General features: G+C 28.1%; 3 protein-coding genes across 8 annotated transcripts; 1 reads left to right on the plus strand and 2 right to left on the minus strand.

Annotated features, from left to right (window-relative positions):
* Positions 1-11,835: 11,835 nt before the first annotated feature.
* On the minus strand, positions 11,836-16,051 carry LOC129969085 (uncharacterized). Its single transcript, XM_056083494.1, has 4 exons — positions 15,847-16,051; positions 14,024-15,693; positions 13,073-13,858; positions 11,836-11,913 (listed from the first exon to the last, which is right to left on the minus strand). Exons 1-4 carry the CDS (start codon positions 16,049-16,051, stop codon positions 11,836-11,838), a joined length of 2,739 nt encoding a protein of 912 aa, XP_055939469.1.
* Positions 16,052-20,012: 3,961 nt separating this feature from the next.
* On the plus strand, positions 20,013-71,933 carry LOC129968567 (uncharacterized). Of its 5 annotated transcripts, XM_056082582.1 has the most exons (15): positions 20,013-20,087; positions 20,257-20,283; positions 46,776-47,035; positions 48,396-48,749; positions 50,697-50,891; positions 54,179-55,641; positions 60,431-60,553; positions 61,735-61,822; positions 62,762-62,911; positions 63,310-63,408; positions 63,754-63,867; positions 64,124-64,324; positions 66,116-66,214; positions 67,204-67,289; positions 71,118-71,931. In XM_056082582.1, the coding sequence occupies exons 3-15, from the start codon at positions 46,793-46,795 to the stop codon at positions 71,170-71,172; spliced, it is 3,270 nt and encodes a 1,089-aa protein (XP_055938557.1). In that variant the 5' UTR covers positions 20,013-20,087; positions 20,257-20,283; positions 46,776-46,792; the 3' UTR covers positions 71,173-71,931. The 5 variants fall into 5 exon arrangements, with proteins under 5 accessions (XP_055938557.1, XP_055938559.1, XP_055938556.1 ...); XM_056082584.1 differs by lacking the exon at positions 20,257-20,283 and having other exon boundaries at positions 20,025-20,087; XM_056082581.1 differs by lacking the exon at positions 20,013-20,087 and having other exon boundaries at positions 20,114-20,283.
* Positions 71,934-73,067: 1,134 nt separating this feature from the next.
* On the minus strand, positions 73,068-109,029 carry LOC129968568 (synaptic vesicle 2-related protein-like). 2 transcript variants are annotated; one of them, XM_056082586.1, is made up of 15 exons: positions 108,946-109,029; positions 105,190-105,278; positions 103,624-103,722; positions 98,324-98,395; positions 97,008-97,132; positions 96,840-96,903; positions 95,201-95,329; positions 92,762-92,967; positions 90,372-90,448; positions 89,337-89,459; positions 84,457-84,565; positions 77,249-77,333; positions 76,704-76,793; positions 74,739-74,852; positions 73,068-73,449 (listed from the first exon to the last, which is right to left on the minus strand). In XM_056082586.1, exons 1-15 carry the CDS (start codon positions 109,022-109,024, stop codon positions 73,396-73,398), a joined length of 1,515 nt encoding a protein of 504 aa, XP_055938561.1. In that variant the 5' UTR covers positions 109,025-109,029; the 3' UTR covers positions 73,068-73,395. The 2 variants fall into 2 exon arrangements, with proteins under 2 accessions (XP_055938561.1, XP_055938562.1); XM_056082587.1 differs by lacking the exon at positions 108,946-109,029 and adding an exon at positions 107,496-107,617.
* Between the last annotated feature and the right edge of the window lie 35,150 nt (positions 109,030-144,179).

A 144,179-nucleotide genomic window follows, 5' to 3' on the forward strand; every position in this document is an offset into this window, starting at 1 on the left:
GTTCATATCTTACATAAATGAACTAGCATCAAAATATATTTATTGATTAAATGTGACAGGTTAAAAATGTAACAGGGGGCATAAATTTATCCAGTATTAGTAAATCAAAAGTTTTTTGGTATCAATATATTTATTAATTTTTGTAATACTTTACATGTTCATCAATGTAAAAATGAAATTAAATCTCATTACGTTTATCTTTGATGGAGTACTTGTGATTATCGAGGTGGAAGCTTATATAGGTTGTTTTTATTTATGCATTTGATTCTAATATGGTTTTATTTTTATTTATTTAATTTATATTTTTTTTATTTCATATCCATTTATGTGTTTTTCGTTCTAAATAAGTTTCTAAAGATGTGGATAAATGTCAATTGTTTCAATGATTCAAATATTTAATTAAATTGACAGTTATTAGGAAAATGGCAAAATTAAGTTTAATTGATGTAGAATGTGTTAATGTTGGGGGAAAACTAGATTTGCAGATTTGCTTCTTTGCTTTTTGGCATGAGACAGATTGCGCACTTTTAGAGAATAAATTATAAGAAGTGAAATCGAATCTTTAATTAAATTTCTAAATTGTTTGTTCTTTTTGTTCTTTTTAAAATATATTTTTAAAAAACAGTCAGAATGATGGTCTGAGTTATTTTGAAAAAGAAACTTCATAAACTTCATAAAACAGATACATATTTTTCAAGAATCGTATAAATGTTATTGGTAAATCAGTTTCCCTACATTAACACCTGGATTAAGATGTTAGTTTCCGATGTGTTTCATTTACATATACATAAGAGGCAGAAGAACAAAATTAGATCAGAATTCAATAGAATAATCAGAATCTGTATTATTAGTCTTCTTTTTACTGTATAGTAGCCGGTTTAATTCTAAAAAGTGCAACAAAGGCAACTAATGAAATGTTGGTTCCGTTAAGTATCTTTGTGTCTTTAAAATATATTTAATAATAATGAAATCGGACCTCATTGTCGAACTCATGTTGTTAACCTCAATGTCGTCAAAACTTGCTGTCATAATATATTTTGGATATTCAGCTATTTATTTAAGCACAGCAAGATTCAATTAAATAGCAAAAAACTTTTTATTGCCTATAACTAGTATCGGTTTTATTTTTAATCATGGATTAGTCTAATTTCAATTGGCGAAATCTCTCACATGAAGACATTTAACATAAAGTGTTATTTTAATCACTTATGTGTTATTTTGAAGGATTTGATTGCAGAAATTTAGTTTTATTTCATTCTAATAACTTTTGTTCCTATAAGAAGGAAAATATTTGCGCATGAAATTCACCTTTTGATATTTGTATTTTTAGATAATCAATGAAATGGAAGCGAAATATAACATTATAATTGAAAGGAATAATAATTGCATTTCTTAACTTTAATATCAGTTTTGATCTTTTTATTATACAATATATACCAAGGAAATATTAATAATCAAACCTGACGCATTGATTGATTCCTGAGAGTAATTAAAATATTTCTTTTATTCATAGGCGAGAAGTGTTATGGCATTGTATAACTCTTTACGGAAAGTAAAACAAATTGTTGTCAAATCTTTCCTGCTTATGATTTTCTGCAGACATTCTACTTCCGAATATAAGCGGAAGTGAATTGTCTTTGATTCGTAATCATTACAGATTATTCCTAAGTATTACAGCATTAAATGATTGTTTCTTGATTAACGTTTGAAAAAAAAATTCATTCTAGGAAAAACATTATATCTGCTGATCAATGCTTTGTAATCCATTAGTAATTGAGATTTTCAAAATCGTCATTCTGACAAATAATCTCTTTCGCAAAGATTATGTTGAGATAACAGTTCGTCAACTGAAAGAACATTCAATCGAGGTTGTGCCAATACCTCCAATGTCTTTGCTTTTGTTTATTTATTCGCAATTTTTTCGCAACTATATCACACGAAAAACCCACTATTCTTACAAAAAAATCAAATAAGAAAATGTAGAATTAAAAACGCATATCAATTTGTCAAATAATTCTAATGTCATACTTGCATACTTTTAAACAGTTGTAGAAATATTATCATTCTACACATTTCATCTATTAAAAATTTCTTCAAAAGACAGTTCCTGATTTAAATACATTTTTTTTTTCAGAAATTTCAAAACAAAGTTCAATATTTTTTATGAAATTTCCCAATAGAAAAATACAGAATGACTCCAATATATTCAATTATCATACTTCTAAATTCCGATGAATGCATTTCTGAATAGAAAATAAATGACTCCCTCTGAATACATTTCTATTAACTTGTTCTGTTGTTTTCTACTTCTAATGATGGCCTAGTCCCGTGATTTCGTAACTTTGTAGATTCCTGTTCCCCTTACTGAATGGCCTCTATGAAACTCAAGTAAGTATTTTGGGCAAAGTAATCAATAATTTTGGTATAAATTTTATTAAAATAAATAAAACATTTTTAGTGCATATAAAAATATATTGAACATATTATAATTATCAGTGCGGTTAATAATCACTGTTGAAAAATAAAAGATTAAACTCTTTTTGGATTTAAAGCAGTATAGTTAAACCTACCTCTGGATTCATGAAATATAAAAAATAATAAATGCAGCTGCTAGAATGACAGACTGTTCTTGCAAACAATCATGTCCATTAGTGTACCAACACATATTCTGTGTTCGTACATTATGTGTTTTATGGATTTTATTCGTACATTATGGGTTGATGTACAGCAAAGATAGTGCAAATCACTTGCTTGTTAGTTCCCGCGAGCTACACTGGACTATGAAGTGGAACTAACCTAAATAAGATCGTGAATATCTTGAGGTATACGTACACCTTTAAGAAGAGCTTCAGCAAGAACAGAAGTCAACACTTTGGGTGCTATTAGTTTAATCTATATAATTAGTTACTGGGTCTATTAAAAATTAAGGAAAAAGTAGTGAACCTTTCTGTTCTATTTAGAAAGCAACTTCATAACTCACTAGGAAATACATAGGTATTTCAATTTATTTCCGTTTGGTAAATAATATCAAGAATTTATCATAAATATTTTGAGAACAAAGACCTGACCAGGAAAAATATTCCATACTTTGAGTGATATTTGTTTAATCTATAAAATTTAACTATTGGGTCTATTAAGAAGAAAGGAAAAAATAAAGAACGTTTCTGCTTTATTTAGAAAACAACTACATAGTTTACTATGAAATATACAGCCATTTCACTTTATATTCGTTTGGTTTAATAATACAGAGGATTCAATTCAATGATGGCCACCAGCAAATGGGAAGTTAAAGTAACCCACTAATAAATGAATTGTTTCAAAACTGATATGAACGAATAAAGGCAGAAATTAAATGGTGTCTGAATGAAGAAGACTATCAGAAATGAGCATAATTTTTAATGACTAATATTCCAGCTCACTTTAATCCACAAAAAAGAGATTCTTCTATATTCCAGTATTCAGTTTGCTTTTGTTTATATTACAAAATGACTTGAGAATGAGATACTTAAAATTAGCCCACTGCGTTATGATTCTCAAATATTATTCCACCTACCCCCCACTCCCCGAAGCTTTACAAACTCGATTTACCCATAAAGGTGCGGCGAAATGTCTTATAAAAAATTAAATCTCAAACAAGTTTAATTTCATTTGCTATTATTTTCTCGGTGCTGCTGTTTTTACAAAATCTGTATAAGAAATGGAAGTGTTGATAATAGCGTTTTTTAACTACATTGGACTATAAATTATATAAAGATAAAAAAACGTCATTCACACAAATAAAAATTATTATTTATTAATTTTTTAAATTAATTCTTAAATGCCGTAAAATACTTTATTTATTATTACAAATTTGCCCAAAAATTATTGATTATTATGTAGAAAATGCCTACTTGCAGGAGATTTATATTTGGTGCTTAAAAAGATGTAGTACTAGTACCGATAATCGAAAAAGTTTGGGAACCACTGCTAGTTAAGAGAAATTATCTTAAGATGTTAAGATGAGATAAAAGGAATCGCGAGAGACAGACACGATTTATTTCATTCAAATGTAGTCGTTTTGCACGTTTATAACGTTTGTGAAATTAAAAAGCTAAATGTGCATGTTGCTTTAAGCAAAATCATTGAGTGGAAGTTCTACCCACTTGCAAATACAAGCATATTATACAGGTTTTTATAAGTCTAAATTTCTTAATGCATTTTAAAAATTTACTTTCGTATGTACATTGTTGTGCACAAAATTAAATATTATAAAATTCGATTTAAAAGAAAGTCTTTTTTTTTTATTTTGTTCTGATGTTTTTTTAAAATTCTGAAAAGGATTAATTTGCTATAATAAATTCTTACTGTCAAGGTTGTCCGTCTTTTTTTTTTTTTTAATCTTCATATTGTTGCTCTAGGCAGAAAAGAGGACGGATACAGTAACCCAATTAAACAAATATTCTTATTAAATAAATTTCAAACTAAAATGTAACTTCCTTTCGTAAGGAATACAAATTCTATACCTTATCGTAAGATAACAACTAAATATAGCAAAGATTTCAGGATTGATTGTTCATGATAAAAAGCTTTGCTCAAAATTAGTATTATTAATAATTATCATGTTCTATGTTCAAGATATAAACAAATATAAAAAAGCAGCTCAAAATTAAAATTTTCAGTAGAGCTTTGCAATTAAAAATTTAGTACTTATATGAAGCTATGTGTATTCTCATACAATCTGGACAAGTTTACAATAATACATTTAACGGAGATTAGTATCAGCGTATTCAATGCTAGACAGAATTGCAATGCAAAAGCTTAATCGTCAGCCATAACATCCTTTCTAAACATATAACATATTTATCCACTTATTCGAACATGGGGAAAGAAATATTATGAAAATACCTTTTATGTGAATGGAAATCTCTTCCCCAGCGCCTTAAGGTACGCAGGAATGGACAATGGAAAAGAAATCAACGCCTTTTAAAGGTTTGACCATTAGTGGCTTTTAGAAATTCCAAACCCTTTCAAAACTTGTTCGATGGGTTCTCGATCGAACTTTCGCTCATTCCGAGTTTTCGATAGCAATCTAATTGTCGAGAATCAGTCATGAAAATATTTTAAGACTGGATTTTAAAACAAAGATTATTACAGACTCGTTTACGTTTTTCAGAACGAGGAACATCTGTCTAACATGGGTATTGTTAATAATTAGAAAAAATTCATTTAATGGCTCTATCTAAGCATTTTATAATAATTATATATACAAATGTTAATAATCAAAAGACCGTTTTTCAGATTATTCCACAGTCGAAATCAATCATACTCCCGTAACTCTTTAGGGACTGAAAGGTGGGATGGGAATTTACCTCAACGAACAAATATAATTTACCCAAAAATGAAAAGTATAAAATGAAGTATAAAATGAAATGCGCAGTTTGAAAATCTCAAACTGCGCATGTGCAAATAGCAAGAGTTGTGGTATGCATAGGCGATAAATTCCTTTGTTTACCTCTGTTTGTTAGTCAATCACGTCAGAACAGCTGAACGGAATGGGGTCAATTCACGGTCACGTGTCATGTACCAAACAAACCACTTCTGCTCAATTTCCAACCGTTCTGCGCATGTCATGATGTCTGCCGATAACGTTGATGAAACCATCGTTTAGTAAATATTACGCTAGCCGATCAATTATTAAAAACTTCTGATTTTTTTAAAAAAAGATATTATTTTGAATTATTTAATCCAAATTTTCATAGTTATGTAATTTTATTTTTTATTTTAAAATTTTAATTAGTATTTTCAATGGAAATATTGTTTTGCATAATTAATTAACATCGCTTTTTAATTAGTTTGGTGCCGCTATATTCTTTCCTTTTTTATCCAAAGGATACATTTTGACAAATGACTATGGCAGTGTTTTTTGAAAAATTACATATGTTCTTTTTTACATATTTAAATATTATTGAATGTTGAATCTTATGAATATAGTTCCCCCAGTTAGTTCTTTTTAAAAATAATTATTAGTCTTAGATAAGTTAATATTTTAAAGCTTACTAATAAAATTATTATATTTTTTTTCTTATGTAATTACTTTTATAAATATTGAGATTTTGATATTTTCAGTTTGCTCAGAGGAAAGAACATAAAACTCAAATTAGTATATATTGAATAAATTATGTTTACAATTTCAAATTATGAAATATAAAAGGCATGTATACCTTTTTTTTTTTTTTTTAAATCTATGCAACTTATGAATCAGTTGTTTCATTTTAATTTGTAGAAATCATTAAAGGAAAACAAACAAAATCACATTTTCATAATTTTTATTTATACATTACAAAACTATATATATATATATGATAATTATTTGGAAAAACAGGATCAAATGGATATTTTAATGCACTTACTAATTCATAAAAACTATTTACTATTTATCAACATTTATTTTTCCAGACACTTAGAAATTATATAAACACAGTATTACAAGAATGTCAATGTAAATGATGAAATCAGTTTTATTCAACAGAAACATCCTAGATACTGAGCAACATTTTTTTAATCACCAATAAAAACATAATGTTGAACAATATACTTTTAAAGCGGAACATTTATGAATTTTTTTTAATGCTAAAGTTACATTGATAAAAATTACATTGAATGAATATCATAAAATAAAACAAAAACATATAATACAGTAAATTTAATAAACAAGAATAAGGTCATGATAAATATATATATATATATATATATATATATAGAGAGAGAGAGAGAGAGAGAGAGAGAGAGAGAGAATTAAAATAGGATGTAAACAGTAGTTGAAAGAAATATTTTTATGCTTTTACAGAATTTTATAATTCAAGATTGATATGTTAATGAAATAGTAAAAAAAAAAAAAAAAAAAAAAAGAGTCCAATATTTTCTGGAATGAATCTCTTTCTTTCTTACAGAATCCTGAAGTTCTTGTAGCTCATTTTGCAAATTACTGATCCTGTCGATTATTTCAGAAAAAGTAATAGTCTGGGAAGAAGCAGAGTACATTCCACTGAAATCAGAATTCATATAATTTTGCTTAGTAATCAATTCTCTTGCATTTATATATTTAACTAAATGACATGTGTTTTCAAAACTTAATATATATATATATATATATATATTTCTTATATATAGCATTCAATTTATCAAATTAGGAACACTTTTAATAAAATACATCAATTATATATATATAACAGTCAATAAGAAAATTGGATTTTCAGTAATTGGTAAAGGATTCACTTACTAAATAAATCTTTAAGAAATTTATTCACTTCCACCTAAGTTTAGCATTATAGCAGTTGTTATTTTTGCAACAGGAATTTGTTTACTAACGTTAATTAAATTTAGATAAAATTTTGTAGAAAAATGCAATGTAATATTCATGTAAACATTTGAAAACCTTCTAAGCATATTCAAAATTATCAGAAATTTCAACAAATGTGAATAAAGTAAATTAGAAATGCACTCACGATTTTGTTTGATTATTTTTGATGGCAAATCGCTTACCGATTTCTTTTTCTTCGAAGAGTTTTTCTAACAAATTACTGGAACAGCTCTATTTAATAAATGGACACACACTAAATGAATTCTTCAAAATGATCGGAGCATATCACCGACTTCGAAGGCTTGAAACAATCTATAAAGCTATCAACCTAAGTCAGGATTGTTGAAAGGAAAATAAGAAAACATTTTATCATGACAGTCACTCTTGTGTTTCGCATTAAAGCATGCATCCATCAGCACACCAATATTTCCTCAGTTAACACATAATAAGAGGAAAGAAAATGATTCAAAAATTGGAACTTCAAATGTAAACAAAAAATTCGCTTCATACTCGGCGGAGAACGTTAATGGCAGACTGCTCGACGAAACCGGTGCGGATGAAACTTAAATGCCATGCGCAAGAGGTACATGACATGTGACTTTTACGTCACATGAATTGACCCCATTGGATGAAATTTAGCACAGGGATAGATTATAGTCTGGAATAGGACATAGGCTACTATTTATTCCGGTTAATTTTTTATTAATTAAAATCTAACTTCCCCGCCAAAAATGTTTTTATTTCCCCGCCGCCAAATGAGTAAGGATTCAGTCTTTTTTTCTTTTTTTTTCTACGCTAACGAGGTTGGGCTTAACATTTTTTCGACCGATTATTTCAAACGATTCTGTTTATTTTCTTAGTGTTTGATGCATTTAAAACTAAACATTGTTAATTAATGGATTTTTCGGATTCATTCTGAAGTACTTTTAAATTAAAATAAAACAGAATAAAGGAAATTAAAAATTTCTAATCTGCATTGCATTACCCCAACTGGCATAGAAAATTCACGCATTTCTGTTACTCCAATTGCATTTGAAAATTCACGTATGAACAGTTTTTTCTTATTGTTGACAACTGTATCTTCATTTTAATTTAAAGTTTAAAAATTATGTGTATTATACTGTTCTAGCTATCTCAATCGATAAATAAAATAGAATTCATTTTAAACAAGTAATATATAAAAAAACAATTTAAGTCAATTCCTACTTGGGTCAAAAACAACAAAAATTATTTTAGTTTCTTTTTATTAGTTATACTAGCCGCCTTTGGCAACCAGTCGGTTCGCCAATCTTAATGTTCGTTAAAATTTTAATAATTAAATATTTTATGCAATTCCTACTTTAAAACTTCTTTATCAAAATATTTTAAAACTTCAAATTTTAGTAGTCATATAATTCACTCATAATATTATAAAGGCCTTCAGTCATAACGTAATATGAATCTCTCTAAGTTTCTGTTAACTCCCGTAGAATTTATGCTTTAAATTAAAGTGGAAAGGATGAATCTACAATTATTTTAATAATATTTTTTACTGAAACAAAGCATTTTTTTTATAATATGATTACTGAAAACAGAGTCACTGAGTGTTTAAACTTTATGGGCACTAAAGAATATATATCTTAATTTATATAACATCTCAAGAATTTGTCAACAAAATTTTCTCAGATTCATCATGAGCAGATCGATTAATTAACAATGTTTAATTTTAAATGCATCAAACACTAAGAAAATAAACACAATCGTTTAAAATAATGTCGTTTTTTAAATAGGTTAAAATAAACTATTTAAAAAAACGACATAAAACTATAAGCATATACAAAAAATATATAACTAACATAAATACAGTTTAATTACAAAAGTACACAACTAACCTAAAAATTATTTAAATCAAGTACGAACCCGTTGGAAATTCGTTGAATCCGTTGTCAACAATCAGAACATAATGCGCATTCGTGAATTTTCAAAGCCAGTTACGGTAACGCAAATGAGTGAATTTTTCTACGCCAGTTGGGGTAACGCTATGCAGATTAGAAATTTTTAATTTCCTTTATTCTGTTTTATTTTAATTCAAAAGTACTTCAGAATGAATCTGAAAGATCGATTAATTAATAATGTTTAATTTTAAATGCATCAAACATTAAGAAAATAAACAGAATCGTTTGAAATAATCGGCCAAAAAATGTTAACCCTAGCCTCGTTAGTGTGAGAAAAAAACTGAAGCCTTACTCATTTGGAGGTGGGGAAAATGAAAATATTTTTTGGGCGGGAAAGTTAGTTTTTAATTATACCTGAAATTTTAATTCAAAATTCAATAAAGGGACCCCAGGTGCACATTCCAGACCTCCAAGGTATACATGTACCAAATTTAATAGCTGTAGGTCAAACGGTCTGGCCTGTAGAGCGCCAACACACACACATACAAATAAGCTTTATATAAGTATAGATAGATATATTATTTATGATCGGATGTCGCGTCATTAATCTCAGAGTTTGGCGACCATTTGGTGACATGGTGACGAATTTGGCGACTTTGGCGACCAAATAGAAATTACTGGCCAAATTAATTAATTAATATTAAAAAACTGTATTAACATCAAGTGTCATCCACTACAAGTTTTAAAAAATGTATTTGAACTTGAATGGATGAATAAAAAGTATTTTATTAACGATTGAAAATTGAACATATATATATATATATATATATATATATATATATATATATATATATATATATATATATATATATATATATATATATATATATATATATATATATATATATATATATATATTAGGGAGAGTGTGAGCTAATAGTAGGAATTGAAAAAATACGGACTTGATTTGAATCTTCTGCTAGCCCAACTCCGTAAGAACGGCAATATAGCTCTGGCTGTAGCTTCCTCGGGCATTGCTGCACCTTTACTTAACGATGACCGGACGGCACATTCCATTTTCAAACTGCCGCTTAATCTTGCAAGCAAAAATACCCCAACATGTAACATCACCAAAAATAGCGGCCAGTGAGTCCTTTTGCAGCAGGGCAAGTTAATATTATGGGGCGAGTGCACAATCTAGCACAAGTGTGCATTTGAGGCGTTAAACAGCAGTCTGCAGGACATCCGCGCCAACCAAGTGGTGATGGGCGCGTTTGTCGTTTTACTCACAATGACCTGTTTGCAATTTTAGTGAGCACTTTCGGACTATCAAACTCATCCAGCTGTTGGATAAATACAAGGACGCAAGGAAGATACCATGCATAGGCTGGATGGCAATCACAATGATCTAATCGTTAGCGGAGCTTAGACATTGATTGAGGCGCAAGATGCCTAGATCAGTTCTTATATATATACATCACAATTTCCACGCGAACGAAGTTGCGGGTAATAGCTAGTTCTATATAAACTTAATTTTTAACTCAATTTTTATTTACAAAAAAAATATTTTAATGAATAGTTACAATTTGAAAGGAAAACTCATGAAAAATTTAATAGAAGAGAATGTATGTTTTTGTCTTCTTTCTTTTTTTTCTTTTCTTTTTTTAAATATTATAATCATAACACCATAAATATTTTTAGAATGCTGACGTTATATTTCTCTAAGCATTTTTGAAACTGACATTTCGCATGCAGTAGCCTTATATTTCAAAAAATCGTCCAAGATCTAAATAGAAATTTATTTCATTCAATTATAGCAGTTCTTAGCAATTATGGTTCCAGTATTCAAAGAGCATAAAATAGCTGCAGTAGCCATTTTTATATTCTGCATTATGGTCTTGTAAATTCTCCCCCGAATTGATCTACTTCATCACCGTACACTCACACTTCATGCTTTAAACCGTAATATCTAGTAATATCTATACAGGGATTTTTCTGTCTTCCTGGCCTAGACTCAAGAGTTTGTTTTGTTTCGGCGGGCTTTTAATAGACAACCTCTCTAAATTTTATGTCAGTTTCGAAAATTATGTTAATATACCTTTTTTTTTTATTTTCTTTAAATGAATAATTTTTTCAAAAATTGTCGAATATTGTTTGAGAAGAATAATTTTCTGATGTCTCATGAAACTCAGGTTGGCTTACAGAATGAGAATCCAAAGCGTTTCAGACATGTATATGTGCAGCACGATCGAACTAACTAATTCAAGATGAATGGAAACTGCTGGAGCAAGTAGGGGCAATGCTGATTAGAGATCAGAATGTTGGCGCGCTTTGCAAATTCAATAATGTCTATTTGGCCTAACATTATTTACTTATTCTCGTATTCTATACTCCTTACTGAGGCTCAAAGTGTTAAGAGAATGTGCTGTTTTTGGATTGAACGAATTTTAAATATAGTTTTGCTTTTCTGGAATAACTTGCCACGACCGCATCAACTCTAGATATTTAAAAGTAGTTTGTCGACGACTGCTTCTGCAAGGTGATTATAATTAAATTTGTACTTTCAAATGACTACAAAAAAACTCATTGTTCAGAATGACTTTAACCACAGCAATATGATTTTTATTTCGCACGAAACCTCAGGACTTCTTCATATGTCATCAAAATTTGTCTCTCCTCCTTTTCAATTTTCGAGAGATACTGCAAAGAAAAAATGACAAATCACTTTAACTTATTAACTGATCCGAATTCGCTAATTTCTTCCTAGGTGAGAAACTGATTGGCTAATTTATCCGCTTTGCAAGAAACCAAATAGTTTTAAATTCACTATAATTATTATGCAATCATTATTTTAAAATTGTATTAACTATAAACCCGATTGTAGTCAGAGAATTATTGTAATGAAATGAAGATCAATAAATTAGAAAACATCGTAAATTTTTTCCAGGGAAATAGCAACTGGATAATTAAAAATGTCGCTTCTTTTCCAAATTATTATAGGAAATCTGAATGAAAGACAATATCTATTGTTAAAGCTGCCTAAGAAAAAACACCGTTTTCTTTCGCTTTTTATATTAAAATAGAAAAACGATATCCCACCGGTAAAAAATTCAAACTTGGTTTATTCCATTTTGGGATTGATCTACCAGTTGCCATCTACAAAATGAGACAGCAAAAAATATTTCTTAAATAACGTTGCCATTCTAAAATAAACAAATAAATAAAATAAAATATTAATAAATTTTCAACATCTTCCCACCTTTTGATTATAAATAATAATCAAAATATAATACTATTAGTTAAACACAGTTAAGAGATTCAATAAATGGCAACGTTTTACAAATTTTCAATTAATATTTTAAATATAAAAATGAAAATTAATGTGAAAATGTCCAATCAAAAACAAAATAAATCACAAGTTCAGTCTCTCTGGCAATTTAATTCTTCTTCCGGCTCTACTAAATTTCATCTCGTTGCCACAAGTACTGTCAGAAGTTTTGGTGATGTCATTTGACTTATTCAAATCATCTGGTGTCATCGAAGTGGAGAAGTCATCAGAGGATGTTAACTCTAATGGATATATTCTTTGAATTGGTCGCAGGAAATTCTGCTGTGAAGTTTGCACTCGAACAAGTCGTACATGTCCATCTTTACCTGGTATGATTTCTGTGATACGACCTAAAGGCCAGACAAGTCTCTTTTTATTATCTGCTCCCACCATAACAATGTCACCAACAGTAACTGTACATTTTCTTGATTTTTTATTTCTACGCTGTATGAGAGCACCCAAATACTCAGATCCGAAACGATTTCTTAAGTCTTTAAGCACTGCTTGTCTGTATTTGAATCTATTGCTCACATAATTTTGCTCTACAGCATCTATATCAGGAAGATTGCATTCATGCACATCTTGTATGAACATCGATGGAGAAATTGGTTTTATAGTTTCCTCTTCGCAAATGTAAGTTAGAGGTCTTGAGTTGATTACACGCTCGCAGTCTGCCAAAACCGTTATCATCTCCTCATAATTGAGACGTGCATGTCCTAACACTTTCTTCAAAAGATCTTTTAAAATTCTAATTAATCTCTCCCACCATCCGCCCCACCAGACAGCAGTTGGAGGATTAAACTTCCAGTCAATAGAGTTTATTGCTCCATATTTTTGGATACGGTTCCAATCCAGTTGTTTTAAATAGTTGGCTGCTCCAACAAAATTGGAGCCATTATCGCAGTATATTGTTGTGCATCTTCCTCTGCGAGAAACAAATCTCCTAAAGGCCATTAAAAAAACATCAGTCGATGCAGCAGTAACAAGCTCGAAATGAACTGCTCTGTACACTGCACAAGTAAAAATTAGAACCCAGCTCTTCTTGTCTTTAAGGAATAAAGGTCCAGCCATATCAACGCCAGTTATCTGAAACACCGCAGCATCCTTTACTCTATTTTCTGGAAGGGGGGGACTTATAACTTCTATGTTCTTTGAGCTATATCTTTTACACGTAATGCAATTGGCCACCACATGTTTCACCGCTTTTCTTCCATTTAGGATCCAGTACTTTTCTCTAAGTGCATTCAATAGTATCTGGACTCCAGCATGACAGTTCTTAACGTGAGCATTATAGATTAACCGCTTTACCACTTCATGCTTCGGAGGAAGAACAATAGGTTTAAGAAAATCTTCACTGTCCTTGCGATAAATAATTTTAGTTTTCAAACGGATGATGCCAAGATCGTCTTTAAATACTTGTAGGGTTTTTAATCTCTTTTCTTCTTCTGGGAGAAAAGACTCATTCTGTATCATAAATAAAACCTTCATTTCTGCTTCCTGAAATTCTGTAGCGGTTAATTCACCATGCTTCTTCTCAGTTATATTTTTGCAGTTGTTCATGAAGCGGAGGATCCATGCAACAAGACGAACTATTCTATCATAGTTCGAAAAATATCTGTAGTACCAGTTTGCAACACCACAGGCTTCATTATTTGATAATATAAAAGTCGTCATAGACTTTTCCTTTCTAATCTCTTCTTCATTCCAATCATGGTTGGTGGAACCCATAATGTTTTGAAATTCAAAAGCATTTTTCATCCATTGTGGACCCTCCCACCATCTTAGGGAGACTAGATGTTTTGCCTTGCAGCCCCTGGAAGGTAAATCTGCCGGATTCTTATCACCAGGTATGTGTCTCCATGATGTAGGATTACTCAACTTCCTTATCTCTTGGACTCTGTTCCTAACGAAGACAGACCAATTTTCTTCTCGTAATATCCATGCAAGCACTGTTGTAGAATCACTCCAGTAATATATCGTAACATTTTTCCAACCAAGAGCTTCAACAACTGAATTCGCTAGCCTCGCTCCAATCACCGCTGCAAGAAGTTCCATTCTTGGGATAGTTGTGCCTCTTAAAGGAGCCACTCGAGATTTCGCTGCAAGTAGAAATAGCTCGATTCGACCATTATTTTCTATTCTAAGGAATGTAACAGCAGCATATGCCTCTTTGCTTCCATCAACAAACGTATGAATAGTGCAGTTGCTTATATCTTTTGAAGATGCTTGAACACACCTAGGAATCTGTATGTCAGACAAATGCTTAAGTTCTTGAAACCACTGTAGAAATTCTTTACGAAGCTCACCAGTTACTTCTTCATCCCAACTTGTACCTAATGTCCATGCCTTTTGTAGCATTATTTTTGGACAGAGCATCACTGGTGCAGTGAATCCAAAAGGATCAAATACTTTATGTACTGTAGATAAGATACTCCTTTTAGTTACTTTTTCCACATTAATGCCATCCAGCCATTTCATGTTAATTTTCAAAGTGTCTAATTTCTTATTCCAAATAAGACCTAATACCTGAGTTTCTTCCTTTGAATTAGTTTCACAGTCGCCAGACCATTCCCATTCTCTAAGATCAAAACCACCTTTTGCCATCAAGGTTTTAGAATTGTCAATGAATCGATCTAATTGGTCTTTACTGTCGACACTAGTAACGACATTATCAATGTAGAAACTCTCCAAAAGTCTTTTCTTCAAAGATTTTTCAAATCCTTCACATTTTTGAATATGGTACTCAATTACTGAAGCTAAAAGAAAAGGGCTACATTTTACCCCAAAAACAACTCTTGTGTGACGAAAAACTCTCAATTTCTTTTCTTCTCTATTTTCCCACCACAAAAACCGAAGGAAGTCTATATCCTCTTTACGAATACTAATTTTCAGAAAAGCTTTCCTGATGTCAGCTATAACGCCAAGCTGTCCCTCTCTGAATCGAAGAAGAATATTTGGAATAAGCTCAATGAGATTAGGACCACATTCCAAGCACTGATTCAAAGATGGATAATTTGCTAATCTCGCTGAAGCGTCAAACACCGGACGAATTGGAGTAGTGCTGCTGCTTAGTTTTATCACTGCACGGTGAGGTAAATAATTACCATAAGAGTTCATTTCGTTGGTAGGAACTTCCTCTATTATGTCTTCATCTAACCAATTTAGAAGAATATTTCCATATTTCTCATACATATTCATAGCTATAAGTTTTGAGGTAGTGTAGTCGAGCCTTTTCCTCGCCAAATCCAAGTTGTCGGGCAAAGGTGACTTATCATCAGACCATGGTAAACAAACCTCATATCGACCATCTTTATTAATTGTTACCGTTTCTAGAAAATGCTCCTTGGTCCGAAGATCAATCTCGTTCTTAGAATTTTTCTCAACAGGATCATTGATTCCGATTGAATCTAATTTCCATAAATTTGTGATTTCAGCTTCATTTACAAATAAGGACAGCACTGTTAAAGCCAGGTTTTCTTCCGAAGATTCTTCCTGTGGTACCTTACCCATTAAGGTCCATCCTAAGAAAGTTTCTACAGCGACAAGACCTGAAGATAAGACTTTTCTTTTGCCAGTTAACATTTTCCCCATAACGTCAGCTCCAATTAGAATATCAATGCCTTCACAAGTATTGCTAATATCAGTTAGATTAATCTGATTTTCCTCTAATTCTTTTATCCAGGGACCTTTAAAAACCGGTCTAATATTGTCACAAATGATAGATTGATCCAGAACTTCAAAATTACAGCCGAAATTTCCAATCAAATTTCTCAATTTTACTTTATAACAATTATGTTTAAATTCATTAGTGATAACGCCACCAAAAAGAGAATGTACCAATTTTTCACATCGAACGGGTGTATAATTCATTTCTTCAGCTACACTTTTCAAAATGTATGATTTATGTGATGCAGAATCAAAAAGTAACCTCACAATTTTCTGTTTATTATCCGATACCACTTTAGCTTTGAGAGTTTGAAGAAATATCTTAGGGCTGTGTTTATTAAAATTAGCCATATTAACATCTAGTGCGGGTTTATCTTCTTTTCCCTCTACAGACATCTTTTGCGAATCAAGCACATCACACATTATAGGAAAATGTTTTTTAGAACATATCAGGCATTTTAAAACTGCTCGGCATCTTTTAACTGCGTGAAATGGCGATAAACATGCAAAGCAGCATCGTTTTTCCTTGACTATTTTTTGTCTTTCCGATAGAGTCATTTTTTGAGCCGTAAAGCAATCTGAACTTGAATGTTTACCACCGCAAAAAAACGCAAAATTTCTTTACATCTTTATCTGCAGCAGTCGTTAACAAACCTATAGCTGTAGGTACTTTATTTCTCAAATTCTCCGAGCTATATTGTTTCTTTTTCAAAGGTCTGTATTCTTGGCCCTTTCCTAAACCGAAACCGGCTACAGCCAAACATATTCTTTCTTCTCCTTCAACTTCCGTTTTCAAAAATTGCATCAAATTATCCAATCTTCCTTTCGCGTCAGAGTTAATACTGGAAATATTACTACGATTCCAAGCCTTTAAAAATTCAGCTGGGAAACACGATTCAACCATAGGATACAAAATGGATGCACATTTATCTGTGGTTACACCTAATGTTTCTAATGCTCGTAAATATGATTCAAGCTTATCATACAAAGAAGTTAATGAAAATGTTTCTTTTGTTTGCACAGAAATAATTAATTTTAATAATTCTCTCACATATACTTCCACTAAAATATCTTCTCTACCAAAACGCGATTTTAAACCATCAATAGCCTTTTGATAGTTGGCGCCAGTTGGCGGAAAACTTTCAACAACCTCTCTAGCACGAGAACCAGAAATTGTTGCTTGAACTAGGTACTGAAATTTGTCTTCTGGTGCGATATCCTCATCTTTATGTATTTGCTCAAATTGACTCCAAAATGGGAGCCAATCTTTAATATCGTCGCCAAATTGTCTAAATTCTAATCTAGGCAGTGTAAACATTCTCTTATAATTATTTAAATCAGCAGTAGAATTAGCAGAAAATGACTCACCTCTATTTTGAGATTGTATTCTTGCCAATTCTATTTCTTTTTCAATTTCAAGCTGCAATCTTCTATCTTCCTTTTCAGCTTCAAGCTGCAATCTTCTATCTTCCTTTTCAGCTTCAAGCTGCAATCTTCTATCTTCCTTTTCAGCTTCAAGCTGCAATCTTTTATCTTCTTTTTCGGTTTCTTCTTTTAATTTCCTTTCCGAAATAACATTACTTAAAAGTTCTTGAACGAATTCTGGATCATTCTTATATTCACAACTTTTTAAAATAAGATCTTTTAATCCAACTATCGTAATATCTTCTGATACGTCTTCTCCAATTTCAGACGCAACGTATTTCAGATCTTCTTTTTTTAAACCTTTTATTGCTTGAAACATCTTGATTTATTTTGTTTCGAGAAAGTCCTGTCGCGGACGCCAAAAAATGTTAAAGCTGCCTAAGAAAAAACACCGTTTTCTTTCGCTTTTTATATTAAAATAGAAAAACGATATCCCACCGGTAAAAAATTCAAACTTTGTTTATTCCATTTTGGGATTGATCTACCAGTTGCCATTTACAAAATGAGACAGCAAAAAATATTTCTTAAATAACGTTGCCATTCTAAAATAAACAAATAAATAAAATAAAATATTAATACATTTTCAACATCTATATTGTTTTATTCATATTTAATATAGATATTTCAATTTTCCTACTAATTCTATTGACAATGATTGAAATGGCTGATGAAAATATAAACCCAATTTTTCATAAATCTTGCTGATATCTTAGCTGAAAGATAAAAAATTGTTGGCAAAAATGATACATTTTATTCAAATGCCATTTTGCCGGATATTCTGCTAAATTTAATATAAATTATAGGTGAATTGACGACATTGAATCAGCATGTCGTCAAAATCTATCGAATTGATTTCCTGGGGTACTGACTAAAAGTTGCTGGGAAAATGTGACATTTTATGCATTTGTCACCTTTGCCGATTATTATTTCAAATGTACTCATTCTTATGATTTGAACCTTTATTTGGATATTTCGATTGTTTACAATTTATTAACTTTAAGTTGGAGTAATTAACGTTAAGTTGGAGTTGGAGTGATTATACTCGTTGATATTTGACTTTCCACTCAGTTGTTCTGAAGCGGTAAAGACTTGTTGATAAACTCTCAATTTTTCGGTAATAAGGGTTGAGGTTAGCAGTTACTGACAGGGGACAATTGGCTCCCTCCCCAATCTCACTATCACCTAATCTGTGGACAGTGTATCTAAAATAAAATGATTAGTTTACAGATTTGAAATATTTTACTGATAGCTATGGGAAGCGTTTAAAAATAACCATTTCACAGAAGTCAAAATCAGGCATTAAAAAAAGAAGAGAAATGAAAACTTTTATAAATCATGCTATTTAATACAGTTTTAACATTTTTTTATTAATAAAATTTTAGGTTATCTAATTATTTATCTTTGTTTAAGTATGCGATTATCATTGGAACATTTAATATTTTAATTGTTTTAAATTATGGCCTTTCGATTAAAAGATAATTTTTATTTAATCTCACTAAACTCTTCTTGCTCTTCACACTAAGCTAAAAATTTATTATTTTATTTTCTAATGAATAATTAATACTTTCCCGATTGAAATGTAAAATGTTATTAAGAAAATGTATTATGTTGTTGGCTTTCACTGTTTAATTTGAGGCATTGTTTTATATAAGATTAACAATAAATTTCAAGCTTTATATATATTTTCTTTTTGCATTTCAAAATAATCTCTGCAATGAATCTAGCAATGACACATAAATTGCATAGTGATTAATGTTTAATATACCAATAAAGTTTTCCGTAATGATTTTCTATGTTCTATACCTGTATCTTGATTTTTTTCCCTATGAGTTTCTTTCTGAAGATCTTCGAAATAGGGAATATTTCGCTAAACTATGAGCCAGAGATATGATGACATTCTATGAGATCTGTTTTAGACAAATCTAACTCATGCAATGTAACATGCTCCAAGTAACCAATTTTAAACTAAATATGTCTCTTTAAATTTGATCTCAGATCTTAACCGAAATCAGTTTTTATGTAAATTTCCCACAATAAATCTGATGAATAATTGAAAGTTCTAAAGCAATGGTGATTTTTTTGTCTTTAATATTTTTTTTTTCGGTTCTAGAATTATGCCTAAACGTTCTCTGGAAAGTTTTCAGGAATGCCTTAGATATCTTTTTATTTTATTGGCATATGAATAAACTATAAAGGTAAATTATGAGTGCATCTGTATTCTCGTTTTATGGCTGAGGGAAATCGAAAATTAAATTAGAGCTCATAATTATTTCCTCCAAGTACATGAATACATGTATCACGTGATATTTAGAAAATCTTAACTTCAGTTACTTACCAGTAGATGGCATAACAGGTTTTGTTGTCAAAATAGGAGCGTATTTTGCCAAAAAGGAAAAAGAAGTAAAGAAAAAACATGAACTGTAATCTTCCTTTTTTCGCCAGGTAAATAATCAAGGTAATATGACCATATAAAATATGAGTTTTTTTTACTGCTTACGAAATATTTGTTGTGTGAAAAGTTAATTTTAGAGATAAAAGTCATGTTTGAAATTAGAAATTAATATAATTATGTGTTTTTTTTGGAAATAAAGCAAGTTATAAAACACATTTTTATTTCGTTGTAGGTGTTCAATGTTACTGAATAGGAAAACGTAAGTTGCTGTGGAATTAATGTTTATTTTACTATAGTAAAATTATTTTCTTTGATTTTGTAATTTATTTTCAGATTTATTGTAGGAAAAATTTGTTGATTATAATTCAAATATATTTAATTGATAGATATATATCAGAATTATTCGACGTTAAATCCACAGGTGTTTTGAAATATATCTTGAGAGTTTCAAAGTTATTCGATGCACACTGTATCCAAAATAAAATAATTAATTGATGGAGTTGACGTATTTTACTGATAGCCGAAGGAAATCTAAAATTATGTTTTTTTTCTTACTTTTTTAAAAAGATATTGCAAAATTTTTTAAATGCAAGAAACTTGCATTTTCAAAGATCTATTTAAAATTTTATGCAATTTTATTTAAATTTTTTGTGATTTTAATCAGTACAAAAAAATGAATCTTAGTTTAGTTCTTTTTGCATTTAATGAAAAATTATTGAATGTGCACTATCTTTGAAATACAATATTCATTTGTAATAATATTTGTGTTCAGTATAATTATTAGAAATCAAAATGCTTTTGAACTGTTACTGTAATAATGAGTAATAATTCAAAAATAGTTAGCGTGCTTCATGTATGTTGGAGCCAGTATTCTTTTCTCCCTCCAGTTTCACCTTCAGTATTTTTTATCATTAATTTTGTTATCGATGAAGCAAATAAAAATTGATCTGTGAAACATATTCTTTATAGGTGTAAAAGAACTTGAAAAAATTTATTGATATTTCTTTTTGAATGTAACCTTTATTTATTTATTTTTTAAACATTTTTAAAAGTTTTGATAAATAGATAAGGGCGATTGTAGCTTTTAACTGACTTATTTCATGTTTAATATACGAGGCATATAATTCATTACCTGACTACTTAGTTTTACAGTTTTTACCTAATTTAATTAAATTCTTAATCTTGTATCGCTTCGGTATTGATTAATTTTTTTTTAACATTTATGTTATATTTATCATTTGAGAAAATATTTTAACATTTTGTTGTCGTATGTCAAGTATGATTTGGTAAAGTCTATGTGTAGTTTGGATTAGCAGTACCTTATAAGTAAGCCACACTTATCAAGAAGTTTTATCTCAAGGGGGAAAAAAGTGTATTTTTCCAGTTACCTTAATCAGCTTATACGATTATTAATACTTTTTTAGATTATAAAGTGCAAAAATGACCTTTTATATTAGCCCATAATTATATGTTTTATTATTCTTCAATTGTAAAAGTTAAGAGCATGTTTTATTATGTTTTATCTTTTGCTATCAAAAATGTAACATGTATAGATAAAAATGAAGTAAAATATGCAACAATTTCATTTTAAAATAATCATGTTTTGATTTCTAATAATTATGATTGAAAGAATTTACTGTTGTTAACATTTAAATTCAGTTTTAAGAATGAAACACAATATTTTTTTAAAAATATGAAATGCACACTGGTAATGATTACATGCCATATCATAGCTGAGTATAAAAAGATGAGGGGGAAAAAACAGCAATAAAATATGGAAAAAATATTTCGCTATTCATGATTAAATTTAAGAGTTTCAGAAAGGATGCTTTAAATAACTCCAATTCTGAGAATTGGAACAAAAGTTTGTCTATTTACATACAAAAATTAAATTCAGCTGATATGAATGAGTCAAAAATAAGGATTTAAATATTAAGTTTAATTTTTTTCCTTCATTGAAAATTTAATGCTTATATTCATAATCACTTGAAATTTTTGTTTCTTAGTTCTACAGTTTTCTGTCATCACATATTGTAAAAAAAGAAAGAGAAAACATAAATTCTGAAATGATTTTACATAAAATTTGGTTTCCTTATGTGTTTATGAAAGAGAGAGAGATAACTCATATCTGTATATAATTTTAAAAGAATAATAATGTTAACAATCAGTTTTAGTATTTTCTCTAAATGAAAGATATACTAGCAAATTTACAGAATGAGGATTTATGGACATACTTTGTATTAGTTTCATTGCATTTTAGGATCATGCTTTCATCAGCAGCTTGTAAAATTTATCATTCAATTTTGGTTATAGTTTCTTTAATAAATACATATTAATTTAGTTTTCACATTTTATGCAAATATATTAGTTATTTTGTATTCTGTCACTTATAACAAAATATTTTGTTTCAATTATTTTGGCCATAAGTGTTATACATCCATACTTAGTGATATTAAATTGAGTATTATTTCTGTCTCTGGTACAAGGATATTATTAAAAAAGCACTAAATGCCAGTACTTTGAATATTTATCTAAGTATTGCATTTTAGAATGCCTGCCAAGTGTTTTTAGTGTTACAATACACTGCCTATCCATATACCATTATTCATGTGTAGTTTGTTAAGACAAGTTGTGAGTAAGGAATTAGAAGGAAGACTGCCATAGATTCTATGCTTTTTATTAGCATTATTTGAAAATTAGAAAACTATATGCACTATTTCTTGTTGTGGATATTTGCTTTTGGAGTGTTTACTTACTTTCTTAAAAACAAAGTATGAATATGAGTGGTTAGTTCCTGTGATTAATCCTTTAATTCTGAGCTACGCTCTTTATCTATTTTTCTTTTTCTTTAATACCTCCAGAAAGAAAGCATGGGCCATTTTATAGAAGCTATGCCAAATTTTTTATTTCTATTGCCACATATATTCTAGGTTGCTCTGTTCAACAAAAATTATTCTACTTTCTTTTTATCACAAGGACGGCTCCTGGACTTTTCTAGACCGAGCAGAATCGATCAACAATTATTCATTCATGAAATTGAAGGATTTTTGAAAGACAAATTTGTTTTGGAAACGGAGGCAGATTTTTTTTTCCGTGATTGTTATTTTTATGTGAATCTAAATATGTAACCATTTGGTTTAATTTGTTTTCACTGATAGAAGTGGAATTATGAAGTCAAGTTTTTTTCATGAAGGATAGTTAGATTAATATAGTTAGATATCTGTGTGTGCTAAAAAAAAAAAAATGAATTTAGCATGAAAGCATTTTATTATTTTTATTTTATTTTTGGAATATTATTTTTAGCATATTAATAGGAAAGATTAGCAATATTTTAACATAATCAAACTTTTTATAATGTGAAAATCCTTAGTTATACCAAGAATGCTCAGTAATCATGATGTAGTTGTTTTCAGCAATAAATCATAGTCAAGCATTTTAAAACCAGATCTATTATGTTGTCCCTGTTACGTTAAAAATATTTTTTTAAATGGTGGTAATGCCATTTTTTAATTTTTGATTTTAAACTATTTTCAGTTATTGTAAAGAAATTGGAAACTGCCAGTTTAATAAATCAGATTTATAATGAAACATTTTTAAATGTGGCAAACAAAAACAGAAAAAAAAAAAAAAAAAAAAAAACTTTTATATTAAATTGGCATAAAATATTTTCAATAAACCATAGATCAATATTTTTGCTCCCAGATGGAAAAATTTTTGTATTAAAAAGTTGTATGTAATTCTAAGATATAGAAAAACATTGTCTTTACAATTTCAATGATATTAATAAAACCTGGGAAATTAGACCTATATTTTAATAAGGAAACGAAATTTAAATTCCAGTTAGTGATTATTTTCATGAGTCTTCATTTGATTAAAAAAACATTTTGGAATTCAAATTCATTATTTGTTTAAAAAATATATGTTTTTGAATTCTGAAATACATCTAAAAGGTACGATGATGTTCTGGAAAAAAAGTTTTGCTTATTGGTATTCTCTAAGATATTCTGAATTTAGGAAATTAAATTTAATAGGTTTTATGAAAAATCTTTTTTTCATACCTGGAAAGGTGAATATAGTGGCAATTTTTTGTGGTCAGGACATTTATAGGTATTCTTAGAGAGTTTTTTCAAGGTTTCGGTAAAATTCAAATTCTGTGCCACAGCGTAGATGAAAGAATGAGGATATAGATATCTGTATTCTTTGGGAACGCCACAAACTTTACGGATAGGACAAGAGTACAAAAATAAGCCATTTTTATAAGAATGCGAAGAACAAAAGAGAACTCTTTTCACTTGTGAATTAAGTATTAGAATAAGACTTAGCTACAGTACAAAATCAACTGAATACCAGTTCATGCATAATACCGCAACAACATGGTTGCAAGAATAACTAGTCGTACACAACAGGTACAATAAATACAAATGACCAACGAACTATGACTACTTTACTGTGAGTACTTTAAATACTTGTTTATAGACTATTTTAAATACACGTTCAAAGAATTATCCGTCTGTAGATATACACGCTTCGCATATTGTTATTCGTTTAGTTAAGTTGTGTTATTGCAAATTTGTATTCCTTTAATTCAGGGTTACACTCTTCATCTGGTATATCTTTTTATATAATGCATTGGCAAATAAGCGCCCTTACCGGTGCCTCTTAGCATTTATCATCCCATATTTATACATAGTATAAATGAAGTCTCATAAAACCGTTTGTATTTTTAAACCAAAAAAAATCTGAGAAATAGTTAACTGATATTGGAGATATTTCTACCATATTGTAGGGCATTTACTGGGGAATGTTTTAGTATATTGAAGTCATATCAAAATTTAAAAAGGAGCTTTATAATTGCAATGTTATTTTCTTACTACAATTCGCGCATGCGTAATACACTTATTCAAATTGCGCATGCGCAAATAGCAAGAATCGTGGTATGCATATGCGATACATTTCTTAGTTTACGCCTAATTTTAAACAGCGATTCAAACTCATTATGTCCCAAAAATTAACTTGAATTAATTATTGGAGATATTTGTACCATTTTGTAGAACATTTATTGGGGAAGATTTTATTATATTGAAATCATATAAAAAACAGTTTTAAAATTGCGATTTTAATTATTTCAAAGACAAACATTTCACACTGTTGGAATTGATCTAAGCGAAGAATGTTTTTCTCATGGACAACTTTATGTGGCACTTTCTAGAGTTGCATCCAAACAAAATCTTTTTGCCTTGGCAGCAGGAGGTGAAACAGCCAATATAGTTTACAAAGAAATATTACGAAGCAAGTTGAATTTAATTTTCATGTCAAATTATTTAGAGTTGATAAACGAAGTGTGGAACAGTGGATACAATGAGTTTTTTGTATATTTTTAGTGCGCATATTTCAGTTTTTTTTTTTAGATGACCGTGATTTGAGAAAATGAAAAAAATAATAATTACCTGATGTCATTTATCTTTGTATTACTACTGCTAATCATGTTTAATCATAAAACGTAATGAGTGACGCGAGAATGGTTCAAATTAGTTTCTTGGTTTGAAAAACTTAGGAAGTCGTTTGGGGGTTATGTTTTAGAATACTAATTTCGCTTTTATTACTTCCATTCTTTTTGTTAATTGAAGTTTAACAAAAACGAATCCGCCATTCTGTTTGTAACGGAAGAATATAAATGTTGAATGAGATTTTACCAGATAGACAAACGCGTTGTTAAAATAGAACGTTATGTTACTTAAACGATATAGTTGATTTTCTCTCTTAACTATTTATAACTTCTAATGTTATTATCCGATATTTTGACTTAAAAGTAATATTTGTAATTATTCGATTACGATTATTTTTAATTTATATTGACCCGCATGATCATCGGCGCATTGAATTTCTTCTAAAACAACAATGTACGGTCTTTATGAAGTTGGTTTTATGGTCCCAAAAGTAACTTTTATGAAGGGGGAAAAAAAAGCATTTAGATTAAATATAATTGTAAGTCTACATCGCATGTTTACAAACTGTGATAAAAACGCATACGCACTTACAAGATCTTGTCTAGACGCACGAAAAATTAACTCACAGCCGTATGTCGGGAACTCCTGATCTATGTGATTTTATTTTTCAGAAGAAGGAATATTTCACGGATATTTCAATATTCTTTTGTTTTTAAAAGGGATGAATATTGTTTTTTCCTACTTTGTTTTATTTGCTTTGTATTTTTCTCTTACTGAATCAATTCGCCTGATGCTCCTATTACATTCTAACCGTACCTGCTCATATTATTTGACAGTCATACATTGTGCTTTGAAATCACGTTCTTCTTATTCCTTATGATAAACGAAATAGATCCCCTAATTAAGTCGACGAGGTATATTTTGTGTGTCTTGTGAGCATGAATAGATTCTTTATCTTATCGATACCAACTGTGAACTTTCTTTGCGAACTTTGACTTTTCATATGTTTTAAAAATAGATATTTTAAATTTTATCAGTAATTTACAATGCTAAGTCTTATTGAAAAAATCAGACCCTCCCCCTGAAAACCTATTTGTTTCATCTAGAAAAAGGGAAAGAAAGAGTTCTTGATTAATTTAGTACTGTTTTACTTAATAATCTACGAGTTCTGTTCTTAATAAAATTACAGATGGCATTGTGTCTGAAATGCCAATTTTAAATAATAGTTGCCACTGGAGTTAAATGATTCAGATAAGGATCACTTTTAGTCCACTCTCAAAATAATGCTCGTGTAATTCTAAACAGAATGTTATTCTAACTAAATTTTAAGATCCAAAACAAAGGTTTCTTGTATCCATTATAAGTAAATGTCGTTCGGAACGAATATTTGTGAGATTATCAGGTAGGGTTCTAATAATTTTCTCCAACATCTTTCGGAGATATAAATCGTTATTCCAGATCAGAGGTGTATGCATTACTATGCTATTTATTATTTCTGTTATAAAATAATCACATAAATCTATATAATGCCATGAACAGCCTAATCGAATGCATCTTAGCACAACGACTATTAAAGCAATGAGTAAAGTACAAATTCGTTTTTAAATTTTATTGGTTTATTAAATTTTTTTCTTTCACTAAGAAATTTGCTTAAGTTTGCAGAAAATATCATTATTTTTTTTAATTTATCGCAGCCAATTCATGTTGACTTTAATTTTGAAATTCATTATATATTTTCCAGAGTATAGATTGGCATTTTTTGTTTTATTTATTTTCTTGCGCATTTAAATATCATAATTATTTTGCATAATTCTTTAGATGGTGAGTATAATGTAAGTATTTAATTCACTTTTTAAAATTTAAGATATCGAAAAATAGGAAACTGTTTCTTCTTTTAAAAATCATTGACAGTAAAGATTCAAAGTCTAAAAATGTAAATAATACAAAAAAAAAAAATAAAAAAAAAAAAAAATCACACTCCGTTCTTCACATTGAAGTGTAAAATGAGAAATGTTTTATAATCTGGTAAACGTGAAAGATGCCGGATAGATACTTCTAAAGAGAGAATAAAGGAATTGCTATCATGCTTTCCTATGGTATGATTAGACAGTTTTCGCGATTTCGTAACATTTTCTTTTTTGATGGTTACAAAATTTACCACTTTTATTTCTCAATTATTACCTTATTTGATCTCTTGTGTTGTTAGATCTTCTCGTTACCCTTCTTTAACAATACATTTAGAAGCCGTATGTTGGATATATCATAAGTAATGCATGTAGTATATTTGTCTCCTGAGCGTTGAATGTTACTAAATTTTAGAAGCGTGTATGCAAAGGAGAAAAAATATTATTGGTATACTGAACAATATCAGTACCGTCTATAAAGGAAAGTTTAAGAGGGGGGGGGAGGGAGAAACCTTGATTTTGCACAAAGCTTTTTCTCCAGTGCGACTTTATCTCTGATAAATCACAATGGAGGTAAAAGATAAGATTTACTGTCTGACGTTCGTTGTTTGTCCGCTCTAAAAGTAACCGACCTGAGCTTAAGCCAAGTCATAAATTTTCTTTTCCGTTTGAATGACGCAACTGATTGTTCCGAGAAGACAGAAAGGTATGCGAGATGCCTAATATTATAGTGTTTTTCTTTTCTGGCACTTACATTTATTAAATTTTCTGTTTATATTGTAAAGAATCAAATCAATATTTTGTCTTAGTTATACGATAGATGAATTGATGATTGAATGAAAGATAAAAATATTAATTGATCCCTTTTCAAACTGGGTATCAGTTTAATGTAGTATCAGTTTAATTTTGTGCTTTCCTAGCTTTTAAAGTTATGTGTATAGTCTATTTGATAATAGACATTTTGAATTTTCTTTTCTTTACAAAAATTTTTCAATCTTTACAAAAGTTTTTTACGAAAGGAATAATCTTTTTTATAAAAAAAAAAAAAATTACTTTTTTAATTACTGACTGCTATATTGAGTGTAGAATAGAAATTTGTAAATTCTGTTTAAGATCGAAAGACACTGGAATATTTAAGAATAATTGTTCTGAAACTGTAGTTCCCAACTTCTAATGAAACTACAGTGAAAATCTTGAGTGTTTGAAAGTCATGTGCTTCTCTTCTAATTTTCAATATCAGTAATCAGAAGTAATTGGTAATTGATTTAAATCGTATTATTAATTCAATACATATTTAAAAATCATAAATTCGTAAGTTATCTTTTAATTATTCATTCATTTGTATAATTTATTTTTCTCTATTTGAGTATACATTGGGAATGCCTGGAATTTGTAATTTGGAAATGTAGTGAAGATGGATCGGAAGTAGAAAGTATTTCCAGCTGTTTTGCGCTCGGAAACGGCAGCTCATGGGGCGCCCGACCTTAATCCCCTCCGAGTAGCGTTTCCTTTTATGTACTTTCTCGTCGTCCCCTGCTGGGTGACATGTTGAGAAATTGAAACCGATGCTATTTTAAATTTGCCTGAAAACGATATGCAATCGACATTTACTATCAATTATCCTTCCGGTTATTCTTACAAGGAAGGATTCTTACCAGTAAAGCTTTCTTACATTCAGAATTCATGTATCAGTCTATTGAAATACAATGCAGCAGAACCTGGCTCAACGATCATAATTCGTTCTCGAATCTTACTTTAAACGAAACCATTTTATTTTTTTTTTCGTATTAATCAGTGTAAAATAGAACAATGCATTTCCATGTCAAAAAAAAAAAAAAAAAAAAAAAACTCAAACAGCTTTAAAATTATGTATTTTTTATTTATAATATATATATTTTGTAAAAAGAAAGTTATCGAAAGTATTTGTCTTTAGATACGCTTCAGAATTTAGCGAAAATGATACGCATCTTTACTGTCTCATCGAGATTCTTTTCAACATTGCTGTCATTTCACATGATTTCAGCATCTTCCTTATTTCGTTGGAAGGTTATCGCTCTGCCGAGGTTATTGTTTCTTCCACTTCTGTTCAAATCTCATCCGCAACTTTTTATTGCAGTACTGAATGTTATGAGTTCTTCAGATTCTGGTTATGTTCTTCCCTCAGCACATTGATGATGTTGTTATCCATTTCGTTTTGCTTGTTTCAGAATCACTTTGTGCTCGTTATGACTGTACTCAATGAAATGTGCGTGTTACCTTTACAGTATCAAATCTATTATTTCATGAAATTACATTAACTAACTAGATATTCTACGAAATAGCCGATAAATCTTGATAATTTATTTCAAGAAATTATCAGAAATTCTATGAAGCAACAGAATTATTTATTTTACAGGTAACATATACATAAATTAGCAAAGTTGGTTTATTAATATTTATGTATTTACATTTTTCTTTACCTCTTTTTATGAGTGATGTTAGAATGCAAACAACTATAATTTTTTTGTGATTTTTGGTAATTAATACTTTATTATTGTTAGATTTCCTGATTCCTAAAATAACTACAGTACTTAATTTATATAGACTAGTTTTGCTACATAGAGAAGGAGAGATAGGTACGTAGAGAGGGAGCTGCGCGTCCGTAATGTTTATGGTATTTGTAAAACTGACAACGGAAGATTTTTTTTTCTTGGAACTCGTTGGATTTGTTATAAAAATTCATTTTCAAAATACCATAAATAAACGTTGCGGACTGCATATTTTAATTCATGATAACAGAAACTTGGCGATCTGAAAACCCGCGTCTAAATAGGATTGTGAAAGCAATTGAACTGGCAGTGCGCGATCAGTTTCCTTAGATTCACATATCGTTAGATTGACGACTGGCTACCATATCTGAGATATTTTAATTTTCTTTAAATTTTAATTAAAAATATATTTGAATGTGCAATGAGTACGTTTTTTCAGAAGTCGGTAAAAAAATCCTTCCCATTGGTGCTTGACAATATCTGTTGGCTCTATATTAAGTGTGAAAAAGAAATATTAACAACAGAAATAATACAATGGATTATTGCAGTTATCTTTACAGCAATGTTCTACTTACATTTATCTTAAATTACCACCATATCAGTCGATTGAAAATATTATAAAACATTCAAGTATAAAATGGTGAGTTTCAATATCATTTATCTTTCAACAAAAGTGTTACTCGGAGGTTAAAAGTTCGTTGACTTCGTTTAAACCCTTCCGTGTAGCTGAAAAATCTAAAGATTATAATTTTCAAAAGGCGAAAATATAGTTTTCGTACAAAAATATACTTCGAAGTTATGGAAGAAGGAACATCCAATTAGTTCTTAAGTAATCAAAAGTGATTAAAATTTTGAAAAATCTTACTACCCTAACTACAAATTTCATAGCGCTAGGGGAAACGGTTTTCTGTATAGGACATTGAATTCTATATATCTCGCAATTCGCAGAAAACGTTGGAGCGTGAAAATATATAAATGTCCTCACTTATTTAGTTATTTTGCTTTTTTCTTTCCATTTTAAAATATGGTTGTCTCGAGCAATGACTTTTATCTACTTATCATCAAAATCGCATACATTCTGATAGGCAGATGTAAATATTTGCTCATCTGTGATGTAAATGTAAGATTTTCTATATTTGCTAACTAAATACTTCGGGAAGCATCAAAGAAAGCAACTGCATGGAATATATTTGTTTATTTAAGAATATCTCGTTTTGTTGAATTACTGTTCGAGGTTTTCTGATGTAATGCTAATAATAATAGTAATAGTCCAATTTTTCTAAATAATTCTTAAACTTGTACGTAGGAAAATGATTTCAAAAAATTGGTGCTAAGTGCTGATGAATTTCAATTATTCCACAAAATCGGTAGTTAAATCAAACTGTGAATTAACTACTTGTTTGAAGACTACTTAACTTCATTTGAAGGCTATCTCATGAAGCACAATATAGTTATAGCTTAGTTGATACTCTCAATGGAGGCACGGAAGCTCTGAAAGTTCTCTGGACTTAACTGATTGCACATAGTGAAGCCATTAATATTTTTCAAGTTATGGGTAAAAGCAGTGGTCTGCTACTAGAATTTTTCGCATACGTCCTAATAAAAATATCCTAACCTATAATAACCACCTAAGAATATATAAATCTGAATCGTGAAGAATTCTCTAATTTTTATTATTTTCGGAAACTGGAGCAAGGTAGAAGAGTGACGATATAAGTGGTAGCGCTACCTTTCCATCCGACTACAGTGGCACCATATGGCGTTTTTATTGTTCATAGTATGGTAAAAAAGGCAAATTGAAATTTTGAACGCTCTCATTTCAATCGATTGAAACCAAAATTGATATAGATCTATATTTTTTTAGATAAGACCACATACTAAATTTCATTGATCAAAATCTTTGCAATGTTGAGTTATCGCCTTCATATATAGACCTGTATATATTCCGATAAACTACCAAATAGTTGGGAAATTTGATTCGTTGTTCAATTCTAAAATGTAGTTATGATGATAAAGCTGTGCACCAGGCTTTATAAATTATCGTGTACACATGCACACGGAGAGAGACTTTTGATAATTTTCATTCAAATTTTAATAGAAAAATCTATAAATTTAAAATAAAATTTCATTCGTTTAACTGAATACGCTTTTCAGTTATCGTGTTCACAGAAAGACATAATTTTAAAAAAATGTGTTTTTCAGACTCGGTGACATCTAAAACGTGAGGAGTTTTAAAAATCTCGAGGTCGAATTTTTGCAATACTTTCGTATTCGAGAACAGCAATACTTTCGTAAGCGTTTCGCCGATTTCAAAATCTCTGGTCGGTCATCGGCAACTATGGAATTATATAAATTTATAGATCTCAATAAACAGTAGATCTTAACTAATTCGAAATTGTTGAATCATAGCAAAAATTCGATTTATCCAAAAAATTACATTGAATGAAACTGTGTCTAAAGATGAATATAACATAAATAAACTACAATTTTTGAACTTCAAATTTTAATTAATTTATTTATTTATAAATTTTCATTTTTCGCATTATTTTGCTTATTTAATCGATAATTTAAACATTACTGATCGTGTATTAATTAATTTTAATAAAATCATACTAATTACTGCTCAAAAATTTTATCTATATATTTAAAATAATTACGGAAGTCAGTGAATCATTCGTCTAGCCCAACCACTAATCCGAGTTTTATTTCGTATGAGAGCTCATGACCTCCAAATATGCCATGACTCTCCAATTTAAAATATATTGCAAAATAAAATTTACGGAGCTTTCAACTTCAACAATTGGAGCGGTTTCATCCATTTTCTTCGCAAACTCAATAATTTCCGGGAATGTAGTATTGCTAACTAATGAGAAGGCTTTTATTTATTTTTATTATGCAAATAAAATTTAAAATAATTTTTTGTTTGCATTTAATATTGTAATTATACTTATATTTTTGTTATGGTAAGATGTAGCTCATCAAAGTTGATTAACATGGCATATTAATCGTATTATTATTATGTGCATGGTCATGACTTATTATTGTTATTAATATAATCAGTTATCGATTTCGATTAAATAAATCTTATCAAAACCAAAGAAAGCGCAGTTTAAAATCATGATTGTATATTATTGATAGAACTTTTTAATTGATTAGCTATTCTTGCGAAGTTGGAAAACTAAGTGTCGAAATCTGTCCAAATGTTAAGGTTGGAGGCTGTATCTAAGTTTTACAGTGTCTCTCGAAAATGGCGGCAGAAGGAACAGACGGTCATTGATGACACATTTAGGGGTCATGAGCTTTTATATGGAATAGAAACTGACAGAATCTGTTCAAAAGATATTTTATTTAGTAGTTATGACCAGGAAGTGTATTAAATCATGCAACCATCACAAAGTTAGTTTTTTTTTTTTTTTTTTTTTTTTTTCTTCTCAAAAATGGACAGTAGTTGAGATCTATTATTGACGAATCTAGATAACATTAGATTTTAACTGAAATAATAATAAAAAAATATGATAAAATCGGTGGGCTTTGTCAGTTATTTTAAATATAAAATTTTTGAATGAACGCGCAGTTGGGCGCCCAAGGAAGACAGTTATTGTAAATTCCATAGAAAGTAATAAGCTACATTCTGAAAGCACAATAATTGCTCAGTAAGACAGTGTAATCCACATGAAATGAATCCACACTTTTTTTTTAAAATTGAAATATTTCTTTTTATTTTAAATTAAATATAGATTTTTTGATAGATAGATTTATAGATAGAATTTTTGATAAATCAGATCCTTGGGTAAATTACTGGTCATAAATTTATTAACGGCCGTAGAAGATACAAATAATGAACGGATTTAACTGATAAAAATAATTCGGGAATAAAACATTTTTTTTTAAATCATTTTTAGCTTCAATTTCGAGTAAATAATATATATATATATATATATATATATATATATATAAGTAACCAATCTAAAGTAAGAAAAAGTTTGAAAACGAAACTAAAATGAAAACGAAACAAAACAGTTTCGAAATCGCAACTAAAATTTATTACCTATTTAAACTAAAACCAAAAAGGAACTTCATAGTATTTAGAGAGCGCAATTGCAGCTACTTCTAAAACACAGATGAATTGATACAAAAGTATTAGAATCAAGTTAATAGGAAAAACAAAAACCAAATAAAAATTAAACCAAAAAAATTATTAAAAAATATTAAAAAAGAATCCGGCCTGAAGACTTTTTCAAGGGTCACCCTCAGGCAGGGATTCATATAAAGGGATTTTTTCTGTGAGGACATACAGACATTAAGTCTAATAATGATTCCTCGTGACCCGAAAATCCCCCGAAATTATGCTCAAGAGATATACCATTTTAACAGAAAGGAAATACAAAATAACAAATTAGAAAAAAAAACCACAAAGTAAAAATACAATAAAAACAATAACAATAAAAACAAAAACAGCATTAAAATTAAAATTAAAAACGAAAAGGCCAAGACATACCATCCAACAGTGAACGAAACTTTAAACAATCGATTGTGATTTCCTGTTTTTGAAAGTTAACGGTAAATTATGTAAACAGAGGTAGGCACCCAGCGCCATCTATTGAGTGATCCAATATGCAAGTAAATTTCTATTTTTATTTAAGCCAAAAGATTAATCCCAAACCATACCTTGTTTAATTAAAAAATTGACATTACAGTAATTTCTAGGAAAATCATTTTTAATTAAATTTTTAAGGAGGATATTTGATGCTTCAATATAAGAATTTTTATTATTGCAAACCCTTTTGATCCTGTTAACTTGTGAGAAAATAAGATTTTTGAAAATTTTAGAGTTTAGATTGGAATGGTAGTTACATAGTTTTGTTATTTTAAAGTTGAAATCATCCCTTTTATCGTATATACCAACTATTGTTTTATCATTAGCAATTTCGATTTTTAAATTTAGAAAGGTAGCCTCAAGTTGATTTATATTTGTATCTTTTAGAATTAAATCTTTTGGATAGCAATTAGTAATAATATTAGTATTGTCAAAGTTAATCAAAAGTAGGTCATCAATATATCTCCACCCGTTTATTAAATTATATTTAATTATTTTTTTCTCATAGTAATGCAGGAAAATATTAGCTAAAGCACTTGAGAAAGCTGTCCCCATTGGAATGCCCTTGACTTGTTTATAAAAATTAATACCATTAAACACGTAATTTTCAGTAATATTAAAATTACATAACTCAAGCCAGTTATTTTTAGGAATGATATTTTCATTTAAATATTCGTCATATATAAAAGTGCAGACCTTTATTAATTTTTCATGAGGTAGATTAGTGTATAAATTTTCGAAATCAAAAGTATTAAGTTTATTAATGTTGTTATCTTTAAGAAAATCCAATACTTCTTTGTTACTAGAAATAATAAAGTTGTCTTCATTTTTTATTTTGTCCAGGATAATTTTTAAGTATTTAAAGAAATGTTTACCCGTATAGTAATTATAACTACCAGTGCTACAGGTTACGAATCTGAATTTTAATGGATTTTTATGAAATTTAACTGTTGGGAATAAATAAGGATAGTATTTATGCCCTTGACTTGTTTATAAAAATTAATACCATTAACCATTAGATAAAAGAATGCTAGCTTTCGCAAAAAAAACCAAAACTAAGACTTGCTCTCTTAACTATCCTTATTTATTCCCAACAGTTAAATTTCATAAAAATCCATTAAAATTCAGATTCGTAACCTGTAGCACTGGTAGTTATAATTACTATACGGGTAAACATTTCTTTAAATACTTAAAAATTATCCTGGACAAAATAAAAAATGAAGACAACTTTATTATTTCTAGTAACAAAGAAGTATTGGATTTTCTTAAAGATAACAACATTAATAAACTTAATACTTTTGATTTCGAAAATTTATACACTAATCTACCTCATGAAAAATTAATAAAGGTCTGCACTTTTATATATGACGAATATTTAAATGAAAATATCATTCCTAAAAATAACTGGCTTGAGTTATGTAATTTTAATATTACTGAAAATTACGTGTTTAATGGTATTAATTTTTATAAACAAGTCAAGGGCATTCCAATGGGGACAGCTTTCTCAAGTGCTTTAGCTAATATTTTCCTGCATTACTATGAGAAAAAAATAATTAAATATAATTTAATAAACGGGTGGAGATATATTGATGACCTACTTTTGATTAACTTTGACAATACTAATATTATTACTAATTGCTATCCAAAAGATTTAATTCTAAAAGATACAAATATAAATCAACTTGAGGCTACCTTTCTAGATTTAAAAATCGAAATTGCTAATGATAAAACAATAGTTGGTATATACGATAAAAGGGATGATTTCAACTTTAAAATAACAAAACTATGTAACTACCATTCCAATCTAAACTCTAAAATTTTCAAAAATCTTATTTTCTCACAAGTTAACAGGATCAAAAGGGTTTGCAATAATAAAAATTCTTATATTGAAGCATCAAATATCCTCCTTAAAAATTTAATTAAAAATGATTTTCCTAGAAATTACTGTAATGTCAATTTTTTAATTAAACAAGGTATGGTTTGGGATTAATCTCTTGGCTTAAATAAAAATAGAAATTTACTTGCATATTGGATCACTCAATAGATGGCGCTGGGTGCCTACCTCTGTTTACATAATTTACCGTTAACTTTCAAAAACAGGAAATCACAATCGATTGTTTAAAGTTTCGTTCACTGTTGGATGGTATGTCTTGGCCTTTTCGTTTTTAATTTTAATTTTAATGCTGTTTTTGTTTTTATTGTTATTGTTTTTATTGTATTTTTACTTTGTGGTTTTTTTTTCTAATTTGTTATTTTGTATTTCCTTTCTGTTAAAATGGTATATCTCTTGAGCATAATCTCGGGGGATTTTCGGGTCACGAGGAATCATTATTAGACTTAATGTCTGTATGTCCTCACAGAAAAAATCCCTTTATATGAATCCCTGCCTGAGGGTGACCCTTGAAAAAGTCTTCAGGCCGGATTCTTTTTTAATATTTTTTAATAATTTTTTTGGTTTAATTTTTATTTGGTTTTTGTTTTTCCTATTAACTTGATTCTAATACTTTTGTATATATATATATATATATATATAAATATGGATGGTAATTTAACTTTGTTACTAGGAAATTCAAGAGGCCAGTGTAGCCAAAATCCTGTGTAATACATTTCGTCTGATGTTTAATGAAATCGTGATGAAAAAAAATCTGATTGTATTGAAATGTTACATATAATTTTGTCGGTGTTGATTTACGTACACATTTACGTGCGTTCTATTTCATGCACAATTTTTTTTTGCTAGTACATTTCACACAATGTCTGCCTGTCGTATAATTTCATAACTCGATCTCTGTGAAAATAAAAGTAACATAATAAAAACGAAGCCGCGGTCAAGATTTGAATCGTGAAATATTACGCCGCCTTATATCATAAATCCGGCGGGATGTGTGTTATGTTTAGTCTTTTGCTGGCGCGGCCTTCACATGTCCTCCCAAAACAATGACCAGCTTTTTTTTAAGTGGAAAGTTTATATCTCCTGCGAAAGGAAGCTTTCGAGCTGGAGCTGCAGCTTTAATTTGACACGTCTCTTTCCTGCCTTCGAAATGGAAACTGGAAAATAAATGTATGTGTATTCACATGTAGGTACGGTTGTGGGCGTAGAATGTTGCTAGATTGGTTGGCGTTCGAGTTGTTTTGGGGACAACCCACGTGCTTGTGCTGATCAGCAGGTGTTTAATTTACTACTGATATTTTGCAGGGGGCTTTTATGTGTGTAAGTATGACTTAATAGTTTACATTTAGAGCTAATAGGTTTTTAAATAACTATGAAACCAATATTAAAGAGTTTATAAGAAGAATTAGAAATGTTTAGTTAAAAATGATGTAGGTGTCAATTATAACGAATGTCGAAAACTTATTTGGCATTTTGTTTTGGCGTCGTTCCAGTTGTTTATGTACTTTCCTTATAAGCTGGTTTCTTGGAAAGTTTAATATATTTTGTGTTTAAATGTTAATTGCGTTTCTGAAATTTCCGATTACGATCACTTTTCAGTTAACTAATTGATAATTATTTTTGGCTGCATAATTTATATAGATGAGTTGTCTCTTTTCGAAAATGAAACTACTTAAATTTTTCTCTTTGTAGGTTTCTTTTTGTGTTTATTTCTTTCACTATTAAAATGGTAAATTTATTTATTTTTTTCAACTATTTGAGATTGTTTTTTGTATTTAAAGTTATCTATTTCTGAATTTTTTTAAAAAAACTTTTCCATAGTTGTGTGGCGAATAATCTGTCAGTATTTGTTCATATGAAGCTCATGTTTAGGGCTATTCATCCACGGAGTAAATTTTTTAAAATTATATATACATGATATTACACACACACATGCATATATATATAAACGATTTAATAGTAGATATATAAACAGATATTTATAAATTTGCCCTGAAGCTTATTTACTTTGACAAAAAAATTATTTTGATATGGCTGGAATACGTCAAATAAGGTATTAGCTTAGAGTAGTCGACGCTTTGATAAAAACTTTGAAACAACAAAACTTCATTACACGATTTTCGTGAATTTGGTATTTTTTTAGAAAATAAACTGATGGGTGATTTATTTATATTCGATGATAACTGACAGGCTGTTTTAAAAAATTGTGAAGTAATGGAGTTGTTGGGAGAAATTGTAAATAGTTTTGAAATGAAGTGATTTTTTGTAGATTTGTCAAATGTTTGTGATACGTATTTTTTCTTGTAGATGCGAGAACACGAATTTAACGAATGAACATTTCTAGCGAAAATAATCATTTTATTAGAATGATACAACCTAAAAATAAATATTTATTTGGTAATAAGCTTTGTTCTTAAACATGGTTTACCATCACAACTTTAAATTATTAAGTATCAGTTCACTTTATTAATCGATTGATTCCCGGTAGTTCACAATCGCCGTAAAATGAAAGTTTTGTTGCCGTTCATAAACTTTCGTCCAATTTAATAATTATTAAATAATGATTATAACTGTATTTTGGTGGGTATATTCGAATTTATGATTCAATCGATTAACGTTTATTATATGCTATACGTCAAATGCATCATTTCAGTGTAATTTTGAAATACATTGTGATCCTGCTGGAGGGAATAAATAAATAAAACTTTATTATGTCTAGCAGAGAAGGATTATAATTAGGTGTTATAAAATATGCACAAAAATGCATTTGTCTAGTGACTGTGACGTTACATGAAATTGAATGCGTTATCCAATCACCAATACAATATTATTAATTGGCGATCTAAAGATTTGGCCTAAAATCGCTTTCAATAAATTCATTGCTGTGTGAGTTTTATTAATTAATAAAGTTTTTAATTGTTTGATTTGTTTAGAAATGTCTCCGTTTGTGTAGTGAAGCAACAAAAGATAAGGAAGTATATGAATATGAAATTTAAAAGTGCTGTCATAAAAGAGTGAGATAAAATCGTTGATAAAGCGTCTTCTGAGTTATGTGAATCATTCTTTTTTTTTTTTTTTTTCCAAGGTCTTCTGTTTCAACCGAGCAGCGCCTCTTCACGTGAATGAATGTGTGTGTTTCTTTATAGTAGAGAATATTATTTCATTTTCAGATCTATTTTCAATTCTTTCATATTAATATGTAATGGACGAATAAAAAAATGAAATTAAAATAAATTGTTTCAATTTTAGATTTCTATTTCTACGCTTCAAAATTGCGAAGTTTTTCTAAAATTACCCTCATTTAATTTCATAAAGATATGTTAAATTAATATAGTCAGGCTATCAAATCGGTTTAGATTAATAAGCTTTCAGATATCGTAGCACTATATGCATGAGAGTTTATTCACTAAATGTTACTTTCAAATGCAATGGTGCATGAACTGCGCCTTGTCTTTCGTTTTGTTGTAATATTGTATGTTTTCTCCCTATAATATGTACAGTGAATTATAAATTTGCCTGCGCATTTGGCTTATTTTACGTGAGTAAAAAGATGCATCATTTTTAGTCATGAGACAAATTGTTATTGTCTGAAAATAAATACAACAGTTCATCTGTTTTGCCGTGTCTACCTAATTTTTCTTAAATGAAAAATTAATTAAACGAATTCCAATGCCGTTTAAGTAAAATAAATAAATGTTCCAAAGAAATCAGAATTGAAAAATTAATAAGAAGTAGATAAATTAATAGTTAATCACAAAAAAAATATAATTTAACTTCTTAAATTTAAAAATTCCTTAGAGGAAAATAAATAAATCGATGAATAGAAATTTCGATATGAAAATCCGTATTTCAAATTGTTTGTTGTTTTTCTTAACAAATAAATGTATAGTTAATTTCTAAGGAAAAAAAAAATGTTTAAAATAATAATAATAAATTAAAAAAAAAACACGTATTTTGAAAAATGTGCAAATAAAGTTTTTCAAACTTGTTGATCCGTATTTGTTAAAATTTTCATAGTTTTTATTTTCAGGTTTTTTTTCATCTTTCTTTCTACTTTTTTTTTTTTTTTTTTTTTTTTTATGAAACTGAACTTCTCTTTCACATTTCAAGATTTTCATTTACTCGCTATGCGAATGTAAACTTGATGGTCGATTTCCCTTTATTATATTGGCGCAAAACTTTTAAACGCTGTTCTAGAAAAGATTTAAAATTGCACCGTTGAGTAAAATCCGCACTTTGTCGAGCCGAGCACTCTAAAATAAATTATTGTAATCAATTCTAAAAAAATTCATTCCAATTTATTTATTTGATCATTTCTCCCATTTTAACACTAAACATACCAACTCTTAATACATACCTATTTCTACCATAGCCGGCCAAATGACCGGATTTTATGTTTCCTGCTTGAATGCATGAAATATGAATGTTAGAAAGGAAATAGACATATTAACTTTATTATAAATTGAACAAAATTGTATGTTGTCAATTTCTATGTATTACAAACACAAAAAATAGGAATTTTTAATTCATTGCTTATCGCATTTTTTACATATACAGGGTTCTCATTGTACATATTCCGCAAACATATTTTTCACATTTAGAACAAATTTTGGTGATTTTATTTTCGTTACGATATCCTATTTGACATCTCTTACGTTGATAAGAATCTGTAATAGATTTAGGCATCGATCGTTTTGTATTTGTTCTTTCTTTTGGTTGTTCACGGGCATCTCGACAATCGGCGGCCAGTTCTACTGCTAACTGTAGTAAAAAATCTTGTCTCGAGATATTTTCGTCTGTCGTTTGCTTGTACAAAATCCAAGCATTTATGCCAGCTAAATCAAGAATATTGAGACATTACTTGGAGAGACCATCTGCAAGACTTGGATTTTGTGGTATATTTCCTGGCCATTTGATCGGTCATGTCTACACTAAATTTAGTTTTATTGCAAGTGTATCTTAGGTAAACGTTTATCATTTTTTTTTTTTTCAATTTTTACAGATTTATGTTTTGAACTGAATACAATACGTTGAATATGCATTATATTATAATTTCTGATCCGATAACCTTATAAAACAATACATTGTTCTCCCGGTCAAATGACCGGTTGTTGTAGATAGCGGTATACGACAAGTATTACTCAAAAAAAAAAAATACAAAGGAAAAAAAAAAGAATATTAACTATATATAATTCTTAGAAAAGGTCATGAAGTCAAATATACAAAAGCGATAAGATGATATGAGCATTTTCGATGTAAAAGTTCATAATCGGTCATTTTACCGGTTATGGTATGTTTAATGTTAACGAGGTATGCGATATAAAATCAGCCCAAAACTTCAATTTTCTCTTCTTACTAAGCGAATATCGCTTACTGTAAATAAAGTTAAAAGTTCATAATTTTATTCGAAATAATTATTCCTATTTTAATCGTAAGTGCCATTCGAGATTAGATGTGGGTGGAGGTGCATTTTTGTGTTTCGCTCCTAGTGAAACTCCTATAAGACTCCATTTACTGTTTACACTTGATTCTGTTCAGCTTTTGACAAACATTGTTTTTTGTTCTGTGTTAACAGCTGCTTGTATCTTCTACTCGGTTAAAAAATAATTAATATCGATTTGATTTCCGGTGTTGTTTTTAGATAGTGCGTACTTTTTATTCCTCTGTCTTCTATGTCTGTTCTCTTCACTAAATCTCAAGGTTGGGGCGAAAAAAGAAAGATTTCATTGTTATTGAAATGAGTACTAGCTCTAACGCTCGATGGGATTTGAATGCCTTTGCTAGAGTTATTTTAACGTTGTCTATGGACTAAAAATTGCATCCTAAATAAGAAGGGTTGTTGTGAGAGGTAGCTGCTGTGTTGGATTAATTGTTTAAAGATTGAAAAAAAAAAAATCCTTAATTACTTCTACTTCGTGAATAAACACTTTATTTTTCTTATTCTTAGCTAATGGTGAATAAAAACAATTTAATTCAAAATATTATCTTCTTACTTTCAATTTAGCATTGATTTGAAAAGGTTTTGGCGATCTTGTGTCCCTCCATAAATACTAATTCAATAATTTTTTCTTGAAATCTTGATTTTATAGGTTATTTTTGAAAAGTGCGTGTCTGTGTTTAATAACCTTTGAAACAAATTCGCATTTATGTCGCATTGTGTGTGTGTTTGTGTGTTGGCGCTCTACAGACCAGATCATTCGACCTACAGCTACCAAATTTGGCACATGCATAACTTGGAAGTCGGAAATGTGGACCTGGGGTCCTTTTTTTTAATTTTTAATTATAATTTTAATTATTAATTAAAAACTAACTTTCCTGCCAAAAAATCTTTTCATTTTTCCACCACCAAATGAGTAAGGCTTCAGTTTTTTTCCCCACGTTAATGAGGATAGGCTTAACTTATTTTCGGCCGATTATTTCAAACAATTCTGTTTTTTTATTTTATTTGTGTGTGTGTGTGTGTGTGTGTTTGATACATTTAAACATTGTTTATTAATCGATCATTCAGATTTATTCTGAAATACTTTTGAATTAAAATAAAACAGAATAAAGGAAGTAAAAAATTTCTAATCTGCGTAGCGTTACCCCAACTGGCGTAGAAAATTCACGCATGCGTGTTGTGTTTTGATTGTTGACAACTCTACTTTCAATGGATACGGACTTGGTTTTGAAGGCTTATCATGTTTCCGACATATTATTTCAAACGATTCTGTTTATTTTCTTAGACTTTGATGCATTTAAAACTAAACATTGTTAATTAATGGATCATGATGAATCTGAGAAAATTTTGTAAAAAACTTCTTGAGATATTACATAAATTAAGAAAGATATTCTTTAGTGCCCATAAGGTTTAAATACTCAGCGACTCTGTTTTCAGTACTCATATTTAAAAAAATGCTTCGTTTCAGTAAAAAATGTTGTTGTTTCTGATTCCAGGCGTTATAGTTGCGCTATACCACCTCCTTGAAACCAAAGATATCTAAAAAGTCCAAAAACAATAACGGATCCCTTAAAATCTCATAAATAGTAAACTTTAAACATTTAAGAATATGATTGGGGGATGTTTGATCCGCCTTGCACCAAGGACATTCAGCAAAGATTCTCCGTCCGTGTTTGGAAGGTGAGAGATTGGTATGTCCTCTCAAAAGAGAGAGAGAGAGCCGTTTGCTGCTTTCTAGAGATATTCAGACGGTGACATCAACCGGGGCTCTTACCAAAGTACCAAGAGTTAGCAGTAAAAAAATGTTCTTATATTAATTGCAGTTTAACCATTTCCACTTTAATTTAAAGCATAAATTTTGCGTATATGGAGCTAACAGAAAATTAGAGAGATACATATTACGTTATGGCTGAAGGCCTTTATAATATTATGAATGAATTATATGACTATCAAAATTTGAAGCTTTAAAATATTTTGATGAAGAAGGTATTAAAATAGGAGTTACATAAAACATTTAATTATTAAAATTTTAACGAGCATTAAGATTGCCAAAGGCGGTTAGTTCACAATAAAAAAATAAAGTGCTGAATAATAATTTTTGTTTAAAAAATTCTGCAAGTACGAAAAGCTAATGAAATTCGCTGAAAATTGTTGCAAAAAATTATATCGAGGCATTTATAGGCATTTATTATAATAATCCATTGTTATATGCTTTAGAAACTCTGAAATATAATTAAAAAGCGGCTGGAATGAAAGTTGGACATAGAAGTACAATGGTTATTTTAGTTGCCAAATAAAAGAGGCCCTTAACTGCTTTCTTGCTGCTAAATTCGGAGTTACCTTTCTTATCTTAAAAATGATTAGAGATGCAAATTTAAAAATAGGCTACAAACTTGTAGAGCATCCTTGCTTTAATAAGGAAAGATACCTTACCGAAATTAATGTTTAGAAGAAAACGCGTGAAATCAGCACTTGTGTTGATGAAATTCACATTTGTTTGGACGTAAATTCCAATTTTGTGACATTTTCAGAGAATTCATATTACATACATCAACTGCGCTGCACTCATTTTTTTTATTATTATTTTCTCATCTTATAGATTTAGAAATCTCGTGATGTCAAAGCACGGCGTAAGACTACCTGCAATCAAATGATGTGCTCCTTTTATTTTATTATGAAATTATGATATCATTAGAATCGACCCTGTTTATTTGCTTTAATAGAACACTTTAATAGAATTACAAACAATAGTTCCCTATATATTCCATATTAACTTTGTGTAAAGAGATTTCATTTTGTAAATGTAAAATAATTCACTTATACCAATGTTGGAATTGAGATGTTAAAGATTTAATTGCATTTTTTATCTCTCTTAATGTACAACAGAGGGGGAAGTCGAGTTCAAACTATTTGGTTTTCATAACGTCATATTAGAATGGAAGCAAAGGATAAAAATATTACCATAAAGAGTCTTGTGATTTAAATAGAGTTGTAACGTGAAATAAGCAAATAATGTACACTTAAAGAATAAACTTGCATATAGTGCATTTTTACAATATAACTTTTATTAGCAAGTTTCAATATATTTATTAAATAGCTATAGCGAGCAGCACTTATAAGCAAATTCAATTTGCATTTCTCCGATAAATGATTTTTTTTTTTAAATATTTACCTAGAATACAGATATAAATGAATTTTTTAAAATAATGAATACATAACTACTACGATTGGAACGAACAATTTTTAATTTAAAAAAATCACCAGATTGGATCTATCTGATGAAAGAAAAGGAAATTCCGAGAATATATTGTTAGTTAATAATTTTTAATCCATCTTGCTTATTATTGGCTCAGTTTTATTTAACTATATACCATTGCAAATTATTTTTCATGACAATCTTTTTATGTATTTCTTTCCTTTTTTGTCATTTGCGAATAAATTTATCATGAAAGGGCGAAGGAACGAAAGCTTGAAAGAGAGAGAGACAGAGTGAAAGAAAAATGTATAAATTGACGACAGCGAACAGTCCAATAACCTGTACTGTATGCATATCCTCAGTTCATTAGACCCATTATGGCAACAATGGAGCAGGTGTGCCGTATAAATGATCGTTTTCATCTTTTTTTTCTTCTTTTTTTTTTTTTCGTCACTACAAATTTACTAATGAACAATGATTCCAGTAGGCATTTCGAATTCATGTACATATTTTTATTATTTAAAACGGCGAAATGCTTTTTAAATGTGGTAATAAAACTTTAATGCTGCAAATTTTTTGCATTTTCCTTTAGATTGCTGCGAAGTATATCCAAGTAAATCATATGATTTATAATACCATCTATAATAACTAAATTTCCTACCCTGGATTAAGCCATACAATCCAAATCATGACGGAGTTACCAACATGTTTAATGTAGGACGTAAATGTTTTGGATCCAAAGCAGTATTAGGCTTCTTTCACTGCAAAAAATGTTGAGTTTTCTTTCATCACTAAATATAAATTTCCATGAGAAAGTTATTGGTCTTCAATTGATGAATTTTTGCAAACTTTAAACGCTTTTTCTGAATTTGCAAGCTGATGAACGGTTTCTCTAACAATTCGACTTTTATAACCAGCTTGACTAATTACATTTTGCACAGTTTCAGCACTTACACTTCTGCCTATGATTTGAGAAATATCTGCAACAAGTTGGATGAACCGTATGGTCTCAACAATCTAAAGAAAAGTGCTAAAAATTTGGGTTTAGATTGAAATTTCATTTTCCAACAGGACAACGACCTCAAACGCACTACATATAACGTCAAAATGTGGTGTCTTTTTCATTGTAAACAACAGTTGCACACAGCAACACAGTACCCTGACATTAATGCCATTGAATATCTGTGGGCCATACTCAAAATAGTAGTTCAAAAACACAAAATTAGAAACTATACCCATTTAAAACAAGTTTTACAAGAAAAATGGGATGAAATATCTTCAGATACCACCAAAAATTGGTCGAATCGGTACCACGACGTTTAAAGGCCATTATAAAAAACCAAAAGACATGCAACTAAATATTAACACTTTCTTTCTATGAGAAATATCACAAAATTTCTTTTTTTTATTCTCAATTTTTTTCAGGTTAAAATCTGCATACGTTTATTTAAAATGCTTCTGATACTTTTCAATTTAGAAATTTTTCGTTGACTTTTTCTTTGTTTTTACTCTAAATTAAACCATTTGTTAGGTGTAAAAATATAAATGTGTTTGCACTTCTCGGTAATGTGTTATTTATATTGAAAGTCGGATTTATCAAGTAAAAGTAAGGTGTACTCTCAATTGTTTGAGCCACTGTATGTGTGTGTGTTTATATATATATATATATATATATATATGGTTTGGACTTTGGCTTTTACTTTATTTATGGCTGTTTCATATTTATTTCCTTTTTTATATTTTTTCAGATATAAGAGCTGTAATAATGCCAGAAAAGAAAGGTAGCTCTGAAGACAAAATGTCCTCTAGCAAATGTTCCTGTTGTCCCTATGGGTTTCATATTGATCGGGACTTTGTCCGTTACTGTGATTCCTTGTATAACTCGACTCAGCTAGAAAAGTTAAGACAAATCAAGCGAGAAAGGAGAAAAGAAAAAAAGACTGTTGAATCCTACTTGGGGCTAGGAACTATGCCTGAAACTAACAAAGATACCAAAATTCCTGTTACAGTAATTTATTTTGTCTTACTTTTACAATGCTTATATTATTTTAATATTCTTCTTTTAATTTGTGTATAATTCTAAATAAGAATGAATGGTTTATGTAACAGCTTTGTTAATATGTTTAAATTCATTTTCTCTTATTCTTCTGAGTAACTTATATTTGAATAATTATTATTGAAAAATTTGATAGTTATTTAAGTTAAGTTTTAGTAATGAATCATTCATTAAATAATTAATGATTCATTCAATACTAATGATTCATTACTAATTATTTCTTTGTTTTAGATAACAATTGAATTCAAAATTAAAATTTTTTAATTCTCTTTGCATCTTCTACACTATTTATAAATGCATTTTCCTTTCATAAATGAGAGTTAATTAAAAAAAAAAAGCACAATGTAGAGTTAAGGCATTCCTCATGTATTGTATTTTCTTTTGAATAATAAGATGAAACATTTCTTATTCATGTAAAATTTCTTTGCCTCTCTGAATAGGAATTTTGAAATTAGTTTCTTTGTAAGATTTGTGTTATTTGAGTATTCAATATAGTTAATATTCTTACCATTAAAAGACAGTACACATTGTAAATAATTTCTCTTATTATTTATAATTATTCCGGAAGTACTTTCATTACCTGATCTTTATAAACTCAAATATTTTTTTAATGTCAACAATTTAAAAATGAATGGGAATGAAAAACTGTTTACAAACAATAAGCATCATTAATCTGTAGAGAAGATTATTAACAATAATTTTGCTTATATTTCGTAATTTTTTAAAGCTTCCATTCTTATTTATTAGAAACAATATCAATTCATTTTGATTGTGTTAGATTTTTAATTGCATATAAATTTATGTGGAAATCCATAGCAAATGAACTGCATTTTCTTGTCTATGCCTTGTTTTGTAAATAAGCGCCTAATCTTTTTATACAGAAAAGTAGCTTGATATTCTAATAATGTTTTATATCAATCAGAACCCAAACTCTTATCATAATTATCTGCATGAAAGATTTTTAAATTATGAATCATAATCACAAATAGGGTGTTCAAAGTACCAGTAACTGTACTTTAATACTGTACTTTCTTTCGGATTTTGTAATTTTAAAGGCAGAAATTTTTAAAAATTGCATTGACATAAGAGATTTCAACAAAATTGGTTGAATAACAATTTTTTTAATGAATTTTGTTTTTGCTTATTATTAATTAGTGCTTCATTTTTAAGTAATTTTTAAGAGTAATTTAAGTCATAAAAATTGAACAAGGAAAGAAATTTCAGCCAATTATTAAAGTTTAATGGCTGCAAATTATTAAAGTTTAAGATCTGATTATGCAGTTAATTTCTTAATTTATTGCTTTTGTTTTAGGTTCCTCAAAATTTAACAAAATTTTCACATAGCATTAATTTATATAATGATGTTCCTCGAAATTCTTCAACGTTACCGCATGATATTCATCTACATAATGATGGACTGGATAATGCTATGCAGGATTTTGAAGATACATGGCAGAAGAGTTTGAAAAAGAGTAGCAGCAGTAATGATATAATTTCTAAAAAAAATGGACTTTCAACAATTTATTCAAAACCTAGTAAAATTTCATTTGATGATCAGAAAATTATATTCTCCAGTAACAAACAGCCATCACGTAGCAGCTCCACTAGTTCAGTCTCTTCACAGTCTACAGCTATTTCAAGCACAAGTATACCAGTTACATCAGATGTGAGTATTAACATATTTGCATAAGTACAATGATAGTTAATATTTAATGCCTTGTTATTAAGAAAATGGTTTGTAGTTAATTCATAAATTTAAAGAAAATGAAAAATATATATATGTCCAATTGCTGTATTGCATATTATAACATGAACATCAATCTAGCAAAGGTTAAATACTGTTATAACTTAATCATACAAATATTAAATGAGAAATAAATAGTTTAAAGAGCATTGAATCTTTAAAAAATAAATAAGTAATAAATTCAAAAATTGTAACCAATTTTGACAAATTAGAGTCATACTAGAAATATCAAAGTCTTTAGAAAATGTATTAAGAATTTTGTAAGTTACATATATAAAAAGGAATTATAAATTAATCAATTTCTTCATAGATATAGGGTAATGGATAAAGTTCTTTTAAGCCCTTTAAATTTGAAACAGTCTCGAATAGTCAGGGGTATAATGTGTACCTATAGTAAAGTGATTATGCTGAATTTATTGAGACAGGATACAATATTCATAGTAGTGAAATATTCTCCATTGACTTATTTAATAAAATTAAATCAAAAGTAAAATATGATTTTCCTAAAATTCTTATTAAAAAATACATGCTATACTGTGACAGGAAAACAGGAAAAAGTTTCATGAAATTATCTATAAAATTAGTGGAGATATTTGTGAAAAAAAATTATAAATTTTGCATGACTTAAATAACGATTTGTCATAAAGTGAAAAATGTATTCTCTTTCTCACCCCTAGTGCATTTAGTTTTTTTTTTTTTTATATATATATTTGTTTACTTTCTTCATTGCTTAAATCTCATTTAGTCATTGATAACTCTGAAAAAAAAGTATATGATAATTTAGAAGAATACATAATATAATATCCATTTATCTGCCACAAAAGCTATGTTTGACAGGTATTCATTAATCGATTTTTATTTTAGCATCATGTAAAAAATGAATATTGAAATTGACTATTTGCAAAAATACTTTTGTACATTTGCACCTTTTTCATAGTTAATTTGTTAGTATGTTAATTTAAAAAATATCTTTTATGTTTTATACATGTTATAAAAATATTTTTGGTTTTAAAAGTATTTAATCATTATTTTTAAATTCTTTAAAAATTATACATGATGCACAATTAAATAAAATGTTCTCTGTTTAAGTTTTACATGTTATTTTAAATAATTAATAAACAATTTTAAATTATCCGTTGTTTTATTAAAATATGCATGTGGCATTATAAATTAAGAAATAGTAGAAGGCAATTCTTTATTAAAAATTATCAATATTATACTATATTATAAATTATATAAAAATAATGAATATAAAAATATTATATAAAAATTATTCATATATTATTATTAAAAAATATTAATATTATATATATTTAAAAACCAATTATGATTTTAATGAAATAGTTACAAGCATTTTTTTTTAGATGCAAACCCATAATTTTTTTAAATGCATATATATATGTATATGTATATAGAAATCCTAAAATGTTCATTGGGAAGTCAATTTAAATTATGTGTATATTTCAAAATCACTAATACCATGTATAGTTAAATTTTATCAGAAGACATTTTTATTTTGTTAAATGAAATTGATTGTTGTCTTTAAATTAGGATTCTGTTCATTTTTTCAAAATTATATTAAGAAATAATTATAAAGTAAAAGTTCTCAGTTTGCAGAATTTTTCAATTTTTTTCTTTGCCAAATGATTAATTGGTGCCTTATTAAAATTAACAAATGCCATTATTCAGTCACATTTTTCTAATAATGTTTTTTTTTATTTCTTTTTTAAATCTTTTTCATGGTGCAGTTATTGTGTTAAACTTGAAATCAATTTGTTAATATTAAATTACATGTCTGTATAATGCTTTTTTGTTCACTTGCTTTTGGAATGAACTGTTCAAGGCTGATATATTTTTTATTACATATAGATATCATATAGTTTCCATGCTTCAGAGCAAATGACTTCATCCATTGATATGTTAAACAAATCTCGTGTAAGTTCACCTTTCCAAACTGCTGGAATTAATAAAACTGTGCTTAGCAGCATAAGGGAACGAATGGCATCTAGCTTACAGCGAATGAAAGAGCTTGAAGACCAAGTAAAAACTATCCCCATATTGCAGGTATAAATAACTCAACCATTTTGAAAAATTACAATATAATTCATTACAAAAGCCTTTGTAGATTGTAGTATTTTAAAACTAGTCTGATATGATTTAAACATGTCTGAAAAAAATCTCACAGGAAAATAGATTTATAATATTTTACCTATATTATTTTTTATTATGAAATTTATAAAGATTATTATATAAATGACAAGACTGTCCTTACATGGTAAATTTGTTGGAAAAATGTGAATAAAGGTATTAAAACCAAGGAATTCTTTCCCAAAATTAAATTAAATCACATGAAAGGAAATTTCTTTTTTAAATGAGATTTATACTGGCCATGGTATATTTAGGACTTGTCAACAGAGGGTTTTTTGGCAAGGAATTGCTTTGCAAGTGCGAAACTTCAAAAGGAACTGTGGACTATATAATTAAAGACTGCTCTACATCAGATAATTTGAGAAGTGACTGGCTTTTTTGATTAACAACAACAAAATTTGAAAAATCTGATTTAATATGCTATAGTAAAAATAATCATTTATTGATATTATTGTTCAACTTTCACTTATTGAAATTCACTGATTTTATTGCATAATTAGCCACTTCTGGTGACCAGTTGGTTCACTGGGAATGATGACTTGACTTTAAAAATTAAATATTTTGTGAAACTATCTTAATGATTTCTTCAACAAAATAATTTTATATTACTAACATTTATGATATGAAATTTGTATCTGTCATTCTGATGTTCATTTTTATGTAACTATAACATTTCTGCTATTTATTATTTTTTAATTACTTATTTTTAAAAATATTTAGTTAAATAAGCAAAGTATATATCAAACTTTACTAATGTTGCTCAACTTTTCTTCATCTTGCAATTTCTTAAATAATTATTGCTAAAAAGGTCTTTTTATAAAGACTTTGGTTTAAAATTGGCCATGTTAGTGTAAGATCAAGTAATGCTACTGAGACCTTTTCCTTCTGATGCTGTAGATCTAGTTTAATCAGATATTGCTGCCGGCTAATTCAGCATGAATATTCATTGTTTTTAATTTCTGCTAAATTGTTAGATATAATTTTGTTAAAGATTCCTTCAAATCGTTTGGTATTGAAAAAAGGGTTATTTTAATTTCTTTCATATGTTCTGCATATCGTATACAAGGACCTTTCAGTAGAGACCTGTCAGCTTGCAACTTTTGAAATAATTATTGTACAAAAATAAACATTTATTGTTTCAAAGATAATGGTTTAAATATAATTATTTAATTTTTCTGATTTTTATATCAGCCTTGCTAGTGTATGGCCACATGTTTCTGTCTTTTTTCTTTTGATGAGGGATATCTTTGGTGATTAATTGGTTCGCCAAGAATTTTGACTATCTTCCCTACATATGCTCTCCTTGCTGTGTGCATGATTCTTTCAAATGGAAATCAATTCCATGACATCTTAGTACTATTAAATACATAAGTATCCTGTTCATCTATCTTATAAATTTCATGGTATTGTAACTTCAGTTTTTTTTTTTTTTATTATTATTATTATTCATGTTATAAACTACGCAGATATATATATATATATATTTAATCCTTCTTTAACTTTCAACAAAAGAAGAAAATTGTGCTCAGAGCTTGACTAAGGCAGGGGCATGCGGGGCAGTTGCCCCGGGCCCTCACATCAGAGGAGGACCCCCAAATCGAATGGAAAATTTATTTTACATTTAATTCTTTAATGAACTTTTTTTAAAACAAAATATCATCCGTCAGTTTTATGTTAGCTTCTTTATTAATCTATCGTATGAAGACACACACACACAAAAAAAATCTATATTTCGTAAATCTGTGGCTTTCTAGGCCGGAATTCAGCTAAAATTCCGCAATTATGATGGACAATTATGGCCAATCAAAAGCCTGCAGTTTTTTTCCTGGGCACCAATTAGGCTAAGTCAGGCCCTGATCATGTTATCAGATAGTTGATGTAAAAAATGGCAATGGTTTGAACTTTAAGGCAATTATGTAACCCAGTGTTGCATTGTCTACTGTTGTGAAAAGAAATATTTAAAAAAAATTGTCAGCATTCAGGATTAAGTTGCAAAACTATGAAATTGATATAGTTTAAAAGAAAAATGTGTAAATATAGAAACAGTGTAAGCTACATTTTTGTGCAATAATATTATTAGAAACAGAAAACAACAAAATGCAGCTTAATTTTTAATTAATTTAAATTCTAATTAAATTTGTTAAAAAATCCCTCTGAGGGCATATTTACATCCTCCAATGTATATACATGCCAAACAGCTCTAGGCAAAACAGTCTGGCCTGCTCACACACATTCATCTTTATTATTAGTAGAAATTAACCAGCTATTGAAATTTCTCATTTATATTAGCTGTAAATACAAAAATTTTGTAGGTGTATTTATATTTTTTTACAATATTTAACTGTCAAAAAATATTCTTTCAGAAAAAATAATTTATAGAGATAATCTAAATAAATATTTTATAGTGATAAGATCTAGAATCACTTTAACATTTTATAGAGAAAATACAAATAAATAAATAAATAAAATGTTTTACTGTATTTTTGAAAATTTCTCTGAGCTTTATTTTTCTATGAAAATATAAGCTTTGCATGATCAAGTAATTCATTCTTTCAATTATTATTTTTCAATTTGTTGAAAAAGTATATACATGGACTTGCACCTCCTTACAGCTATTTGAAATTTTGGTCTCTTTAAACACTGGATATCATTATAGTGATTATTAATGGACTTGGACAAATTTAGAATTTATAAATATAAGTAAAACAATATTTAATCTTGTGAACTTCATAAAATATTATTAGTATGCACTATTATGTACTGTCTTGGTTTTCTTATAAAAAATAAAAATGGGCAAATTTGTGATTTTCAAATATTAACTTAAACTCATGCGAAATGTCTAGTTTTTGAGAATTATGTTTGTTTCATAGTTTAATATCATTTTCTTTATATAAAGAAAATGGTTTATTTTTATCCATCTGGATAGTGCATAAAGTTATAATGAATTGATTTTTTTTCCTTTTACATTAAAATTTTTGTGTTGTAATAATTTACTATCCAAATATTTACTCTAGTAAATAATTTATTATGATATAATATGAAAATACTGTGCATTTAATTTAAATCATAGAGGTAATCATAATTTAAATCAAGTGGCTCATGATTTGCATGTTTAGAAATCTTTACTGATTGCTATGGATTAATTGAAAACTAAATAAATCATATGTATGCATATAAACTTCAAATTTTTCCCCCTCTTGTAGGTGAAACTATATGCATTATCTGAAGAAAAGAAATCTTTACTTAATCAACTCAAAGCAAAACAGGTCTGTTCTACTTCTGAAAAATTGCCTGAAGGTGAAAAACACCTTGAGAGCCAGTTAAAGCGCTTAGAAAATGAAGGTATTATGTCTCCTACTTTAAGTAGAAAATGTCTGTCTAATAAATCCGGAAAGGATGATGTTCTGGCTTCTCCTGGTATGGCATCATGGTTGGATGCTAATATAACCAAGAAAAATTACATTGAAAAAGAAATAATATCCCACTTAAATGTTAATGATGTAAAAAATATCTCATCACCACAATCAAAACCTGTAAAAAATGTAGCTACTTCATGCTCAGTGTTAACTAGAGACATTGGAATTGGTTATGTTCCTAGTAAATACAAATCTGTTGCTGTTGGTAGCGATGTCTCATTCAATGACTTATTAAATTCATTAAAAAACAAGAAAAACTTTGATAGATGTACAAGTATGTCATCTGAATCTTTAGAAAGTGATGCAGAATCTCTTGCAGGGTCAGATGAACCATCTAGATCCTTCTCTCAGGCAAGATTCCGTAAAACGGTTTCTAATAACAATGCATCTAACATTCCAGTTAAATATTTTGTAGCTACTTCAACTAATACTGACATTAAGTATTTTTGTAATAAATCTATAAATACCGAACAATCTTTTTTCAAATTGCCTGTAAAAGAATCTACTGACCGAATACTTAAGCATAAAAGTATCTCTGCTTTTCCTGTTGTCAGTACAAAATTTGTGCAAACTTGTGAAAAGACAACTTTACGAAGTGTTGGCATGCAAACATTAGATATGAAATCTAAAACCCAGGAGATAGATAGAAAGCATGTTAAAACAAAAGATGCTGGAGTTGGTGATATTAATGTTAATGACATACACTGCTTTAATTGTAAGAAGATGAAAATATCCATTGGTGTTGGAGATTTCAGTTTGAAGTCTGTTGTATGTGATCAGTGCTCGTCTCTTCAACCCCATTCTCGTTCTTTGGTGCGCAGTGAAAATTGTGAAAAGTGTGTGCTTCGTCAAACAGAAACTATTGGTGTTGGAGATCAAGATATAAATAACATTGTATGCCAAAACTGTGAGCATATAAAATCTGAAATATCTAAAAAAGTAGAAAAGCATTCAATTAGTACAAATACAGCTGATGACTTTTCAAGTAACTTAAGTCTTTCAAAAAGGGATATAAATATTTGTGATAAATGCAGTGCTACAATTCAATCTGTTGCTCAAGGTTTTGCCTCTGGCACTTCTGAATCCAAAATTCCTAGACCTAATCTTAAATCACCAGGGAGTGCTGGAAAAACCAATCACACAAAGCTTGCAAAACTTAAAATTCAAGTTGGGAAAACACAAAAATTGGAAAGCTCAACGACTAAAGAAGTTACTCTCAGTTCAGAGAAGAAAATTATATCTTCAAAAAGGTAAAGATGCTTGTTTTTAATTAGTAATCTATTGGCATGCTATGTTAGTAAATATTTGTGTTCAAGATTTATATTTGATTCTGTTTCATTTAGTTCATTTAATATAGTGGTTTGCTCTGCAAAATTACATTTTACTATGATATTTTGTGTCATAGTAAAGATCTCTATTTATATATAAATTATTAAAAAAAAATTGCATCTATTTCTATGCTTAAGTAATTTTTAATCAAGTAGAATTCTAAAGACTGATATAGCATTCTTTATAACAATAAAATGAATATATTATTTTTCTGAGCAAGTAATACAAAAATTAATGATGATGACTAAGCCTAGATTCCATTAATTAATTGAAGCTTTTTAATTTCTGCATCCATTGTTTCTGGCCTTTATTTTGGTTATTGCAGTGTATTTTATTCTTTTCAATATATTTATTGCTTCTAATATGTTACATGCAGTATTTCTTAAAACTTATTATTATATGTGATTTAAAATTTTAAGTATGGTTATATTAATCAATAATTGGATCCTTTTTATTTGTATTCACTCACGGAGATTCTGTATTCTTTAAGTTTAAAAAATATTATTAATTTTACATATATGCCTTACTCTGTTATGTTTCTGAATGTATAGTTGCATAATCATGCAATTATGTTGCATGATTATGTTATTAGTTTTCTAATCATCTCTAACATTGTGCTTGAGCTTAATTTGATGGTTTAATCTTTTTGAAACATAAATTTTGAAAGATTCATCATTAATTTTTCAAATTTTCTAGTTTTTATAAATATGAAATTTATATTTATAAAATTTCTATGTTCATTTTTTGTTATTTATCACATTACTTATTGTAAAGAGAGTTAGAACAGATTGCTATACAGGATTAGTGATTAAGTTCCTAAAATTTTTATGGGTTTAAAATGTTTACATTCCCTCGCATATAGGTATTGTAATCCTCAGGCTAGGGCATATTTTTCAGTCATGTTTATTCAGCAGTTATTTTATCTTCTCATTTAAGGGAATTTTCTTCCAAAGATTTGTTACATGGTTTTTTTTTTCTGTTTATTTATCATCAAATCTAGAAATTTACTCCAAATATATATATATATATGTTAACAGCCAAAATTTTGAGGTAGTTTGGTGTAGTTTTTTATATGACTACCTGTTTTAAGTAAAATGTCTTCATTGGGGAAATTTCTGCACTAGAATTTGGGGTACATTGATATTGTTACTTAGATGTGTATCAATATATATATAAAACTTTTTACCCCTTTCATTAATTGGCATTCTCATATGAAGAGTTTTTTTGTATATAATATTTATAAACCATTAGCTTCAGCTGTTGAGAATAGCTTCTTAGAAGCAGTAACGAAATTTATCTTACTATACATGGAAATGATAGAATAGTGCTTGATATTTAATCTCTTCAAAATATGTAGCTTCAACAACAGTATTTACAGATAAAACCTGAAAAATCAGGATTTGGTCAAAAATTGATTTGCTGGGATTTGAACTAATTTCATGCAAAATAATAATTTATTACCTTATGACATTTATTTCATTGTACTCATTGGTCTAATAAAAACTTGAATGATATTGATATCTTAAGGACTACTTAAATGATAATGATAAATAATTAAATTTTATTAACGTTTTATGACACTTGTAATCATTAGTAAAGCAGGCAGCAAATATAATTGCATGATGAATTTATTAAATATAATTAGTTATGCAAAATTCTAGAATAAGGTTATAATATGTAGATAGATGTTTTACGCAAATTTTTTGATAACTTAATTATTTAGTTTTTTACCAATTTGGATCAGACGAGAGAAATGAGAAGGTAAATGCCTGATGCTAGATCTCAATCATTTTGTTATGGCCTGCATAATTTTCAGAGCAGAAGCAAAATTCAGATACAATTCAAAGTATTTTTTATGTTTATATGATAATATTTTTGGGATTCTGGAATGCAAAATATGATAAATTTTTATTGGAATATTAAATGTGCACAAATTATCATAATTATAATCAAATTATGTTTATTTGGATTTAAAAACAATGGGAAAACATTTTGTCCTTTTTAAAAATCATTCTGAACATGGACCCTTGTGCTATTTGCTCTGTTTATATCATCATTTTGCTAGCCTTGATTATTTAAAATGTATCTGATATTGAAATACCATTTCCAGAAATTTTAATTTTAGAAAAGATGCAGTACTTTTCTGATTTTTTAAAAAATTTGGAAAATATATAACTTATTAATATTTCCTTAATGGGAAAAAAAAGAATTGTTCTACAAAAAAATTACTTTTTTATTACTTTTTTTATTTAAACTTAATGCTATTAAATATAAATTAAAAAAGTGGATAATTTTAATTATTGAAATGTACTGGTATCAAGTCATCTGCATTTTATAAATCTAAAAATCGTTTATGCAAGAGTATGGACAAATATCATATGATAACAAATCTGGTTTTGAACATTAAAAATAATTCTGATTCATTTCTTAAATGTGCATATGTTTTGTACTACTGTGTGTAATTTTTTAAAGTAAAGGTTTGCTAAATAATAATTGGAGGAACCATACTCTATGGTTTAAAGAGTTAAAAGTTCACTTCAAGAAACTGATTGTTAATCAGTCTCACCAAAAATGACTCTTGGGCTTTAACCTCAAAATGTAAAAAAAATTATTGAAGTATTTTTCATAGTAAGTGTCTTAATGTAAAAGCCTTAAAATAAAAAGTTAGAGCATGGAGGGGGGGGGAGATCATTAAGTGTTATATATGTATCTATATGGAACAGTTGACCAAACACCAAATTTCAGCTTCAGTGGCAAAATTTGTTATTGAACTATTATTAAATTCAAAGTGAGAAAAAAATGTCCTTCTGTTATTTGATCAGCCAAATTGATGCACATCTTGGACTTTTTGATTCTTTTAAGGAAAATGGAAATTGATATACATCCTTATAGCTCATTTTCTCCTTGTTGATTCATTTTCTACATTCTCATTTCAGTTTTTTTATTATTATTATCATTTTCATTTCTCAATGCAAAATATAACTAAATAAAATGAAAAATACAAAACTTGTTTTAAAATAATAACATGGAGGATTGCAGCTCTGCAGTTCTTTCCAATTTATTGTACTTTTCTGCCATTTCATTTCATGCAATTTTATAAATATGTTGATTTTACACAATAGTGCTGAAGCTTGTTTTTCTTTAATATTCTATGTTTTTATGAATTTTATGCATTTTTGAATTTTTTTATATTTTATGTTAAATCAGAAAGAATTTGTGATAACACTAATGTATAACTAGCCATTACATCCAAAATATTTAATAAACATTCCTTACATTTTTATGGAAGTATATTAAAAGCTGGAGATTAAATTAAAATATTGGTTATTTTTAAAGTTATGCAATTTTTTCTTACTAAATCTCACTATTTATTTAATATAGATATATGGGCCTGCAATGCATGAATTGCTTTAACATTTTCAGTTTCCTAGTGAAAAAAACCATGAATATGTTATAAATACACATAAACTTATTCCACTATTGAATAAACACATCTAAAAAATAAAGGCCCTTTTTTAAAAAATTAATTTTAGCCCCACCTTAAATTAATTTCCTGAATAATTTTTGTTGGGCATTGTATACTTTATTCATTTTATTTATTTCTGAGTGAATATGGCTTTTGACTGTCAACGGCTATAAAGCAACAAATAATAAATGTGCAAGCTATTTATTTTATGTGCTAGATTTGCAAGAAATAAACCTGCTGTGAGCATATTGAACAATATCTCCAAGATGTTGTTCAGTGTTCTGAGTGCTTCAAAATATTGTGAAGATGCAATACAATATTGTAGAGTATTTTGTACTGATAGGGATGGATGTATGAAATTTAAGTAATATATTAAAAATATATCAAGAAATTGGGTATCTTCTACAGTTTTTAAAACAAGCTATATATTACTTTTGATTTTACGAAACAAATCATTGAAAAATACTGAGCATGGAAATAGATTCAAATTTTAAAAAATTCTAGTTTTTAAAAAATTTAAAATAAGCATTTTGCTCAATTTTGATGAAGCTCATGATGTTCCCGCAATGTCACCCTCTCTGGATGCATTCAGTACTTCTTGAATGTGATGAATAGACAATAAATTACATTTTCAGCACGATATGACAATTGGCTAGTGCTCTGCACCAAAATAGATTTCAATGAAAACATTTAAAACTTGAAAATATTTAATTATTGCAAATATATTGTAATGATCCTTCAAGATCATTCACTGAAGTTCTGACCATGTATTATGCTGCATAGATGTAATGATCAAATGAACTGTTGCAAGTTTGCAACAGAAGCATGCAGCTTGCTACAGGTGGACAGCCTTATCAGTTACTATATTTAATTATTTGAAACTTTTTTCTGGTGTATAAAAAAGAAACAGAAACAAAAAAAAAAAAAAAAAAAAAAAAAACAAGATTTCCATTTTAAATTTAGAGTACTGACTGCTGAATTTTTTGTTTGTTTGTTTTATCATAGTTGTTTTTATCATTTGTGCCTATTCCAAATAAAAACAGTTTAGTCAATTCCATTGTAAATAACCTAGTATTAGCATTTGAATTATTTGCATTTTTGAAGAAATTTCAATGATATAAGACCTGCATTTATAAGGACCAAGTATTAACTTAATCAATATGTTAATTGTTTTTTAATTTGTTTACTATTTATCTTGAATTAAGATTTGAATGTTATTTATAAAATGACTTTTATCTTTGCAGTATTGTTACAAAATCAAACATTGAGAATAAATCATCACCTAGTGGAACAGATCAATCTAAAGAATTTTCAGGACCATCTATGCTAACAGATTTCAATGATCTTCCTGTAATTCCTCATAAAAAGTTAGTGCAATAAAATTTCTATGCTTTTATTTAATTAATAACATTTGATGATCAATTTCTTTATCAAGTATACTGATTATGCTTAATTTCAATTAAGTCTCTCTTTGCATATTTTGATATTTATGACTTCATTCTTGAAATTTTAAAATTCAAATAATGATGAACATTTAAGTCATGCTATTTTATTAGTTTGAACTTATTTTGTCCATTTTTTTTATGAATGTCCCCAATCAAATTAGGTTGTATGTCTTAAATTTCTGTATCATATAATATGTAATTACTCTTTGTATGTGAAATTTGATTTTCTTATCACAAAATATATATTTAATTCCAATATTAAAATGATGTTTCACATTGTATGTCTAACAATACCTTAGTTAAATTTAAGCATGCTGGTAAAAAGTATGAATATGAATAGCATTCATAATTTTTGTGCTTACTAAATATGTTTCATACTAAAATTAATACAGTGCTTTGTTTATATATTTCACAAACAATTTAGTGGCACAGAAAAAGAGTGAAATTCATTACAATGTTATTTAAGAATATGAATAAATAAACAGGATCTTCATCCCATAGCTTTCTTTCAGTAATGTAAGAGAAACATGTAGTTTAAATGAATGAATTAAAATGAAACCACTGTTTTAATTTCTTAATAAAAATTGGTTAAATGAAAAAAAAAATTACAATTTTATCAAAAATTTAGAAAACATAATCTTCTTTTTTTATCTTTAAATAATGTAAGAGAAACATCATGCAGTTATGCTAAATGAATTGAAGGAAAATTACTATCTTAATTTCATTCCAACAAAGAAAGTAAATGCTGTAAATCAAGCTTAAAAATATTTTTTAAATGCATTAAAATAAATGAAAAAAATTGGGTGACAAAATTGATTTCATTCAAAGGATAATATTTTGAACTTTAAAAGGGAATTAAAAATTATTTTTTATGCATTAATTACCAAAGCTGTCGCCAAAAAACACAACTATTATTTGATTTTCAATAACTATAGTTCCAATAAAAATTCCAAAACTTGCACTCTAAAGTGGGCATTCCCATCTTCCAGTGTATCAATGTTTGGCAATTCTAAATCAAATGATCAATTTTGTAGAAGGCCAATAAATGCACGTTTATGTTTTTGGGAGATTTGTTGTGAAATGTAATTTTTTTCTTTATATAGGGCAGAATTAAGTAAAGAAGTAAAAGCTGCTTGTAAAGTTTTAAATGATTATCTATTGAAACCTGAAAGAGGAGGAGAGAAAAAGACAGTGAGTATTTGATTGCTTCTAAATGTTTATATATATATATATATATATAAATATATAATAATTCAAATATGCCAATTGGTTGCAATTTGACATTTTTTGTTTAAGATTGTTTTTAATATAATGAAATGGAAAAATTCATATATTTATTATTTTATTAATTTAGTCCAAAAATCATTTGTCAAAATTACAATATCTAAAATTTATTTCAATGAGGGTAACAAGTATGGAAATTGCTAATATTTTGGGTTTATTGTTTAATATTTCCCCCATTGCTTCATTATAAAGAATTGCTTATATTCTCTTGCAAAAATAAAAGCAATTTAAAATTATTCAATTGTAAGATATTTTGTAAAAATTTCTTTACTTATGATTTTGATTTTTGTTATTGAAAGATTTAAGGGTTAGCAATGATTCTATTTAAAGTATTTTCATTTATTTTTATAGTGTAAATTTGAGTAATTCTGAAATTTTCTTCCATGAATATGAGGAATTCTTTAAAGTATTGCTTAGTATATAAATTTACTTTTAAAAATCACTGTAACTAAAGTGACAAGTGATGCCCCTTAATAAATATAATTTTTTTAATACTATTTCTGTAATGAAGCCAAGTAAAAAGTCAATACCATATTTATTCTGTGTTTAATATCATATATAAACCTATTATTTTAAAAATTCTAAATAAATAGGTTATATTAAATTTAAAAAGAAATTTTTAGTTTCAGAATTATTGTTATTTAGCAAGTAAAGTGATTGGATATTCCATAATTGCCAGAATTTTTCAAATTTTGACTCTGTCTTAAAAAGAGAAAGTAATAGGTTAAACTTTGAAAATAACATTATTCCTTTCTTTCATAGTTTTATATTGATTTTAAAAAAGTTGTTATTTTAGTGAAAATTTAGAAATATATATATATATTTTTCTTTTTTCAATAACATTAGTTATCAAGTTTAAGTATCATTCAAAATGAGTGGTTCCGAGTTGCAAATCAAAAGAAAGCAGACCCTCTAGTCATTGAAGATTATTTGGATGCATTTGAAGAATTCTCAAAGCTTTTATTAGAAAAAGTTGTTAATTTAGCAGATGCTAATGTAAGTACTGATATATGAAGAAAATTTTAAATTCCTTTGCTTTTTATTTAGCTCTAAATGATGTAAATAGAATATTTTATATAGCGTGTTTAGAAAAAAGTAATAATCATTTATCTATTCTATTTCTTTTGAAAATATTAGCATTTGAATCTCTCTTATAATTTTTAAATTAAGATTACTATTTTTTATGCAAATAAATTCAATTGATTTTTTTAATATTATTTTTTTATTAATATGATAAAGACAGTTTTATAGCTAGAAAAAAAGCATAATTTTTAAAACAATTCTTTCTATTTATAATCATATTTCATGATTTTGAAATTTATTAAACATTTACTGCAGTAATTTTTATACTAATCCATTACTTTCCCTAAAACTAATTTAATACATTGTTTTAGGGTAACACTGCTCTTCATTATGCCATTTCTTATGGAAATTTTGATGTTGTGAGCATTTTGATTGATTCCAAGGTCTGTGATGTTAACAAGAAAAACAAGGTGTGTAACAATTTTATTTGTTCTGTTTTAAGTTGTTTTAGATTGATGTTACTTAGTATTTTTTGAAATGAATAAAATATTTGTGAAGAAATATTATGTCGGGAAGATATCATTATTTGAATTTTCTATGTCTTGTGTTTTATTTATAGGACATTAGTAAATTTATTTCAGTTTATAATTTAGATGTTTTTCACTTGATTACAAGCTTTTGTTGTTTTATTTCTACTATTTATATCTAAGCATTGATTAATGTTTATTATTAATCAGTTTCACAAATTTTGTTTTTTGTGTCTATTGCCTACTAGTGCATTGTCAGTAATCTCAATTGCCAAATTTCATTTTTAGGCTGGATATACTAGCATTATGCTAGTTGCTCTAGCTGATATGAAAAATGATGCCCATCATTATGTTGTTCAAAGAATTTTCAGCATTGGAGACATAAATATCAAAGCAACTCAGGTTTGTTTAATTTTTTCTCTTTGTATATGTTTTGGTTGAAATCAAAGTTAATTCATTTTACAGTTTAAGCATGAAACTTGAATTATTAATCTCAACTATAAGTAAATATTTTTTTCACATCTATATTTTTCAAACAATTTTGGAATAACATAGTAGTTATTTTTTTAATGATAAATCTGAATTATATATTTATAAATATGATTTTTAGAAAATAATAAATGCATTTTGCTGATTATTTTTTGTTTGCTTTTATTAGAATGGACAAACTGCTTTAATGCTTGCTGTCAGCCATGGAAAGAAAGATATTGTAAAAATGCTTCTGGAAGCTGGTGCAGAAGTAAATTTACAAGATAAGGATGGATCAACAGCTCTAATGTGTGCTGCTGAACATGGGCACATAGAGATTGTTAAAATATTGCTTTCCCATCCGGAATGTGATCCAACCATTGTTGACAATGTAAGCTACTTCCTTAATCTTTTAATAATAATTTAACATTATTATTTCTGAATATTTACATTTATTATGTACTAGTCACCTTTAGTGACCTGCTGGTTTGCCTGGCTTGATGGTTGAAAAAATTACAATTGAACATTTCCTGTAGTTTGTTCTTAATTGCTTCCTCAGCAATGTAATTTTGGAACAAATTTTGATTGATATGCAACACATACTTTAATAAAGGAATTTTATCGTTCTATTAATTGTGTTATGCATCTCTCTTATTTTCTGTCATCCAACCCAAAATTTAAAGTTTGATTTAAAACAAAAGTGATTAAATTTTTATTGACACAAATTTACATTTCTCATTGAAACAATTTTAGAATGGACACCTTTTCAAGAAATTTCATCATTACGATAACAAGAAATTAATTATATGCACAACAAAATTTCTAAATGTTTATTTAAAAAGCATAGTTTCAACAAGAAATATATTAATCACTAATTGTTCCAGGCCACCAGCTGGTTTGCTAGGAATTTTGGTTAGATTTGATATCAGATAAATCTTCAGATTTAACTTAATGTCTATGATTCTGCCTAATTGTCTGTTTTAATTGTTTTGCTTAAGTTCTGCTTATTGTGTGTATGAACATTTTTAATTGAGACAATCTCATGACGTCATAGCTCCATTAAAAATATAAATATCCAGTTCATCTATCTTTTAAATTTCTTGTTATTGAAACTTTTTTTTAACCTTCTAAGCTAGACAGATATTAAATAAAATCATTTTTTTTTACCTTTCAATGAAAAAAAGGAAAATAACATGATTAAATATTTGATGAAACAATCAAATGGTTTGAATTTCAGGCCAACATTGTAATCTGTTGGTGGAAATTGAGCTAAAAAAATTACTTTAAAAAAAATTGCCAAAATTTAGCAAAAAGTAGCATAACTATTATATTGATAACAATAAAAAGAAATTAAAAAAATGAAACATGTACAATTTATTTTTGTGTATTAATACTTTTGGGGATTGTCATTTAAAAACACCAAAATTCAGCATAATTTGTAATTAGTCTGAAAATTTGCTGCAAGGTATATGTTTCTATTTCCAAGGTATGTATATGCAGTCTGGTAACTGTAGGTCAAATAGTCTGACTTTTAGAGTGCCAATACACATATGCATCTTTCATTTTAGTATAGATAAACAGTATTTGCTTAAATTCTCTTTCTAGTTTAATCTGATCCCCTGATAAAAATTTAAAAACTTGATCTTGTAAGCATTGCAATAAAATACCAATCGTTTTTAATCCTTTCCTTTTTTCCAAAAGCCATAAATAATGTGTTGCTCATAACTAAGTTCCACTACCCTTTTCCTGTATTATCAAGCTTTTTGAATACATATTTTAAATATTTTTTTTATATGTTAATGACCTACATTCTTTATTGTCATAATAGATAATGTTAACATTGAAATCGTTTAATGAAATATTCTTTTATATCTTTAAGTGTACAAAATTCCTTTTTAGTTAACTACCTAAGCAAATGAACTAAGAAAGTGTCACTCATATTATTTTAAACAGAATTATTGAATATCAAAGCTCATTTGAGTTTAACTCTCAACTTAAAAGTTATTTTGTCGAAAAAATACATTACTTGGATTTATTAACTTGATCCATTTTAAAACCCTATGCTTAGATTGAATTAAAAATTTGCATCATTTTAAAAAGTATAAAAATATTTGCTGCAATTTTTATATCACAATTATATTAAATAATTTAAGTGACAAAATATATATTGAATTTTGTTAAGGATGAATGCAATGCATTAACCATTGCAATGGAGGCAGGACACAAAGACATTGGCCTTTTGATCTACACCAACATGAACTTTTCTAGGGGTAGTTCTCCCGTGAGTATAAATTAAAAATTTTATTGATTATCTTTTGTCAGTTCTTCTATTTATGTTAATCTACTACATATTTTTTGAAAAATTATATTTATCAGAATGTCATAATTTATATTTATTGTTTTTCATTTGTAATATTGGTGCCATAAATGCTTTATCTTGCATGTTTTTGTATGACTTTTTTTCTTGTTGGAAAATCAAAAGTCTTAATATTTTTTTTCTTACATTTTTTTTTTTTTTTTTGAAGTACTACTTTTCTGATAAAAGATTTAATGTGTCACATTTTAAGTGTATATATTTTCCCCCTTTTAATCAATTTTTATCTTGTTTAAAAGTATGAAACTGTAAAACTATTTCCACTACAGGTAACTCCGGTATCAAGTGAGAATGGTATTACTTTATTTGAGAATTGTGAGAAACTATTTGTGATAATTTTTTATTTTAACAGGGTTCAAGAAATAAAAAAAAAATCTCCAATAATAGAAAGTGAAAGAAGTTCCTTTGAGAGCTAAAGAAAATTAATTTTAAATCTAGATTATATTAGTGAAATTAGGAACTGTTGGTGAGATGAAAAAAATATGCAAACCTTTTACTCTAAAAAGCATAAAGAATAATCTAGATTTATATATTCTTTGACTAAATTCCTTCATTTGAAAGAAGTTTTAAATTTTATGAGAGAAGATGCATAATTATTTGATTATGAAAATCTCCCTGCTAAATAGAAATATTTTAAAATAACATTTAAATAAACTGGTGATAAAAGAAATGGTGAGTAGAATTCAGAGGATAGAAACATATTATCAATTTAAAAAAATGTCTTAAGTTAATGTTTTTTAATAAAAGTTAAGAAAAAGATAGTTAATATGTATGAATATGTTTCACTGCTGGTGAAAATCGATGTTATTTTTCAGATAATGATATAACTGTAGGCCTTTTTTTCTCTCTTCTTTTTTTTAAAAAAATTATCCTTTTTTTTTCTTTTTTTTTTACAGTATTCTACTCTAAAGTCACGAAAACGTTCGACTCCACGATCGACACCTACTCCTAGAACTCCAACCCTGCGCTCCCCTCTTCCAAGGTCTGTTGCAATATAATTCTTTTCATGCAACTTCTATTTTTTTACTTTTATTTTTTTTTTTAAATTGTGAATAAACTTTTTTTTTTAGAAGTTGGTATGCAAGTTATTTTTTAAAATGTTAATTTATTATTTATTTATGAAACATTGTTATTATTTTAGTTTCTGAAAACTGAAAATAATTAATAGTTAAGAATTATATACTAAATGTATTGGCTTTTCAAAGAAAAGTAATTAGTATTTCTTCTCATTTAGACAATTATTCTAATTTTTAATTTTCATTCATATATTTTTTTTTAATTGTAGGTATTAAAGATTGTAGGTAAAAATAGAAAGTAGATTTAAAATACTGTTTAGGAATTGCTATTCTTGCTACTGATGTTTCTTCTTTTTCATATTTTTCCCCCCCTCTTATTTGGCCATTTAAAATTTTTTACAAGGTTAACATTAAAAATAGTGTTTTTACCTTAAGAGATAAAAGGCTTCCACTTTGTATTTGCAGTTTTTAATCTTTAATTTCTAGCAAAATATGTTTATTTCTAAAAAACAGATCTCTTAAAAAAATAAGCTCAAAGGTTGTGTAAAATAGGAAATTCCTCTTACTGAGACCATATCACTACTCTGTTTTCATAGAATAAATTTCATTCGAGATTGAAAAGAAAATTTTTCTGTAAAACTGTGTTTTTTGTTAATTTTTATTAATATCCAATTTATTTTTAATGTTTTATCTACAAAAAGTTGATGCAATCTGTTATTTAATTTTATTTTTAAGATGTTATGCACTTTTGAAATCCAAATTTTTTACCATATTAACTTTTTATGGTGTTTTAAAATTAAAATGTTGTGCTTCAGGTTTTTATCAAGCTAGATATGACACAGATTTTGTCTCCCCTCTCCTCTTTTTTCTATTCTTTTTCCTTCTAAAAGATGTAAAAAATTTCATGGTTTATTTTAAATTCAATTTTATTTGGAATGGCATTTCCTTGTAAATGTAACATTTTAATAAAATAAAATGTCTCTTATGTGATAGTTCAAATATGAGAAAAATTTCTCTGCATTTAAAAAATTTAAAATTTTTTTCCTAACTGGTATACCTTATGTTTCTGTGTCAATGATAATGCGTTATATATATATATATATATATATATATATATATATATATATATATACAGAGGGTGTCTCAAAAACCTTGACCGTGGCTTTTATTCCTTAAATATTGATCGTAGGCATATACTGTAAATTGCAAAGTTGTGCAAAAAAAAAAAGTGCAAAATTTTATGAAAATGATTAAAATTTTCAGGGGATTAAACTTTAAAAAATACAAAATTTAAATTTTTATATGGACTCCGTACAAAAAAAAATAAAAATAAATCCCAATGAATAAAATGTGCCCCATCCTCTAATGAGACGCCATGGCTTAGTTGGTTAAAGCGCCTGTCTAGTAAACAGGAGATCACGAGTTCAAATGTCGTTGGTGCCTCTCATGCAGAAATATGGTAAATACTTTTAAAATCGGCACCAGATGAAGATTTGTAAACGCTCTCTGGTACATCAGAAGGAAGATATTACATGACATCCTCAAAATTGAACCTGTTTCAAAATTTATCAGAAGAACATCAATTAATCTCTTCGACAAACTACCTCAGATTCGTGACAAGTTACTTCAATTACTTGCATACGATCCTGCTGTATCCAGCTCGAGGAAGAGACGGAGAGCTGCGATTGATAATGTTTACATCAATTATTCCTCAGTTAATAAACTGAGAACTAATTAACTTTGTTACCAATCTGGTGGATAAATTTTTCAAAACTGTACTTGTTTCGGCCTTAGATAGCTACGATGAGCTACACGTGTGAAATTTCTGGAAATTTTTCATAACTAACTATCAAAATAGTTTGAACAGTTCTTATAGTTACAGAGACACATGCAACGTAATTCCATTAAATTTTTCTATATTTACAGCATAAATAATCTAAATATTATTTTTAATTAATTGTATCAGAAAAAATTATTTAGCAAATTGCATGACGTTACAGCTTTATTGCGCTCGTCTAAACTAGTTTCAATTAATTTTAACTTTCAATACACTTACAAGTTAAAGTATCTATTCCAAATTATGATGTGCAGGTGCTCTTTACTTTGTTACATAAAACTCCGAACATTACCACATTGCCATTGCCATTGCCATCCTTTAATAAGGCCATGTACAAAATTTCAGCAATTTATCACAAAAAGTCTCAAGGATATGAAACTACATAAATGCTGACTCAAACCACTTTTCAGTGCCTGGATATGAGTTCTCAAAGAGGAAAAATCACGTCGGATGCTCGTGTTGTAGGGGTCGTACACAAATTAGCAAAGAAAGTAATAACTGAATAAATAAATAATAATTTTGCTATTTATTGGTTCAAAAGTATTAAAAATTTGTAGAAATAATAACTTAAAGGAAAGATTACTTTAATGAAAGATTACATAATACTTTTTACAAGCTCATTAACTCTGCTATTATTAAGTTATATTCTGTAATACACGATATAAAATTTTAAAGTATTTTTCAAGAAGCATAGATTTTAAAATTTGTATTTAAAACTAAAGGTATGAAGCAAATTTAATTTTCTTATGATGCATTCCTGCGTTGCATCATCTGCACTGAAGCTCTAAACATTTTTGCATTTTAATTTGTGTTTGACCCTTCACCAACCTTTCATGATGAAATTCTGAAATTTCATACATGACCTTATTAGAGAATGGAGCACATTTTACTCATTGGGAATTTTTTTTTTTTTTTTTTTGTATAGAGTCCATATAAAAATTTAAATTTTGTATTTTTTAAAGTTTTATCCCTTGAAAATTTTAATCCATTTCATAACATTTTGCATCATTTTTACACAACTTTGTAATTTACAGAATATGTCTGTGACCATTATTTAAGGACTAAAAGCTGCAATCAAGTTTTTGAGACACCCTGTATATATATATATATATATATATATATATATATATATATATATATATATATATATATATATATATATAATATGGCAATCAATCAATAATTTTCTTATTGGTTTCATATGTGAATGAAGTGAAATTTTTATTAGTAAGTGGAATGAATTTGCACTTACTAATCCATAATTTCCATAGTTCAAATCTGAGAAAAGTTTTTTTGCATTAAATGAATTTCAAATTTTTTTTTTCCTAATTAGCATGCTTTATCTTTCTGCGTCGGTGATAATGCAAGTTATATATAATAAGCCAATCAATCAATGATTTTGATATTGGTTTCATATGTGAGTGAAAATTTCCACTTACTAATCCATAATTTGATAAATTATTTATAAAATTATTATTCTTTATAATTGTATGAATTTTATGTATCTTTGTAACTATCCTATTTTCCATTATTTATTTATGTTTTATCTCTCTCCATTGGATTGAAACTATAAAAATGTAGTGGCAGAGTTTTGACTTTGAAATTAGAGTTGGAAAATTATAAACTTTTGCCTTGATTTCAATACAGAATATTATGTATAGTGACTCTTTTGCTTATTCAGTCCATCATTGTCAAATATGCTGTTGTGAGGTATTAATGTTTTGAGAGGAACTTTTGTGATCTGCATAAAATTTTGTTCTTTCAAGTATAAATCTAATGATTTAACTACACTAAATTTAAAAAAAAAAAAATGAGTTACTTAAAATACTTATATTAATTCTGTTTCATATGAGGTGTACACTCTCAATTATAGAACTTTCAAAGAAAGTTAAAATTTGCTAGAGATTATTTTGTAATTCTTTGTTGTTTGAAATGTCTTTTTTTTTTTTTTTTTAAGCCCTTCTGCTAGATCAACAAATTCCATTCCATCATCATTCCAATTTCCAGTTTGAGTGTGGAGTAAGAGACCAAGAGTAACACAGAGACTAAAATATATTATAGTAGCTGCATTGTGCCAAACTTGTGATATATCTTTTGATGGAATTTCCAAGTATTATCAAGATTATACACTAAGCATTTAAGTCGGCATTTATTTTTAGAAAATATGCCTATATATTTTTTTTAAATGATTGGTATTATTTTGATTAAAGGTTGTTTGTAAGGAGCATTCCATTTTTACAAATAATTGTTGTTTTTTTTTTTCAAAGCAAAAGAAAAGGTATTTTTCTATAAACTTTTTAATGTTGAAGCAGCTAGTTAGTATATCTGTCAGACGTGGCATGTATATATAATGCTTAGTATGAATTTTAAAAAGGAGTATTTTTATTTGAGGCAGCCAGAATAATCTGTATAGATTATCACCTTGAAATATTATTAAATCATAGCAAATAAATGTGATAAAAAAAATGTTTTGATACAAAAAAACAGTCAAGTACTTTATTATATAAGTTTTGATCATAATAAATAAGAATAATATGGTCTGAATACAACGACTTGATTCAATCTTTATTGTATTCAAGCCTTTCTTTTTCTGTTTTCTTTTCTGGTAAACTCTTACATTGAGTTTCTTTTAAAAGTTATGTTGTGTGTGCAAACAAAATTATAATTTTATGCTTGTTTTGTATATTTGGTTAGTATTGAAATGGAAAAAATGTTTAAAATAGGACAGGGACGTATAGCACTAGTGTTATTTATTAATAGACAATTAATAATTGAACATATTTTTGGATTTTTTGGAAGAAAATAACATTTTTTATCTGGGATTCTGTATGTGAAATTTTTAATAAAGATTTACTTACACTATGAAACATGATGCCATCTGTTTTATTTATTATTATCATATACTCCGGATGTGTAATCTGTCTCTCTCTCTCTTTGTGTATGTATGTATATATCTGTCTATCTATCTATATATATATATATGTAGAAAAAGAACCTCAAAATTTTATGAAGTATTCATGTCTTAACTATAATTTATTGCAGACCAAAAACAGCCTCATTAAAATAATTTTAAAAAATGACACTGTGTTTTATATTTAAAATTTTGAAGATGAAACAAGACTGTATGTAGATAGACAAAAATAATTAGACAGTGTTTTTTACTTATTAAGTTGAAATACGATTAATTTCTTTTTCTTTTTCCCCTTTTGTGATTTAAGGCAGAAGTAAGAACGATGAGATATGAAATGAATTTATGATGGATGTCCCTAGAAGTATCATGTTTTGCTGACTTAGAAATTTTTTTTCAAGTGTTTCTCTTAATTGAATTTACTTCATTGATAGTGATTATTTCAGAAAAGTTATTTTTGGTTTGGTTTATTGTTATAGGATACTCATTGGGAATCATTTCAAAATTTGTAACAGTTTTTATTAAGAATTTTTTTAATTAAAAAATCTGGATTTTTTCAGATTGAGCATCTTGCATTGAGAAATCTTGAGAACCAGTAGATCAATTTCAAAATCAAAATTAAGTAGACAATTAATTAATAAATAATGTATTTCATAAGACTAGCAAATAAATGAATATCTTAGTACAGTAATAACATATTGGTTATTTCCCAAAGTTAATGTGTGTTTTTTTAATAATTTGGGAATCATTACATTTTTATTTATTGTAGACTGTTAATAATTACTTTCTTTTTTATTGATTAAGAAAGTTATTTTCTGTCTGAAGTTTTAACATTAAATTTTTCTTAGGAGATTTGTTTATATATATAATAAATGCAAGAAACTAAGTGTTAGTGTTGCTCGCCGAAGAATTGTCTTTAAAATAAGTTTTTTGCTTTTAGTGGTTTTATGAAAAATTTCTATTGTATTTTGGATTGTGCAAGAAAAAGAAAAGGAGAAATTCTTCATAAGGCCCAATACCTGTTCTGATATTGGTTATTTTATATGCTATTTAAAGTTTTTATGGACATTTTATTTTTTATAGACGTTTTTTTTCCTTGTTTGTAAGAAAAACTGATATTTTTCCATATAATTCATAAAATGAACTATAACTTAATAACTTAATTAAGTTGCTTAGTTATTAATCCATGGCATGTGAATTAGTTTCTAAGCCATTATTCAACTGTTTTTGATGGTATTTTATGGGATAATACAATTTTCTGAGCAGCAACATGAATCTTTGCAGGTTTCAAATGTAGTAGTTTTTCTGTCACCTTAGGCATTCCATTTCATTTTTCTTGTGGTAAATCTATTCTGCAATTCGTTTTCTCTTTAGCACTTTCCTAAAATAAGTAAAATAGTTCGAATCTAATTACTCAAAATTTTCCATTTCATAAAGGATAAAATTGTTAAGATCATAAGATGTTTCTGTATTATGAATAATATAATAAGTTTTTAATGCATAATTTAATTTAATTATTTGATTAATTCTTCACTGTGCGTCAGTGGCCCTCTCTTCCCTCCAACAAAATAGTTCCTTGATTTGTGAATAATTCCGCATTTAATAATTTTTAATTCCTAGTTGAGATATTTTAAATGGTTTATAATTTTCTTATCACTACTGCAGATGTAAAAAAGAAAAAACAAGCAAAAAGACAATAGTAAGTATTGATATATATATATATATATATATATATATCCTTAAAAACTTGGAACTGAATAGGTTTGTTTTGAGTGGTAACTATGAGCATGTTCTAAATATATTTTTAAATTAACAATGAATTTGTATAAAAAATTCTTTTGGCATTTGTCAAAGGTCACAAAAATTTATAGCAAGTAGCACGTTGAAGCATTTTTTCGTAAACACCAAAAATCTCATGAATACCTTCAACTTTCTTAACATTTCCAGTTATTCTAATTAACATTCTTAGTTTTATGTTCTTTATCTTTAATTTTAATTATCTAAAAATACATAGAATTCACTAGTTTTTAAAAAATTAAATTTGACTATATTGTATAATATTAGATTCTTTTCCAGATGTATGCATATGTATTTTATAATTGCAAGCATACAAAATAATAAATGCAATAAAGAAACCATTCAAGAATTATTTCCCAATTCAGTATTTTTCTCCTTTAAAGATTAATTTAATTATTGCGATATAAGAATGCATTCAACTAATTTTTTTACAGTGATGAATAAAAGTCGCATATCTTTGTAAACATTGAAGTGATGATTATAATTTATATTATATATTTTTTGATTATCTTATATTTGAATTATCCTGTTTTACACAAATGTATTTTATATCAGTCCAGGAGAAAAAAATGCATGACTTAAAGATTGCACAAGGTATTAATTCCATGTTTCTTTTGTGTATGTTTTAAGATTATCTGTGTACGTGTTATTTTATCTGTTTAAAATGGTAATTCAGTTTATTGTGCTAATCTATTTGTAAATACATACTTTTAAAATTTCTTTGAGTTCATCAAGATTATAATCTAATTAGTTTTTTGTCAAATTGAGTGCTGAATATTCTTCAGTAATATTTACAGTGAAAGTTTAGATAATTAAATCTATAAAACGTTTTCAATTTTCAAAAAAGATCAATAAATATTGATTCCTTCTTACTTTCATTTGAACCCCTCTTGTTTCGAATGGAAGGAAAGCTGTAGCAATGGCTGCCAGGAACATTGCACCAGCCATTAGTCCAATAGCTATTGTAGGATGATCAAATACTAACACCTGAAACAATTTATATTTAATTTCTGTTATGTAAATAATATCTGTTGTTTTTCACATTTTTTAAAAATATATGATGCTAATTTCAATATTTTTGCTATTCAAGAAAACCTACTAAGGTATTTGGCAAATATTACATATTTAATTAGTGCATTTCAAAGTCTATTTTGACTTTGATATATATTATGTTCCAGCAATTTTATATGTAATGCAATGAAATATAATGAGGAGAACTGATATAATAAATGAGTTGGTAGTTCATTTTTTTAATACTTGATTATATTCAATTAAAAAATCATTATATTTAAAAGGCAGTATTGTTAATAGTCATTTTCAGGGACAAAATCATCCTAAAATTGGACTTTACTTTTATAGATACATGAAAATAATTTAATTGAAATAGTTATTGCCAAATTGAGGAGTGGAAATTATAACTGTAAAAATTTTAGCCGTGCCTCCTTCCATTTTTTAAAAAAAATCTCTAAATAAATATAATTTGAAGATTTTTTTTTCTCTTTTAAAATGTTTTATTTAAATGTGCAAAAGAAACAACATAGATTAAATTTTTATCATTAATTTAAATAAATGTTTCTGGCTATTTTGTAAGATTGTGAATCATGGGAGAATAGTTTGGGTTGAAATAGGGCTCTGAGCTGAAATGTTTAGAAGCCTTAATTTAATATATAATATATATTGCAAATATATTGCAACACAAGAGAAACTAAAGATTTTATTTTTGAAGAAGTATTTTATTTCTCGCTTATAATCATGAAATTGTTAAAATTTCCCATTCTTGCAAGAAGGGAAAGAAAGTAGTAATTGGTTTGAATGTTTTGATGAATTATCATTCATATTTTTAAAGAAAATTATTAAATGTTCGAGCGCAGTTCATTCGGTGAAAAAAATCCAAAAGGCTCAGAAGGAAAATGATGATGTTTTCTAAAAGAAGCATAAGTAACAAGACATTCAGTCGAAACGTACGCGAGAATAGCTCTTGCAATAAACAGCAGCACAAAAGCAGCAAGTAACGCTCAGAGGGGACTTGCAGAGGAGAGAGAATTCATTCAACTACTCACGTCTCTTGAATCGTCTGCTATTTACTGAGTGATTTTTGTGGTTAGCTCAATTGTATTGTCACAACTCTCTCAACTTAATCTCTCATTTTTTTAATATATTTTACGAAAACGGCCGCAGAAATTTCTATTAGGATCACTACAATTCGAATCATAATGGAATTATCGTCAAGATTCATGTAGTCTCTGAAATCTTGAATTTTATCTCTAAATTTGTTGACAATGTCGGGGTTTATTGACTCGACATTTGTTTAGCATCCATCAGAACAGTCTTCCTTATCAGAAGAGCTATTGCGCGTAGATGGAATAGTTATTTATTCGTAACAATAATAAACCCATTAACATTTGCAGTGAAAACATTTAATGTTTTAATGCTCTTCTCTATGTTTCATTTTTAAGAAGTTATTACCGTGATCTTGCTACCTTTATAATGGTAATTCCAGATTTTTTTTCAGTTGAATTTTATCAGCATGGATTTATTGGATGATTTAATATTACCACTTGCCTATAAAATATACAGATGAACGATTTTCTTATTTTATATAAATAATTTTTTAATACAAACTCTTTTTTCGAATGTTTTAGGTTGATTGTACTGTAAACGAACATCAAAAATATAAAAATTTTAAATCAACACTAAACAGATATGGTTTGAATTTAGTACGAAGTTGACATTTTTCATCAAAAATTATCATATCTTTTTTTGAAAGAATTATTAAAATCAGGCAGTTGTGTGAAAATGCAAAATTGTTTTTTTTTTTAAACTGATGCAATTACTCACTTGCGATACATATGGTACAATAAAGCCTGCCATTTTGCTGAAAAAGTTGCCAAACCCCATGCCCAGTGCGCGAAATGTCGTTGGGTATACCTAGAAAGAACAAGCATAATTAATTTTTTTTTTATTCGTATGGAAGAATTTGTTTTTTTTAAAGTAAAATATTATCAAATTCTGTACATCTTTGTTATTAGTTGTGCATAAAATATATTTTCAAAATTAATTTAATGTCGTCATTTCATTACATATACTGTATTAAGGAAAGGATATATAAACTAATGGCGATTTATTGAAAATATACAAAATGTTCATTAAATGTTTAAATAATTTGTTCGTTAATTCTTAAACTAAATTTGAATAAAACTTGATTTATCGCTTAATATTAGAGTATCTGAAGTAAAAACAGCTGTAAAAAGTAGAATTACTTTTCAACAAATATGAAGCTGTCATTAATTTTAAGACATATAGCTGACGAGATTACTTTATCTTTAGCAATAAATGAGAAATTTTATTTTATACATTATAACCCCTACAGAAGTTGCACTTACTTCTAATGTAACTATGTATACTAATTGGAAAACAGCAAGCATGAGTCCTCTAGCTGCAAACAGTACGAGAAGAATCACAATTTTGCTGCAAGTAAAAGTTCACAAATCTAATTTTAAAATAACTGAGATCAATTTAGTATTTATTTTTAATATTACAAAGTCTTAAAATTTAAGCATCCTATTCAATGACAGCAAACTATTTTATGAGCGAATTCATAATTATACTACTTTGTATAAAAATGTTCTTAAAAGTGAAGGAATTCAGCATTCAGAACTTAAATGCATAAGTTTTTTTTTTTTTTTTTTTTTTCCCTCACTCAGAGCAAAAAGCAAGTTGAATGTTGCAAAATGATTCTTAAATTTTAATTTTTTTTTTTTTTTTTTTTTTTTTTTTGTACCTTTTCTAGGGAAAAAATGTTTTGTGACGCCATTGCTATTATAGAAATTTTAATGAAAGATTAAATTATTGCAACAGACTGGAAATTCATTGAAGGATATTCAGAACATTTTAAAAGAATACTTTTATTTTAATTACTTTACCGAAATTGAATTTATGTTCATATTTTAAGCTGGATTTTTTTTTCGTTAAATTTTTAATTTCTGATGTTTACAAGAAGTTCAGAATTTAACTTCTAATTACGGAAGTTATCTTAAAATCAGTTTAATTCTGTTGAAAGTTATGAATTTTTTTGAACCGGGATTTTTAGTGTCCTACTCTCGCTTCCCCGATAAAAGATGCTACCCATGACCCTAACTACATCTTTGCTTTATAAATCACAGTAAATATGGGCTTTTTATGTACATTTTTAAGGTAATTATGAACAACGATTTAAAGTAAATGTGGATTACAATTAAAGTAAATCGATTTTTTAAAGTATTGATACAGTTACCGAAATACTGATTTTTTTTAATGCTTCGACGAAGTACTTTTTATTGTAGATCACACTTTCCTCCTCCCAAAATCGCTTTCTATTTCTTCTTAAATGAATCGGAAAAAAAGTTACAGTGATTATAATAAGCTTTGTCTGAATCAAAACCGAAAGTAGCATTCTAAAACTGAAAATAGCCTTAAAATCGTAATATTTTGCAATTTTCTATGACTTTTTATATATAATACGATAAATGATATTTATAGTGTGAATTTTGTGAAAAAATGAAAATGCATTCGATATAATATATAACAAAAGGGTGAAGCTCTCCTTCAAAAGGTGAAAAAAAAGTACAAAAAGGCTCGATTGGAAAAGAAAATTGATCCGTCGTTACATCGAAAAATCGCATAATTGCTACGGAATTATGATCAGTATTAATAAAGACAACTTGCAAGATATGCAAGGTGCTGTTATTGCAATATTCCTTCATTGTTACATCGTCAATGCCCGAAAGATATTTAGTGGTTAGCGCAAGTATCAGGGAGCAAAGTCATTCAAGGATCAGATGACAAGACCCTCACAAAATATAACAGATATGATAAGGCCTATTTTTAAAATGTTATATAATAAAAAATTACGGTTTTAGTATCTGCATAGGAAAACACAAAATACAAATGAATATTTCAATGAAATATTATGGGATGCCTACAGCATTTTGTATAATTACAATAATTGCAATTAGGATTATTTATACGCCGGGTTGCCGCTTGCGTATTAGGCGCCCTTGTTCAAATTGAAATTTGGCGCCCCTTTATGGGATTCTGTTGCACTCTTATAAAGTGCTGCAAATTATATGTGAAATACTCTTTTATAGTATTCAAAATTTGACTTTCGAACTGAGAAGCTTTAAAATTATAATATTAAAACACGTTTGCCTTATTGTTTTTTATTATTTCATAAATTTTAAAAACAAGACAAGGATAAAACATTTTTAAAGTAAAATATAAGAATTAGAAAATATATTTAAATATTGATTCTCCTAGCTTTAGCAATTACAAACGTATCAATTCCTTTATATTTAATTTATCCAAAATTTCGCTGTCTATGGATATAATTGACAAGTCCGGTAATCTCTCCTGCTCCATGGTAGATTGCATGTAGTTTTTATAATTTTAAGTTTTGAAAAACTTTGTTCTCCAGTAGCCACCGAAGCTGGCAGGATTAAAGAAATCCGTAAAGCTATTACAATATTTGGAAATGTATCGGTACGATTGTTTTCATAAACATCGGTAAGATTGTTTTCATTTAAAACATCAGTAGGTGGCATATCCTTTTTAGTAAAACATCGCAAAGATTTTATTTCTTCGAACAAATTTAATCCATCAATGTCCTTTTTATTAACATTTTTGGTATCCGTTAATTTTTGTTCTAATTCTTGACAATGTTTTAAAATTTCATTGCACTGCAGTTTTTTAAATTAGATTGAAGTAATTGTAATGTTCTTTTAATTGACTGAGTCTTTCAGTGATTGAAGAAATAGCAGTGTCTAATATTATATTGTAAAATTCGACCTTAAATTTTTGTCTTGGATTGTTGATTGGTTCGTCGGTTTGTTCATCTTGAAATAGTTTCTTTTTAAACCTGTTTTGACTTTGTGGGAAATCAGTATCCACCCCCAAATCATCAGCAACGGTACTTGCATTGGCAATTGCATGCTCATACGCTTAATCTGATCTACGATTATTTAGTTCTGATATAAGATTTTGTAAATTATCAGACACGATTTGTAAATCACATTTAGAATTTTGTAATATTTTATTTACCACATTTACTAAATTTAAAATATGCCATATGTTAATGGAACAAATGAATTTAAACGAGGAAACCTTCTGAATCAAATTTTTTGTTTGAGTTCTTGATTCCATGTCTCTTGTTTGATCTTCTTGAATATTTATTAACGGTCTCAAAATTCCCTTCAAATCGTTTTTCAACGGTCTGAAGGCTTGAATTCTACTTTCCCATCTGGTGTTGGAGAGTGGCTGTAAAGTTAGATTTTCAACATACTGTTGCAAAATAGACCAACGTTTAACGGATGAAGAAAAGTAGTTATAAAACTCCTGTACTATTCCGAAGAAATCAACTGTTTCGAAGGAAATTTTAGCTGCATCATTTACAACAAAATTAAGAGAATGGGCAGAGCAGGGGATATAGAGTGCCTTCGAATTATTTTCAATAATTTTTTGTTGCAATCCTTTGTGCTTTCCTCTCATATTAGCACCATTATCGTAAGATTGGCTTTGTACATTTGATAAATTTAGTTCTAACGACTTTAAATGTCCGTTTATGAGTTCAAACAGACTCTGTAGTGTCGTCGACAGATTGAAATCCTAAAAAAAATGTTCTTCAAGTTGGGTTTTATTGGTTTCCTCGTTCTTATAAACAAATCGAATTACAACAGTCAAGTGTTCGGTATGACTGACATCAGGTATAGTATCCAGAATTAGTGAGTAATATTTTGACGATTTAATCATATGTAATAAATGTTTTTTAATTCCTTTTGAAATAATGCTTATAATTTCATTCTGAATTTGATCCCCTAAGTAATGAGAAATGTTCTTCTTTTGAGATGTTTGAATTTTGTGGAGATGTTCAGCGATTATTGGATCAAACTTTGCTATGGTTTTAACCTTCAAAAAATTTCCATTATCACTATGTTACAATTCTTTCGAAGAACCTCTAAATGTAAGACATTGCCAGGCTAAATATTGAATTAAATAAATAAGCCGTTCAATAACCGATTGCCAGTAAACTTTTTTTTGCATCATAAAGTCTTTGTGAAGCTGTATCCATGGTACATAAATTACGCAAAGACATTTTGAGTTCACTGCATTTTGAATTATGTTTAAGGTGAGATGCACTGCTTTCAGGTGTTTTCAAAATGTGGGTTAAATGTGCCCAATCATTACATCCATCCTTAATAAGCTGTGCATGCTTCTCACTGAATAGTTTACATGGGAAGCAAAAAACTGCGTTTCGGGAATTTGAATATACTAAATAATTTCTAAATACTTTTTATCCATTCGGTAATGTTCTATAATAGAACGATTCTGAAAACTTTCTGCTAGAATTATCTATCGGAAAATGTTTGGTTGTCAAGCGGGGAGGGCCATTTTCAATTAAGTAACCTCTAATTTTTATAGAAATTGTATCAGGTCAGGTAGCTGGATCGTTTAATTCAAAGTCAAAATCTTCGTTTTGAGATATTACGTTATTACCAGGTGAATTTTCTACCGCAACATCTAAGTTTTCTATTGGTACACAATGTATTTTTACATTAAATTAGATTGTTTAGTGCGATTGCCAAGTTAATCTATTTAATTAAACTATAAAATATTTTTAATATTGATATGGTCACTAGAAGATGTTGTTAGGTTAGCTAATTACGTAATAACTTAAGACAGAAGGACCCTTAAGTAGGGACTGAATAAGGTAGGTTATAAGTAGTAATAAGCAAACGGTTATATTGTAGGTAATAAGCAAACGGTATCATCAGGAAGTTTCGAGAGGTGTTCAATTATTTCAATTAATCTGTTTTCACTTTAATTGGATTTGAGAGTTATTAATCTAGTCGAGAATAAGTCGCGGTCTTTTTTGTGTAGTCACACCTAATCTTATTCTATTTAGCATTTCAACAAAGTCAGAATCATTGAGCTATCGCATGTTAATTGTAAGTTCATCGTATATGAACAGTTCAATCCACAGATTCGGTATACTGAGGGAACCTAACAACTTGTTAGTTTCAGCAGTTGATAGTTTTTCAAAAGGGGACTTTTCTCTTACCGGCGGAAGATGTAAGAGATTTCCGAAAACTACAAGATGTTTCTTTCCAAACCACACATTCTGATCATCGTTTGTGTCGAATATTTCAGATAAGCGTAAATGAATATATGTTAAAGTAACACTGGATATCATCGACAATTCGTCTATGATAAACAACACTACTTCTTTCAAATCTGATCTCAGAACTTGGAGCACTTCATCAGAAAGTGGCTTGTATTTCGGTGTTTGCTTGTGTTCTACAGGCAGCTGCAATAGTCTAGTCAATCCATTCACATTGAATGCAGCTATTCCTGTTGGAGTACTAACTGCCACTTTTTTTGTTTAAATATGTCTTAACCCAAACTTTCAGAGTTTTTATTAAAAAGCTCTTTCCAGTTCCACCAGTTCCACTCACAAAACAGCGTAAAACGTTAGCGTTATTATCAGTTGTGTCCATTTTATTTGTGATCATATCGAAGACTTTTTTTGATCGGCATTAAGTTTTGCGATCACACTTTGATGAGTTTGCTCTTCTTCTACCAGATTGATTCTCTGAAAGTCACCCATTGCGTTTGCAGCTTCCACAGCTTCAAATTGAATTATTTCAAATTAGATATTGTTACAAACCTGTAATTTTGCTTCCCAACGCGAAAAGTGTCATCATAAGAAAGACCGTTTTACAGTAATCTGTATTGGATGCTGTCGGATGCCGAGCTAGTGATCCCAGAGCTTGATGACAAACTTGGCAACAATTTGGTGACTTGGCGACGAATTTGCCGACAAAATGGATAATGCTAGAAATTTCGAGAAATTTATCGATCCGTCCATTATTACATGCATATTTTAGTTTTTTCTTGATTTATACACTAAACGCTAATTGTATTCTAAATTTGAAGCTTCTATATCTGCTAGAAGTGCCTTAGAGTTTTGATGATCGGTCAGTCAATCAGTGACAAAATTCACAAATTTTGACTAGTTATAATTCTTAAACTACTGGTTCAAATTTAATGAAATTTGAAATATATCGTGTTTATATAATGCCTGCTTGGTTACTGAAAATTCAGGCTTCTAGTTTTATCCAAAACGAAGTTATAAGGGGTCGAAAATGGCCTGAACTGCTTCGAGAAAAGGATGGTACGGCCTTGCCCCCAGATGTATGCCGATACAAAACATTCCCAATTCCTGTTGTTACAAATTCTTATATTTTTAACACGTTCCGTGTGGTAGCGCGAACTCTACACGGAACGTGTTTTTATTGTTCCTATCGGCAATCACATTTTATTTTACACAAACCAAAACAAACCGCAGAAACGAAAATAAAAGTTAAATTAATTTAAAATATAAAATAAAAATAAAATCTCATTTTATTGCTTAGAAAATATAAAACATGCAAAATTGTATATAATTAACAACTTTTATTTAAGTAACATTAAATATAAAAACTATAAGTACTATAAATTTTGGTGCCCCCGTGGCCCAGGCGCCCTTGTGCGGTGAACAATTTTGCCACCCCTACGCGGCGGCCCTGTTTATACGTCTGCTTTTGTTTAATTAAGATTATGAAATTGTATTAGCAGTTTCAAACAGTTTAAATGGAGAATTTGAAGTTACAAGTTAAGTAGATTGCCATTCATTGAAAATGAGCTAATGAATGATTCCAAAAGACATTCTTTTCTAAAAGCAAATGTTCAACGAAAAACCCATTTATCCAACCAAATAAGAAATGCTTGCAAAATAAGAAAAAGGAAAGCCCGATATATCGTTGTGGGAATTTTAAACTTTTAATGACATTAGGAACAATTTTTTTTTCAATTAAAGTAAGTCTATTGCTGCAGTTTTCTCAAAACTTTGTTTTTCATAAAATTCTTCCTCCATTAACATAGTGACTGAAAACTTATTAGAAATATTTACCTGAAACTTACAATATAGATTTCAAGTTATATGGGCTTTGAAATAGGCAAAAGTTTTTCAGTTGGTGAAATACTTTTTCATTTTTAGGCGTTTATATCAAAATTCAATTGTAAATTAATAGAAAATATACCTATTTACGCACACTTATGCTCTTAATTGATTTGCATTTCATTTTTTTTTTTTTTTTTTTTTTTTTTTTAGATTCTTATATCATTTAAAAGATTATTATCGCCTGTAACCTGCGTGCAAGGAAAATTATAATAACGGCATTACAATTTGACCAACAATGTTAATAATTTTGGTCAAAGATCATTAACAGTTATTACAAATCCCCCTGCTTCTAAAAAAGTATATATATAAAGCACCTTTACGTCATTTTCGTGTTTATAACTCACAATTCATCTTAAGAATAATAAAAAAAATTTCAAAGAATTTTGCTCAGAACATAGTCGGTCACCTTAAAATACACACCTCATATTTAGAAACAAAATAAATATAAGAATAGATGTAATAAGAGCTATTTAAATTATTTCTAAACAATTCCTTCTTTCAGACACTGAAAATGCTTGACTTTTAAAATTTCTAAGCGCAATAGAATCCTTTACTTACTGAGTTCTAATTAAAAGTAAGAGAAGGAGAAAGCCATTGACAAAACAGGATACAGAAATCAGCACTTTGCGACCACATTGTTCCGCTAAGAATGTGAAAATCACTAAACCTGCAATTAAATTGAAATAAGATATATTTGTGATATATCGTTTGATGATTTTTTGTGAAGTATAATAAATATAAAAATTTAAAATTGACATCCTTAAATATTGAATGAATTTCTATAAAATAGTACGATGAGAAGTTTTATAGGACGTTGATGGAAAATATAAGATTTTTGCTTAAATAGACACATGGTACATAGAAGCTCTAACAAAATTTAACTGTGGAGTTCAACATAAAACTTTGCTTGTTTTTAACATTATTTTAGTTTTTATAACTTTGCAATATGAATGTTTTATTAGGAAAAGTAAAACTGATAATGTCCTAAAAATGTTAACTTATGTTTAATATTTGCAACATTTATTTCATGAAAAAAAATGAAATTTTGTTATGATTTGTATTATTGTAATAGCATAGGGATTTTTCCGTTTCTAATGAGAATGCTTATTTCGAAATGTCACAAATTTATTATCATGACTCAATGTGCCATTTGTGTAAAAGAGAGTATATTCATAAACATATCACAGAGCTAAAATCTTGAAAATTTACACGTATATTCGCATGATCTTGAAAATATTTCTGAAAATGAATGTTTATATTTTATATTAATAAAGAAGCATATGTTTCAATTAATCCAACTGAAATGAATATATAAGTGAACTGAAGTAAGTGAGCCATGTAACTATTTTTTTATTGGATTTAAGTTTTTGTCAAGAACTTTTCGATTCATGTTGTTTAAAAGTTAGTATTGTAAATTAATGAAAGTAAAAAGTATTCAAAAGAATCCAGACAAATTTTTTAAAAAATTGTTTACTCCATGAATTATAGAAACAGTCTTTTTAGGGTAGAAGGTGGGGACGTATGAGTAGTATAAGGTGAACTGACAAATATCAAGAATATATTTTCTTCATACATACAACATAATAAAAAAAGATTAAAAAAGCCTATAATAATATAAAGCAAAATGAAAATACAAATGATAATTATTCTTTTTATACTTTTTTCTTTTTACTCTGCAGAAAAAGTTCGAACTTGAAATGAAGTCTTAATATCAACTCGAAATGGAAACTAAAATATGTAAATATATTTTATAATACATAGCAACTAAGCTCATGGCTGAACTGTCTATAGCATCATAAATGGATTTATCGGAATTTACCTTCGATTTATAAGCTGTCTATCAGCAATAACTCTTTTCAAACATACAATATTTTAAAACATAACGAAATTTTTAAAAAATGCAGAAAAGAAAAGAAAAGGCTATCAGTAAGAGAATGGAAATCAAAGAAATTGCCTTAGTAAATGCAACATATGCAGGTAAAGAAACTGAATGAAGCTCCGAAAAGAAAACAGAGAGCAAAAGGAGAAAATTTAACGCAAAATCAATTCCACTTTGAAATTTAATTTGAAGCAATAATGCAAAGAATAATCTTTTATTGCAAATTCTTTTGATCTTGAGAATTTAGCACTCCATTCCATTTATATCCTCAAGAAAATGTCATGCTCCCCTTTTGTTAAGAGAGCTGGAGGAGAATCCTTCTTAACACTTCCTCAGAAGACGTCAGAATTTTACGTTCGTGCAAAGGTTATTTATTAAAAAAACTTTCCTGAGCATCATATATATATATATATATATGTTACGGCCAAAGCCGAAGTTCGGCCATTTCGAAAATTGGCTGGCCAATTCACGTTTTGGCTAAGAGGTTTGGCCAAAGTCCGAAGTACTTGCAATTTCTGTTGTATATTCTACTTTGGCTGGCTATTTCACGAATTGGCTGGTAATCCTTGGTCAAAACCCGATGTGATAATGGTAAACTGACTGGTAGGCGGCACGTTTGTCTTTTCCGTTGTGACGGCGTGCACGTGGAGCAGAAAAAGACTAAGGATCGCTATTAAAGGTAGTTGGCAATTTGAGTACTCAATTTGCCTTTATATTCCCACACGATACGCTACGCATTTGCTCAAGATATAATTCATCATTTGAAGGGCGAAAATCTATTCTCCACGCTATCACGTTGTTACAGCATATGCGTTTACTGAATAATTTCTATTATGGCTTTAATATGAGAACAGAATAATAAGAGATCATATGTTTGTATATTACTAGCTTATTTTTAACTCAGAGGTCTCACTTATATTTGAACTCGTTTCTGAAACAATTGTACTTAAAAATAAAAACAGTACACAGAAGTACTCATCTTTAAATACTTCATTTTTAACATTGTATAAAACAATCTGCTCCTGATTGATGTCTTCGTACTTTGACCGATGGTCCCAAGCCACTTCGCGAATTGGCCAGCCAAAGCCCGAAATCAAGAAAAGATCTGACATTGGCCGGTAAGTTTACAGCAAAGTTGGCCAAAACGCGAACTGGCCGATTCGGGCTTTGGTCGTGACATATATATTATCGTTTTCTGTTTTATTTTATTTTTATTTAAATACTTTATTTATTTGTAAGTAAGAGAATTAATTGTTATATCTATTATTATTACTTAAAAATTAGTAATTAAATTGTAAAAATAAACTTTCATATCGAAGATTACAAGGGCTCATTTTATAAGATAATCAGTCCTTAATCCTAGATCCATTTACATTTACAGAATTTTCACAAATGCCAGAACTTCTTACGTATGTCATTGGAAACGATTTTCTGACAAAACTTGGAACAAAATAAAACAAATTTACTTTTCTTTTTCTTTTCTTTTTTTTTTTAATAAAATGCAGTTATTTTCAAAAAATTCTGGAAATTTTTAAACATATTTTGCAAATGTAAATGAATTAAGCAGTTAGTTACCTGCAAAACAAGAGAAGAAAAGTCAATCATATGATTCAAATATTCAGAATAGGTTATGCGATTTAAAAAGGTACAGTGCAAGCCCGTAATTCCTGATTGCTGGCATTCAAATTTTTCCTTAAGGCAAGAATATTGAAAGGAGTGTTGGTGCTTCATCACAATTATACTTTGGCTCAAATGTCCAGTCTGCTGTTAAAACATTACATTGTGCTATTTCTATTCCTCGAATTCTCTTCGTGTGTCTGTTTTTATAGGATGAAGAATTCACTTAAAGAGAAATGATTCTGAAGCTCCGAAGAAGTGAAAAAAAGAAAGAGTTGGAAAAAATTTACTAGAGGAGTCACGTAATCCGCATTTACTGTTTGTATTTACTGATGTAACGAAAATGAACGAAATCTCCCCAACGCTTTCAAAACGATTCTTGGAGAAACTGCTTAGAAATGAAAGCATTTCAATTAAGAAATTAAAAACTGTGATGAAAAAAATAAAGGAAGACCCATAAAATTGCTTTCTAATGAACTCCTTCAAGATTTGATACCCCATCTTACAAACAGGGCTCTGAATCGAAACGAATTTGTTGATACAAATACGTTAGATGAAATTATAATTGCTCGTTGTTGCCAATTTTCATCTATCTTTCTTTCCTTTGTCACAAAATATCGTTAAATGCAATTGATTTTCATTATACACTTTTCTCTATTTAAAATGCACTTTTAAATTTAAAAGTTATTTGAATTTTTTTATGGTCCTCTCCAACCTCAGTAACAATATCCGGAGATTAAAAACCTGTGAATTCACGAATTCATCAAATTACCTGAACATTGGCATTGCATTCAAAAGAAACAAGTAAATGAGTTCTATCCATATTCATTCTTAGCAAATAAAATAAGTTCCAGAATTTTTATAATATGTTATAAAATTATTTATGTTTAATTTTTAATAATGTTTTACAATCATGTTGTATTATTACGCTTGTAAAACTAGACAGTTTTAATAAATTTAAAAAAGATTTCTTTAATTCTAAAAATTCAAACATTTAATAATTGAGAAAGATTTAAATGATAATCATAAAATATTTGGTGGAGATTTCCTTCTTGAGGTAATTTATAAATTACCCTTTTCATGATTTTTATTATAGAGCATTGAATGTTAAAATTCTACTTTCATTGGTCTGCTCATTGGGATATTTAAAATCTATTCATTACAATGATAGAAGTTAAAATGCTAAGTTTTATTTTCATAATAATTTTATTAAAGTACTCTTTTTTTTCTTAATAGGGTGCAAAATTAATAAAAAAATATTTCATTAATTTTAATTACTGTTCTGCTTAAAGTTGTTTTCTAATTAAATCACTTTAAAAGAAATTTATGTTTTGAAATGTGTGTTTAATACATTTTAAAAAAACAATGATTTTTTTTGCGTCATTCCTGTAGTAAAATCCATTTATTCCACGAGATTACCTTCCTTTAACCGGCTGTTGAATGAATGCCAAATAAGCTATACAAAACTCAGATTTTTGATGTCAGAGTCCGGCCTTCGTCAAACTTAGTTGTGTAAGGCCGGTGGGAAAAGTAATAAAAGAAAAGAAAAAGATCAAAATATTGGATGTTTTTAGTAGAGATACTCACTGTAGAATAACCTAATAACGAAAGTCCTTGAACATTGAACTGAGCACCAATGCATCGATCGGAATATTAATGAGATGCTCTAACGAACGACGTATTAAAAAGATTTCACTGAATAAATCATTCACAGCATAAGTCATTTCTAAAGACGAAACAGAATCGAGATATCTGGCTAAATAATGCACTATTGATTATAAGGTGCTTATGCAAAATTCACTCTATGGACAGTTGACAAACTTTTCAGTTCTAGAAAGTAAGTCAATTAGTTACGCCAATTAGTGAAGTGCTTTTAAAGTTCGAGATCAACATTTATTTACAAAATTTTGCAGAAAACTACAAAGATGTGAAAAATATTTACCAGGAAATTCAGCGGCACTTGTCCAAAGAAGATCGATGAAATTTTGCTGCGAGAATTCGAGGCAAGGCACTACATTTGCTGCACTTTCAGACTCATTTCCATTGGTCTGGTTATCATTTTTATCTGAAATAGATTTTCATTATCAGTTAATGAGACTAATTTATTATTTTAATAATAAATATCATTATTTTACTTATTAAAATTTTTTAAAAGTGAAGAATGAAAATGAGTGATAAATTATTTCCTCCCGCCTTAAAATATTGCCAGAAATGCTAGCGAAAACCTCACAGATGAATTCTCTAACAGCCTGGTATAAAAAGGCAGAATGACCAAATTAATAATATTTGGAATGAATTTCTCTGAGACTAGTTACCGAAAAGGATAATTTTAGCATTTTTTTTTATATATATACGCAAATTAGTATTTTATCACTTTACGGAAACGAATTGTGTTTTATCTCTTAATTAAAAAGAATGGTATCTATTTAAAATTAGAAACGAAATTGAGGCTAAATAAATATGTAAAATGATTCAAAAGAATGGGATTGAAACAACAGGCCGTAACACAGACTAAATATCCAACTTGAACATTTATTTTTACAGATGAAATTCCATACTTAGGGCACGGTATAATTGGTCCCCCCCCCCAGAGCCCGTAGCTACTTGATAACTTCTAGCAAAGGTCAATGTAGGGCACAACAACACTTCAACATAAATGGTTGAACTAATATTATGGGAAATAATTTGCTCTGACCTAACTACATTGTACACGAATCGTCAAGAAACGTTTCTTAACGAGAAAGATTTTTTCATAATTCCAGTAAATATTCTCTGTAACATTCTGCACTTACAATACCTGATGTTTTATTTTTTTATCGTTATTTTATTGGCAGAACTCTACTACCTTTGTTGCAGTCATACGTTGTGTTGACCGCATGTTCTTATGTAAAAATTGCGTAATCTGTATAAGCCTGATTTTACAGAAAATAAATGAACAGTTCTTGAATATAAATGTGTAATTTAATTTATCTCTTACCAGTCCCAAGAAATCCTTTTTGAATAATTATGGGGCTTACAAAGACTGTTCCATAGGTTGCTAAGGCAACAGCTAACCTAAACAAAGGAAACTTTATTACAAAAAATATCAAAGCAAATAAATGATGAAGAAAATTTATTTATCTGAAATGCAGCTTAAAAAAATTAAATGATTGAAAAAAATTAGGAAGATTTCAAAAATTATCTTTGGTTAATAGGCATTATCTAAAACATAAACTAGATTAATGATCAATCTGAAATGAGTTCATTTTCTTCTGTTTTGAACATTTATTTCAGTAATAGATGAAAAAAACAAAAAACACTGTGACTTTTCAAGAAGAGTTTATACAAATGGGAAATATTTTGCATCATCAATAAACTGAAATTTCCTATTGATGACTAATAATTTGCTATCAGTCTTTATTAGTATTTTTTGCCAGCATCATAAAATGCCGTTGTTTCTACTCAGACGTGTAATCCTTGCTCTCACACCGAATTCTATCGGCATTTCCAGTAACGAATGCAATCTAATCTTAAACTCGACAGTCGATTGGACTGATTCACAGACTGTCATGTCACATTGTTTTTTCCAGAAAAGTTGCATGTCTTATTAGAATATTTCTTAAAACTTATAAAGCAATATTTTTTTTAATAGTAACATTAAAATTTATTGGAAATCTGTAACTGTTTCAACTGAATCCTTAATATTCTTCACTGATATTATTAATTTAATAATGAGGAGATAGCTTACAAACACAATTTTCTAACGAATTGTTAAAATTATTATTCTTAATGGAGGATTAAACTTGCTTAGTCTCTGATCATGAAATTCTAGAAGACTTCTGAAAATATGTATATATTATTTTTTACTATTCAATTTAACAATATTAAATTTTAAAATAATATTAATAATTCTACACATTTTTCATCTTTGCTTTTTCATTTCTTTAAACAATAACTACGCTTTATTATTACCATATTATTTACTTTTAGTTACTTAAATCGACCTTTGTTCAATATTTGCAATTCCTTTGAATTCAGTTAGTTTAAATAACAAATAATTTTAGTGAATTTGAAATTAACATATTTCTCAACGTTTTGGATGATAATATTTAAATTCCAAATTACACGATAACACTTTTCCTTCTTTTTTTCTCAAAATAATTTTTTAATATATCGCCAACCAAAAATGTCGTATGACAAAATAGGTATTTGTGCAAGCAAGACATATTTTTTTTAAAAAATTCAGCCGCAATTGTCCTAAAAAGCTGTTTTGTTAATGCAGCCTCAATACAGGGTTTCTACATTCTAAATTTACGAAAAGAAAACCTACAAAAAAAAAAAAAAAAAAACAGACAAACAACAACAACAACAACAACAAAAAACCCATAAAAATCTCCAGCACATCAGAAATTCATTTTTATTCAAATCAATTTCCTTTTGGCGGATTCTTAATAATTATCAGCTGGAATGACCTTCTCAGAACTTTCTCAGATACTAATAAAGCTGTCATCCTCTTTCCCATCTCGTAAAATTTTTGACTTTCGACAAGACCATAAATGCTAGATTGCTCAGATTTTTATTTTTAGTATCCCACGTATGAGAGTTGTGTACTTCGTATGCGAAAAAATAATATTTTATACTTACAACTTCATTAAAGCGTTCTTAGCAAAAAATGCAGAGGAATGCTCCATTGGTTTCAAAGCCTTACGTATGGTTAGTTCTGTTTCTATTTAAAATGAAGTATCCGTTCAAGCAAAATTATACAATGGATGATAAGAAATTGTTTTCTTTACAGTGTTACAAGCTTTCCAAGCAGTTTATATTGTTTTTGAACAAAATTGTGTCTATGATTTTAATACATTTAATTCGAAGTAACAAGAATGAAATTCAATTATTTATTTTATTCTTTGTAAAAATTTTATTCATTAATGGCTTCGAATATGAGGAAATAAAATACATGGGTAAGCCTTATGGAATTTTTTAGCAATTGAGTTTTTCAGCTGAAATTTTTAGCTATTTTTATCTGATTTCGTGATTAGCAAAAACCTGTGTTAAAATGTTGTATTAAAATAAAATAAAAAAAAATGGCGAAGAAATAAAAGTGTGTTTTTTTTTTTTTTGCTTTTTAAGATTTTTATATGGAGTGATGTTGTCTCCTGGATTGTAAAAATATCTTCTGGAATATTAAATTCCCACAGATTAGATCGCCGTGGAAAATGTCCTTTTAATGATCTAATTGGTATAACAATTGCCTTAAACTGTTTGGAGATGTGATTAATTCTGCTGGTATAACCTTTGTATAGCATAAAATGTTTTCAAAAGAGTTGATTGATATGAATAAAACACTGTATAATATTTTTCTGTTTGGATTACTTGATATATACTTACCATGTGTACCAAAGAATCAAAGTTGCCACCCTGTATTTTTTAGTGAGGAGATCTAGGAAGCGTCCTCTTTTTTCTTCTGTGATCACTTGAACGAGATGCCCTGGTGGTAAGCTAGTTCCATTCGTTGTGGCAACTTTTTGAAGTATTTTAACTGCTCGGTCGTATTGACCACTAACTAGATAGTATCTAGCACTTTCAGGATACCACTACGGTTTTCGGAAAAAGTTAGAAACATTAATTTGCAAGAAACATATACAAAAAATGATTAGCATATAGATAATTTGAAACATCATCATTTTCAGAGTTGTATTACTGTGATCAAAAAGTATTGAGAATGATGAATCAAGGGGTAATTTTAATAATTAATATATATTGTATTTCTATTATTTATATTACAGTTCATAGAAGAATGCTATCCCAGCTTCAAAAAATTATGAATGATTATGAAATTATGAAAAAATAAATTAAACCATGAGTAATTTAGAAATGTTATCTACCAATGTTAACAATGTCACAGATCTGCTTGCGATACTTGCTAAAAGAATTATCATTTTCAGAGTTGTATTACTTGTAGTTGTTCTTTGGATCTGCTTTTGTTTCAGCAGATATTCCTTCCTTGGTTTTAACTCAAAATATACATTTTATGAGCTAAAATGATGTTTTTTTAACGTTTGCGAAAGAAATTAATAGTAATAAGCGAATAATTTCAGATGCATTATATAAATTTTGCATTGTTTTTAGAATGTTAGTGAGTAATCATATGGGCCATTCCCCCCCTTTTTCAATGTATTTTTGTATACTTAAAATTATACATATTGTTAAAACACAGAGAATTTAATCGGTAACAAATCTGGTTACACAATGTTTAGAAATTTTTAATCATGCACTTAAAGGAAGAAATTATTTTTATTTTAAATATTTCCTTTTGCTTATTCTTCAATTTATAATTTATTATAATAGAAAATAATTAATTATGGATGGAATAAAACTTAATTTCATTAACCAGTGAACAGATTACTAAGCCTTGAAAATGCTGAAACAGTATATTGTTATCAAGGATACACAAATGTACAAAATTTCGAAACTAATTTTTTAAGAAAGTGGGTGTACATTCAATTACAAATTTCTGTTTTTTAAAATTTGAAATAATTAAATAAAAATTTTAAAAAATTCTTAAAGTTGGAACGTTTTAATCTTACTGTAGAAAATTTGAATTAGTGATACACTTCAAGAGTGAAGTAAGTGCTGATTAAAATCTCATTGCCGGAAGCAAAATAGGCGTTTTGATTTACAGCGTTGAGCCCGGAAGTCTAACATTGAGACTTGCGGACTTGAAATATTTTACGTTTATCTGTGGCGATTTAACGAAAAATGAGTACAAAACGTGAAGATACAAAATAGTTTTTTTTTTCAACAGTAGTTGTATTAATTTCAATATACAGCTACCAGTTCACTAATGCATTTGTAATTTAATTTTATGCTTTCATCGTGTTTACGAGAGCTGTGCACTCAAAGTTATAAAAATGAAAATCAAATATCAGAAATTTTAGAGCATTATTTTTAGAATTATTTTCATTTTCTCTTATTTGTATTAAGATAAGCTTAATTCAACATTTTTGCATTTAGCTGACTGACTCACAAATCAAAAACTAAGTCAAGCGTTGGATTAACATATTTAATGTCTATAGTATTAAATGTTTAGTGACTCTTTTTCTATTGCTCCAGAATTACTAATTATTTTATTTGTTTATTAAAAATTTTATTTTATCCTAGAAACACCTCATCTAAATGTCTTGAAAATTATTCTGAATTAAATATTATGATATTTCAGTTTGTTGTTTAATATTAGTTATTAAAGAACTTATTAAGAACCTCTTAAGAGTTAAATTTAAATCAATTAAAAAAATGCCAGATTTTGGAAGTTGGGAAAGAGTTAGAAGACTTTCGGAACTTGCATTTCTGAAAGTTCCCTAAAGGACTAAAGACAAGCCTTGTTTCAAAAAAGACATTTAGAGATGAACTTATTTATAGGGGCAAAAGTATACTCTGTATAGGATCTCCTAATATTCGTTCACTGCATCCAATTTCAAACTAATTATGAAATTTAATTATGTGTATATATAATCTATCTGCAATTTTTTGAAAAACTTTATTACTTCATTTAAACAACATGCTAGGACAGTAAGAATAAATAAATAAAAAAAACAGTGAAAAAAATTTAAAAAATAATAAATCTAGCCTTCTAATTCATTAACCTTATAAAATTAGTTCCAATTGTTCTTATTAAAAGACGTATTTTTTTGGGGTGGGTGGGTGGGTTATCTCAACCTTTGATTTAAAAAATATTTAGAATAAATTTGTCTCATGTTAAAGAAATGAAGATTTAAAAAGATTAGGAAACAAAAGCGTAACGTGAAAAAGATGTTGCATGAAGAGTACTTTTAAGGATACCAGTCCTAACAAAGATGGAAGGCATAGAATCATCAACAGAAGACGCCAGCTGTTTTTGTATTGCATCACCACCCACGATACGAGAATGACCAGAATTGTGCCAAACGACCAAAAATACTGAAAAAAGAAAACTATTTTTAAGCGATTGACTTAATATAGTATATAAATAATTCTTTTCAAAGAATTTATACAGATATTTTAGTGAATTAATTACTGACAATGAATTTTTTAAGAAAAAGAAGTATTATGAAAGCAAGACTGGCCCGATATTCTACAAGAAAAATTAAAACGTTTAAACAATTGGTTGCAAATATTTAATTAGTAAATTATTTTAATTAATAGAGATTTCTGGATTACCACATTTTCGATTCATCAATTTCCGTATTAATGTATTTGATTGCATTTCGGTAGGTTTAAATTCGTAATTTTGACATGGTTTTATGTTTATTTTTACATATCAAACGCAATTTTTAGATTTTACACTGGCTGTAAAGTTGTAAAAATTATAAAGATCCAAAATAAAAAGGATAAAAATATGGTGAATAAAAAAATATGCTACACATTTGCTTTATATTTGAATATGATATTCATCAGTAAGTTAACCAATATTTGAGAAATAACCATCAAGGAATTAAGAGTTAAATATTTACTCTGTTTAAACTGAAACGACTGAATAAAGAAGCTGAACACGTCTGATTTTTTCCATAGCTATTTTATGTTGTATTCCAAAGTATTAATATGTAGTGATTTACTACAATAAATAACAAATTAATTTTATGACTTAAACAAGATTGTAAGCATTATAAGATAACGTAATATTAAAATTACATCGATGTATTTAAAATATCACAATTTAGGCAGTGAAGACTGATGACACATTTCATCCAAACTGTTGAACTTTGTAAGATTTATAAAATTTAATTAAACTTTTTTTTCTTTATATGAGAATGTATGTTGTTACGTAGCTTTGCACTCAAAGAAACTTGCTAAATAAAGCGTATTTTCTTCCTATCTGATTTTAAATTAAGATATCTAATTAATATATCATTATTTCGAAACAATCTTTAGAAAACTTTATGCTATCAATTATTATATTGCGCATGTGCCGATTATGGATTGATGATTCATCGATAAATAAAAAATAACTTCTAATCGTTTTACAAATTACGGGAAAATGTAGCATAGTATTTAGCATTTGATTTGAGCCACCTAATGTAATATTGTTCACCTAAATATGCAGACAAATATTCGCATGTAAATATTTCAAATAAATGACGGATTGTCTAATTTAATCGTGATAATAATTATTAAAGGGTTATAATAATTATTTGAGCTAATTAGTATAACTCTCTAACTAACTAGGGCATGATGATAAGATTCGGTTGGACATTAAAGTTTAATATTACTGTCATCTGCAAGAGGTAAAAAAAAAAAAAATGTAGAGCATAGTATGAATTGAAAACTTCCGATAAACAATTCATGCACTGTTTGAACATATATGACATGATAAAATGGCAATAATATTCAAACTAGATGAAATATTGCTCGAGATAATATAAATTATGAATTTTAAATTTCAATTTAATTAAAAAAATTAATTTGTTTTCCTTCAAAAAAGATTTCCTACACACAAGAAGAATGCAGCTCTCCCACGAATATGAGTAGGACAATATTCAGTGCACACAGCTAGGCTGAAATGAAAAAAAAAAATGTGAATTTATAAAAATGCATGTTTGATAATGTTTAAAAGGAGATGCAAGAAAATGAATTGCGATACAAAATGGTTGACAATTACCCTTGCCCAACTCCTCCAAGACCGAAGCCTAAGATACCTCTGCACACCACCATCCACAAAAAGGAAGGGACAAACGCGTTTCCAAAGCCAACAACGAATAGTATAACCATTGATGTTGCAAGTGCCTGCGAAATACAGGTAATACAAAATAATAATGAATATAGAAAAACTTGAGAAAGAAACCCGAATTCATAAATGAGCATTCATCATAAATTTGTAGGTTTATTATTGCTAAAGAGTGAGATACAGACAAACATTTTGAGTGAATTAAATTGCATTCACGTTTAATTACATTTTAATATCAAATCGACATAATTTTTTTAAAGTTTACATTGACATTCAAAGGAGATATATAAAATTTCATCTTGTAGAAAATGATCTGCTGTTAATGTTTTAGATTTTTAAGAATAAATTTTCTAATTTATATACTATACCAAGTAGCACAGCTTGTGAAACAACGTTATACGATATTGTACAATATTATTTTATATTTTAAAATATTCAGCAATATTGTAGAATACTGTGAATGCTAACTAGTATCATACAATATTGTAAAATATATGTGCATTAATAGGGTATATCTATAAATTTAGCCTTTACTACTATAGATATTCTTGATGGCAATAGTACTATTCCTATTTAGTTTAAATTTCTAAGAATAAATTCTAGAATTCTAAACTTTAAAAAATATTTTTAATATTTCACTTAAATGTTTTTTTTAATCAAAAATATGAATGTAAAAATGCATGTAGGATCACTTAGTAATTCACAATTTTCTTAGGATGTAAATACTTATGTGAATCGGAATTTTATAATATATTTCAAATTTCAATAAATATCAAAGAATTCTTTTATTATGATTATATTCTGTCTTTATTTCATTATAATATTACTTGATTTTTCATAAAAGAAAATATTTTTTCGACTTTTTACTACATTAATAAAACGCAGTTTAAAAACCATTTTTAAATTATTTTCTGCGTTTTAGTTTTAAATATATTTTATAATTAATGGCCAAAAATATTATGAAATTAAAAAAATTAATATTTTACAAATTAATTTCTAGATAACTGGTGAAATATTTTATTCTGAAATTTAAATATTTTGTTTACGTGCAATTTTTGAAATTGAATGATATAAAATCAATTGCTTAATGTAACATGTTAATCAATTAAAAATAATAGTACGAAAAAAACCATTTCAAAACAAAGCAAGCATTAGAATTAAATAGCAGTATCAATAATTTAGATAATGATTTTATTACGTATTAATTTTTTAAATAATTAAAATTATTAGTTTTGCTAACTAAAATTTACCTTCTTTCTTCCAAAAATATCACCAATAGTTCCAAGACATACGGCTCCGACGGCCATTCCCACAAATACAGCCTTAAAAGCAATGTTAACTATTATGGCATTGAAAAAAATAGAAGCTGAAAGAAAATTGTTTAGTTTTTAAACTAAACAATAGTGATTGTCTTGAAAGCTTAATAAGCTGAAGTCTCATCTTAAGATAGCTTTCGTGAAAAATAAGTTTTAAAAATTGGAACATTTTTTTGTATAGAATAGCAATTTTAACAATAAAAAATAAAATGAAAAAAAAATCTGATTTGAACTTTACATGAGAATACTACTGATCTTTTGAATAACTTTCTTCAGAAACATTTTTGAGATAAATGAAAGCCTCTAGTATTTTGGTTTTAGTAGTACTTTTCAATATCTCATGTTATATTTTATAAAGAAGCTTTATTTATAGAACATTATAAAATTATTTTTTCTAGATAAATTTGTAAATTAACTTTATTGAGAAATTATCTTAAATCTAAATTTTATTACCTTCATTAAAAGTAAATAATGAAGTTTTTCCATGTATATTACAGACCAATGCATTTTAATCCATAAGTGCATTTTCTAAGGGAGATGTTGTAAGCATATAACTAGCATATTAAAAAGACATAAATATAAAAGTAAATGAAGCTAAAAAAATAAAATCTGTTGCAGTTATCCATGTCAGGTAGTGTTTGTGCCTACATGATTACTTACTTATTCTATAAGCCCTTATTATTTCGTTCTGCAGTTTATCACCAAATTATGTAAATCAGCGATTCTCAATCTGTGGGGCGCGCCCCCTAGGGGCACGCGAGCACACTAGAAGGGGGGCGCGAGAACATCCAAGAGAAAATATTATTTAAAAAATTGATTAACTGACTGAAAGGAAAGCACACATACACATAGAAGACCAAATACGTTTCGACATATTTAATAACTTATTAAAGTAAAACAACTTATTAAATAAAAACTAACTTAATCAAAACATGCTAAATTTTTAAAAAAATTTAATAATTATTAGTGACTTCCTTTGGCCTGTCTTTGAAAGCAAAATTTTTCGAAGGAAGGCTTAATATTAGAAATAGCCAATCTCAATTCTGTTTCTATATTTAGCCGAGATCTGTATTCTGTCTTCAAAGAAGCCACAGCAGAAAATCCAGTTTCACAAAGGTAGGATGTTGAAAATGGTAATAGAATGCGAAATGCCTTTTTTTTTAGTGCAGAAAAGTCCTCCACTACTCCTGCCCAAAATTTAAATAGTGATTTATTGCTAAATTGTCTTTTAGTTTCGCCACTTGTAGTGAAGTTTATGAATTTTCATTCCTCATCAATTGAGAGTCCTTCGGAAGTCTTATGAAATGGATCCCTAACCCACTCGTAACTTGCTATCAGTTTGTAGTCAGCAAGAAAATACTTTTTAAAATTCTTTGCCAGCATGGCTAAAGGATTTTCAATGGTTACAAAAACAACTTTTACATGTTCTTTTTCAGCCTTGTAACTTTTAGTACAATCATCCACATTTTCAAACATTATGAGGTTTTTTTTGCTTTAAATTTCTGCTCCACATATCTAATATTTTACAAAAAGCATTAACTTTATCACTCGTATCCAACATATGTGTATTTGCTCCTTGGAGTTGAAGATTCAAGTTATTTAATTTCTCGAATATGTCGACCCAGTAGCTCAATTTCATCACAAATAAACCATCGCAAAAATTCTCGGCTTCCGGCTATTTTCCTCTTCTAGGAAAATGGCGATTTCTTCTCTTAATTCATAAACACGTTGCAAAAATTTCCCACATGATAACTATCTTGCCTCGCAATAGTAAAGCCGAATGTACTGAGCTCATGTCTTTACAAATTGTGGAAAAGATTCTCGATTTCAGGGGTCTCATTTTTATATAATTTACTACGGTTACAACCGGAATTAACACAATATTCAGACCAGGATTCATTCCTTTCGTAGCCAAAGCTTCTCTGTGGATCATGCAATGTGTCCAGACGCACTGAGGCGATTTTTGTTTTATAAGTGCTTGTATAACTTGGAATCTTCCGGACTTTGAACGAGCACCATCGGTGCATATTCCGACGCAATTTTTTCCATTCTCTGTTTTCATCGTTCATAAAATCATTTAAAATAGCAAATAATGCTGTTATTTTGAGTTCTATTGGTTTTCAAAAAAGCAGTTCTTCTACTACTGACATAATATCACAAAATCGAACATAGGCAATTAAATTTGCATCTTTATTACTATTTGTTGCTTCATTAAGCTGTACTGAAAACAATTTGTCACGCAACTTCGAGAAAAGCTGACACTGTACAATCTTCATCTATATCTCCAATTCTACGAGCAACAGTATCATTTGAAAGAGGTATGGACTGCAATTGTTTTGAAAAATTATCTCCAAACATAGTTTCTATAATCTCAATTGCTGCTGGCAAAATAAATTCTTTACCAATGGTGTGAGGTTTTTTTTACATCAGGCTATTTTATATGAAACTTTGTAAGATGCAATTAGTTTTTTTATTCAGACAAAGTTTCTTTAAAAATGATTTTTGCTTTTCATATGATTTTAATTTTAATTCCAAGAATTCTCTGGATTTATTGACGTACTCACTATGATGCGCGTTTCCAAATGTCGTTTAAGTTTATTAGGTTTCATGCTGTCTAAGTCCAACATTTTTGAGCAAATGATACACAGGGGCCTTCTTCTTCATTTACTTCAGTACTGGTAAACCCAAAATTTAAGTATTCTTGAGGATATTTTCTTGATTTTATTTTCGGAATCACGCTCATCTGTGTACTTGTTGATGCTTGACTACTATATAATGCTAGCTTACTTCCGCTTAAAAATTTATCCATGAGTATGCATAATCTGCTGCCATGAATATTTAATATGGTGAATTACAATTAACACGAAAATATATATAACATACACATGCACGATAGATTCGATAGCGATAGAAGGATCGTCTCGAATGAAAACTGGCTGGAATTGAAACTTGTGTTATCGAACATTTTCCTTCTTCCTATGAGAAAACATGTACTCTGCGCATGCTCGGTCGTGTGGATTCCCCAAACATTACTTATTTTTTTCTCTTTTGTTTAGTCATGCTTTTGTTTTATTTCTTTTATTATTCAAAAAAATGTATTCCCAGTGTCTGAATTTAGCTCACCCCGTCTAGGTTAATTTTCATTAACTAATTTTTCTACTTTCATATTCTTTTAACGTTATCTCCCTTTTTGGTTTTCATTTCAAATATAATATTTAAATTTTCCCCGCTTTCATTCGCTTCATCTGTTCACCATCCACTTGGCAAAATGCCAAATGTGGTTTCTCGCCAACGTTGGCTCGCTTTTACTCTTGTTTTGGTAGTTAATCTATACTTATAATAAAGCTCAATGTGTGTGTGTGTGTGTGTGTGTGTTGGCGCTCTACAGGCAAGGTCATTTGACATACAGCTATCAAATGCGGTACATGCATACCTTAGAGATCGGGAATGTGCACCTGGGGTCCCTTTTTTTGAAATTTTAATTAGAATTTTAATTATTAATTAAAAACTAACTTTCCCGCCAAAAAAATCTTCCATTTTCCCCACCGCCAACTTTTCCGCCAAAAAAAATCTTCCATTTTTCCCACCGCCAAATCAGTAAGAGTTCAGTTTTTTTTTCTTCTCCCAACAGAAATGAGGCTAGGGTTAACGTTTTTCGGCGGATTATTTCAAACGATTCTGTTTATTTTCTTAATGTTTTATGCATTTAAAATTAAACATTGTTAATGAATCCATGTTTCAGATTCATTCTGAAATACTTTTGAAATAAAATAACACAGAATAAAGGAAATTAAAAATTTCTAATCTGTATAGCGTTACCCCAACTGGCGTAGAAAAATTCACGCATTTGCGTTACCGTAATTGGCGAAGAAAATTCACGCATGCGCATTCTGTTCCGATTGTTGCCATGCCAACCATTATCAACGGACGATTTAAATTATTTTTAGGTTAGTTGCATGCTTTTGTAAGTAAATTGTATTTATTTTAGTTATATATTTTTTGTATATGCTTATAGTTTTAAGTGCATCGTTTTTTAAGTAGTTTTTTTAACCTGTTTTCAATGATTTAAATTATTTTTAGGTTAGTTGCATGCTTTTGTAATTAAATTGTATTTATGTTAGTTATATATATTTTTTGTATATGCTTATAGTTTTAAGTACATCGTTTTTTAAGTAGTTTTTTTAAACCTGTTTTCGACCGGTTATTTTAAACGATTCATTTTATTTTCTTAGTGCTTGATGCATTTAAAATTAAGCATTGTTAATGAATCGATCTGTTCATGATGAATCTGAGAAAATTTTGTTGACAAATTCTTGAGATAATACATAAATTAAGAAAGATATTCTTTAGTGCCCATAAAGTTAAAACGCTCAGTGACTCTATTATCAGTAATCATATTATTTAAAAAAATGCTTTGTTTCAGTAAAAAATATTATTATATTAATTGCAGATTAATCATTTACACTTTAATTTAATGTAAAGCATAAATTCTACGGGAGCTAACAGAAAATTAGAGAGATACAGATTACGTTATGACTGAAGGTCTTTATAATATTATGAGTGAATTGAAATTTGAAATTTTGAAATATTTTAATGAAGAAGCTATTAAAGTAGGAATTACATAAAATATTTAACTATTAAAATTTTAACGAGCATTAAGATTGGCGAACCGGCTGGTCGCCAAAGGCGGCTAGTTAAAAATAATTTAAAAACAGAATCCAAAATTCTCAATATACATTATTGTTGTATGCATTTTATTCTAAGAAGAAAATTATGATTGAAAACTGGACCGCGAATACTGAAAGGTAGAGAAACGCTGAAGTAAATGCATGTGATAAATTTAAATTCCCTTATAATTCAAAAGTTCTAATTATCTGTCAAAATTCTGAAACTGAAATAAATCCCTTTATATTGATTAACATCAAACTTTGGAAAATGGAAGGTTTCAAAGTATAGTTCTTATTAATTGCTATTGTGAGAAAGTAATTACAAATAAGCTGTCCACTCTCTGCATAAGCGTAGCTTTTATTAAGTTGAAATATCTATTAAAATTGTACCGTTTCCATTGCAATTCCAATCTATTCCTATTGTAATTTCGATTCGTTATAATTTCAAGCTGTACCATTTACAAGGCGTTTTGGAACCGTCCGCTTTGAAAATTGTGAAATATTCGCATAAAAACCACATTTTTAAAAAGCAATTTTCAAAAAAGATTTTTCAATGATTTTACTTACATATGTAAGTATAGCTGGATGCTCCCTCTTTAAAGTCCACTCACATGCTAGAAATTGGCTTAAAATTGATATGACAAAAACTTCACAGGAATCCGCAATCTGTAAATGGTTTTAATTGGTCAGTAGAAAGATCTCCGATAATATCCCATGTTTTTGTGAATAACTGTAAATATCTATTTTAATAAGTTTTGTATCTTATTTAGATGTATCATATTATTTTTCTTCAGCTCCTCAGCAATGAACTCATGCACTGTCATTTTGTATTTAATTTTAATATAAAGGAATTAACTTATTTATGTAAAAACTCTTGCATTTGAATTTCGACAGAATTCTGTTTCTTGTTCGAGGAACATATTAAAAGTTTTATTAATAACTTTATATTAAAACTTTTCCTTTTGTACTATTGTTTTATAATATATCATATTTGCGCCTTTTATATTTGCTTTCACATATGGTACAAGGTGGTGGCTTGATGGTACGGTCGAAGTTTCCGGGCCCCAAGGCTCCAGGTTCGAGGCTCGATTCCACCAATAAAAAACAAAACAAAAAACAACAACAACAAGAAAAAAAAAAAACGTTGTGTAAGCGGATTTGGTTCACGTTAAATCCATCGGGGCTAAATGTCTTCCTGCTGTTGAGGTGCTGAAGTTTGGAGAGGGAAGTGCGAGCTCAGGTGTCGTCCACATCATCTAATGCTGTTCAAAATTACGTGATTCGTTCCAAAAACTCTTTATGAAACGGGAAGTTAATATAACTAAACAAATACGCATGATGCAAATGCCGCTTCAAAAGATTTCTTCACACTTTGTATAGATTTCTATAACAGTAAAAGGTTTCTAATGAAGCAGTAGATCATTTCATCCCGTCTTCATCCTACATCACCTCATGAATTACGAATAGGTTATTCACAAGTGGTAAAAGACAAGAGGAGATAAGTTTCTTACGGACAGTCAAAATGGACCTCTGAATTTACCCTTTAATAGGCTTTGGAAGGGAAGGAAAATTTTGCGATTCGTCTTCTAAGCAATGGTGTCTTTGTGATCTCTTACATCCACATCATAATTAAGAGAAAAACAATACTCTATTATTATTGCATTTTCAGAGTCTCTAAAAGAAACTTTGAAGCAAAATATTCTTAAATTATTTTTTTACTCGTATTCTCTAAATTATAACTGTGAATGAGGATTTTATATTGCATATTATTAAAACGTAAATTTTTAATTGGATCACAAATACAGCAATAAAGTTCATACTGCTAAGTGTTATTTTTTTATTAAATTCTTTATGTTATATTTTTTAGATCATAATCGCATATACTGGTAATATGAGAAGCTAATCAGTTTTACTGCTATTCATTTATAGCTGCCAATCAAAATTTTTCGCTAATTAAAAATAACTAAACTTTAAAGACCAAAGATTAAAAGTAATACTGTCTTTCATCCTAAACTAATCTTTAAAATGTTTTAATTTCAATTTCAATGAAATTTAAACATTAACGAATTTTCATGTAGTTCCGCTTTATCTTTGAAAGGTTGAAATTCAGAAGGAATAAAAACAAGTAGTTACCCATCCTAAACCAGACAAGAAGAGTAACCTTATCTGAAATTTTCCGTAGCCAGCCTTATTGACAACATCATCCACAGTAAAAGTTACACCTGTTCACAATAAAAGAAATGAAATTTGAATTAATCAGTTTTAAGTTCAAAGAATTATAAAAAGAAGGAAAAAGTTTGCATTTGATTATTTTATACAATTTTAAAAAATTAATGTCCGTTTTGAAAATATAGAAATTATGACATGAACTTGGTAATGTTGATAATAAGATAATAAAATAAGATAATAACTATATATTTTATTTACTCATAAAAGATACGGATTATGAAATATTGAATGATATAAGCATCGGTAAATAACCTTTTTATGTCATTTTTCTGTAATAATAAGTTAAAACGATTGAAAAAGAATATCTTTGAATGAAAAATTTTATGAAACATTTGGTACATAAAGTTATTTATCTAAAATTCTTTTGATAAATGAACGAACTTTTAACTTTTAGATCGATTAAATATTGAGCACTAGAAGGCTCCAAAAATAAGAAAAAAAATCCACTTATGAGAAGCAATTTTGAATATTTATGGATTATTAAGTACAGCTGCTGATTGAACATATGATAAGAATAAGTCTTATCAGTGGCGTATTTAGGCGTTTTGATTCTCTTTCTTTATGACCCTCCACGCTTTAATAACGGTTCAATTTAATTTCACATTTCAATATATTTTGAAGTTAAAATGATAATTATCAATTTTTTATTTTAATGAAATAATTCACTATTTTTTCTTTATTTTATATATATATATATATATATATATATATATGAAAGAAAAAAAAATGATTAAAGAAATGAAATTTTTGGTGAATTTACCACATTTTTAACTAATGATTTCTTTATTTTCAAATAAAAAAATGCAATTATTATGATAGATTATAGGGAAATAATATATTTTAAACGAAATTTATATAATTACTAATATATTTATTAATAATTTTTAAACTTATATATATATATATATATATATATATATATATATATATATATATATATATATATATATATATATATATATATATATATATATATATATATATATATATATATATATATATATATAAGTAGCCAATCTAAAGTAAGAAAAAGTTTGAAAACGAAACTAAAATGAAAACGAAACAAAACAGTTTCGAAATCGCAACTAAAATTTATTACCTATTTAAACTAAAACCAAAAAGGAACTTCATAGTATTTAGAGAGCGCAATTGCAGCTACTTCTAAAACACAGATGAATTGATACTAAAGTATTAGAATCAAGTTAATAGGAAAAACAAAAATCAAATAAAAATTAAACCAAAAAAATTATTAAAAAAATATTAAAAAAAGAATCCGGATTCTTTTTTTAATATTTTTTTAATAATTTTTTTGGTTTAATTTTTATTTGATTTTTGTTTTTCCTATTAACTTGATTCTAATACTTTAGTATATATATATATATATATATATATATATATATATATATATATATATATATATATATATATATTAAACCTTAAAAATTATAATTTTATCCATTGAGTTGAATATAATAAACCAGATAGTTAATAAATTTGTAATTTTTGTAATTACAATATATTATAAATAACTAATTAATTATGCTTTAATTTATCTTATAGCCATTTGAAAAATCAATTGTAAATACATATTGCTATTATTTGTAAACTAGGGTATTATACATCTTTTGTTGCTTTATTTGCAGCCCACAAATTCTGGGTAGCCGCTGGTCTGTAATTTCTTACTGCTTTTGACCTTAAGTTAAAACTGACATCATCAAGTGGGAATATATGGAAATGTAGAAAAAGTGAACATCTGAATTTTTTTTGAAATAAATGAATGTCAAAATGGTGAATTTAAGAAATCCAGGTCTGTACATGACGGATTTCGAATATACAAACAATTGTGCTATATATATAAATTCAGTACAAACACGTGAATTAAAGTTTAGCGAAGGTCAACTTGTGTAGTTTGAATAACAAGACAACTGTGATAGAAAATACGTTGAGTTTTAACGCCAATGATTAAGGCTTAGTTATGACGAAAAATAATATTAAAAATTATTACCGAAAACCGGTTTAAAAGATTTAAGGAATTTGAAAGAAAGAATTCTGGAAAGGAAATTCGGAAATAAAATTATAATCTTTACGAGAAAGAAGAAGAAAATCAATTAATAGCATCAAAACTGCCGACAAAATATATGAAAACAAGAGGAAGGGAAGTAAATTGAATACAACGACAAAACCGAGGAACGAGAAATAGTAATACTTACTCATGGTGTTTTATCAAACTTCTTACCGATTTGGTATCGACGAGTATTGTACAGAGTCGTTTTCTAGAATGTGATTTTACGTATAATCTTACTCGTTACAAATGTTTCAAAAGAAATTCCTTTGAGGATTTTAATGCGACGAAACTCATATTTAAGTGTCGAGAAGGTGTTATCTTTTACGATTTTATGATTTATTACCTCAGAGTACCCCTATATCCTGTTATCACAGTAATGAAATCATTAAATTTGTGTCAAAGTATCTATGGCCGCGATTTGCCTTTCAAAGTACAGAGATGCTCCAAATATCTAATCTTTGAAATGGACGAGCATATAAAATGAAAATTTTTATTTTATGTAACTGGATTTCTTACTGTATCGATGTTTCTGAATTCTGCTCCTGAATATGGCAATTAAATAATGGGTGCCACTCTCTTCAATTAATTTTTCCCTGATTTCTTCATAGCAAAAAAATAACAATATTTTAGTCATACATAATATTTTAATAATTAATGGGTTTTTTTTCATATTGCACTAGGTGTTCCATTTTCTATTCTTTATAATTTTTGCTGTACATATTTTATTTTGTTGTATTTTAGATCGTATAATGAAAATAGAGTTTTATAATGAAAAGCTCATTTATAATCTAAATATCGTAAATAATTGCAACCAATATATGCCTGTTAACATCAAATTATTGTGATCATTACCTTCCGATGTATAAAATATTTTAGATATTGATGATTTTGTTAAAAAATGTAGCGAAACAAATCTAGAAGAAACAATTATCAAATAAATTTTATGACAAGTTTTTGGTTTTTTTGCTCTTGAACTAACCAAATATGTGTAAATGAAACAGAATTAATGTTGTTTTTAAACATTGCAAATTCTGAAGAAAATCGTACTTTTTTTTAAATAACTCGCTTTTTCTTCATAAAATACATTTGAAACCCTCAAAATTTTACATGTTTGTCTTATTTTATGATGATAAATTTCCCCCAAAACTCATTTTGAAATTTAAATAGCGACAATATTTTAAACGAGCACGTTATTCAGTATTTATATAATGTAATTCAAAAATATGAAATAAAAATAAATTTATATGGCCAATTATAAAAATATTTTTTTATTATAGCATTGAAGAGAAAGCGTAATACTGAGTACAATTATAATATCATCAACCTATGATTATATGATATCTAAGAATATACTTAAATATAAATTGCATTTATTCAACAATATAAAATAGAAAATTTTAAGCATTTAAAAAATTTTATGTAAGCATGCAAGACTACTTACTTATTTGCTGTATATAAATATGCTAATTTTTAATAATACGAAATTTTTTTTAATATTGTGAGTATTTAAATTATGGGCGGAATTTATACAAACTAATATTTATCATGATTTTACACTTATTTCTGTTATGTAAAGGAGAAAACTAAACTCTTACTTTCAGAATTCACCTTGTTCAAATCATAAAGATTAGTATAATATTCCGGAGAACATTCGGTTTCATTTTCAGACATCATTGCGACAAAGCATATTTTTGAAGCGATCACAAGTGTCATAACTGTGCGTTTTTAAACATACACCTACTACGCGATAGAGGATTGCATAATGTTTTCTGATCATTAAAAGCTATGCGCAAGGGTTTTTGAAAAGTGATCTTTTACAAATATGTTTTCTTATTTACTAAATAATATTTTTCTAAAAAGCTCTTCTTATATGATGGCAAGCGAAAGCATTTAAATGCATGTGTTTATTTGTAAAATGTTCAGCGTTTTTTTTGTTTCCTTTCTTTAGAGATAGAGTTCTATAGATCAATATATAATACGTTTGTTTCTTATTCTTTGCAAATTCCTGAAAGCCGGCAATTATTTATGCAGCCAGGTATTGTTATTCAAATGAAGTAACTTCGTCAATCTGCTCATAAAACGGTTCAAACAACTTATATCACCTGTTTTGAAAACGATGTAACTGTACAGATACATATATACTCAGCTGTGAAACGAAAAGTTTTACCTAATTCTCTTTCACGTAATAAATTTTGGAAGAAATGTCATAAATAACAGATTGAACGAACAGCTTCAAAATGTCGTGTTTGTTTTTCTTTTCGACATCCAAAAGCATTTGCAATGATGGTCGTTTTTTAAAACGCTTGCGCAAATGATTCATCTTGAATCGAACCATTACGCATAATGAATAAAATACGCATAATGAATAAAATGATGATTTTTCAATACATTCTTAATGTGCTTGTTGAAAATTGATTTTCTCAACTAGAAAGAAATAAATTTATTGAAAAGGATTACCATGTTACAATTAAGACTTTTTTTCTATGAAATACATTTATTATTATTATTTTAGGCATATATTTTATTTTACGGTTTCAGCAATTTTTTTAGAGATATGCTTGTGCTAGTAATAATTCGTTATACTAATTGAAGTAATTTATAACAGTTTTAATGATATTTTTATTTTAAATAATTATATATCTTAATAACACTCCATTGTCAGTATGGTTTGTTTCGTTGCTATTTTCTCAACATTGATTCTTTCGAGGTTCTTTTCAAACTTCTTAAGAAAAATATATGTATGAGGGCTGCGCAGTAAAGAACAATCATAATCTTTTAAAAGTGATTAAAATAATCAAGAAAAATTTAATTAGCATTATATGTATAATGAGACAAGTGAAAAATAGATGGCGCGTGTTATCAGATGTAACATCACTGCTATGGATTTGGCAGCTTGCCAAGTCCATGCGTCATTTCGCTTTCCGGAACATGGGAAAGAGATTAACAAAGCAACAAAACTTTAAAATTCTGCGTTTGCCTTTAAAAATCGCCATTTGAAGCCTATGTGATGCTATAGAAAGCTTATAAAAATTCTTTCTTTCCTACAGTTTAACGTTTAAAATGTTTGAAGAAAATAGACATTCGATTTCAAAGGAAGGTAGATTTGTTTCTCCGGTCACTGATTTAACGGAAGTAAGCACCACCTCAGCTGCTGTAAAAATGATTGAAGATAATTGAACCACATTTAAAAATATATCGAAAAGACTAAACACTTCATTGGGTGTCGCTTACATGTTGCTTGTAGAAAAACTGTATATGATACTTGTTTGTGCTTGTGTTCAAGAAATCTTGAAATCCACCTTCGTTATCTTCAAAAAAATATGCAAGACTTGTATTTCCTACCTTTCTTATATACCTGTTTTAGATCCTTGCGATGTTTTCTTTTCACAGGTTTGAAGAGAAACATCTATTGTAGGTTTTTTCACATTATCAGAAACAGTCATAAAAGTTGCTGAGGCGACTTTGGAGGGACATGTAAAAAACCAAATAGGATATAACAAAGTTTGGAAGATGTCGAGAATGTGTTCGTAACAATTTCTCAAAAATGCTAATTAGGATTTAAAAATCTCAATGTATGTGAAATTAAAACTTCCTCGACATACTCTGTTTCCTGTATTTTTTAAAAATTTAGTTTCTTAAAAAATATTATAACTGCTCTTTTAAAACAATTATTTTTTCTAATTTAATTGGTTTAGTTATAAAGATTTTTTTTGTAAATTATGACAATTAATAATCATCATTGTCCTTTTTCGCAGAAACATTTTTATTCAATTATTCTAATATATACTTGACAGACAAATTATTCTAATATACAACAGATAAATTTTCATTAATGTTATTTATTAGGCATTTCATTTTGAATGAATGGGTGAAAGTGCTTGCAATGATTCTCTCATGTGAATAAAATGGAATACAGTGAGTCTCATTCTGCTTATTTTCACCTCAACTGAAATTAGATGTGCCAGAAAGCTGGACTCGATGTAGAATTGTCATGTGAACCTTTTTTACTGTAATAAAAAAGATAATGTGTTGGATGATAATAAAAATAAATCTCATAAGCTTCCCAGTCATAAAGAAGGTGAACTTAACTGCTCCATAATAACATTAAGTTATACTTCTCAATTAATTTTAACTTGGAAGTACCAATATTTTCTAATATGGAGATAGTATAACAGAAAATTGCGGAGGAAGTCACTTAGTTGGAATTTGCGCATGGGCATTACGAAATGGTTTCAAATCTGCTGTTCTAATATTTACAAAATCAATATTCATATGTGCAGAAACTTGCAAGAATTTGGATAATCATTATTTATATTTTAATGGCTTTTTTATAGCTGAACATAGATAAATATGGGATAATTCGAAACAATTGCAAAAATTACAAATGACTATAGTTTCTTTGCATGCAACTATGGGATACAAGATTTTGAACATAATATAGAAACATAATTAAAATTATTATTTGAGATTGTAATAACTGTCTAATATATTATCTGTAAAAATTCCTTGCCACCAAGCATACTGAAACATGTTCGCATTCACTAATGCACATTCTTTAGATACGTAGATTTCTTCATGTGAATATCTAAATCTTCCGATGCTATTTTTTCGCATTTATTTAATTGTATGTCACAGCTTTGCGTGTCATGTAAACGAAGTATGGGTGCGGAATTAAGTTTCTAGAAGAGAAAAAGCCAACAGAGTTTTTTTAATATTGATAAAACAATTTATTTAGATACTATTAACAAAAATATAATTCTTAATGAATGACATACGCAATCGAGAATGATGCTTCACTCATTACGACTTTCCACATTGAATGAAAACTGCACAGTCTTTATATACGCATTTCTGTTCCTTCAGTCCTTTTTCATATGCCAGCACGAGTTGAAGGCGCACATAAAGAATGCTTCACATGATAATGAAGTGAAACACAACATGTTTGTTGTCTGTGTTGTCAAGAATAGTCAAAATGAGCAAGTAAAATAAAAAAAAGCTAAAATTTTAAGATAAATGTCAAAGCGTTTTATAATATAAAAAATCTCATATGCTTCTTTTCTAGAGTTTATATTTGGAATCAATTGTTTATTTATACTTTCTGTATAATGGAACCAGCAATACATTTTGTGACGACGCAGTTAATAATCTATTAATGAATTCTTGAATTTCAAGTAAATCTGTGAAAACATCAATTTCGTGGAGAATATTTATAACAAATATTTCACAGCATACTTTTAAATAGTTCAAATACATGATAAAATAATGTTACGCGTAAGATTTCTAAGACTGCGTGTCACTATCCTGTCCTACCACTGCCATAGTAGGGATGAAAAGGCGAAAAAGGAATATTAAAAATTCCCCCAAAACACTAACGAATAATCGAAATAAACAGATGAAAATGGAAGTTGAAACGAAAAGAAAAACAATATGTACATTAGCGGAATTATTAACATTTTCTGCATAACATATATCAACAAAAAATATTGAAAAAATTTTAGAGGCTGATAAAATGAACTTATTCTGAGCTAACATAATGCATCGATTCCAAACAATATCTTCTAGAATGGAGTCTTTTCATTTATATTGATGTGCGTATAAAGGTGCATATATCATGAAGATAAATAGGATTGTGTATGTTTTTGCCTTTGTTAGCATTCTATAAGCAGACTCCTAGGGTTGGAGCTAAGAAATTTGACTCGCTCATCCTTTTTAGGTAGATAATTTGTGCTTCAGATCTATTTTACTAGACTATCAATTACAATTTTAATTAATAAAGGTATAATCCAAATTTTTTCAATTTTTCTTATACATTTTGAATATTTATAGAGTTTTCGTCTTGATGCTAGGGATTTAATTTTGCCTTCAGGCGTTTTCATTAAAACCTTTAAGAATGTTTTTATGCGTATATATATATAATGAAATTCAAACAATCTTCATTATTATTACAAATACTTCATCCTTAAAGCTATTGCAAATAAATTGAAAAAAAAAATCTTCCAATTCGGAAAATAATTTTAAATTAATTGATATTTTTCTGGTTATTTTGATATTTTTGATTCCTATATTTGCTTTCAATTGTATTGGAAACCAGTCATTATGTTCCAAGTTCCATGATCGATTTTCAGTACTGTTAAATATGGAAGAAATTATTGAAATAAACAAATTGTAATTCCTTAAATAATTCACTGCTTTTTTATCTGTTTTTAGTTTTACTATTATTAAAATCATAATTAATGAAAAATAAATGAATATTTAATAACATAAAATTGGTATAAAATTAAACAGAAGTGAAGTGATATATTTAATGTATTTTAGAATTCACATTCTATATCAACTTTCCATTCTACATTTAAACTTCCCACTCTACACTGAAATGTCTTGAGAAAATCAGGACATTTTACTATGGAATTGAGTAATTAATTGTAGATTGTTCAAAATTCAGATTGATAAATTTCAAGAAAATGAAATTTTTCAGCATATTTTTGTTTCCTATTTATTGTGCTGCCATCTACCGAAATATTAACAAAACCTTTTAAACGTGGCGTTAATTTCTTATGTGGTAATTAATTTGGAAAAATTCTTCTCGCGTTTTAAAATTTTTGATATCAGGATTACAATTAATATTAAAAAATTATAAAAGAATAAACAAATTGAAGGAATTATATTCGAAGAGAATTAAAGTAATTTCAAATAATCTAGTATAAATTTCTTTGAATTAGAGTTTTTATATTGAAATGCATTCAAATTTTTGATATGTTTCATGGTGTAAAAATATTTTTTTTGGAGGCGAAATAGTTTTTCAGAAATTAAGAATGAAAATTTAGCTACAATTTCTTAAATAACATTCAAATTTATAAACATAAGACCAGTTATACTGTTGAAGTTAAAAAAATCAGTTGTTAAGGGTGTTTTAAAGGATTCAATCTTTTTTTTTTTTTTTTTTTTTTGAGACTGCTGATTTCAAAACTAATGGCTATTTTGCCGAATAAACTTTTTTTAATAATGCCTATTTGAACATTTCAATAATGTCTGTAGTTACTGATGTATACTGCAGCTTTTATAATTTTTTTGTTTGCTTATTTTATTTACATATTTGTTACTTAATCAGTGATTGTTCAAGTCAAATATTAACGAATACTTACTCTGGTTTTACACATGATGTCCGAGATATAATTTTGGTTCTGTGCGTAAATATAGGTGTTGTAAATATAGCGAAAATGTTTATGACAAAGAGAAAAAGACCAAAATGAAAATTTACAATTTGTTAATTCAGTAGTGTGAAAAGAATCTGTTAATCGTCTCGAAACTCTTATTCTTCGTTTTGTAAATATGACAGGTTGTAACAGTAATTAAAAAATAAATGCATGTACTCAGATTTGAAATCACTAAAACGATTTATGCTAAGGAGGCAGAATATTCCTAGACCAAATTTCACCTTATTATATTATGCTCCTTAGGCCAGGCATAGGGCTCTGAGTTTAATATAGATTTGTAGTTAACTTGTCAACACCGCATAATTCTTGGAATAAGAACTTATTAATATAATAAAATAAATTTACATATAATAACCAATATTTAGAGTAATTAGCGGCTAAATTTAAGATAAAAAAATGCCTAAAACCTTATTTCAGAAAGATGAAATTTAAACAAATATGGGAACGAAAGTTCTTCCATTCCATAGTGAAGAAAGAGTGTTTGTACATTGCAATAATATATTTCACCATTTCTTATCATATAAGAATAGAATATGAGAATTTAAATTTTTTATATGCAGCCTTACCAAAAATTTATAAGCGAGTTAATGCACCTAGATAATCATTTATCTTTCTCGCTAAATACTCATTCTGTAAAACTTAAAGGAAGAAAGGATTATTTGTCTTGTTGAAGATCTGCTAACAGAAACGTCATTGGTCTATTTATATTAATTCATATAGATAGAAAACTGATGTCAATTTCTTAAAGGGACAATATAATGGACTTAAGAATTTCCCTGTTTCATTTTCTTATGCGTTAGTATGTCAAAGGAAAATGACCTACAAAAGCACAGAGAGAGAGAGAGAGAGGAGAAACTAAAAAAAAGTGTAAGGACTTTTAAGAGAAATTCTGATTATAAATACAGCTAATATTATCAGAAAACTATTGGATGGTAGAAATGATATAATCCTACCTTCATCACATTGTGTTTGATAGCTTTTGTCTGATAAATCTGATAGCTAATTTAATTTTTTACTGAAAGAGAATTGATTCATACATTTTTTTAATTTCAAATATTTAATAAGAATTTACAAAGAGGTCAATTTAAATAACGAAACTTATAAATATTGAAATATTAAAAAAAATCAAAGTTTTGTAAGAAATATTTATTATAACCCTATTGTAAAACTACTGGCAATTGTGCAATTATATACAAAATATTCTAGTTCGAAATATGGAACAAAAACAACGGAGATGTACAAACTTAATAAATCCAACATCACTATTTTTAAGGAGGAAAATGCATTTTGAATATATTAGTTTGAATATATTAGTTATATATTAGTTATATTGCTTTGAAAAAGCAATATAACTAATATATAAATAATAAATTCCAGAACATTTTTGTGTATTCTAATTGTCATAAACAACCAATGAAATTTAGGTATATCAGTTGTAGTACTAATATCATTTAGCTTACGGCTGGTATAACAGTTGTACCAGATTTTTTTTTACTTTTCCTTACGGCGCGGTACAACAGTTGTACCAGTCACGAGTTTGAATTTCGTCCCCCACTTGAACTTTCCAGCTGAACCCTAATTGCCTCGTAAAATCGCTTCTCTTTTGTGTCGCATCCCGTAGGGTCAGGAGATTTCGTCCAGCAGTTGTTATTATCATTTGTTGGCGCTAATGAGTCTTGTGAACCCTGCTTTGGCAGCATTTTTTTAAAAGTGGAATGAGTTTGCATAATTTTATTTGGGGGAGTACTCATTGAAAACTTTCGTCTTTCCCCCTGTTTCTTAATTTTTTTAACTTTATAAATTCCTTAATATTTTAACTTAATATAATTTTGTAACTTTATAATAATTCTAAGTAAACCATATCTAATCTTACTTTTTAAAAATTAATTGTCTTAAATCTGGTGATTACCTACGTATTAGTAAATTTTTCTGCAGAAAAATAATTTTTCTTATAATGCAAGTATTTATTGTCTGCAAAATTGAGCATAGTTTTCAAAAATACTACACTACAATAAGTAATTGAAATTCTCGGCAAAAAAAAAAAAAAAAAAAAAAAAATCATTATAAATTGTAAGAATCGACAATAGAATAGGAAAACGTTACTAGTAATTATACTAAAAACCGTTCAAGCTAAGTTGGGAATAAAAATTATATTCGATTTCTATGGGAGCAATATAATATTATAAAATCATTTAAAGATGTTTTTAATTTACAAAACAGCAGATAATTGTTATCTGCGTGAAGAGATGTGAATACTTTTAAAAATAAGATATAAATAATTAGGATCTTTAATACATTATATATAAATCGTTACATTTTATTAAAATTGATGAGTTAAAATTATAAAAATAAAATAAAATTCACAATGATGTGTTCAAACGCTTCAGTAATGCTTGAGAAATTGATTTAATTTTAAATATAATTGAAAAATTTTTAAATTATTGTTTAATTTACTAAACTATTCAGCAGATATCGTATTTGCAATTTATTTATTATTGCAATTTCTCCTACAGAATTAGTGGAATAATTTTCAGGGAAAAAAATAAAATAAAACTGAGATTAAAAGCCTTCTGTAGGGTTCGGATGAGCCGAAACCACAAAAATTAGCAACCCGCTTTCTACGGAGGGGACAGATGACCCATTAACTCTACGGGTGGTTGAAATCGGAGAGGTTATTTTCAACAAACGCCTTTAAAAGGGTATCGGAACATTTCCGCTCGGTAAATCATTCCCTACCCCTGTTGCATCGTAGGTTTACTGGGATTTGGACCTTTGGCAAGAAAACTTGGCGCGGGTGACGGTTTTTAGTTTTCCATAGCTGCATTTCCGGTCGGGCTAATTGCTAATAATGGAATGGCGATAATTTTTGTAAAAATTTTATTTGATCTTTCATTTATGAGATCTTGTACATACATTTGTCTTATTCATATATCTTGCAATAAATGATAGTTAATTCTATTATTAATAGAAAAGTAAGACTGTTTTTATCAGAAAAATAAATAGCGGAATTAAATGCATTTAAAAAGAAGTAAGATATAAGAGAATCTATAGCTGTTTTATTTACTAATATTTGAACAATCTCATATTTCTGAATGAATTTTCTTCAAAATCGCTATTATCTTTACTCATAAAAGGGAAAAAATGTATGTGTATGTATATATATTACAATAGTTCACTTAGCAATTTTATGTTTTTTAATCTCAATAGTACTCATGTTTTATGTCATAAAGTAAAATTGTCTTAACATTTATTGAAATTAGATTCGGAATGGAAAAAAAATTTAGTAGAAAAAAAAATGTACATAAGTGGATTAATTTGAACATAGTATTCTGCCAATTATCTGCCAGTTTTATATTATAGATTTCAAGAATTCTTTTGCCTTTTTCTTTCAATGCATTAGTTTGGAAAAACCTACTTTTGTTTATTTCAACTCCCTTTTTTGTTAAATATTCTTTTAAAAAATATTTTAAATCATGTAAATTCTATTTACAAAATCAATTCTGCTTTTATGGAAAGAAATGTCTTATATCTGATAAATAATTATGTTTTACAAAAAAAGATAAAGAAAATAGATGCCTAAAGAGAACATTTTCACATACGAAATTTGAATACTATATCTTGGATAGAATAGGATATCTAATACACAGGGAATTGAATTTTTTTGGCTACGACAAGACATAAGTTTTGACTTCAAATTCAGGTTTTAGTGATACAACTATATCAATTAAAAACAACAAAAAAAATCTAATGTAATTGGCCAGTAAATAGAATGATTAGTGCGTTCCCATCATTTTATAGATTTTGTTTCCTTCGTAATTATATTTATTGGTTAAGAAAAAAAAATTAGTTTGATATTGCTTACTTTAATAGGAGTATTTTCAAAATAGTAGAAATAAGGGAAGTTTGTCATATTTGAATCACCAAAATAGTTTTTAATGAAATCTGACAGAAAAATAGTTTCAATAAAGGAAAAACAGTAAATTTTTTGTAGTTTATTTACTTTTAAAAATGTAATAAACACTCTGAGAAATACACTTTAATGTAGAAAAAAATATAGCCTATTAAAATCGTTTCATCGGATCAATTAAAGAAAATGATTCCACAAATTACATCACTAATTTTTTTAAGCTCAATAATGGAAAATAGGTTTTGATTTTCAAGCTCATATCAGCATATAAAATCTGAACTCAAGTTTGATATTTTATGAACAATATCATTTCCTTTTTTATTCGTTTGTTCCTCAAGATATAAAAGAATACAGCCTTAATTTTTCTATTGATTGGTGGCTTTTTATATTAATTATTATCTTTTTGCTTTAGACTTTTCCAATTTCAATTAATGATAATGTTTATAACTGCTTTCTGAGAGCTACGATAGACCTCTTCAAATTCAGGTAATAATTTTAATTCCAATTTAAGCCCTTTTTGGAGGATCTCCCTCCCCCCCCCAAAAAAAAAAGAATAACCTAAACTTATCTTTAAAGTATTTGAATAAAATTATACTATAATATGTACTAAACTGTGGTCAATAAAATTTACTCTCAAAGAATATAACATGCTTAATTTCAAGCGGTTGAAATTCTATCTTTCTTTTGATAAAACATAACATTTATTAACTTTCATTACATTTTTTTAAAAAAAATAGAATGATATTCTATTAATTAAAGTGCTTAAAAATTGTTTCCAAATTAACACCTTCAACACCTATGCAGAATTACATTAACTTAATAATGCTTGAGCATATGTGATTGAGTTCATGTGACATGAGGACTGGCTTTTTGAGTTAGTCAGCAAAGATTTATCAAATATCTATTGATAAAGTTAATTCATTTCTTAGTTCAGATATAGTGCCAATAAAAATTAACTGAATATCGTTACCATACAATATACTTTTGTAGAAAATGAGACCAACTCAAGGACTTCTAAAAACGGCAGTTGTAACATATGAACAGAAAACTGCGAGTGATGATGAATTTCTTGCACGAAAAACTGTCTTCACTTTTCCAAAAGTGAAATTTTTTCAAATTAATGTTTCTATCTAGATTAAAGCAACATTCGTCTCTCCAAATAACATTTTTCAGAAAAAAAAAAAGTTTTGATTTTGCATTGCAACAAAAACAATGCTTTTCTTGCTGAGTATTCCAGTAAGTCTCTGAGATGGTTTAAATGTTCAGTTCCCCAAGTTTCTCTTCCCTTCTTTATAAAGACGATAGTGCAACTGTCGAAGAGTGAAAATGAACAACGTTATTATTATCAAATTTTTTTAAAGCCATAATGACTTGATGATGTACTAATTGCATTCCGAAATAAACGCTTGCTTCCACATTTGTGGCCAGTCCTTCGAAATTTAAAACTAAGCATATACCTACAAATGTTCTAGATAGAAATGTGAAATTTTGTGTAGATGAAAATAAGAATCAATATATATTAATTCACTCTTGAAATTATGATGGATATAAAAAAATTTCATTTTTGCAATTTTTGTACAATTGCCTAGTTTATTTAATGAAATTTTGTAATTCGAAGTATGTTTAGATGCAATATTTAAAAAAAAGTGACTTTAGAAACCATGCTTACATAGTTGTGAAATTAGTTTTTATCTTAAGGCCTAATATTTAAATATTTACCATTGTAATTTCAATTTTGATTACGATAAAGGTCCAATCTATATAAATCTATACTTTTGGCAAGAAATTCAGGGACGAAAAAAACAAAAGAACGAATAAAATATAAAGTAATATATTTTATTTTTAGCTTTCTTTCGTGCATATATTTAAGACAAATTGAAAATTAGTAATATATCATTGGCAGCGCTTTTAAGAAAATAGGCAGAAATTTGCTACTACATTACCTGCGAATAAAATTTAAGCTCATGATACTGTATTTGAGAATCAAGCGTTTTAATGTAGCACGTTTAGATGTTGCATTTAAATTAATTATCAACATTTTCTTATTGAAAATGTTTTTTTTTCTCCTGAGAATTAACCAGCAGCTGTTTTTAAAATTATTAATATGATTCCTATCATTTATTTTAGCCAGCCAAAAAGCTTATTTATTTGCAAAAAAAAAAAAAAAAAACTTATTTGAACAGCTTTAATGTAAAAAATACATTAGCTCATTTCAAGTATCAGTTTGTGGAATGTATATACATAAAAGCATACATACATATAGAAAGAATTAAACATTATTGATATCCATTTAAATTTGAATTTAAAGCCCTTTCTATGCTTTTTTTTCATTTTGTTAAATAAAGTTAAATCGTAAGAGATATAAAGATTAAATTTGTATTATGCATATCAGAATTATAGTTTTTATAAATGTCTTCCGTGTGGGAAAATTATAAACGTATTCCTTTTAATAAATACATTTTTAATCAAATTTCTCACACTTTATATTTATTAAATTCAACACTCGTTTGAAACGTGGTAAGGTCATCAGCATTTTTTTCAAGGAAGTTTCATTTCGTTATCAGAGACAAGGAGTATCTTTCTCACTCATAGTGAGTTGATTACCATTTGGCTTACATTGTAAAATCGCCAAATCTGACATGCAAAGATAAAGTTTATAATGTGGTAGTCTTTCTTGACAATTGAGCGGAAAGGGGGAAATTTATCGAGCGCAAGTACCTTTAAACCTTTAAAAGAAGGGGAAAGCATCTTCTAGTTTCTCTCACAGAATGCCTTCATTCAAAGTAACTTTTTCGAGTTTGGGTTGCCAAAGCTTAAAGGATATGCATAATTCTAGATTATTTTTTTCTAATCATCCTGAATTACATAGAATAAGAAAATAATATTTGGATAGTTAAAAAAAAATCAAGATTATTGAATTTATACCAAATAAAAGTATACCGTTAGATAAGAATTTTTTACGTATTATGCTTAATCGCTAAAATTTCATTTGATATCCTCCTAATTTGCTGGGAAGATGTTATTTCCTACTACATTTAGAACAACTTTATTGTGAGTGGAGAAAATATTTTCAAAAACAGTTAAAGGCATCTGAAAGAGAACTAACTTCTCATCTGCGTTGGTTAACTTATCTCTATACTTCATTAAAAAGACTTTTGTTTTAAACTTTAATTCTGCATTCAGGTATATTGATGAGTTGCTTATATCTAATGTTAATTATTTCATTTATTTTATCATGTTTACCAATATAATATAAAATAAATCTACAAAAACGACTAATTATAGAAAAATGCTATTTTTCAGGTTTATTAAGAGACGTTACAACTTAAAAACAGACATTTAAGAAAATGAATCGAATTATAGATATATTTTCTAGAATCAGAATATTTCTGACAAAATTTACGAAAGATATTATAAATAAACTCATATGAATTAATAAAATTGCAATGATAAAAATGCAGCAGAAAATCATATGAAATAACCTTAATGCCAATATACCTTGGCCTAAATTTAAGAATGTTTAATTGAAGATTTTGTGATATAAGTAAAGGGTTGCTTATTATAGTGAGGTTGGCATAATTATATTATTGCCGATGGTCCATCCAAGCCAAGACGTTTTTAGATGAACTACGAATGTAAGCCTTTTTGCCAGAATCCACTGGTTCCTATAATGAAAATAACATCTTTCCCTTCATGCATTTTTTACTAGCCACTGTTTTAAAATGTTAGAATTTTAGTACCTTTCTTATAAAAATTTTCAGATCTAAATTGTAATTTTTTATGTCTCTTCATCCTGTTGTTACATTCTTCGCATATTTTTTTTACCATTATTCGTCTGGCAATACCACTGATAGGCACCAAACTTTGTAGATTGAAAGACTGCGAATATTTGGGTCTCTAACTTTCCTCAACACGTATAAAGAGATATGACTTTATGCTGTTAGATTGCTTTTTTCCTCTTTTAGACTTTTGTTTTAATTCCTTGAATCTTCCGATTCCCATTCACTTTGGTCTATCATAGCTTCGAGGTGAAAACGACGTCTTTTATCTTTATTGATCGATACCATTACGAAAATGTTATTTCTTTTATGCCCTTTGCAATAATTCCATCTTCAGAAGAAGCAGTCAATGCGATTCGATTGGAATATTTTATTTTTCATATATCCATTTGTTATTGTTTTATTATTTATATAACAATTGCTTTTATAGATCCAGCAATTTTTTAGATCCCACCAAAGTAATACAAATGTCTATAATACTCTATGTCTGTCTAAATACTATAATATTTCTACGGTATTTTTAGGATACAGAACAACATTTAGAATAACAAAATAAAAATATTGTACTGCGTATTTGTTCTTATAAATATCATTTTCTTATCTGCAATGTTTTAATCCGTTTTTGTAAATAAATGCTTAAAATATATTTATTTTTTGCACATGCTGTTTTCGTAAAAAAAAAAGGCATCTTTCAGATTTTATGTAAATTGTTGTTGTTATAAGGATCGTTTCTTAGATCACGTTTGCTGCTTATCCGATTTAGTTGGTAACCCGATTTTTATACAAACATTAAGCTTCTAAAGCAAATTCACCCCGTAAGTTAAGCCATTATCCATTTCAATTATTACAACAGCACGGGGCTTAAAATGCATCTATAAAAACGTAGAAAAACTTTGGGTACAACGATATAAGAAGACAGAAGTTTGAATTCCGACCTTTAGTGGTGGGTGAAGAATACCGAAATTTCCTTCATTCCTACTCTTCGAGTATCGACAAAATGAGTAAGAATGGAGCTAAATCATTGCATTCTTCTAAGGTGGAAATATATCCTCAGTTATCAAAGTAAATCTCAGTAATTTTAGATATTGCCACTTCACGAACTGCATTTAATAAAGAGTTGAAAGAATTAAACTCAATGGAAGTAAATGACAGAAACAGAAGACAGTCACAGTGCAAAAATACTGGTAGTGTATTCGTCCAGTGTTCATTTTAAATGCTTGCAGTTTCATTTATATAATCGAAAGGTTCAGTCAAGGTACGATGAGAAACATTTTGTAAGTTTTGAATCAGGTGAGAATTCTCAAATACCAGAAATTAAATGAATGAAATTTAAACATTCTTAATCCATGTTAAAGCCATTTTGGTGACCAATAAAAAATTTCTTAATTTTAAAATTGAAATTAGAGAAATATACATAAAATATCAATAAAACACACATAGAATTAAAAATAAGAGACGAACGTTTTATTTCAGTTAAAAGATTTGTTTTTTAAACGGAATATTCTCATTATGAAAATATATTTTCTCAACTAAGTTAAGAAATAATTTCATTTGATTCGTAATAAATTTTAAAAACATTCGATCCTCTTCGTATGGTATTACTTTCTTTGTATGCGAAATATTCAGAATTGTAAAATAATGATTTTCCTCATTTTGCATTCTATATACGCAGAGTAGAATCTTTGCTTTTCACAAACAATAAGGCAGAACCATTAGTGGTTCAAACAGAAAATAGGGATTTTTTTTAAGGCATGTAAGTTTTTTAAATATCAGTATATCAGGCTTTCGAACTGTACTTCATTCAGGCTAACAAATCATATGCCAAAATTCTTGAGAATTAGATATAAATATTTCGATATTGTTTTAATTTAAACATATAATGAAAATCGGGCACGAAGCAAAAAAATTTAGTCCATGTACAAATAATTTTTAAACATAATATGAAAAATATATAATATACTTTCTATTGTACATATTTTAAACTAAAATAGAAATATTTTTTTTTAAATATGAAAAAATGACGCTCTTAATCACCTAATATCATAATTCGATTATCTCCAATCGAGTAGAATGTATATTTATTAATTTGCATTTGAAAGCAGTTTAAAGTTTAATAAAAGTTTAAATAACTTTATCGGTTGTATATTATATGTGCCGTGCTGCCATCTATCGAATAATAAAGAAGATGTAGTTAAAATATGTTTCAATTACACTTATAGCATGATGCAAATTTAGAGTTTAGAATCATTGCTTCAGAACCAAAGAGAGCTTTTAAAAAGATCAAATTTTATCAAAGACTATAGTGTGAGAAGCATGGTATGAGTGATTCTTTTTTGGCATGGTATGGTTAAGATAAGTTAGTGTCTTGGGCTTATCGTTTGATTACGGTTAGACATTACATTCTTCGTTTCATAATAGACGTTCATCCTCAAAATATTATTTTAACCTAAACCGAATAATTCAATAAGAAATGATAATATCAAAGATTGATTTGTATCTGAAAGCAAATTCTATATTTGGGTGTTTTTTATTTAAGTGGCATACAATGGCATTCGAAATTGTTTAAAAATAAATGTTAATTATTTCTTAAAGTTTTTACTATTCTTTTCGATAAGTTTTTTTTTATATAAAATGATTTTGATGAAATATTTTCGTAAAGAATTTCATTTCGAATGAAGAGTGAGTTTTCGAGAAATTTAAGAGTAACAAAAGATATCCAACAACTTCTTATATATATATATATATATATATATATATATATATATATATATATATATATATATATATATATATATATATATATATATATATATATATATATATATATATACATAGTTTAAAAAAGGTTTCTTTATACATATAAATTTTGTATAAAATCCATGGAAAAATGCATTTTTCTCTGAAAAAGTTTATTTATTACGCATTGTTTAAAAAAAAAAAAGTAAAATATATTTTCTAATTCAGATAGCAGAAGAAATTTATTTGGAAATTTTTCTCAAATTCAGCATTTGCCCTTGAAAGTATTTCCTAGTAAAAGCAGTAGTATTGAAAATATTGAATAAATATTTAAAAAAAGATAATAATTTAAATCTTGAATCAAAATAGTGAAAGAATTGTGTTTTCTACTTTAAAACTGATGCCATATTGAAGATACATTTAATAATTTATTAAATGTTATTAAATGAAAGCAAAATAATTATAATAAAGGAAATAAAATTACTTTATAAAGCATTCGCATTATAAATTAAACAAAGAAAGAACTGATTGCATGGTTTGCATGTTTCTAATTTGAAACAGGATATGAATAACTTTTAACTCAAAGCCTCCAAAATGTTTATTTCATCTTTCAAAATATTTTGCATAGCTTCTCTGAAGTCAGTATGTGGCACATAAAAGTTACGCAATTTGTTTTAATTACTGGTTAAAACAAATTTTAAAGCATTCGTCTTGCAAAACTGTCTTCCTGTATTATTAATGATAATTCTTATTTTTGTAAGCATATCAGTTATTTGTTTCATTTGACTTATGTTATTCATTCGATTGCTTTGTAAGCTTACTTCTCAATTTCGTAAGTTTCAGAAAAAAACTATGAAATTTTTCATATCTCTTCAAAAAAATATCATTATACACAATACACGTGATATATACCTTAAAGTGTACATCTTTTCTCACATATATGGGTTCATATGTTTGTTGACACCTCGTAATTATAGGGCAAAACTGAGAAAAATAAACAAATAATGAACATGAAATTCTATTCCCTCCGATATTTTCTGTATTAATTTCTTAAAACATCAAGTTATTAGACTGGATGAGAATCCAAAAGATAAGAGCTTTGATAAAGCAAGCAACAACACTCATTCACACACACACACACACACACACACACACACACACACACACACACACACACACACACACACACACACACACACACACACACACACACACACACACACACACACACACACACACACACACACACACACACACACACTCACTCACTCACTCACTCTTTTATTCACACACTCATTCACTCACACACACATACTTGCAATATACACACACACACATACTCACAACATAACGCACACACACTCATTCACTCGCACATATATACTCATTTATTAACACACACACACGATGACATGTGAAACTATACAAAAACTTTCAGAATGCTCTGTGGATAATTGCTATATGTAGCATTTAAAAAGAAAATTTTTTTCAAATGAAATTAATTTTAACTCACCACGATCCATGAAACGTACGGTTTTCCAATGAGTTTCCATTTATTTGTGAATTTCGATACATTAAATGTTACCGTTGCAGAATGCATCATAGAGATTTTATTTCGTCCCATACCTTTCGTTTTTTCGTGCATATCTAACAGAAGTGAATGATATGGAAGCAAAGAGAATGGCGGTTCTAGAAGAAAAAATGACCGTACATGCCCACATCCTTCGTGAACGGATTCTGACGGCTCACTTAATAAATCTACTTAAAATAAATTTATGGCCAACAAGGAAATTTATTGCCTTCTTTTCTATCACTCAAGATGGGATGCGAGCATCTGTTGCTGCATCTCATTTATTCCATCTTGAAATTCTTTGATGTGCTGAAACGAAAAAAAAAAAAAAAATATTTGACATTTACTTTTATAAACAGCTTTAAAATTATTATTTTGTGTTATCTTTGATTCCAGAAATTTGAATATTTTTTTGTAAATATTTGGAAAGAAGAGTTTTGCAAAACAGGGAATGAAGGAATTGATTTAGTAACATCCCAAGAAGGACTTTACATCATATACTTTTTTTTTAAAATCTGAGAGGTACTTGTAAAATAATTGTGAGTCTAAAATGCGTTTCACTTATTACTCGTGTATTTGCGAAATATTATTCCAATACTAGTATAAACAAATAAAGGCATTTTAATCCACTCTAAGCAAACATTACCTGTGCATTGAATTCACCACGCGAGTCCCATAAATAATGATTCGTCATGGTTTGCAAAGAACATAAGGACTGCTCATGCTTGGCGACATAAAATGAGTACAACATTTTAACTTATATTTATAATATATACTTATACTTATATATAACTTATACTTATATTTAAAAATATCAGAATGAAAATAGATAAACTTTTGGTTTAATTAATAAGATAATGTAATGGGTGAAAATAATTCTGTTGTTGTCATGAGTGGATTTAATTCCGATACGTTTATTAATGAATCGATAGAAATAAACTGACAGTACTGTAATGAATCGATACAAATTTACAAATGTGTCAATGGAATATTAAACATAGAATATTTTACATAGACAAAGTGTTTTCCCCGTTACACTTATATTTACTTTCAGAAGATATTTCTTTTGGGAGTCCAATTATTTTTACTAATTTTTTCCTAGTTAGTCAAAGCGTAATGAAAAACTATTTTCCATTAGCATTCTATATTTGTAATGAAAGATTCCTGTTATTTTCTTATTAATCAAATGTTACTTAATTCACAGAGTTCTTTGTATAATGAAAGACATTTGTACTTAAATGATTTGATTTTGTCATGGTAAATGTTTCATGCATTTTTAATGTGTATGAACTGAGTCATGAATGATGCTATATCTTTCCTTGTAATCAATTATTTCATAAAATCTATTATATCTTTAAAAATTACTTCATCTATTTTGCTTTTAAAGTTATTATAATTGATAATGCTTCGTTAAATAAATTTAAGATTATTATGATTTTCGTTAAATAAATGATGTCATTATAATTAGGAAACTGACATTTTGAAGCAAATTTCTTAGCACGATACGTATGTCACAATTTACTTTTGTCATATTTTCTAAATAGTATAATTCAAATCAAATCATTACGCAAAACATAATTATTGAATTCATTGAACAATTTAAAATAGGCATTACCGAATAATTAACTGAAAATATAAAGATCTAATTAAAAAAAATAACGAATAGATATTTTTAGACACTAAAATAATTCAAAGAAGCCATTTTACCTTTTTATAGTAACATTTAATTAATATTCAACTGCCCTCAGAACAATTAAATTGAAACAAATCTTAATATCGGCACAAACGCCAATACCACGTTATTGGCAACATCCGTGGCCAATATTAATGATATTAAATTATACGGAAGGCAAGCTGGAAACTTTGGCCGTGGTTTGTATTTTTCCGGGTGTAAATTTTCTAAGACGAGCATGTTTTGTGGTCTCAGGGGGACTAGAGACTTATTGTTATTCCTTCAGAACATTCCTCCCGATTCACGTGAACCTTAGTTTAGTAATCGAATTTGCTATTAAGTCCCGCCTTCCTCATGTCCTCCTCTAATAGTAGAGTACCACATGATCAATGATGCCACGTCTGTCAGTGTGACGTCAGAGTTCAGTTTTGGATTTAAAGGATAAAAGATTTGTTGGGATAGGACGTTTTCGTTTTTATCTAGTGCATTCGTTCGCGTTCGAAAATTGACATATGTGAGGGAATGTATGGTTATTTTTTATACATAAATAAAGGTGTTTAAATGAAGGATTTATCAAGGCGGATATTTATAAATAGATTACAGATAATACATATAAACGATAGACGCATTATTATTCTTGAAACTTCATCAGAAATTTTGGGAGAAATTTTGTGAGTATATGAACATATTTTTGGTGGCTACTGAGGTATAAATAAAACATTAAAATTAACAAAGTAGATTTTCTGAAAATAATGATGATTTTCTGTTCCATTGCTAACAAAGTATTCATTTTGAAGTTAAAAGATAAAAACATTTGTTGGAATATTGATATTTTTCTTTTTTGCATACAGTTTGAAAATCGATATTTTTTCTTAAAAGTAAGTTATTTGAGCGGATATTGATATTTTTCTTTTTTACATACAGTTTGAAAATCGATATTTTTTCTTAAAAGTAAGTTATTTGAGTGCAACTGTGGTTATTTCTAAAAGTAATTTGGAGTAATTATCTTTTAAATTGGAAAATATAAACAACTGGTTGATAAAAACATACAGATTTAGTCACATAATCTGTATTTTAAGAGAAATCGTTCAACATTATGAACTAATCGCTATTGAAATAAGAATAATAATATCGTAGTATCGATTTAATATTTACTAAACAAATACTAATGATGTAAATTTAATTTTCATGTTTCTATTTGAAGAAAATAATAAAATTATACGTTCCTATCACTGAGAACATAAACGAAAATCTTTTGAAATAGTAGACAATGAAAGAAATTTTAGTTCCTAAGATGGCTCTGAAAGTTGGTGTTATATTAATATTGATATAAATTACGGTAGAAAGAGCTTTCTAGCCTCGGATTTAAAGGTATGAGGATTTGTTTTGAATCAAAGTTTTCTTTTTTATTTACTAAGAACTTTTATATCAAAACAATAACTGCATCTCCCTAATATGAATAACTTTGGAATTAAATGCTTTTGACAGCCACGAAAATTTAATGAAGGATAGTAGAAAATGCGTTTTCAAGTTCTGGTGTTCGCCGCAGGCTGAAGATTCTTGATGAAGTCTCATATTTGAGACCGGATGATCGTGGGTTTGGTGGTCGATTCTATGATAGATCTGTCTTGCATACTGGCCTGATAAAATATGTCTCACTCTAGGAGCAAATAGTTTTCCGTTGATGTCCTGCAGAAGTTTGGAAAACAAGTGCCGTGTTCATCATCTACCATAGTTCAAATTTAGAATTGTTAGATGGATATTATTTAGGATGATGGATAGAATTATATACAAGAAGTCTCAGGAAAGTGAAATAAGCTATTATCTCTCTAAATATTGCACTTAAGGATATTTTTTCCTACGCATTACTTTTTCAGTAAAACATGGATTCAAATACTTAAAGGACAACATCTCTAAAAGCAACAAAATATACTCCAGATAAAGCACATAGCTTTGGTGTCAGAAAATGCAAATTCACAACAACACAACAATACAATTGCATAAATAACAATTTTTAAAGTCATACAAAGCATGAAGGATATAGTAACAAGTAGTATGCAGATTGGCAGATACAAATTTTGAAATATTTAAAGTAGTTATTTTACAAAGGGCTTAGTTTCTTAAACAATACGCATTTTGCAAAAAAAAAAACTGTTATCGATGCATTTGAAATGTTATAATATTCTAAATTTGTATTTCATTCATTGTTCATCTAATAAAAACTATCTTTTTTAATTAAAAAATTATTTACTCGCTTTATTCTCTATCTATTTGTCTGTTCGGTGCAATCGATTTTAAATTAACTTCCCGATGAGCCAGAAACTTGCAATTTTTAGTATAATTCAGAATTGGGTGATTATGTAATATTAAATAGATATTTTCCCCTGTTTGTTTGGTACGACTTTTGTAATTAATTAAAAACTTTCATTGCCGTCAGATGACGCCATGCCAAGCCATTAGCTTCAGGATTGCAAGATTTCACATACACAAGACTAAAAGGAGAAAAATAATTATTTAAGTAAATTTTTTTAATGTACAACGTTTTAAAAATGGATTTAAAAGTGATTTGTTACTGGGAACTTATAAAATTTACTATCACGAATTTTCAGGACACTCTGAATGAGGCTGGGGGAAATTATTTTATATTTTTAAATCATTTTGAAAATTGTAATATATTAAATAATTTTTTTAATTTTAAATAAATATTTTTATTTAATTCACAGACAAAGAGCTTCCCGTAATGGACGTCCTTGAATATGCGATTTCATATTCTGTTGTCAAAATAACTTCTTTCTGCATATTTAAAATTTGCATAAGTTGAAAGTTTGCAAATGGCTTCTTGGGATAACCTTAAAAGTAAAAATTGACCTAAGGTTTATAGATAAAAAAAAGGAATAAAAGTTGTTAGGTTTGTACGGTTTCGTCCTTTGTTCTGTTAGAGTTGATTTAAATTATACATTGTTTAGAATTTTTTAAAAATTGTGGAAAAAAAGAACATATTTTAAGCAATAATCTTAAGTATGCAAGATTATCTTACAGTTTATTGAATAAGAATGCATGAATAAATGATGTTATCAAAATGAAACTTTTAATTTAAGGAGAAAAAAATATTCAAGATTGATTTTGCTGTTCTTTAAATTTAGATGAAGATTTTGTAAATGCATTCAGTTGTGGTTGTTTACAATTTTGCGAAGTTATGGGAATACAAAATTATTGATTCTAGTGTTTAAAATAGGAGATATGGAATGCCAAATAAATGAAATTGTCAATTTAAAGTTAAAAGGTAAAATTAAAAAAAAAATCTTCCTCATATTTATTGAAATTTTTTATGACAAAAATCATACTAAATATCGTACTATTCCTAGCAATATTTTTATAATAAATTATCATTTAATGCAATTAATCATAAAAGAGGGCCTAAAGTACATTATAAATTGTTGAATAAATATGTGGGCAATGCATTTATTTGAATTTTATATTCTCAATTACCCAACAGTATTTATTTAACATTGCCGAGTTCTATTTCTAAGCACATTTTTTCTCAATAGAAGTATTTATTTGATGAGCAGAATCTCTAGAATGAAGTTGTGGTGGACAAGAAGGAAGCTAAGGATCAGACATAGAGGAAACTGAAGGTTTTGGTAGCACACGAGCATCTAATTCAACTATTTTGTACATTAAACACAAGCATATTCCTCTTAAATCATGAATAAACACTTCAAACAATTCCATGTTGTACCCTGATCAGCTTGAAAAACGACTATTACTTATTTGATCTTTAATACTTTCAGCGTTACGCACGAGATATCTCGTCTTTCAGATACTTCGAATTATAGGTTTCTGTGGACTAAAATGTGTCTCTTATGCCAGTTATGTATAAATATGTATTAGAAATTTCAAGTTTAGATAGATTGATAGATATGCATTAGAAAGTTCAATCTATCTAAACTGGCATAAGAGACAAATTTTAGCCCACAGAAACCCGTAATTGAAAGTATCTGAAATGCGAGGTATCGTCGGTAGCATTGAAAGTGTTAAAGCTCTTTAATCTTTGCGCCAACAACGAAGCTTTCCTTCAAAATCGCACGATTTATTTCAGAAAAGTTTAACGTCAAATATTTGAGACCTTCAGTTTATCTTACATGCTTTTTTAAAAAAAAGAAACAACCTAAGTTTAATCATAATTTTGGTTGGAATTCCCCTTTTCATTAGATTAAATCAATACAAATTTTGCTGCCTCAATTTGAAACCATGCTATTAACTTCATAATCAATGTTCTCTTTAATCACAATAATCAATATGCAATTAGCTGTGATATACAAAATTAACGCATTCATTTTACTAATAGTTGCAAACATTAATTTCTATTTTTATAAAAAAATCTAAATTTTTTAAGTTTACATTTTTATCTTATTCCATTACATTTACCTATATTATCATCCGGAACTCGAAACGTGACTGATTTTAAAAATTAAAATGATGTCAAAATTTGCTATCTTGAATTTTCGTTCGACAACATTCTCTTCGTTTTCTCTTTTACTAAATAAAAAAAAAACATCAACAGCTTGAAATAACTTCCCTTCAATCAAACCTGTTAATTATTTATTACGAAGTGTTTTTAAATTCTGTCTTGTTTTGATTTCAGACCCCAAGAAAAATGATATTATTTAAACTTGCAAACAATTTCAGCAGCAAAATATTTTTCTAAGTTAGGAAAATCTTTGACATAAAAAGCCAAACAACTCATTTTAGCCATAAGTAATAAAATGTTAAGATACTGTTTTCAGAAAGCAACTGTCCAACGTCTAATAAGTAAAGAAGATGAAGTTTCAATTAAACTTTGAAAGAATTGGAATACCTAGCGGTGCAATTTAGCCATCTTCCACGTCAACCAAGAGCAGCAATTTCCCAACAGCAGACATATTATTGTAGCTGCTCTGCCGTCAAATTAAATGAAGAGCTACCATTAATAACATAGAATCTTCCGTAAATTTTAAGCGAAAATAAGAAAAGTTAAAGGATGCAAAGGACATGTTGCGAAGGAGTTGTTTGGAGTTGTTGCGAGCAGTCGAAATGTGGGCAGCGATAAGTATTCTTTGACGATTTATTTTTTTTAAAACTGTGATCCAGGAAACGTCAATGAAATTGTTGCGATTCAGAGATAAATGATCATGGCCTGGGATGTCGATGATAAATTACATTCCTTGAGGTTTCCAGTTTCGGAAAAGTGAAGGATTCATACATCACTAGGGAGCTAAAAACATTTGGTCGTCTATGTTTATGAGGAGTTAAATGAAAATAAAGTACATTTTAAAATTTTTTTACTCTACTTTAGTATTAGAAATGACATAATTCTGAGACAAAAATGATAAATTATGTGATTATTTAAAATGTATTGCCTAAACATTAAACTTTTTCACGAAACAAAGGCAAAAAATGATTTTAAATAATGGAAAGACATGAAAGACAAATATGTCAAGAAATATAGATTATTTTATTTTAAAAGAGAGTTACATGAATTTTTTTTTATTTATTTCTAAAGCACATCGCACGCAAAAAAGTTTTCAGGCATTATCTGTAAGATATTTATTAAAAATGTTCTTAGAATTTTAATCATTATGTCATGTTAATTATTTTTAGCTACAAAATTTTTAACTACACAAACTAGTTTTAAATTTCTTCAATAAAATATTCTTGATTAAAAAATTTTGTTTTGAATCTCATATTAACATAGATTATAATTTTTAATTAGTCTTAATTGAACATTTTAAAATAGGAGAAGAAAATATGCTCATAATTTGCTTCAATGGCTCCTCTATAAACTAAAGCATAAAATATATAATGAATAAGCTACTGCCTGAATTAAAAATTATGATCCTAAATATTTTGCAGAACGTAATCATAAAAATAATATAATACTAAGAATACATGTATTTACAAATTTGAGTAATTTATATTTCTTACTTTATGCAGGTAATTTTTTAAATTTGGTTATGGTCCTGTTTGAAACTATAAGAGGATTCTTCTAATATAGACCTTATTAATTAATGAGTTAATGAGGGGGAACTTTTCTTGGAAATGTCTCGCTATTCTTTTTCATTTTGTTGAAAAATCAGTAAATATTTAGAATGTTATTTAAAGATAATATTTTTGCAATAATCCCTTTGAATCTTAATATTGTATGTTTGCGTTGAATATAGATTAAAAGGAACGAATAAATTAATAATACAAGCAAATCTCAGAATTTAAAACGTACAGGCTTTTACTGTACTTTATGTACTTTTATTTTTCCAAACTGATTTTAAAAATGTTTGAATTTTTCAACTGTAAAAGTTCTTGCAAAATATAAAGTTATTGTTTGTTTGTATTTTCAGGCACAAGAGCCATATTTGACCATACTGCGCCAAAAAAATGGTAAAGTCCTTCAGCATATTGTAAAATGCATTTATTAAAATGTAAAAACAAGATATCAGGTTAAAATGCACAAAAATATTATGATTCAAATAATAGACGAACAATGATTGCATTTTCACTGAGGAGAACAAATATTCTAAAAAAGGTCGAAGCAATGATGTAATGTAAAATAATTAAGAAAAACAGAAACTTTTAAATAGATTAAAAATTGCTAAATACAAGTATAAAAAATATTTGGGTGGTATTTTTCACCGACTAGGTCTTATAAAGTTAAGGAATGTAAGAATAAAAAAGAACTCGATAATAATTAAAGGAAGGATATTCAGTTAAAATATGTCATACCATAAGAATAACGTGCCACGTGTTACACACATGAGAATTTCCACCAAATATGAGATGTCTAGGGATGAAACGACGATGACTCTATATGGAGACGAGTCAATTTGATCTCTACCTCGCGTATAGGAGGAACATGCACAAACTTATGATAAGTTTTACATTATTTCTCTGGATTCGCATGTGTCTTGCCAAACAGAAAAAAAAAAGACGAACAAAGTACTTTTTATGCAAAATGGAAGTTTTTTGTTCAAAAACGCCACTGTAGATTTTGCTTTTAAACATGACTACATGCTTTTCCGAATGCCTATATGACTCGGAACCCAACACAAAATGATACGAAAACCGCTCTTTTCTATTGCGCGTATACTGGATAAAATGAAATGAGCAATCGGATGCATTCGACTGTAATAGTAAGAAAGTGCCTCCAAAGCACTCATACTATGGTTATAAATAATGAATTTACAAAGAGTGGAAGGTCAAATTTTTGGAGAGAATTAAAAAATTGCCACCCACTCAGCAGTAAATATGGAGCAATAGTTGCGAAAATAGTGACTCAATGTACCAGATGTAAGTATAATGCCACAATCAACATATCCATATGGTTCCGGGCCATCCGTAAAAATGGGTGCAAACCAAGTGTATCGATGGCGATGATGTTGGAAAAGCTGTTAATAAATCCATATCAGAATTTATCGAATCTTGTGAAGGGATTAAAAAAAATCACTGTATTTCCAGGGTGGGAAGCTAAAATAAACAATTGAAAAGATAATTGAATATCTTTAACGTTCGAGTCATGCAAGAGCTGTTTGGCTCTCTCACAGATTAGAAGAATGTGAGAAGAACGGGTGTTATCGAATCGTCGAATGGCCCATTGGCAGCGACATTTGACCTATAAAACGCTCCATAATAGACTTTGTTAGAAAATAAAATAGGTTGGACTATTTCTTAAGCTTTAAACTAAGGGTTTGGGGGTTACAAATGACAAACAGATTTTCGAATGGAGAAGTATTAAATGCACCAGAGCAAATTGGAGAGGTGGATGGTATCAAGTTGTCGCAAAATAGAAGGATGTACACCATACATACCTTGAACTTAATTATTGAGTTTGAATTCTGTAACTGAACTAATTTGAAAAACAATACAGAAATCATCTCCAATAGGAGAACCATAGAAAAGATTGTTTTACTTTTTCAGGTATTTGTCAAATTTTTTGAAGTAAATTATAATATTTCATGATTTTTAAACCAACAGAAATTGTTCTATAGCCAATATTTGCGTTGTATTTGTTTTAAACTGCAAATAGTAGATATTTTTATTAGCGTTAAGAAAATGGATTTCTGTAGGATCCTATAAAGGCTGCCAATGCATACTTTTTTAATATTAAAAAAATTCTACATTTTCTATATTTAAATAGTTAGCAAAAGAAAGTTTTTGATTGAAAATCTATGTAAAACTATAATCTCCATCTTAAATTTTTTAATCCAGAATAGAATTTTTATTAAATATTTTAAATTGATATTTAACTATCCTAATTTTATATGTTATCATTATTTTACTATTTATGGCATATTAATAGTATACATTTATTATATAGTTACAAATCGCATAGAATTCCTAAATGCATTTCATCTACATTTAATTTATGAGACAAAAATGAGAAAAAATAGTTTCTAAAAAACATTCATTTATTAGTACTCTACAAAAATGTTTTTTTTTTTAATTTCAATTATTTTCTACCTTTTAGTTTTTGATTTAAAACTCATTTTTATAAATGTTATGTTTATAGAATATTGAATTCAGTTCTTTCCTAATTCTCTTCCAGGTGATGCAATATTTATGAAATCAAAATTATATAGAATTAGTTGGTTGCCCATTGATTTAACTCTGAAATTACTAAAATAACATATTACTATCAAAAACATACGAAATTTTAAAAATCGTTCGCAGTTGGAAGCTAATAATAAATCTATTAGAAGATTCTATCTTTCCAAACATAATGCAGGTTGAATAAATGTAAACAGCGATGGAATAATTTTAAAGTCTAGCTTCATAAGATTATTCTGCACTTTCCCTTTTAGTTCGTCCGTCGGATAATGATGCATATACTTGCGAGAAGCTTTGCCCTTGTTTAGTTAAAACTACTCCAAAATATTTAGGAAAACTTAGGCCATCACCAATCCCGGTGACAGGCCTCCTGGGATAGCTTGTCCTTAGATTTATGATTAGTACTAACACAGGCGCTAATTGTGGTAGCTTCACCTTAATTATACTTTCAAAGGAAGGTTTTCAAGACAATGCCGGACTTGGCATCTTCTGAGAAACGCCACTTCAAGTCTGAGCAGCTCCTTTCTGGAAAGTTCTCGTAATTAATTGAGCTTCGATTGTCAAGTTCTCAAACGGCGGAGAGACCGTTTTTACTTCGACATTAGTTTAAAACTTCAGGCGTGATTTCATTTTCCGTTAGGGCTTCCAACAACGCGTTGACAATATTGTCAAGCCTTTTGAATAACGTTGTGTGGGCGTGCGAAGGAAATCCATTTGTTTTAGTATATTTTCTACAGTTATTGAAGAATTGATTTGCGTTGTTGCATTCAAAATATGTTGGGGGGGATAGTGAAATATATTTTGGATATTTTTTGGTATATTTCAATGTATTGGATTTTTATTTTATAATATAATGTTACTTTTGATTTCAGCAACTGCTTCAAACATTTGCATGAAATGTGGACACAGACACGCTGACAAATCTTAAAATGTCGTAGCTAATTGTAGTGAACTGAAAAAAATTGAAAAATTAAAAGCGTTATCGATTGTTGGGTCGAAAATAACAGTGATGAAGTCTTTTTTTTTTAAAGATTATCTGTCTAATAAAATTAAATCGATGATAAGCAGATTTAAAAGAAAAACAACTTTAATAGCTTTTGAAGATCCTTTTAAGTACGAGAATAAATTTATGGAAAATGCATATTTTTTGAATAGTGAACTTGAATTAGGAAGAATATTAAAAAGAATATAAGCTTTTATACGACTACTGAAAGCAAGAAATTCACAATTATATGATATTTATATAAAGAGTGTTCACAATAATTATGTCATAATAACTGATATTTAAATCGTAAAAAATCTATTAGTTGGGGCTGAAATTTTTTAAAAAAGTATTGTGAAGTGTTATATATTTTCCATTTAGTCTATCAATTTACTGCCAAATTTTAAAAAAATATATAAACTGTATGCCTTTTTTAGTCATATTAACCATATTTAGTAAACAAACTGCAATACATTAACATTTTTAATAAAATAAGTTCTCCTTAGTGTTTAAAATTTAATTGGAAAGCTAAGAATATTGCTATTTTAGACGATTTCTACAATAATCTGGAATAAGATCAGCAGATTAACGAATAGATGTTCTTCGAAACGGTTAATGAATGACCAGAAGTAATAAAATTAAACATTTCATAATTAAGACAGTTTTAATCTCAGAAAAATAAAATATTGCTTTTGCTTAAAATATTAGGTTTCATAAATATTTATTAAATATGATTAATAGAATCTATGGACTGTATATACATTTAGATTTCGCGAAATTTTTTGGTGGTAAAATTATTTACTGAAACAACATTATTTATAATTATTTATGTCGTTTAAAACCTTTTTCTATCTGAAAAAAATAGCTGTCTCTAACAGCTTCAAAGCTAGTTGGTGAGTTCTATTAAAGTAGACAACCTACATATTTTGATATGCTTTGATGGAATCTACAGGGTGGTTATAACTAAACTTCCCCTATGAACAGAATCCTACAACGCAAACGGATGAACGGATTGTAACGAAATTTGATATATAGATTATACATGAGATGCGCTTATGGAATTAAAAAAAAAGTGTTTAGTTCCAAAATGCCCACCAGAGGGCGACTTTTCCAGAAAAAAAAAACATTAAATGTAACACAATAAACGACCAAAACGGAATATATAAACAATATTAACAATACAGAACAAGAGTTATGAGTAATAAATGTAAAAATGATAAAAGCTGTCAGTTCCAGAAAAAAATGTCGAAATTTGCATGCTTGCGAAGAAGAGGAAGTTTATGCAAAACAGGTTAGGATATAAGAAGTGTTTGTAATTGTTGTCATGTTTTATGTCGATGTTTCCAGTTGTAATGATGACGGTATCTTGTTGCGACGGTGTTGCAACGTTGAATGACTTAAAGACCTCCATAACATTTCATGTGCGAAGCATAAGAACTGATCAGTTACGATCAGCTGTTGAACACACTGTCCATCGACTTGAAATTTTGTAGGCGAATGAGGGTGGTCACATGGAGCACCTTTTCCTACATCTTCCTGGACACTATTAACAACTGCTCCTCTTGTGCAATTTCGTCCTATCTGTTCTTGTTTTTTGCAATTTCAACTGTTTTTTTTTTTTTTTTTCTCAAGCAGCGTACTATTATTTTTTCCTTACCATTACTTAATGTGGTTCGATGACAAGGTGATCAGAAACTAATCATTAAATGTGGATACTGTTTATGTATTCCGTTTTGATCGTTTATTGTGTAAATTTAATGTTTCTTCAAAAAACGGCGCCCTCTGGTGGACATTTTAGAACTAAAAATTTTTGTTTGAAGTTCCGTGAGTGCATGTCGTGTATAGTCTATATGCCAAATTTCGTTGCAATCCGCTCACCTGTTTGCGTTGTATGATGCTGTTTATAGGGGAAGTTTAATTATAACCAACCTATACAAAGAAAACTCATTAGCTATTTTGTCCTTTTATTAAGGGAAACCAAAAAAAGATAAATAATGACTTAGTTTATATTCCTGTTAACCCTACTAAAAGAATCGATAGTAAAAAATTCACAGCTTTTAACTTAATTTACTGTGAGTTATAATTTTAAATATTATAACCCTTTCATCGTAAACTATTCAAGAAAATGTTCTAAAAATGTTAAATTAATCAGTGTACGGCTGTGCATCTTCTAGAGTAAAAATACATTACTTTTTTTTATCAGGGTTGATATCTCGTCCAGAAGTTAAAATTGCTTTCCACAGTGCTGGGGAATGGTAACATTTTTACATTGTCATTTTAAAGTAACAAAATATTATATCACTTTAATGTGATCATATTAAAGTTATCCAATTAGGTACAATACAAAGAAATACCATTCTAATATTATATGCTAAGAAAAGTAAATTTTCCTCAAAAACTGAATTTATTAAAAATAATTAACTGTTAACGCCGCTCTTTTGCTCCAATCCTTTCTATATGTTCCTGAATATAATCACATTTTTTAAATAAAGATTTTCTTTATATTAGATTTCAGAATATTTGTTTTCCTATTATTACTTGTCTGTTACCAAGTAATTTCATTAAAGACATTGTTGATCAGGGGCTTTTTCAATTATTTTTATTCTGCTTTAAAAGGACATTGCTATGTTCTATCGTAGTGGTATCCATGAAAATATCTTTTAGAAAAATTGATACAACTTTTAAAAAGTTAATCAAGTATGATAGCTATAATCATTACACTTATTGTTAATAAGAATTACAAATTTTTAATGGTGAAATTTCAATTTTCTTGGAAGAATCATTTAAATATTTTGGAAAGATAAGGATATATCTTTATTCTAAAAACTATTAGCGAAAGCGAAAACTTTCCTCTATTAACAGATCTATTTACTGTAACTAAAATTGAAATATCAAAAAAAGTATTAAAAAGTTGAATTTTATACTAATTTACTGGGATTAAAAGTGCATATAAAAACGATTATCTTAATGCGAAATATATTTTATAATGGCTAACATACGGCAAAATATATAATGTTAACATTTTTTTTTAAATTAGAGATGTTTTTTATTATTTCAGTCATTTTTTAGATCTTTAGGGTGGATATAAATTTTATATACAAGGAAAAAAGTCAGTCATGGTAATTGGGAACAATGACTACAATACACACTGGTGAAGCTTTAGCGAGCTGGGAAGTAAGTGCCTTCTTTGAAACACTCTAGAGAAAAACGTTAAACCTTGTTCTTTTTATTGGGGGGAAAATTTTCTAAAGGTTTATTAGTTTAGTTGCAATTGAATAAAACAAAAGTGAAAACAAAACTTTTCTAAGTATCATTATATCGGCTATTTGCAAGATAAGATGCTTTGTTATACATATCTTGGATCTGTAGGATATAACGGTTATGAGTAATATTTATTTTTCCTTTTTAAATTTTTTCCTGAGAAATAGAATAGTTTCTCAATTACATTTGACAATCTAATAAAATCTAATTTGTTTTATTCGTTTTGAATAGATTATTGTAAGATAGGAAGTCATACTAAGTCTAGAAACACTTAGTGTCCAGTTTTGCCAATAGTTTTTATTATTTGATCTACATACATAATCCTTTTCACTTGCGAAAGCAGGTTATTTATAATAATTTGATACTGATTGGCATCTAGTATAGAAGAAAACAAGAAAACTAACTTAAGTAAAAAAACTAACTAAACTTTAAACTAAGGAAGAAAGGAAACATGATACTGAAAGAGAAAATTGAAGATGATGGTGTTTTTTAGTAGTATTTTTTTGTAGTTGATGGTAGATATTTTCAGTAAAAGGGAGATTACGGAGATTGAGAAAGTAATATCTCGATCTATGTAGGGTTCGGTTTTCAACAAAAATGTGTGTTGTGATCGAATGCCCATGATTCGTTTTTGCCTGAGACTTGATGGAAATGACGGCGGTCACTTGAATATGACAGATTTGCAGAGCTCTCATTTGACAACATCATTTTTTGTTTTGTTTTAGTAGTTAATGATAGTTTGTGATTGCCGAGAATTAGATAAAAGTTCTTTTACCAGATCCTAACGAACAAAGATTTTTTTGATTGCGTAAATGTCAGAGGAAAATGAGTTGAATTTGAAACTGAATATTCTACTTTTAATGAGAGATCTATTTTCAACTAATTAATTGGATACTGATCCCTAATCATTTTAAAGAAAGTTTCTAAATTTGTCTTAACACATATCGTATACATTTACTTCTCGTGACTCATAACGTTCAACATTTCTATTTTTGTAAAAGTGCATTTTCAAACTTTTCCTGATAAAATTGAATATAGATTAATTATAAATTACTTAAAACTAAAAGAGTTTAAATAATTCAATGAAAGAATTCTCCTATTCAATTAAAGAGTTCATAACAGTTTATATTATTCCAAGAAATAAGATTGTAACCTTTCCTCTTTTTATTCACATGGTAATTGGCATTCCAGTCCGACGTAATGTCGCCTATTTTTCCATACATATTTAAGTGCATACGGACCGCCAGATGGGGATCATTTTCAGTCGAAAAGTCATTGTGTCTGGTCATTTTTTATATCCAGGTGAGAGGACACAGATGTTTGTCCCGTCGTTTCAAATAGATCCAACATTGAATTGTGTGAACATTGTGAATTGATTATAATTAACCTGTTTTTGAGAGGGGTCAGCTACAAAGATGAATCCTTAACAGACACTTTCACGATTGCTGAGCAGCTATTAGGTGATAGGGAACTCAAGTTCACCAATGAGAAAATCGGAGGCTGATATCTGACGGGAACAAAAATCATTAATTTTCTTTGTTTTTAGTCTGAAAGGAGAGCAGTGAGAAGCTTCGAATTGGAATTTGGGGAGACGTCGCTGTCCGGATAAGTTGTTCCTGATTTTGTGAGAACCTCCGTGAGATTTGCGTTTCTGTAATAGGATCCACCAGATAAAGATCGGTGGATTTCTAGAGTAACCGTTTAGAGCTCAAAGCCTGTTAGCGATTTTTTTTGGTGACTTATTCTCCGATTTGATCGATGAACTATTTCGTGATTGAACTGTTATTTGATATTTGTAAATGATATTAATCTAGATGAGAACAAGTTGTTTTTGTGTACATATATAAGGCTGTAAATAAAATAATTGTTTTGTTACGCTACTGTCTTATTTGATTGGGATGGATCAAAATATTACAAATATTTTTTTATTAAAAAAAAGTAAAAGTTCAGCACTTTTGGGTACTTGGAAATGGATGGTAAAATAACTTCTGAAGGAATAAGCAGCAATTTCTTATTATTGCAATTATATTTTCTTCAAACCATTTTATTACGGTGATCAGAAGCTGGAAAATGTGTTCTCAATCATTTCATATATTCTGATTTCATTGAAAACATACGGAGTAATTGTGAAAGTTGCTTTGACAAAAGATTATTTATTAATAGATTGCATTGGAGAAAATATGTTAGGTAATAAGCCTTCGGGAACCTGATTATACACTCACATAAATTATGGATGGAATGAAAATTCTTCGAAGCTTCTGAGCAGAGTTTTCTTATTTAGAATATTTATTAATTTTTTATCTTTTTTTCATATTAAAAATTAATTACGTTGAGTAATCCTAATATTTAAAAGATTTTTTAGAAACTTTTTAATAAAAAAAAAAAGAGTTTGATGTTGAAATAGATAATGAAATTATTCGGCGAAGATTGTTTTCACTGGCAATCCCAATACCATTAATGTATGATTTGGTGCCAATGCTTCGTTAGAAATATACAAAAGTCTACCTGTTTCAAGAAATTCCAGAGTATTGAATCAAATTCTGAGAGGAAATCTTCTAAATTACCTAATTTCACTTCACCGGATAATTTGTTATAATACAGTGAAAAGATTATGATATGTCTTTGCAAATCCCTATAAACTATTGCTTAAATCTCCCACCGAAAGCATTCTTTTTCCGCCACAAAACTTTACCTTACAAGATTTTAATCTTCTTCTAACTTAAAAAACGATTCCTTTTGAATCCTTGACGCAAACCAGTCTCCTTGACTCAAAAGTATAAACTCGGCATTGATACAACTTCTCATTTATTGCACGTTCTCCGTGAAACTATTTCTATTAAAGGCTGGACAATTTCTAACTGAAATAAAGAAAGCCCGCTTATCTTCCTTTTCTTCTAGAAATAAAAATTTCAGATTTGTTCTCAACGCCTTGTAAATTCCTAAGAACGAACCGTTAAGAAAAAGTGGCAAACAAAATATAAACTCGGTAACAAAACGCTTTGTCTCAAAACTCGTTGCGAGTGACAAGTTGAGATTTTTTTTTCATCCCTGTATTTTGTCTTTTTAGGCCGATGATAAATGGCCACGGATGTTACCAAAACCTTCGATAAGGATATTATTTTTTAACACCA

The sequence above is a fragment of the Argiope bruennichi genome, chromosome 5, assembly GCF_947563725.1.
Source record: "Argiope bruennichi chromosome 5, qqArgBrue1.1, whole genome shotgun sequence".
Classification (NCBI taxonomy): Eukaryota; Metazoa; Arthropoda; class Arachnida; order Araneae; family Araneidae; genus Argiope; species Argiope bruennichi.

What these genes read in the sequence shown, in the direction of transcription:
- LOC129968567 (XM_056082580.1), top strand. Translation starts at nt 28,048, where the DNA reads ATGACGCAACTGATTGTTCCGAGAAGACAGAAAG. An exon ending in TGTTCCGAGAAGACAGAAAG is followed by an intron (nt 28,082 to 46,775) that starts GTATGCGAGATG and finishes ATATTTTTTCAG; the next exon opens with ATATAAGAGCTGTAATAATG. An exon ending in TTAATTTAGCAGATGCTAAT is followed by an intron (nt 62,912 to 63,309) that starts GTAAGTACTGAT and finishes ACATTGTTTTAG; the next exon opens with GGTAACACTGCTCTTCATTA.
- LOC129969085 (XM_056083494.1), bottom strand. Translation starts at nt 16,051, where the DNA reads ATGGGTAAGGTACCACAGGAAGAATCTTCGGAAGAAAACCTGGCTTTA. An exon ending in TTCAGGAAGCAGAAATGAAG is followed by an intron (nt 13,859 to 14,023) that starts GTTTTATTTATG and finishes CTTCCTCCGAAG; the next exon opens with CATGAAGTGGTAAAGCGGTT. An exon ending in ATGCTGTAGAGCAAAATTAT is followed by an intron (nt 11,914 to 13,072) that starts GTGAGCAATAGA and finishes TTTTCTTTGCAG; the next exon opens with TATCTCTCGAAAATTGAAAA.
- LOC129968568 (XM_056082586.1), bottom strand. Translation starts at nt 109,024, where the DNA reads ATGATGTCTGAAAATGAAACCGAATGTTCTCCGGAATATTATACTAAT. An exon ending in ATATTTTTGGAAGAAAGAAG is followed by an intron (nt 97,133 to 98,323) that starts GTAAATTTTAGT and finishes TGTATTTCGCAG; the next exon opens with GCACTTGCAACATCAATGGT. An exon ending in TTGATTCTTTGGTACACATG is followed by an intron (nt 90,449 to 92,761) that starts GTAAGTATATAT and finishes TCCTTTGTTTAG; the next exon opens with GTTAGCTGTTGCCTTAGCAA.